General features: G+C 41.1%; 1 protein-coding gene across 4 annotated transcripts; it reads left to right on the top strand.

Moving 5' to 3' along the window:
- The first annotated feature begins 12,886 nt into the window (after nt 1-12,886).
- Nucleotides 12,887-114,469, top strand: Esyt2 (extended synaptotagmin 2). 4 transcript variants are annotated; one of them, XM_029484378.2, is made up of 24 exons: nt 12,887-13,743; nt 55,768-55,809; nt 56,665-56,799; nt 59,020-59,096; nt 63,484-63,556; nt 63,763-63,852; nt 73,758-73,813; nt 79,513-79,633; nt 81,985-82,161; nt 83,669-83,751; nt 86,716-86,764; nt 87,937-88,026; nt 88,444-88,539; nt 90,360-90,461; nt 94,386-94,448; nt 97,854-97,928; nt 98,581-98,667; nt 104,812-104,961; nt 106,968-107,341; nt 108,304-108,402; nt 109,071-109,202; nt 110,091-110,196; nt 111,363-111,412; nt 111,519-114,469. In XM_029484378.2, exons 1-24 carry the CDS (start codon nt 13,414-13,416, stop codon nt 111,562-111,564), a joined length of 2,703 nt encoding a protein of 900 aa, XP_029340238.1. In that variant the 5' UTR covers nt 12,887-13,413; the 3' UTR covers nt 111,565-114,469. The 4 variants fall into 4 exon arrangements, with proteins under 4 accessions (XP_029340238.1, XP_029340239.1, XP_029340240.1 ...); XM_029484379.2 differs by lacking the exon at nt 94,386-94,448; XM_029484380.2 differs by lacking the exon at nt 90,360-90,461 and having other exon boundaries at nt 12,888-13,743.
- The last annotated feature ends 29,710 nt before the right edge of the window (nt 114,470-144,179 follow it).

Below are 144,179 nucleotides of genomic sequence, written 5' to 3' on the forward strand. Positions count from 1 at the left end.
GCAGAGGCAGGCAGATTTCTGAGTTCAAGGCCAGCCTGGTCTACAAAGTGACTTCCAGGACAGCCAGGTCTACACAGAGAAACCCTGTCTCAAAAACAAAACAAAACAAAACAAAAAAAAAACAAAAAAAACAAAAAAGAAAGAAAAGGAGGAAGGAAGAAAGAAAAAAAGGCCAATCTCTACCTAAGGAGCCTGGGTCAAATTAAACCTGAAAGTGGGCATCTGCCCCAGCTCTGCTCCTAGACCATGAGTTAGTTGCTCAACAGAAAGAAGTCCCTTTGAGAACTAACAGAACCATGAGACCATGCAGGCTCTCACATTTGCCCTCCATGTGAAAGGGACAAAAAGAATTTCCCTTATCAACCCTGAATCAACTATCCCCATCCTAAGCACAATCTCTGGTTCTCCCATTCAGCCTCCTCTCTAGAATTAATGGCAAGCTCTGACTAACCCATGTTACACCTCTCTTTTTTTTTTAATTTTTTTTAAATATTCATTTATTTTATTTATATTAGTACACTGTAGCTGTCTTCAGACACACCAGAAGAGGGCATCAGATCCTATTACAGATGGTTGTAAGCCACCATGTGGTTGCTGGGAATTGAACTCAGGACCTCTGGAAGAGCAGCCAGTGCTCTTAACCACTGAGCCATCTCTCTAGCCCCGTTACACCTCTCTTAACCTGTGTGATAGAAAAACATATTTTCACTCATTCTGTTCTTTCACTGTGAAGAGACACCATGACTACAGAACTCTTATAAAAGCAAGCATTTAATTGAGGCTGACTTATAGTTTCAGAGGTTTAGTCCATGCTCATCATAGTCAGGAGGGAGCATGGTGGCAAGCAGCCGTGGTGCTGGAGAAGGAGCTGAAAACAACATCCTGATCTGCAGGCAGAGAGAAAACAATGCAGAGCCTGGGATGAGTGTTTGTAAATTCAAACCCTACCTCCAGTGACACACATCCTCTAAGAATCCTTCCAATTCTTTCAAACCTTTCCACTCCCTGTTGAGCAAGCATTCAAATGTATAAGCCTGTAAGGACCATTCTTATTCAAACTACCACACACTCGGTTGCTGTTCCTCCTGCTTAATTCCCCTTCCAGGTGGGGACATCTTGTCTAAATGTTTACATTCATTTATGGGTTTTTTTTTTTTTTTTGAAATTCCAGAGAGTTGTATAGCATATTGACAATATGTTCCCTGCCCTGTAATAACCTAGGAATGTTTGGGGCCTCAGTGTCCTTCTACGGGGTTGTTTAGAAGCCCAAGTTCTTTCCTATAATGTGGGATATCTACATTCCTGGAAGCTCACTCCTGTCACAGTTGCCCTTAAGGGCTTTAACAACTTTCCTCAAAGGCGGTAATATCCATTTAAATCAGGAAACGAATATTTCCCTGCCTCTCATTAATAACTTCCTGGCTACTAGTGTACCACATGAATGTGACTCTCCACACAACAGCCCTATCTTGGCAATAAAGAAGCCACATGTTATAACAGTTATTTTTCCTGTTGCTATAAAAAACACCTGACCAAAGCTCTTGAGGAAGAGCCACACTGCTGACTCACAGGGTGACAGTGGAGCCCACGGGGCAGAAGAGTCATGGCAGCACAAGTTTGAGGCAGTTGGTCACCTTGTGTCTTGCAGAGTGAGATGAGTGCTTGCACTCGGCTTGCCTTCTTTCTAGTCCATTATCCCAACCATACACTTCTGGGGTGGGCCTTCCAAACTCCATTGATCTAATCTGGATAAATTCCTCACAGACCGGTTCAGACATTTATTTCCGTGGTGATACAAAATCAACAAGTTGACAACCAAGATTAACCATCATAGGTGGATCCTGTACCGTGGAGATGTTTTCCAACTCTTCCTGGCTCCTGGGATTAGACTTTTAAGAATGTTTTCCTTTGATTCTCATCTATCTAAACTCTCAGCTCCTGTTGCCTGTAAATTACAAGACCTCACTCCACTGAGGTTACTCAGAAGCCTAACAGGACTGTCTTGGTGTATTCACTGATTGTCATCAGTGTGTTGAGGACATGAGCCTTATTCTAATCCCGGGCATAAGGTCCCTTTCTAGTAACCACAAGGATATCAATGTAACTGTGGAAACCCTAGCCACAATTCAGGGACTTCCTGGACTTGACAGTATTTTTGCTGTTAAGCCTCATAGCTAGCCTGCTCGATCATTAAGGGAATTAGAAGAGCTCTGAAATTAGACCCTTAAATGAATAAAGGTGCTGGACTTCTGCACCAGCATCGTTTTTCATTGATCTTCCTAAACACTTCTCTTTTCGTCTACACCAGTAGCAGTGATTAGTCGTGAGAGTCTGAACTCAAATATATGGGACTCTCCCAGAACTAGGTATTATCCATCCAAGATCTTAGACCTGGTGGTACAGGATTGGCACTCTTGACTCAAGGAACAAAGAGTTGTGGCTCTGTTGGTTAGGGAGGTATCTGAATTAACTATGACCAAAATAAATAAATAAATAAATAAATAAATAAATAAAAATTAGACTATAGAACCTGGCCAGACTTCAAATTCTGCTATCTTACTGCCAGATGCTAGCTCTGTGGCCTTTCTACAGCATTCCTGTGTGGAGACAGTTAGTCTGACCTGCAGTATTAGACCAGACCTACAAGATTCCACACTTGCTCAACCAGAGGCTAGTTCACAGATGGTGGTAGTCTTATGGAGGCAGGACATAGCCTTTTAGGGTATGCATTAGTAAGCTTTACAGAGGTCATAGAATCTGGGCTTTTCCGGATAATTCCATGTCAGCCGCCAAAGCAGAAATGAGTGCACTCAATAGGGCTTTCCAGCTGGAGGCAGGAATGAAACAATATCTGCACAGATTCAGTCTATGTTTATCACATAACTTAAACCTGTGTAGCCATATGGAGATACAAGGACCTCCTTACTGGCCATAATATTCTAACTAAATATACTTCTGAGACTCTGTTAGAAGCTACCTGGATTCCACACCGGTAAGTCTTTACACATTGAACAGCCTACCAAATACCATTCTGGCATCATTCAAAGGCCAGGCCAACAGACAGCTTGGCTTCCACTCCAGGCTCACTTCTCAGTTCCCTACTTATGTTCACAATATACTCCCAGGAAGCTCAATAGCGTTCAGATGAGGCCTAAGAACCCCAGAGGAAGAGTTCCAAAGTCTAGAAACCTATCTGGGATGGTTTGTATATTCTTGGGCCAGGGAGTGGCACTATTAGGAGGTGTGGCCTTGTTGGAATAGGTGTGTCACTGTGGGTATGGGCTTAAGATCCTCACCCTAGTAGCCTGAAAGTCAGTCTTTCATTAGCAGCCTCTGGATGCAGACATAGAACTCTCAGCTCTGCCTGCTCCATGCCCGCCTGGATGCTGCCATGCTCCCACCTTGATGGTAATGGATTGAACCTCTGAACCTGTAAGCCAGCCCCAGTTAAATGTTGTTTTTTATAAGACTTGCCATGGTCATGGTGTCTGTTCACAGCAGTAAAACCCTAACTAAGACACTACCTGTTTGTTGCTCCGTAGATCCTTTAAGTGGGAAATACTTATTAGTTTTTGTCAAGCTGCACATCTGGGCACCAACGCCCTCCCAACTATATAGAGTCTCTTTTCCTGAGCACAGAAATCCTTCAGACTTTGTAATTCATTTCCAAGCCATATCATACCCATTATCAGGCCAATCCTGAGGTGTCCCTCAAACCCACTCCCCTTCCATAATCCCCTTCCATAATCCATCCAGTATAGAACAGCTATGCTTAAGGAAGATTAACAAATAGATTTCACTCCATATCCCTATGTAAAGGGACTCAGATATTTGCTAATCTTAGTAGATGATTTTCACTGGGTGACTAAGAGAATTCATCAGCAAAATGGAAAGAGCCTCAGAGGTAATCACTGTCTTATAGAACATATTATTCCCAGGCTTTCATTTTCCAATATTACCTAGAAAATAAATAAAGCTCTTAAAAATAAGTATTTCAACACTACCTGACATCTTTTTTTTTTTTTTTTTTTTTTGGTTTTTCGAGACAGGGTTTCTCTGTATAGCCCTGGCTGTCCTGGAACTCACTTTGTAGACCAGGCTGTTCTCGAACTCAGAAATCTGCCTGCCTCTGCCTCCCGAGTGCTGGGATTAAAGGTGTGCGCAACCACGCCTGGCTACCTGACATCTTCAATCTTCTGAAAAAATTAAAGGGGCTGATCTAACTTATAAAGCATATACATCTATTTTTCTCCCAGCTTTATTTCCAGATCCTGAATGCTCCTGAGTCTACCACTCATCTTAGCCTTTCTGAAATCTTTTCTTTAGGCAATCCTCTTGCTAGATTGAGGGCATCATTACCTATATCAGTATATTATATCACTGGGACAGGATATCAAAGCCATTACTGACATCCAGGACAAACATAATCCCAAATGTAATCTCACAATTTTGATGTCACCTCAAAAACTTGGGACTGGATCTATTTAAAAAACCACTCAAGGAATAAAACACCATTTGAAGCTACTGGGACTGGTGATTGATTGTATTTGCTTGGGCCAGGGAGTGGCACTATTAGGATGTGTGGCCTTGTTGGAGTACGTATGTCACTGTGGGTGTGGGCTTTAATATCCTCAACCTAGCCGGGCATGGTGGCACACGCCTTTAATCCCAGCACTCGGGAGGCAGAGGCTGGCGGATTTCTGAGTTCGAGGCCAGCCTGGTCTACAAAGTGAGTTCCAGGACAGCCAGAACTATACAGAGAAACCCTGTCTCGAAAAACCAAAAAAAAGAAAAAAAAAAAAAAAAAGAAAAAAAAATATCCTCAGCCTAGCTGCTTGGAAGTCAGTATTCTGCTAGCAGCCTTCAGGTGAAGATGTAGAACTCTCAGCTCCTCCTGCACCGTGACTGCCTGGATGCTGCCTTATTCCTGCCTTGATGATGATGAAATGAACCTCTGAACCTGTAAGCCAGCCACAATTAAATGTTGCCCTTATAAGAGATGTCTTGGTCATGGTGTCTGTTCACAGCAGTAAAACCCTAAGACAGGACCATACCTTTCAAGTTCTACTCATGTTTCCAACTGAAGTCAAACAAAAGGCCTATCCTTAAAGGTTCATGACCAGAGACTGTTCTACCTCTAGAAACTCAAATAGCCTATTCCTGGAAGGCTCTTGAAGTTCTGTCATTTTTTTTTTCTAGTGAGACCCACATGTAAGTCCCTGCTGCCAAATGTCCCTTTAGTTTATCACAGTCTCAACAATAATTAGAAGTCCAAAGTTCAAAATCTCTGAAACTCATGGCAATCTCTTAACTGTTAACCCCCTGTAAAATCAAACCCAAAACGCAGATCACATACTCACAATGGCATAGAATATACATTATCATTCTAAAGAGAGGGGAAAGGGAACATAACGAGGAAATACTGAACCAAACCACATCTGAACCTCAGCAGGGCAAACTCCAAACTGTATCTCCATGTCTGATGTACTGACTGGTTTTGTGTGTCAACTTGACACAAGCTGGAGTCATCACAGAGAAATGAGCTTCCCTTGAGGAAATGCTTCCATGATATCCAGCTGTAAGGCATTTTCTCAATTAGTGATCAAGGAGGGAGGGCCCATTGAGGGTGGTGCCATCCCTGGGCTGGTAGTCTTGGGTTCCATAAGAAGGGAAGCTGAGCAAGCCAGGAGAAGTAAGCCAGTAAGTAACATCCCTCCATGGCCTCTGCATCAGCTCCTGTTTCCTGACCTGCTTGAGTTACAGTCCTAACTTCCCCTCTCTTTAGAATGATAATGTATATTCTATGCCATTGTGAGTATATGATCTGCGTTTTGGGTTTGATTTTACAGGGGGTTAACAGCAATGTAGAAGTGTAAGCTAAATAAATCTTTTCCTCTCCAACTTGTTTCTTGGTCATGAGGTTTGTGCAGGAATAGAAACCCTAAGACACATGTCAAAGAGCTCTTCAGTCTCCAACTCCTTCCAACTTTGTTGACTGAAATACACTTCTCTCTTGGGCTAGTTCCATACCTTCTTTGCAGCTTTCCTTGGCAGGCATCCCATAATTCTGCCAACTCCAACATCTTAGGGTATCCAAGGCGATCCGTGCTTCATTTAACAGCTTCATACAATGGCCTCTTCAGGTCTCCATATAGAGCGTCTCCTGACACATTCCCAGACTCAGTAGCTTTCCTTGGATTCACAGGAAGATTCTTATATTGTATTCTTACTTGAATTCTTGACTTTAAAGTCAGAAGCAAGTGGTAGAAGCTGCCAAATTCTGCTGTGTGATGTGACCTTGGCTCTCCTCTTTTAGTTACATCTGCATCGTCTTTCTGTTGTTGATGGCTCCTTCACTGCTTAAGCTGCTTTTAGTTCTCGTTCACAAGTTGGAAGCCTAACTGGGCATTGTATGTGTGTGCATGTGTGTGTGCATATGTGTGTGTATGTGTGTGTGTGTGTGTGAGTATGTGTATGTGTCTTGCCCTGAGGTCACCACTCTCTTTATTCCTTGTAGCATCATGTTTTCCTTTAAACTTTTTATTTCCTTGAACACTGGGCTCACCTCTACCACCTGGAGCACCTCTTTTCTCAAACAGTACATTTTGCATTTCTCTGTGTCTGGCTTTCTCATTTATTATTATAGATATGTATAAGAGTGATTACCGAATAACCACATGATATAGTCAATACTAAGCTGTCTTGAAATCTTATCTGCAAACATCATTAATCCAAACTCTTCAGTTTAGCTTCAGGCATATTTTTAGGACAAGGGCAAAAAGGAGACACATTCGTTGCCAAAATATGACAAGAATGGTCTCTAGGCCATTAATTAATGTTTTTCCTTTCTGAAACTTCTTGGTCTGGGTGCCTATAGTTCAAATCACTCACAGCACTGTCTTCTTTGAAGTTATTATGAGAGCCCATTGAGCCCCATATTAAGTATTCAACCCCCTTTCTAGTCCAAAGTCCCAAAGTCTTCCATATTCCTCCAACAAATAAAATAGTCAGGCCTGTCATTGCAATGTTCCAATCCCTGGTATCAACCCTAGAAAGGGTTACTACTTTAGTGATGAAACACCATGACCAAAGTCAATTTGGGGAGCAAAGGGTCTATTTGGCTTACACTTCCACATTACTCTTCATCATCAAAGAAAATCAGGGCAGAAACCTGGAGGTAGAAATTGATCCAGAAGGCACAGTAGAATGCTGCTTACTGGCTCACTCCTTGTGGCTTACTCAGCCTGCTTTCTTATAGAACCCAAGTGACTGCTCAAGGGCCCTCTCCCATCAATCACTAATTAAGAAAATGCACTATAGCTGGGCAGTGGTGCCACATGCCTTTAATTCCAGCACTTGGGAGGCAGAGGCAGGTGGATTTCTGAGTTAAAGGCCAGCCTAGTCTACAGAGTGAGTTCCAGGACAGCCAGGGCTACACAGAGAAACCCTGTCTTAAGAAGAAAGAAAGAAAGAAAGAAAGAAAGAAAGAAAGAAAGAAAGAAAGAAAGAAAGAAAGAAAGAAAGAAAGAAAGAAAGAAAGAAAGAAAGAAAGAAAGAAAGAGAAAGAAAGAAAATGCACTATAATCCAATCTTATGGAGGCATTCTCACAATTGAGCCTCCCTCTATTCGAATGACTCTTTGTGTACCGAATTGACATAAAACTAGCCTGCATACTTTGAGTCTCAGAATTGATTTGTGGACTTTAACCAGTGTTGAGATTGGATGACTTTTGAAGTTGGATTAAGTACAGTATACATTATGATATGGCCACAAGACTAAGGGAGCCAGGAAGTTAGATAAACAGATTTGAATGAAGACTGCCCCCAATAGGCTCATGTGTTTTCCCAGTTGATAGAAACTACTGTTTGGTTAGGATTAGATATGCCTTTATTAAAGGAGATATGCTGGCCACACCTCTTCCTCCCTGCCTCCCCGTGACCCGGAAGTTGTACATAGGGATGGCTCCTGCAAAGAAGGGTAGTGAGGAGAAGAAGGGTCGTTCTGGTGGTGACCTGAGAATACACCACAAATATTCACAAGCACATCCACGGAGTGGGCTTCAAGAGGTGTGTTCCTCGGGCACTCAGAATTTTGGAAGTTTGCCATGAAGGAAATGGGGACACCAGAAGAGCGCATTGACACCAGGCTCAGCCTGGTGTCACCATCTGGGCCAAGGGAATATTGCATCTGAGTATGTTTGTCCAGAAAACGTAATGAGGATGCGGATTCACCAAGCTCTACACACTGGTAACTTACATGCCTGTTACCACATTCAAAAATCTACAGACGGACAGGTGGTCAATGGGGATGAGAACTAACCTGCTGAATGTCAAATTAAAGTTGCAGAACTGGAGAGAGAGAGAGAGAGAGAGAGAGAGAGAGAGAGAGAGAGAGAGAGAGAGAGAGAGAGAGAGAGAGAGAGAGGAGAGAAGAGAGAGAGGAGAGAGAGAGAGGAGAGAGAGGAGAGAGAGAGAGAGAGAGAGAGAGAGAGAGAAGAGAGAGAGAGAACTGAGGACAGGCTTTTAGGTTTCAGAAAACCTGGGCAGGCTCTTCTCTCTGCCCCCTGCTTGTTGATCAAGAGGCAAGCTCTCAGCTGTTCATATTGCCATGCCTTTCCTCTGCCATCATGAAATCTAATTTTCTGAAACCATAAGCCCAAATAGGTGATTTATTTTAGAAGTTTCCTTGGCAATGATGCGTCATGTCAATTGAAAAGCAGCTAATACAATTACTTAATATTGTAGGATGAGTTGTATTTTTCAGATTATAGAAATCATTAAGTTCCAAATAGTACTGTCTCCTTAATGGAAACCATAACTTCAACATCAGCCCCCTCCTTCTACCACCAAGAACCTCTTGATCTTCATGAGATGCCACAATCTGGCTCTCAGGCTCTCACAATAACCACTCTCTCCACTCTCCAAAAGCCATCAACCCTTTTATGTGTTATGGTCATCAATTTTACAACAGATCATCCATGTCAATAAGGGCCCTGTGGTTCCCCCACTCAGCTTTAATGTAGCTACAGAATAAAGACAATACTTCCATCCTCTGTTAATGGCTTATGTTGATTTGTAGGGGAGAAGAGACAAAAAGCAAAAAACCACACACTTTGAGCATCAGATGTCAATTGTTTTACATCACTGGGTCCCTGGGATTTCTGACATCTTATATAAACATTTGGAGCCTAGTTCCTAATGAGGCATGGCACCTCATCCCAGATGACCAGTATTAAATATGACAACTGATACTGTAATGTGTACTGCTTGACAAGATAACGAGAAGCCTGCTTGGCTCTACAGATATGGATGCCACACAAACCCGCACACTAGATAAAACCAAGTAACTTCCTTCATCTGTTACAAAAAAAAAATCCCATCCCTTTTCAAGATTGATTCTCTGAAAATGTGCCTGTTGCATCTCTATCTCTGAAGAACATTCTGTTCACTAACTCTTTTTACATGTTTTCACTTTGTAAGTACCATGGTCCCACACTTTAAGCTTGTAACCATCATTCCCAGTACATTATGTAAAGTATAAAGTATAATTCCTGGCACAAACAAGACACACAATAAATGATATCAATATCATTACCATTATTGTTATTTTATGTTATTATTGGAATTAAGACAGGGAAGAAGAAAATTGGAGATGCTAAAATTGTGGCTCTCTTTATAAATTTATGTCATTTTTCATTGATAGTAAACCATGATTAAACACTTCCTTAGTTTCAGTAAGCCAGCTGACACTCTTCTTTTTTCTGTACTAATGAAGAGGCTAGTAGGTAAAGCTCCACTCTCTTCACCATCTTCTTTTTGCTTCTCTTCCCATGAGTGTAGGCAGAGTATGTGAATATGATGAGCATCACTTTAGACGTTGCAGCAGGAGAATCATCATGGGTTTTGTTTGTTTGTTTGTTTTTTGTTTTTTGAGACAGGGTTTCTCTGTATAGCCCTGGCTGTCCTGGAACTCACTTTGTAGACCAGGCTGGCCTCGAACTCAGAAATCTGCCTGCCTCTGCCTCCTGAGTGCTGGGATTAAAGGTGTGTGCCACCACACTCCACTCATCATGGGTTTTAAGTTTGTGAGTTCACACACACACACACACACACACGTTAATTGAATGGTTGGAGGATGAGAGAAAATAATATCTTTGCATGGACCTGCCTTTAAAAGAAGTTAGCATGTCAAAGGTCAGAAAGATACCTGAAAAATAAGGGGGAAAACACAACACTGTAGAAGACTTGTGGAGGTGGCAACATGGAAGAACATAAAGGTGACAACCAGCAACAAAACAGAGACCTCAGCTGCCACACAAGCATAAGAAACTAGTCTTTCCACCACCTAAATTAATGTATAGTGTCATGGTTCAAAAATGCTTGGTCCAGGGAGTGGCACTATTTGGAGGTATGGCTTTGGTGGAGTAGGTGTGTCACTGTAGGTGTGGGCTTTAAGACCCTCATTCTAGCTGCCTGGAGGACAGTATTCTGCTAACATCCTTCAGATGAAGATGTAGAACTCTCAGCTCCTCCTGCACCATGCCTGCCTAGATGCTGCCTTATTCCTGCCATGATGATACTGGATTGAACCTCTGAACCAATTAAATGTTGTCCTTTATAAGGCTTGCCTTGGTCATAGTGTCTGTTCACAGTTGTAAAACCCTAAGACAACAATGGACTGGAGCCTCAATGGCAAGAGCAGACTTTTATTGCTCTGAGAGTTTGGATCTCAAGACCTAATGGCCAGGGTGTAAGAGAATGCACAGTTCAGTCTGGGAGGGTTTTTGCAATCAAGAATAGGGAGGGGTAAGAGCATGGCTTCTCCTGTCCCAGAAACTGTTTTTTTTTTTTTTTTTTTTTTGACAGTTTTCCAAAACTGTGAGTCAGGAGATAAGTCAGCTTGTCTATTTTTGTAGCCTCTGGGCTCCAGGGTGTGTAAGAGGTAAGTGTCATTAGACTTCCTAGAGCTTTGATCCTGTTTCAGGGTTCTGGTTTAGAAGGAGGGGTGTTCCGTAGGGATTCCTCTTGTATGCTGTCTAATGTGGATGCTGGGAACCAAACTCTGTTCCTCTGGAAGAACAGCAAGCACTCTTTTAATCACTGAGACATCTCTCCATCCTGGGATCCCTTATTTAGACGTTATCAAAATTTAGCAGCATTCAGAGCATTAACTTGTGATGTGGGAAAAATGGGTTGCCATTTGCTCTTTTGCTTTTTTATGGTTTATATGATGTAATTTCATGTGGAAGTACACAAAATAAAGTGAAAGGAAAAAGGAAATACCTTCTTGTGAGGTGCTTTGAATAAGAATGGCCCCTGTAGGATCAGAGATTTGAATCCTGGGTCACCAGGGAGGGGCCCTATTTGAAAGGATTGGGAGGTTGGCCTTGCTGGAGGAAGTGTGTCACTGGGGGTGGATTTTGAGGTTTCAAAAAACCCATTAGGAGCCCAGGGCTTCTCTCTTCCTGCTGTGGGCAAATCTGGATGTGGATCTCACAGCTGCTTCTACAGTGCCATATTTGCCTGCATGCCACCAAGCTTCCTACCATGATAATGTACTCAATCTCTGAAACTGTAGGCCAGCCCCAATTAAATGTTTCCTTTTATAAGTTGCCTTGGTCATGGAGTCTCCCCACAGCAATAGCACTCTATGACACTTTGCTTGGTTTATTGACCTTTGTCGAGCAGACTACTGCTCCCTTTCAAACATGGCATGCCTCTGAAATGCTGTAATACATATTCACACATACCCACGGGAAAATCTTCCACAGGTGACTTTGCATCTATCTATTTATTTATTTGCATTTATCTGTTCATTCAGTACTTACTACATAAACCAAGGCATTTTTTTTTTTCAAATACATTGGTGAATCAAAAACATCAGGTTGCAGAAAAGTGGGAACTTTAAAGTGTTTTCTGTAGGGTTCAGATACTGATGACACTGGTAGCTTTGTGTTGGTGGAAGGTAGTGGTGGGTTAATACTTGAATCACAAGGATTGTGGAATAAAATCAGACACAAGAGATGGGCAATGAATGGCTACTAATGGAACAAAATATGACCCAGGATAACTTGGCTCTGAATCTGCAACATTCCATAATCATAGTTGTGGAATTATCCTCCTGGAAATTTTTCTTAAAAATTATGCCTATGTGTGTATGTGTGTGTGTGTGTGTACAGGCGATTGTGAAGACCAGAGGTATTAGATCCCATTGGAGCTGAAAATACAGGTGCATGTGAACAGCCAGATGTGGATTTTGGGAATCGACTCAGGAATTGGGTTCTCAGGTGCTGGGCCATCTCTCCAGCTCCTCTTCAGCAAACTTTAAAGTAGATGTCTTTTTTTCTCTTCTCTTCCCTTCCCTTTTTCTTTTTCTTTTTTGCAACCTTCACATATGTCCCCTAAGAGTTTGGCTTTGACGTGGGTAGGGGGTGGTGTACCCTGGCTGCCTTTTTTTTTTTTTTTTTTAAATCTTCATGACAACTGTGCTCTCCTAAGCTCACTGGGGCCATTTTGTTTGGGAAGTCAGACCTGAAGGAGTACTAGACCCAGAGGCGCCACCACACAGTAAGGCCTCAAGGTAAATTTTACTGCAGCAGGCGCAAAGTTCTCATTCCACAGAGGCAGGCCCAGGAGCCATCCTCTTACCCTAGGCACCTGCAAGTTCAAGTTCTCCGCCAGGGAGCTAGGACGGGCAAGAGGTTGGCTGACGAACGCCGAGCTCTCCGCTAAGCTGGAAAGGACTCAGCCCGCTAGCCTTCCCACTAGTCAGGGCCATTGCTCCCTTCCAACACCCGCGGAAGCCACGCCTCCCTCTCCGGCCGTCCCTGCGAGCCAAGTCCGGGTGTGTCCCCCTGGCTCGGCGCCCACCCTCCGAGGGCGCAGACCGAACCGCCCTCACAGGTTAGGGGCGGGGCCTGCCTGGTGTGATGGCTTCGCCCGCGAACCCTTCTTGGTGTAACGACCGGAGAGTAGCAGCACAGCAACCCTAGCGCAGAGGCGGGTCCGACCGCGCGATGACACCAGGCACAGACCATTCGCCGCCGGGGGATCTTTCCTGAGGGCGCGGACGAGGGAGCGGGATCCGGTTGGCGACTGACATCTCGCCCCGCCCTAGATTCTTTCAGGGTCGGCTGTCTCTGAACAGTGGATCCCAGTGAGGAAGAGCCGGGCGCACGCTGATTGCGTCACCAAACCACGCACTCAGCCCGAGCAAGCCCCTCTCCGGGAGAGGCCTCGGTGGGGGAGGGCCCTGCGCACTGTGATGACGCCAAGTCCCGCCCGTTTGAGGAGTGGAGCGGTGCAGCCCGCGGTCCCCCTCAGTGGGGCGCTGGCGCGCGGGCTAGAGCGACCTGCGGTCCGTGGGAGAGCCGCGCCCGCCTCGGCAGGGAGGAGTGCTCAGCGCGGCTGGAGATGAGCAGCGCGGGGGGCGAGGGGCCGGAGGCCGGTCCTGGCCGGGCTGGGGGCCGCTCCGAGCCCGAGGCCCCGGGCAGCGCTCTGAGTGTGGACTTGCCGGGGCTGCTGGGGCAGCTGGCGCGCAGCTTCGCGTTGCTGCTGCCGGTGTACGCCCTGGGCTACCTGGGGCTGAGCTTCAGTTGGGTGCTGCTGGCGCTCGGGCTGCTCGCCTGGTGCCGCCGGAGCCGCGGCCTCAAGGCCAGCCGCCTGTGCCGCGCGCTGGCGCTGTTGGAGGACGAGGAGCAAGCTGTGCGCCTGGGAGTGCGCGCCTGCGACCTGCCCGCCTGGGTGAGTGTTGCCCCCCAGACCTGAGCGGAGTCAGGTCCGCACCACCCTTCTCCCCTTCTCAGTGACGGGTGGGGAACTCAAGCCCCAGCCCGAGTGAAGTGTCAGCCACCGCTTGCTCCGAATCTCCGTCCGATCCGGGATCCGCACAACCAGGATCCCAGACCGAGTCAGGTGTGCGACCTTACTGCTCTCTGCCTCTCCTGTTGTAAACTGCTGTCTTCTGTCAGCACTCTGCCCACTTGCTTTCCTCGGGAGTTCTGGCCACTGTGGCCCACCCCGGCTCTGAGCGACGGTCTGCGTCCGAGTCTCACTTGTGTCAGCGCACCCACCTCCCCCACCTAAGTCAGGTGTCCTTATTGCTGACCCCACCCTCATCCTGGGCGAGGTGTCCTGGTCATTATCTGCTCCGAGAGTGTCCGCTCTCAGTCCTCTTCCTGGCTTTCAGTCCTCGCCCATCGCTAGCAAAGTGCGCAGGTAGTGAATACTTCCTAACTTGGCAGAATTGGTCATTGTTAGTTGCTGGGCCTCTTCCTCCTCTCATGCTGGCAGTGACTACCGCCCAGAAGCACACTTGGTGGGCGATGAGATCTCACACTTGGTGGGCGATGAGATCTCAGTTGTCCAGAACGATTCTGTAAACCTTTTGCCAGCATGGCGCTGCAGGCCTGGAACCGTCCAGATTCTTCTTTCTGATTTAAAAAGTAGTGACAGCCAATATGGAGAGAAGTTAATAAAAAATCAGGAAGACTCATTCATTTCTTAGTTGTGTCTAACATGATTGAACTGTTCCTGAAAAGCTTATGTTAGAAGAATTGAAATGTTTGTTTCATTGTTTAAAATACCAGAAGGAGGACTAGGCACTTTGATATGATCATTTAACATCCAGGGTGAACATGTATAGAGGGAGATTTTGAAAGCGTTAACAGTAATGATAAGTTATGGTATTGATTATTTTTTCCTAAAATTGCTTTTTACTTATTGAGTATTTGAACCTATTGGAGAAGGCATTATCATCTTTCTCTCTTCACTGTCTTTCTTAGCAAAGAGTTAGTGTCATAGTTTCAGATAGAAGGAAATAGTGCATATTTTAAGATAAATGTTGCACAATGTTAGGCTTGATGTAAATGTCTGTGGAAGTAGGTAGTGGTAAGTTTTGAAAGGTAGAAAGAAGGAATTTAAATGGAGAAAGAACTTAGAGAATGTTCCTCCTTTCCAGCTAGGAAACACCTGTGAAATATGGCTTGGACTATGTGGAACAAGTATCAAAAAACAAGAATTAAAGAGGAAGAGTTCCCTAAATCAAGAGGAACATAATAGGTAGCGCTTGGTGATGACAGTTAACAACTGAAGTTAGAATTGTAATGGTGAAGCACTTTTGAAACTTAAAGATCTGCAGATACATAGTGAATGTGTAGGACTGGAGTGTTTTGGAAAATGAAAGTAACTGATATGAGATACCATTTAACTAGCAGTAAAGGAATGTATAAAAAAACAGGAAGTTAGAGTAGCTAAGGTGAGAACAAACAAGAAACAGTGGTATACTGTAGAATGCAGTAGTGGTTAGTGTCTTGTGTCTCTGCCATACTAAATTAAGTGCTGTCAGAAAGCTGGTTAAAAACTAGTAGTTAGGGGGCTGGTGAGATGGCTCAGTGGGTAAGAGCACCCGACTGCTCTTCCGAAGGTCCAGAGTTCAAATCCCAGCAACCACATGGTGGCTCACAACCATCCGTAACGAGATCTGGCGCCCTCTTCTGGAGTGTCTGAAGACAGCTACAATGTACTTACATATAATAAAATAAATCTTAAAAAAAAAAAAAAAAACAAAACTAGTAGTTAAATGACCAATAAACAACATAAATAAGACTGAAGTCTTCAGGAGCAGGGTGGTGCTGACTTCCAAAAATACTTGATTATTGAGCAACTGATATAAACTAGCTTTTAAAACATTGTTTGCAAAGTGCAAATGTTTTCACAAAGGAAATAAAATACAGTTGCTGCCATAATGAGCCAAAATTTTAATGGAATAAAAAGGTAATTGGTCAGTTTTCTTGTTTTTATTTTTGTTTCTAATTGTTTTTTGTTTTTTAGTATTAGGGTCAGACCTAAGGCTTCCATAGCAATAGTAAAGTGGTCTACCACTGAACTACATTGACAACCCTGTGCAGAGTTTTGTTTGTTTGGGTTGGTTGTTTGGAGATGAGGTCTCCTCAGCTACAGTGGTGGGACTACAGATATGTGCTAACATGCTTATCTAGTTCCTGGGGTTTCTGGATGTTGATTTGATAGGTTGTCTTGAACATGATGTAATTGCCAAAGATTGTAATGTACATTGATGACTGTGACTCATTGTGGAGTAGAAACATGAGAAGATATGAGCTAGTATGGTACCAACTTTCTATTTCCACCGTTAGATAAATTCACCCACAGTTTTTTCATTTTATTTAGCAAAATGAAAATTTAAGGGGACATGAGGATAAGGACAGTGCTGCACTTTTATTTTCATTTGAAAACTCAGAACTTAGTAGAATAAAGTGTGATTCTTTTCTGTTTTTACTACTGCCAGTGTATACTGATGTTATAGCTGTAGGCATATGGCATAGAAACATCAACCTCTTGTGTACATTGTTGCTTAGCTTGGTGAAAGTTATTTTTTTACTCATTGTGTGGATTACTAAGAATCAAAACAATCCAGTTTCTTTGGATATGTTCTCTTATTGTGTACACCTTTAGAGGGATAACTTTCTTCCCAGTGTTTTGTTGTTGTAGTTGTTTTTGTTTTTGTAAAAGTTTAGGAAAATGTAGCTTTAGCCAACATATAATATCTATAATTTAAGAACAAAATAAATAAAAGAATGCATGGTAGTCTCTTGAAAAGAAAGAGTAAACAGTTGGCTTTTTTGATACTTTCAAAACCGTTTTATGAGACTTGAGTCAGCTTGGTATAAAACAATTATTTTAATCTGAATACTTCCTAGCACTCTGAGGATGAGATGGAGGTGCTGCTGAGTTTCTTCACACCTGGTTATGCCCGGGTAGTACAGGCTGTGCCAATTAGATTGCATCGCCAAATATAAGTGTTCCAGTAACTTAGAACATAGTTTCCTGAGGTTTCTAAAAATAATCATTAATTTCCTGGGTTGTTGTTTAAACTACACTAAATTTAAATTTACCATGTATGTACTTATCAGCCTGTATGTTGAGGCTTTAGTTGTATTATTCTCATTTTAATTTTAAAGATGGGACTTAGATCAAATATGAGTACTTTACAGATATGAAGTAAATGTATAAATCTAGTGTGTAGATTGGTTTGTGTGCCTATAATTTTACAATGCACTGTGTGTGGTCTTTTGTATTTTGTTAACAATTTATCAAATCATCCTTTTTAATTTCCATGACAGAGGAACTTAATCATACCTTTTTGATGAAATATAAAAAGTCATCCTATCTTCACATTTATATTCTTTCCAGGTAAATGTAACTGACAATCTAGTAGGTAGACTGGTGATAGCCTCAGGTAGCATATTGTTAACTTTCAGCCGATCATGTCAGCTGGACCTGGGATCTGAGGGCCTGAAAGAATGGGCAGACTACAGTCGAATGCTGCAGACCATCTTACTTCAGTTTCAGTGTACTTTTATACATGAATTACTTTCACGTAACAACGAAAGTAATGAACCAAGGAAGGTTGAGTTCAGAAAAACATGATCAGAAAAGCAGTAAATAAACCCCAGTAAGCACGTACTGAATATTAACAGAGCAGCCCTTTCTCATAACTTTTTTAGGACAGACCAATTTAAACACAATTCCTTGGCATGTAATATAGGTAATATAGGTTATAACTGGGAAAGCATGAAAACAAGGTAGAGGGCCATGTCCAGATTCAGGGTACACTGAGAATAGCACTTGGTATGTCCTTTCACCAGATTAGATTCTATAGCTATATTCTGGCATTCAATAAGAAAGAATAAAAATACCTTATAAATTGAATGTCACAGGAGGCACAAAATCACATTGAAGAACAATCCAGGGAGCAAAAGGCATCTGAGGCATTGTCCACTATTCATCTTTTTTGTTTTTTGTTTTTTGTTTTTTTGTTTTTTGTTTTTTGAGACAGAGCTTCTCTGCGTAGCCCTGGCTGTTCTGGAACTCACTCTGTGGACCAGGCTGTCCTTGAACTCAGAAATCTGCCTGCCTCTGTCACCTAAGTGCTGGGATTAAAGGCGTGTGTCACCACTGCCCGGCTTACCATTCATCATTCTTTTGACCAGGTTCCAACACATATAATTTGAAGAAAGGTTCAGGGAGGGTTTTTTGGTAAGGGGAGTATGTATAAAAATGAGTGTCAGGACCCATTGGGGGTGACATTAGCAGAAATTCCCAATACCAAGGAGATAGAATCCAAAGAGACCACCTCCAGTAGATAGACATGGCTTCCAGCGGAGGGATGGGGCCACCCACCCATCTAAAAATTTATAACCCAGAATTGTCCCTATCAAAAGGAAATGCAGCTGGGCAGTGGTGATGCATGCTTTTAATCCCAGCACTTGGGAGGCAGAGGCAGGTGGATTTCTGAGTTCGAGGTCAGACTGGTCTACAGAGTGAGTTCCAGGACAGCCAGAGCTACACAGAGAAATCCTGTCTCGAAAAACAAACAAACAAACAAACAAACAAACAAACAGGAAATGCAGGGACAAAATGGAGCAGAGGCTGAAGGAAAGGCCATCCAGAGACTGCCCCACCATGCAGTTCATTCCATCCCTGCAGACACAAAACCCCAACACTATTGCTGATGCCAAGATGTGCTTACAGACAGAAGCCTGGTATGGCTGTCCTCTGTGAGGCTCTGCCAGCACTCAACTAAGACAGATGCTGATACAGCCAACCATTGGACTGAGCCCAGGGACCAATGGAAGATTTAGGGAAGGGCTTAAGGAGCTGAATGGGATTGCAAACCCATGAAATAACAAAACTATCAACTTACCGAACCCCTCAGAGCTCCCAGAGACTAAACCAAACCACCAGAGTATACATGGGCTAGTCCATGGTTTCAGCTGCATATGTAGCAGAGGATGGCCTCATCTGGCATCAGTGGGAGGGGAGGCACTTGGTCCTGTGGAGGCTTAATGTCCTAGAGAAGTGGGATGCTAGAGGGGTGAGAGGCAGGAGTGGGTGGGTGGGTGGGGCACCGTGTTAGAGGCAAAGAGGAGGGGAATGAAGTGGGACGTTTGTGGAGGGGAGACTGGGAAGGAGGGTAACATTTGAAATGTAAACAAATAAAATGGTTAATTAAATTTAAAAAGGTGCTCCCAGATTTGATGTGAACAATGACAATGATGGAATGTTCTGTGAGACAGAAGTCTCAGAGTCCAGGAGCGCAGCAATGGAGAATAGTTAGAAGTTGTTCTTCTGAACCACCTTCTCTGGAGGGATCTGTTACAAGTTCTTCGTGTGATAGAAAGTGAAACAGTAGGACAGTGGTGGGATATGCCTTTAATATCAGCCTTTGGGAGGCAGAGACAGGTGGGTCTTTTGAGTTCCCAGGAAGCCTGGTCTATAGGAAGAGTTCCTGGACAGCCAGAGCTACACAGAGAAGCCCTGTTTTGAAAAGAACAAAAGTAAATAAATATATAGTCAAAGTCTTAAAAAAAGTAGAACAACACACCAAGCAAGGGCAACCAGTAGTGCTCCCATTGACCCTACTTACATGGTAAAGATTGAGGAATACAGGTGCTCCCACTGGACCCTCCCAGGCCGTTAGGTATGAGGAGCAGAAGTGCCCCAGTGGATCTGCCCAGACTCTTAGTAATAGAAACAGGAATGCTCTCACTGAACTTCACATAGGCTCTAAAGAAGGAAGAGGAAAGGTATTCCTTTCTTGGCTTTCCCACACATTTCTGACAATTTGCGGGTACCTAATTAAAAATATCCCACATTCTGTAGACACATAGAGCTTGGGCAAGGCAGGAGAAACAGTAATGTGCTCAGATGTAAGTTTGTGAAATCAGAAAAGGAAACAGTATATTTCCAACTCATTCTTGTATCACTTTAGTATCTAGAAAACATCCAGGGAAAATAGTACTTGTGTTGCTGTGCCTCATACATTTTGTGTAGGTGGAAATTGTGTATTTACAGAAGGTTGTTAGCCACTATGTAGGTGCTGGGACTCAAGCCCAGGTTGTCTGGAAGAACAGTCAGTGCTCTTAACTGTTGAGCCATCTTCCCAGTCCGAGCAGCATAGTTCTTAAGAAAGTGCTAATGTCTCTGTAGTTGTCTTTGCACAAGATCATTCCTCACCATTTTATTTATAGATATTTCTTCCTGGTTTTTCTGTCATTTGGTTTTTATCTACTTAGTTCATTTTTAAAGAAACTGGAAAAGGATTTATTTTTATATGTTAGTGGATTTTTTTTTTTTTTTTTTGCCTGTTGTTTTGTTTTGTTTTGTTTTTTCAAGACAGGGTTTCTCTGTATAGCCCTGGCTGTCCTGGAACTCACTTTGTAGACCAGGCTGGCCTTGAACTCAGAAATCCGCCTGCCTCTACCTCCCGAGTGCTGGGATTAAAGGCGTGTGCCACCACCGCCCGGCTGCCGGTGTATTTTTAAGTATATTCATGTGTGCAGTGCCCATGGAATGCCAAAAGAGTGTGTGGATACACAAGAACTGTAGTTATAGATGTTTGTGAACTGCTGTTTGGGTGCTGAAACCAAACCCAGATCCTGTGCTAGAGCATCCAGTGCTTTCAACCACTGAGATTTGTCAACACTAATGTTTGTCCAGCACTAAGTCCCATAATTTTTTAAAAATTGGGACATTTATATCAAAAGATGGCCTAGTCGGCCATCACTGGAAAGAGAGGCCCATTGGACATGCAAACTTTATATGCCCCAGTACAGGGGAACGCCAGGGCCAAAAAAATGGGAAAGGGTTGGTGGGGAAGTAGGGGGGGAGGGTATGGGGGACTTTTGGGATAGCATTGGAAATGTAATTGAGGAAAAGATGTAATAAAAAAATAGTTTTATATGAAAAAAAATTGGGACATTTATTTTTGTTAATTTTCTGCTAGAATAGATTGTATTTGAAGGAACTAGTACAGTTCATGGATAGGGTTCTAAAGCTTTTGCTTATGGGTTCATTTATAACTATCTTAGTTAGGGTTTCTGTTGCTGTAATAAAACACCATAACCAAAAGCAACTTGGGGAAGAAGGGTTTATTTCACTCACAGTGTTCTGTATAACAGTTCATCATCAAAAGCAGTGAGGGCGGGCACTCAAGCAGGGCAGGAACTGGAGGCCGGAGCTGGTGCAGAGGCGTTGGTGGGGAGCTGCTTACTAACCTGTTTATCATGACTTGCTCAGCCTGCTTTCTTCTTCTTCTTTTTTTTTTTTTTTAAAGATTTATTTATTTATTATATGTAAGTACACTGTAGCTGTCTTCAGACACTCCAGAAGAGGGCGCCAGATCTCGTTGCGGATGGTTGTGAGCCACCATGTGGTTGCTGGGATTTGAACTCTGGACCTTCGTAAGAGCAGTCGGGTGCTCTTACCCACTGAGCCATCTCACCAGCCCTTTTTTTTGTTTTTTTTTTTTTTTAAAGATTTATTTATTTATTACATATAAGTACACTGTAGCTGTCTTCAGACACACCCGAAGAGGGAGTCAGATCTTGTTACAGATGGTTGTGAGCCACCATATGGTTGCTGGGATTTGAACTCAGGACCTTTGGAAGAGCAGTCGGGTGCTCTTACCTGCTGAGCCATCTCACCAGCCCCTCAGCCTGCTTTCTTACAGAACCCAGGACCAACATCTCAGGGATAGCCTCACCCACAGTGAGCTGGGCTCTCTCCTGTCAATCACTAAGAAAATGCCTACAGCTGAATCTTATGGAATCATTTTCTCAACTGAGAATTCTTTTCAGTTAACTCTGGCTCGTGTCAAGTTGACATAAAACTAGCCAGCACACTTACCCAGCTGTCTTTTTTTTTTGTTTGTTTGTTTTTTTGGAGACAGGGTTTCTCTGTGTACCCCTGGCTGTCCTGGAACTCACTCTGTAGACCAGGCTGGCCTCGAACTCATAAATCCACCTGCCTCTGCCTCCCAAGTGCTGGGATTAAAGGCGTGCGCCACCACGCCCGGCCCAGCTGTCTTAATTACTTTTTGATTGCTGGAACAAAACACCACGACCAAGGCAGGTTACAGAAAAAAGAGTTTATTGGGGGCTTATAGTTTGAGAGGGTGAGTACATGACCATCATGGTGGAGAACATGGCAGTGGAGAGGTAGGCATGGTACTGGGGCTGTGGATGGGAGCTTGTAGCCTGATCCACACATTGGAAGCAGAAAGGGGAGAGAGTAGGAGAGGGAGAGTGAGAGAGAGAGAGAGAGAGAGAGAGAGAGAGAGAGAGAGAGAGAGAGCACGTTCTAACTCTGAATGGCATAGATTTTTTTTTTAAACCTCAAAACCCACCCCTAGTGACACACTTCCTCCACCATTGCCACACCTCCGAGTTCTTCCCAAACAGTTTTACCACCTGGGGAGCAAGCATTCAAATATCTTAGCCATTATTGTTCAAGCCATCACACCAACCTCATGAGAAATGTTATGTGCTCCAAGTGTGTTAAGTTCTAGTGATACAAAAATGAGTATTTCCTGTAAAGTCAGGAAATACTCCCTGGCAACAACGTAGATCTTTGAAATGTCATACTATGCATTGGTAGTTTTGTTCCCCCAGCCCCAGTTTGTTTGTTTGTTTGTTTGTTTGTTTTCTTTTTTAAAAAAACAGACTATTTAGCCCAGGATGGCTTCAGACTCATGGTCCTCCTCAGACTCAACAGTGCTGTAATTACAACCATCATGCCCATTTTCTTTTCTTTTAAATTGATGAAAACTGCATATATCTACGATGTACATGCTTCTTTCTGATACACATACATTATTAAATATATATACATTGATCAAATACATATACATTGATCAGTTGCTAAATTGAACTACTTAATATATGTATTACTTCTCATTTGTACCAAGTGTCTTAGTCAGGGTTTCTATTCCTGCACAAACATCATGACCAAGAAGCAAGTTGGGGAGGAAAGGGTTTATTCAACTTAATACTTTCCACATTGCTGTTTATCACTAAAGGAAGTCAGGACTGGAACTCAAGCAGGTCAGGAAGCAGGAGCTGATGCAGAGACCATAGAGGGATGTTACTGGCTTGCTTTCCCTGACTTGCTTGGTTTGCTTTTCTTATAGAACCCAAGACTACCAGCCCAGGGATGGTACCACCTACAAGGAGCCCTCCGCCCTTGATCACTAATTGAGAAAATGCTTTACAGCTGGATCTCATGGAGGCATTTCCTCAAGGGAGGCTCCTTTCTCTGTGATAACTCTAGCTGTGTAAAGTTGATACAAAACCAGCCAGTACATCAAGTCACTTTTTTATAGTGAGAAAAATTTCTTAGTACTTTTCAAGAATTCATAAAACTGATATTAATGTAGTTAGCATGATCTACAGTAGATATCCTGAACTTATTCCTCCTAAGTGAAGTTTTATATTCTTTGATTAATATTCCCCCTCTACTGTTTTCAGGTTTTCTTGTCTTGTGAAAGTTAAAAATATTTAAAGGATCCATTCTTTTATTTTGTTTCCTCATTTGAGAGTGGGTCTCATGTATGCCAGGCTAGCATTAAATCACTGTGTAGCTGAGGATGATCTTCCTGCCCCCTCCTCCTAAGTGCCGGGATTACAGGTGGGTACCACCATGTCTGGTTTGTGTGGCTGAGGTTCAGGCCCAGGACCTTGTATAGCCTAGGCAAGCATTCTGCCAACTGAGTTATATCTCTAGCCCTAAAACAGTTAGTTTTTGTTGTTTGTTTGTTTTTCGAGACAGGGTTTCTCTGTGTAGCCCTGGCTGTCCTGGAACTCACTTTGTAGACCAGGCTGGCCTCGAACTCAGAAATCCGCCTGCCTCTGCCTCCCAAGTGCTGGGATTAAAGGCGTGCGGCACCACCGTGCCCGGCAAACAGTTTTTTATTCAGGAAAAATATATTAAATATGTAGCCCAGGGGCTGGAGAGATGGTTCAGAGATTAAGAGCACTTGTTGCTCTCCCAGAGAATCTGGGTTTGACCACAGGCACCCACGTGGGAGCTCATTGCTAACTCAACTCCAGTTCCGAGAATACTATGCCCCCTCTGACCTTCTTAGGCACCAGACATGCAAGTGATTCACATACATTGCGACAAAACACGTAAAAATTGAATAGATTTTTAAATATTAATAACAAAAATTAGTCCATAATGTTCAAATGTCCTGATGACAGTTGCCAGAAGATTATAAATTAAATGAAGTTACTGTGTACTTTCTATATTTAAGATTACTAAAGATTAAAGTTTGGGAAAAATCTGGCATAAAACTTTAATCTTTCTGGGCTCTGAACTACTGATTTTTTAAAAGTAGGTAGCCCTTTTATTAAGTCCTAGTTGATAAAGTGTGTGCTTTTCTTTCTTTCTTTCATTCATTCTTTCATTCTTTAGTTCATTTGTTTATTTGTTCGTTCTTTCTAAATGCTTTTAGGGCATTTTGTACATTCACTAAGGCAATAGCAATAATCTTTAAATCAATCTAATTTTAAAAAGTGTTTCGGGCTGGAGAGATGGCTCAGCAGTTAAGAGCGCTGACTGTTCTTCTGAAGGTCCTGAGTTCAAATCCCAGCAACCACATGGTGGCTCACAACCACCCGTAATGAGATCTGGTGCCCTCTTCTGGTGTGTTCGAAGACAGCTACAGTGCACTTACGTGTGATATTAAATAAATCTTTTTTTTTTAAAAAAAAAGTGTTTTCATTTCCTTTTTGAGGTGGCCTTACTTTGTAGCTCAGGCTGCCTGGAACTCACTGTGTGACCCAATTTGTTTCTGAACTCAAAGCATACCCTTCACCTAAGTCTACCAAGTGTTAGGGGTACAGGTGTTGCCCACCAAGCTTGCTCAGTGACAGCAAAGATTTTCTTGCTAAGAATTAAAAATATGAGGCAGAGGCAGGTGGATTTCTTAGTTCAAGGCCAGCCTGGTCTACAGAGTGAGTTCCAGGACAGTCAGAGCTATAGAGAAAACCCTGTCTCGACAAACCAAAAAAAAAAAAAAGAGGTGTATTGATGGTTATTCATCTGTGCAGGTAGTTCTAATTTTGTGCTGTGTGATTGTTAATTGTTTTTTCTTGTGGGTGCTTATGGGTGGTTTATGGGCACTCTTTTCTGGGATGCCTCTGAGCATCTAGTTCAAGAGGTGAAAGTGTCAATGCAAAGTGGAATGTCTCTCTCTCTTTTTTTTTTTTTTTTTTGGTTTTTCGAGACAGGGTTTCTCTGTATAGCCCTGGCTGTCCTGGAACTCACTTTGTAGACCAGGCTGGCCTTGAACTCAGAAATCCACCTGCTTCTGCCTCCCGAGTGCTGGGATTAAAGGCGTTCGTCACCACGCCCGGCTGGAACGTCTGTTTTAGGTGCACCGTATGTGCCTTCAGGTTTTTTGGTGACTGAACTCTAGGACTAGTCTGCCCAGCAGTGCTGGGGTGAGACGAGAGTAGGACAGCATCCAGTATCCTTCATGCACGTTTGGAAAGCTATGATTGAAACTGAGCTTGAAATGTGGGTTTTGTTTAGTCAGATAGCATTTTTTTTTTTAAATTTTTTAACAAATGTTCAATTGTATTTTTCTTATAACATATGTTACTAGATTAATAGGTATTTGAAACATAATTTTTTCTGATGTAAGAAGAATATACCCTCATCCTAGAACATTTTAAGCTTTCAAGAAGAATAAATGTGTATGGGGGGAGGAAGTAACCTTGAACCCTAATTAGTGTTAACTATTACTGACGTTTTGGTAGGATTTTTTTTATTTTTTTTATTATTATTTATTTATTTTTTTTTTTTTGGTTTTCCGAGACAGGGTTTCTCTGTATAGCTTTGGCTGTCTTGGAACTCAACTTTGTAGACCAGGCTGGCCTCAAACTCAGAAATCCGCCTGCCTCTGCCTCCCGAGTGCGGCTCTTTGGTAGGAAATTTATATCTACAGATATAGCTATACAGTTTTTAGTAATGCCGGGCATTGAACCCAGGGCCTTGCATATTACTAAATAAGTGTTCTACTATTGAGGTACATGCCAAGTTCTTTTTAAATTTTAGTATTTTTCTTGAGCTAAGTTGCTGGCCTTAAACTCACTATGTAACTCAGGCTGACCTTGAGTCACTCTGTTTGGCTAGCATTTCTTAGTATTGATATGTTTGAATGTGATTTTATATATATATATATATATATATATATATATATATTCCTTAAGATTCAGAGCTACAAAAAAACCCAATGTTTTCATAGTTTATTTCAAAACTACACATGTCTCTTAGGAAAGCATTGTGTAGTTTCCATTGTTTTGCCTCTTCTCTGCTGTTTCCCCCCCTGTCTTTCTTTCCTCCACTTTTGATGGGCTTCACCTTGTCTCTCCCAGTCCCCGCTCCTGGCTGAGAGGATCCTTTTATTTCAGACTCTGGAATACCTAGGATTATAGGTGTGGTCCACCACGCCTGACTTTTTTTTTTCCAAGGCAGGGTTTCTCTGTGCAGTCCTGGCTGTCCTGGAACTCACTCTGTAGACTAGGCTGGTCTTGAACTTAGAAATCCGCCTACCTCTACCTCCCTAGTTCTGGGATTAAAGGCGTGCGCCACCACTGCTTGGCATGCCTGACTAAGTAAAAGGCTACAAAATGCAAGGACAGAGGTTCCCTATAGATTCTTAAAATTTCTCCTGAATTGATCCAAAACATATGCAGACAGATAATGAAGAAAAATCTGGGACATGGAGGGAAGGTTGTTTGTGGGCTTCCAGTTTGAAGAATTCGTTGATTGTTGTATCTATGCATTAATTCCTAACCTAAATTGTCACTCATGGAGACAAAAAAAAGCCTTTTATAAGTTAAAAATTTGTTGGTACCTGCTAATGAAGAACTATCAGAAATTCCACCTTGGAGATTCATTTCACAAAGGACTAGACTGGAAATTGGCATGAGGACATTCATCCAGTGTATTGAAAATTGATTACAATTCCAACAGAGACTTAGGGCATTCTCATCCTTCCCATTACATAGTGATTACATGAGCTATTATACCCTCAGAGTAAATACAGTCTTCACTTGGTGTATACCAAATACATTGATGGGGACCTCTAGTAAACAGTTTATAACCAAGTAAAGTAGTTCTTTTCCAGGTTTCTGATCGGTCTAATGACATTTTAAACTTTTGGATTGATGGAAGCTAGTACTCTAAGTTAGTACATTCCAAAGATTCAGCTTTATAATCAGAAGGCTGTTGGGTAGATACAGAGTTAGGCAATAAATACCTTCTCAGGAGACTAAAGATAGATGTAAGTGATTCAGGCCCTTGATGTTCAATACTCCACATTCAGGAAGTTACAGTTAGCTAATCAAGCTACAGAATCTTCAATACAAGGTTTTTAGAGAACAACATTTTACTTTATTTATTTTCCTTTCTCTATTGGATGTTATTTTGAGGGTGTTATCTTTTTAATCTTCAGAAACATGACTATGATTTTTTGGAATATTGCCTGTCTTATGGAAATATTGTTTATTTGTTTAATAGAGACATTTGAAAAACAAGAGTGTTAGGTATTATGTGGTCAGAAAAGATAAAACTAGATTCTGAGTGATTTCATCTGTTTTTTTTTTTTTTTTTTTTTTCCAAATTACAAAAGAATACTTGAGTTGCTTAAAAGCTATATGGACGATTTTTAAACACATTAGAATAACAATAATTTTATACATAAAAGTCTAGGTGGAAAGCAATGTTCTGTTTTGAATGGTAAGACAGACACCATCGAGGGGCTAGAGAGGTGGCCAAGAGGCGAAAAGTTCTGGCTGCTCTTTTGGAGGACCTGGGTTTGATTCCTAGGCTCACAACTGTTTATAACTCCAGCTTCAAGGGATTTGAGCTCTTTTCTGGCCTCCACAGGCATCAGACATGTAATTGGTACACAGACTTGCATGCAGGGAAAATACTCACACACATAAGAAATAAAGTTGCCTTTTAAAAAATGACATGGTAGGTTTATCCCCAGCTCTTTTTATATTAAAAAAAAAATGACTTTTACAAAAGACATTCCCTCCACAATGAGTCATAACTCCAGAATGTTCTTCCTGTGTGGGCGATATTAAATTTGTTGACAAGAATGTTCTCATCTCAAATAGTGGTTTTATGTAGAACCATAAAATGATAGTTGCTTTAGGATTTCTGAGACTTGCTGGATTGTCTTGTCCTTCTGTAAGTTTGCGCTTCTAATTGTGAGAAGGAGCCAGCAGAAACCAAGAGCTCAGACTCTGGCTCTGGTCCTTGTGAGTCACACCTCAGTGAGAGCCACCTTTCTTCATTTTGTGCTTTTGGATAAACTGATGTTTTCAACAGAAAGAGAATTGAAATGAGCCTCACTATACCCTGTGAGGTTGGAGTTAAGGCAAGGTTCAGTGAAATGCTAGGCACAGGCAAGCAAACGTGTTCTTGGGTTACCACCTGAATTACAGAAATGTGCAGTTTTGACTAATGTGCTCTAGCCTTCTGGCCTGAGACACATTAGTCTCTCACCACATAGATACCCTTTGCTGCCTCCGTTCATACTTCAAATGAAGTAGGCCTAGATGCCCTGAATTTTTTTTTTTTACCATAGTGTGTCTATTTTATGTTGTTGCTAAGAATTTATCTACCAGCGTGGCGTGGTGGTGCATGCCTTTAATCCCAGCACTTGGGAGGCAGAGGCAGGTGGATTTCTGAGTTCAAGGCCAGCCTGGTCTACAAAGTGAGTTCCAGCACAGCCAGGGCTACAGAGAAACCCTGTCTCAGGGAAAAAAAAAAAAAAAGAATTTATCTACCAAATTTTTGTTTGTATACACTATTGGGGGTTGAATCTAGGATCCTTGTACATGGCAGCAAATACTCTATCACTAGGTCATTTCCATTTTCCATTGTAGCCCTAGTACCTAAGAACTGAGTGTTTTAATATAGAACACATCCAACCAAGTATAATAAAAAGGACCACATAATTGTAAGAAAGGCAGCTCTGAGAACTGAGAGATCTCAACAGCAAAGCATGGCCCTGAAATACATGGTAGAAGAGTTTATTTAGCTTTAGATGCCAGACCCTAGGTAAACATCAGATATGGACTAGAGTGGTGTTTTTTTAAAAGACAGGCTTGGCAGTAACAGCCAGATGGTCTGAAGATGAAGAAGAGGCAAAGTTTCATGGAAATGGTGCTGGGAGGGGAAAATAGAAAGGGGGTGGATGACAGCTCCAGATGTAGAAATGGTGGCTCTGCCAAGAAAGATAATTTGAAAGTAGGTCACTGGAGGTCAGGATGGGAGGTTATTGGGTCAGTTTTAAAATGCCTACCATGAATCTATTCTGGATAGTTCATATAAAAATAGGATTATACAGTATGTGACTTTTTGTGTCTAGTTTAATTTATATGGTATATTAAAATATTATGTGTGTGTCTCTGTGTGTATGTGTCTTGTGTATGTGAAGACACACATGTGCCATGGCATATGCTTAGAAATTAAAGAACCGCATGCAGGAGTTGGTTCTACCATGTGGATTCTGGGAATTGAATTTTGTAGCAAGTGCTACCCAACTTAGCTATCTTACCAGCCCTTAGCCATTTGTTTGTTTGTTTTTGAGACAACATTTCTTTAGTCATGGAACACACTGTATAGATCAGGCTAGCTTCAGACTCAGAGATCTTCCTGTCTCTGCTTCCCAAGTATTAGGAGTAAAGGCATGGTACTTCCACTCGCAGCTTATGCTTTTTTTTTTTTTTTAATTACATTTTTAAGACTGGAGAGATGAGCCAGTAGATAAGAGCACTTACAGCTCTTGCAGAAGACAACAATTTGAGTCTTAACACCCATATGGTAGTTCACAGCCAGCCCTAACTCCAGTTCCAAGGGATCCAGTGGCCTCTTGGTTTTCTTTGGGCACGAGGTCTGCATATGGTGCACATACATATACATACAGGTGAAACATTTCTTACACAGAAAATAAAAATAAATATATCTAAAAAATTTAAAAATAATATTTTATTAATTCTTTAAGAACTTTTATATGATTTACTTTGATTCTTTTTTTTTTTTTTTTTTTACTCTCCTCCTTTCTTTTAAATCTACTTAGGCAACTTCATGTCCTCTTTTTTTTCTTTAAATTCATCAAATTAATTTGTGTTCCTCAAATACTCTTTCGGGGGAGGGGTGCTACCCTGAACACAGTTAACCTAACAGGAATCACACCCTTAAAGAAAACCGACTTCTCCTGTTCCAACAATTAGAAATTGCTAATAACTCCTAAACTAGGCATAGGATTTCATGCTTATCTCCCATTGCATGTTGGGATTTTAGTGTTTTCTGTTTGCTTCCACAACTGTTGTGAATTCATATGTACAGCTGTCCTATTATGTGGAAAACACTTTCATTTTTTGGTCATCCACCTCTAACAAATCTTTCCACTCCCTCTTCAGAAGTGATCCCTGAGCTTACAGGGAAGGGAGTCAGTCTCTCTGTCTGTCTGTCTGCCTCCCCCACCCCCCACCCCATTAATTGACATCTGCAAAAACACTTCAGATGTGGGCTGAGAGATTTATAATTCTATGGATACAGCAACAAGTCATTAAGATTCATTTTCCCTTTCCCTGTTCTTCTCCCTGTCCCTTTCCCTCTCCCTGTCTGGGACAGGGAGATGCTTGATTACCATCTTAGTTACTTTTCTATTGCCATGACAAAGCATTCAAAACCACCACAGTCCAGTCCCTGGCTCCTGTAGGCTTATAGCTATATGATAATACAAAGTACATTTAAATCAAATTCAAAACTCTCCGTAGTCTTTCAGTCTCAAGACTGTTTAAGAGTCTGTCATCTCTTTGGAGACTAGGAGCAGTCTCTTAATTATAACACCCTGTAAAATCAAAAGGCAAATCACATACTTCCAACATATAAATTATATTCAATGGCACAGAATTTATATTGCTCTTGCAAAACTGGTGAGATGGGCATAGTGAGGAAATACTGGACCAAAGCATGACCAAATTCCAAATCCCTGTAACTCCATGTCCGATGTCCAAGGGTTGAATAGCTCCCTCTTCCAGCTTTGCTGACTGGAACATACTTCTCTCTTTTGGGCTGGTTCTACTCCTTGTATGTAGCTCTCCCTGTAGCAGAATTTCCCCCCAACTTAAATATTAATACAACAAGAAGCCTGTGATTGGACAGGGAAAAGGGAGGCAGAGCTAAGAGTTTAAGAGAGAGACAGGGACAGGAAGATGAAGGAAGAGGAAGATAATCCAGATTCCACGTGGCTTTAAATAGTCACAGGTAGCTATGAATATCATAAAAGGATAGAATAATTGGGATAATTTGTTTAATGTAGTTGGGCAGCTTGTATCATTATTAACTGGCTCTGGAATTATTGTGTGGGCATCTTCTGAATTGAGAATTTATTGATATGTAAATCTGATTGATTAATTATAAGCTTCTAGAGTTTTGATTTACTGGGTTAAAGGGATTTGTGTCAACTAGCCGCAGTGGGTAGATGGCTGAGAAGAAACAAGGCTCTGAGGCAGGTTAACTGGAGCTGGGAATACTGACACCTGGGGCTGGCCTAGAAATGGTGAGACTGCCAGGGCAGGGAGTAGTTGAGTATAGTACTACATGGTGCCATTGTTTAATATTTCCCACATCTCTCAGGTAGATATCCCTCAGCTCTGGCACCAGTATTTTGGAGTCTCCAGTGCAATCTAGACTTCTAACTTTCACAGCTTGATGCAGTGTCCTCTCTGGGCCTCCATCCTCCTGGTACACACCTAGCCTCAGTAGCTTTCTTCAGTCATGGAGTAAAACCAGAACCACATGGATGAGGCTGTCAAGTTCTGAGGCCTGCTTGGGATGAAACTGTCCTCTTCCTCAGATTGTATTTGCAAAGCTACGATTTGTTGTTGCTCTTTGGGAACATAATTCCTTAGGCTTTTTTTTTCTCCCACCACAGATTACAGGATTACCTGGGTGGGGTCTGGCCCAAGGGCACACTCCTTTTATTACATTTATCTTTATCTCTGTCAACACAAGTTTTGGCTCCAACATGAAATTTCCTCTGGTGCTCTTTTTCTCTTCAAATTGTACATGTTTATTTCTCTTGTGCTGTTTGCTCTTTTTCATTGTAGGTCTGCATAAGAGTGATCATTAGTAACTGTGTGATATGGTCAATACTGGTCTTGAAATTGTTTCTGTCAAAGAAATTAATCCAAAATGTTTTAATTTAGTCTTAGACAGATTTTTAGGACAAGAGTAAAATCTAGCTACTATTCTTGATAAAATACCACTAGAATGGTCTTTAGCCCATTTGCTTATGCTGTTCCTCTGAAATTTCTTGAGCTGAGGCCTCCATGGACTACATAGCTTGCAACAATTACATTTTCTATGCTCCTATTAGGATAGTCCATCAAACCCCACTTAGAATATTCAACCAATCTCCTAGTTCAAAGTTCTAAAGTCTTTATACTTCTGAAAAAAAAAAAGAAAGAAAGAAAGAAAGAAAGAAAGAAAGAAAGAAAGAAAGAAAGAAAGAAAGAAAGAAAGAAAGACGGTATGGTCAGGTCTGTCAGAGGAATACTCTACTCTCACTACGGAATTCTATTTGTTACTTTGCTATTGTTGTGACAAAATACTTAGACTATGGCAACTTATAAAGATTATTATTTAATATGAGGCTCATGATTTCTGGGGTAGTAGAGGCCATACCATTTTGGCAAAGAGAATGACAGCAGGCAGGCAGGCAGGCAGGCAAGCCTGGCACTGGAGAGGTAGTTGAGAGCTTATGTCTGGAGATACAGTCACCAGGCAGAGGAAGAAAATTAAATACAAATAGCATGAGTATTTTGAAATCTCAAACCCCACATCCAGTGACACACCTCCTTCTATAAGGCCACACCTCCCAGTCCTTCCCAAATAGTTCCACCAACTAGGAGCCAAGTATTCAAGTATATGAATCAATGAAGACCATTCTCATTCAAACTACAACAGTTACTCCCACAGCATTCTTGCCACTATTGAACCTGTGGACCTGCCTTACCAAGCTAGTTGTTAGAGCTCACAGGGCTCAAAGCTGGGTAAGACTGATGGTTCCTTTTCTTCTCCAGTAGCATGCATAAGACCTTCCCCACGATGAAAGCTAACTAGAAAGGATAAAGCTTCAGGATGAATACCAGCTTGTTTTCTCCATGTTTTGTGATTGAAGTTATGTGGTATCATTTTCATAACAGTTGAGAAACACACCATCTAGTAAATGTACTACATTTTCACTATCCATTCATTGTCTGTTTCTTGGCTGTTGTTAAGGAGCAGCCATGAAGCTGGATGAACAAGTATCATTGTAGTAAGATAGAGTCCTTTGAATGTTTGCTCAAGAATAGTTATGTTGGCTTGAGTGAGAAATGTCTCCCATCTCTGTAGGCATTGAACATATGGTTCCTAGTTGGTGGTGCTATATGGGGAAATCTAGGAAACGTAGCCTTGCTGGATGAAGTAAAACTATATAGCCTCACTGTCTTAGTTAGGGTTTTATTACTATGAAAGAGATACCATGATCGCAGCAACTCTTATAAAGGAAAATGTTTAACTGGGGCTGTCAAATAGTTCAGAAGTTTAGTCCATTATCGTCATGGCAGTGTGCAGGCAGATGTGCTGGAGAAGGAGCTGAGAGTTCTATGGCTTGATCCAAAGCCAGCAGGGACAAAACTGGGTTGAGTTACCAAGATCTCAAAGCCCACCCCTTAGTGCTATACCTCTTCCAATAAAGCCACACCTACTACTCCAACAAGTTCACACCTCTTAATAGTGCCTCACTCCCTATGAGTCATGTATTCAAACACATGATTCTGTGGGGGCCATTCCTGTTCAAACCACCACACTCACCTAATGTCCCTCTCTTCTTTGTGGTTGTATTTGAAGATATAAGCTCTCAGATTCCTGCTCCTTCCTTGTTTCCTGCCACTTGCTACTCTGCCTCTTTTCAGTGATGAACTCTTACCCCTTTGGAACCATAATCTTAAGCAAACTTCTTCCTTTTATAAACTGCTTCTGGTCATGGTGTTTTATCACAGCAACAAAAAAGTAACTACTACAGTAGTTTAGTAGGATCATGAGATAGATCTCTTTCTAGCTTTTTGAGTAACTCTCAGGTTGATTTACATGTTTGGACTAGTTTGCACTAATGCTAGCAAGGAATAAGTGTTTCTTTTCTAACTTTTAAAAAATTTTATTTAATCTTAGCCATTCTGATCAGGGTAAGATGAAATCTTAAAGTAGTTTTAATTTGCATTTCCCCGATGGCTGATGTCCTAGCTAGTTTTATGTCAACTTGACACAAGCTAGAATCCATTGGACAAGAGGGAACCTCAATTGAAAAATTGCCTTTATGAGATAGGGCTGTAGGTGGGCCTGTAGGACATTTTCTTGATTAGTGATTAACTGGGGAGAGACCCGTCCATTGTAGGTGGTGCCACCCTTGAGCTGGTGGTCCTGAGTGCTATAAGAAAGCAGGCTGAGCAAGCCAGTAAGCAGTACTCCTCCATGGCCTCTGTATCAGCTCCTGCCTCCAGGTTCCTGTCCTGTTTGAGTTCCTGTGTTAACCTCCTTGAGTTATAACAGCAATGTGGAGTTATAAAGCTGAATAAGCCCTTTCCTCCCCAAGTTGCTTTTGGTCATGGTGTTCGTTCACAATAGAAACCCTGACCAAGACAGAAGTTGCATGTTTGAAAAAATGTTTCTCATCTATTTGTTTTTCATTTCCAAGCTCTGTTTAGTTCCTTGCTCCAACATTTAATTAGACTGTTTTTTCCTTCATGTTTAGATTTTTAGTTTTTGTGTAGAAACTAACCTTCTGTCAGATATAAAGTTGTCTGCCCCCAATCCCCACACATTCCGTTAACTGTCTCTTCCCTGGAATTTGTTAAATTTGTTTTCATTATGGAGAGTGTTTCTTCTTCAATCCCAAATGACAGTTTTGCTGAATATAACACTCTGAGTTGCTTCTGTAATCTTTCAGAATTTGTAGACCACTGTTCTAGACTCTTGGCTTTTCTCGTCTCTATTGAAAAGTTGGGGGCCGTTGAATGCGCCTGCCTTTTATATGTGATGTGGATGTTCTCTCTTGCAGCTTCCAATGTTCTTTTTTCTGTGATTATTATATAATGTGGGGAGGTTCTTTTCTGATCCTATTAGGTGTTCTATATGTTTCTTGCACCTTAATATAGGCGTCTCTGTCCTTATATATTTGAGAAATCTATGATTTTGTTAAAAAATAATTTTTATGCCTTTAAACTGGGTCTATTCTTCTATTCCTATTATATGTAGGTTTGGTCTTCAAAGAGTAAGCAAAAAGATTATAAAAGCCAGGTGATAAAAAACTCCAAGAAAACAGTGTCTTCCAGACCCACAGGACTGACATGAACTCACAGACTGACCAGCTGCTGCAGGGCAAGCTCTGCTTTCTCTGTCTCATGCCGCAGTTTGCAACTGCCAGAGGTCACTGAGTCATCATTAAATTCTCAGAATATGTTTTGAGCTTTCTCAGTACAAAACCTTGCAAAAGCTCTAATACGCTCTTTAGGGAACTAGAAGAATCTTATCTTTGGGAGCTTAAGAATTTATTGTGTTCCTTATTAGAGAGGTAGCTTTCTTTCTTGGGCCCAGCTGTCCCAGACTTAAGTTCCTGTCTCCTTGTCATTGAGACACCCGCCCCCCCCCCCCCCAGCTTATAATTTTCAGCCTCATTTATTTGGTTTTCTCAACCTTTTAACCATACTTCTAGGAGAATAGCCACAGAATACTCACCATGCTAACAGACTCTTTTCTGGAGTTAGCACTCAAGTTCTTCCTGTTTAGAAAACTCCTAACAGGGCTGGTGAGATGGCTCAGTGGGTAAGAGCACCCGAGTGCTCTTCCAAAGGTCCAGAGTTCAAATCCCAGCAACCACATGGTGGCTCACAACCATCCGTAACGAGATCTGACGCCCTCTTCTGGTGTGTCTTAAGACAGCTACAGTGTACTCACATATAATAAATAAATAAATCTTTAAAAAAAAAAAAAAAACTCCTAACAGTGTTTTTAGGGGTGTGTGTGTGAGAGAGAGAGAGAGACAGAGAGAGAGAGACAGAGAGAGAGAGACAGAGACAGGCAGAGAGACACCTGAGCTGTTCACATGCATGTTTCATCTTTATTGTTTCACTGCACACTCTTGTTGTGACATAACCAACGTGGAAGATAATTTGGGGTTCATAGTAGTGAGGTTCTCTTTCTCACTCATCAGTAAGACTCATCTCTTACCAAATAGATAATTAAATGTTTGATTAATACTGAATTAGACTAATAATGTATTTTTTATTCTCTAGCAATATTTACTTGGTTCTAGTATGTTTTAGAAAGTACCTGATTAAAATTAATAAACAGTGGTAAGATGAAAAAGACTTATGGATTGTGGTAGGAGTTGCACAATAATAGTGAATGAAAAAAGCCTGTTTTGATCCCAGGTTTTGGCACTGAATGAATGAAAAAAGAATAAAAAAAGGAGATAAAAAGAAATAAAAACTGAAAGGATGTGACTGGTTCTAGGTATAGTGGAGGAGAAAATTTAAAATTTATTGTAGGTAAAAAAGGAGAACATAGCCAGCGGCAGAGGCATCTGGGAGAACCCTGAATGAACATGACGAGACTGAGAGCCAGGCCTTGTAAAGAGAGGGGAGTGAGGAGAGGGAGACCCAGACCAAGAGGCCAGGAATGTAAAGGGTAGACAAAAAGACCAGGAAACCAAAATGGTTAGATTATATAGGGAAGGGCAGCCTAGCTCCTGGGCTGGAGAAGTTTAAGGTAAGGGACTGGGTATGCTAGCCATACCCTGTAATAGGTAGGGACTTAGGGATGCAGGGAGAATCTGGCTACCAGTTCCATTTTGAAATGTTAAATAGGCACTTCAGCTATTTGTCTCAGGGTTTGAGAGTTAATAAATAAGGTATGTTTTATGTCAGTTATTTAGTTAAAATGGATTAAATGATCATTTATGTTACACATATTTTGCCACAGTATTTTTAAAAAGATTACTGTTTTCCTATACCAAAAAAAAAAAAAAATAGTGTTGTGGTTTGGCTGAGAATGGTCCTCATACATTTGAATGTTTAATCACCAGTTAGTGGAACTGGTGTGAAGGATTAGGAGGTGTATTAGTAAGGATTTTCTAGAAGAATAAAACTTACAGAATGAATCTTTATATAGATGTAGCAAGATTTATTAGAGTGACTTACAGGCTGTGATAGATAATACAACAATGTCATTTACCAATGGAAAGTCCAAGAATTCAGAAGTTCAATCTGTGAGGCTGAGTGTTCCAGTTGGTCTTTAGCATACACAGGAATCTCAAAGAAGTAGCCTCTAATGGCAGTGAAGGAATGGACTTGGCAGGGAGAGTGAGGGCAACAGGCAAAGAACAACATAAAATGAATCATAATGCAGAAAGTCCCCAAGAATGTAACACACAGAGACTAAAAACCCAAAAGTTAGAGAATGAAGGACACTGATTGTAGCAATCCACTCAGCTGTGGTAGAATTGTGTTTCATGACTTTCACCATTTCCAGTGGCTATGGCTGTGCAGGAGAAGACTACTGACTAACAGGGCAGGCCTCCGGACATTGTGCTACACAGAAGGTCAGTCTCAGAGGGACCAAATGTGTGGTTCTAAATACATGTTCTCAAGATGGTGATATTGTAGAAATAAAGAACAGATTCATGTTTACCAGCAATGGTAGGGGACAGTGAAGGTGGCACATGTGTAAAGGAGCATCCAGGGGGACCATTTATGGAATTTGGAAAGTTCTGTGCCTTGATTTTGGTGGTAGTTATACTTGATGAATAGGTAAGAGGGCGGGTATTGGATTTCCTGCCTTTCTTGTAGTGACAGCCATTGGGGAACTGCTTTTGTAACCTCTATAATTATTTTAAAACAAAAACCTTTAAGGCTTATTTTGAGTTCTTGAAGCACGGCATTTCTGATGTATAGATTTTTTTTTTTTCACCCAACAACTAATTCTCTGTAGGCGGTGGCCTGGTTTCCTGTAATTCAGTTCTACAGTGGTATTTACTCAGAGTTAGTGGCAGACCTCACAGGTTCAAGACCCCATTAACCAACTTCGATATCTAGATCTATATATGCATGCATATTCATTAAGCTGGGATCCTCATACTTTGGGGTTATATGACTGGGGAGGAGATAATGGGAGTGCCATCCTTCAACTCTGATAATGTTTGTTCATTGTTCTATCTGAACCATGCAGCTGGAGAGGGACCTTCCTGACCTGGGAAAAGTATCTTACTGCATTATCAGAAGCTAGTGTATTGTTACAACCTGGTGACCGCTGTCTGGGAACACTTAATTGCCCTTCTCCCGTAGTCCACGAGTGGGCTTTCTATTATTTCAAGGATATCAGCCTCTGCTTCCTTAAAGGGCAGGAGCCATCTGCACTGGGGAAACACTGATTATCAATCAAAGGGGGTGTTGGTCTCTATCCCGAGCTTTTGTCCCCGCCGGCAAGAACACACTCAGGACAACCGGAATCTTCTGCAGCAAAGCTTTATTGCTTACTTCTCAGGAAGATTTTCGACCCCAGAAAATGGAGTCCCTTATATAGCACTTAGTCATGACGTTTCAGCACCTGATGTGGCGTGACAGCTCTTGATTCGTTGCTCGCTCATCACACCACTATTACACCCCGAGAATGGGCAGTGACTAGGAGTGAGTTCACTCTCGCACTTGCGCACAAGGCTTGTTTACTAGTTTGTCACAGCGGAGGCCAGCGCCATCTTATAATGGTGATTGCTCGCGGCACGCGCACGGCTCTCCACAGCGATTGCTCGCTGCACGCTGCACGCTGCACGGCTTTCCACATCTCCCCCTTTTTATTTTATTAAATTGAGGCTGGACTAGGTCTGTGTAATTATGCCCATCCGCTGTGGCTCCTGTCTTAGGTCGTTCCTCCAATGTCACAGCCTTTTCCTGTCATAGGGTAACCCTATCGCCACTGGGCCCCGTGTCTTAGGATGATCTGTGCATGAGGAAAGTTGCCCGTCCCTGGATACCGCAGTGCTATGTGACAGTAACTACTAAATGACCTAGGGCGAACTCTACAAAAGAGGCCAGCCACCAATGTCAACTAATTTTTGAGCATAGATAGCCAGATTTCGGGGGAGGCGCCTTGCTCAATGGCAGCAAGTGCTTGAGCTATCACAACCTTGTCACCTGTTTGTTGGGTTCTGAGCTTGCAAACCAACCATAGCATGAACACAAGTCCACAGCAGGTGGCAACACCAAATAAACCCACCCCCACCCATTCCTTAAAATAAGAAAATGCAGATGAAATCCAGGAGGAGAGGCCCTCTGTCAATGACAGGTCCACTCGCGTTGAGTTGATCTTTAAAACTGCCACCCTCAGGGCCTCAAGAGTCTCATCGAATCCCTCAGACCAATTTCCTGCAAGATACAAGGAAAGCTGTCTAGACAGATTAGCTGCATAAGTAAAATTTTCATATTGGACACTGGTAATACACAGGGCTTCCAGCTTTCTTTCACAACCCAACTGGGCCATCTGGTATAGAACTCCTATCTGTTCTTCTGCCAAGTCAAGGCGCTGATTCAATATCATCAGCCCTCCCTTTAACTTGGTACTAGCAGAAGTTTGGACAGTGATGGCATCAGCCAGATCTGCTGAAAGCTGATTTAATTTTTTGCCTGATTGAACCGTACTAACCATAGCATACCCTGCAGCTGTAGCAGCAGCTGCACTGGCTGAAATTGCTATGATCACGGCAGCAGTAATTCCAAAATCTCTTTTTTGTCGAAACAGTGATAAGGTGGAGGGTGTTTCCACCGGAACCGGGATCCAACGTGGGATCTGTGCTACCATGGCACGGGTGTTCTTTGTTATGTCCCAACATTGAGAAATCCAACAAGAATCATTGGAACAGACTTCAAATGAATCATTTGAAAGAATAAACAAGAAAGGGGGGTAAACACAGACTGGGGTAGATGGATAATTAATCTGGTTTACCAAAGTTTTATTGAACCCAGTGATCTCTACACTGGTATTAGTATATCCATAAGAATCTTGGGAGGCAGCATGTATTCCCCAATACTGAGCAAATCTTGAGATGCCATTAAAAGAAGCTTTTCCAACTGCTCCTCCCTGGATAAAGATCAAAGGATTGAGTTCTGTATAACTGCCATTGACTCCACAAAGCACCCACTTGTGAAAGGGATGCATTCTAAAGTCCTGTATGAAAAGTCCCTTTTTCATAACAAATTACTTCTCTGGATCATCTATCATGTTGGGAGAAAAGGAAAAGGTTTTACTCTGATCTGCCCAACGAGTGATGGAGGATTGACAATCAGACCAAGGCAATATCAGCCCTTCATCTTCCAAGCTACAATGAGGGGCTATTTTTGGTTGGTGGGGACGTTCTTTGTCTGAAAAGTTAGGTGGTAGAAATGTACCATTAACCCAAATTGCCTCCTGCCAAAAGGTCCGATTTGTAAAGGTTATATCTGCATTGGAAGTATCTTGGGTTGTGCTTACCCAACCTCCTCGGTGCTCATTAAACTTCCCCAAAACTCGAGCTGTGAGGTTGATACATTTTCCTGGTCCATTAATTTGAAAACATAAAGAACCCTGTTCTAATAAAGAGCGATTTTCCCCTAATGGTGCTCGGGTGGGATCATAGGGTAGATATGGCAAATCTAATGTTTTATTAGTAGTAAAGAATTTTGGAAAAACTATAGCATTATGGCGAACTGGCATTGGTTTAGGGAAAGTCGAAAGAATGGCCCATCTCTGTTCGCCCCTCATACTAGGAACCTGAGACAAGTTCAGCATTGTCAGGATCAGGAGCAGTCCTCGGGAGGTCTGCATCTTCTGCACCATCCTTGATGAATATCTTGCGGGTGAGTCGTTCCGGCAGCCAAAATGGGTTGTCTTCACTCTGTGGAAAAACACAAACAGCTCCCCTGGATCTTATCAAAATAGGATCCGGGCCTTTCCACAGACCAGTTAAGACATCCTTCCATTTGACCATTTCTTTTGGTCTATCAGGGTCTGAGCTATGTCGATCAGATGCAGAGCGACCTTGCTCGTCAAGATTCAAAAAATTGAGTGTAAAGAGTGCCATAGATACAGCTACTCTTGGCACTGAGGGCAGAGTCTCATCAACTCCCCTTTTTTGTTTTATGAGATAAGACTTAAGTGTACGGTGAGCACGTTCCACAATGCCTTGTCCTTGAGGATTATAAGGAAGGCCAGTCAAGTGAGTGACATCCATTTGATGACAAAATTGCTGAAATTTAGTAGAGGTATATGCTGGCCCATTATCAGTTTTAAGAATTGTGGGCTTGCCCCAAGCACTCCATGCTTCTAAACAGTGCTGTATAACATGAGAGGCTTTCTCACCTGTTAAAGGTGTAGCAAACATAACACCAGAGCAGGTGTCAATGGAAACATGTAAATATTGATTTCTTCCAAAGGAGGAAATATGAGTGACATCCATTTGCCAGACCTGTAATGGTCTGATGCCTCGGGGGTTTACCCCTACATGAGGAGTAGGCAGAAATTGACAACAGTTTTGACATTGGGTGACAATGTCACGAGCTTCTTTCCTAGTTAAAGTGAAACTGCGGCGGATGTTTCAGCCGTCACGTGGAAGCGTTTATGAAACTCCCTTGCAGCCTCTGACTGCGAGGACAGAGCAGCAGCCACGATTCTAGTAGCTTTGTCTGCCAAGTCATTTCCATGAGACATGGGGCCAGGAAGGCCAGAATGAGCCCTAACATGAGTAATATACACAAGATGTCTTCTATGTAACAAGGCTGACTGAATTTGCTGAAAAATGTGAGCAAGCTTGCTAGAGGGTCTAATTAAGCCAGCAACTTCAAGCATATTAACTGCATTGACCACATATGAAGAATCAGATACAATATTGAGCGGTCCCGGAAAAGTTTCAAGGACTTCTAGAACTACCAAACACTCTACAATCTGGGGTGATGTCTCATTATATTGTTTAGATGTTACTTGGCCATTTACTACATATGCACCTATGCCAGATTTGGATCCATCTGTATACACTACTACCCCATCCGGAAGTGGGTGTTTGGTTGTTATTACTGGAAACACTATGGCTTGGCTTAAGGCAAATTGTAAAATTGGATGTTTTGGATAATGATTATCAATTTGTCCTGAATAAGAGGCAACCAAGACTGCCCAATCGTTAGTTGTTGCTGCCAGGGTTTGAACTTGAGCAGAAGTATAAGGTACGATTAGCATATGAGGTTCTTTCCCAAAATAAGTAATAGCTGCTTTTATCCCCCTAAGTGCAAGTTGAGCAATTGCATTAGGATACCACTCAATGATTTTTGCAGGGGAAGCATTAGGATGGACCCACAATAAGGGTCCTTTTTGCCATAAGACTGCTGTTGGTAACTGTGCAGTTTTTAATATGCACAATTCAAATGACTTTGACTCCTCAATGCGTTGTAATTGAGCATCTTGTAAGGCCTTTTCTATCGTTTGTAAAGCTTGACATGCAGCTGGGGTAAGTGCTCTGTGGGAGGAGATGTGGGTATCTCCCTCTAATATGTCAAATAAGGGCTTTAATTCTGCTGATGGAATTTTCAAAAATGGTCTTAGCCAATTAATATCTCCTAGCAATTTTTGGAAATCATTCAAGGTATGTAGTTGATCTTTGCGAATCTCTAATTTTTGAGGAACAATTTTGTCAGGATAAATGAGTGACCCTAGGAAGGCTCCCATTCGAGCAACTTGCACCTTTTCAGTGGCCACCTGCAATCCCCATTGCCCTAACGTTTTTATTAATATAGGGTATGCATCTTGCAATAATTGTGAATTTTTATGGCAAATCAAAATGTCATCCATATAAATTATCACCTGTAATGATGGAAAATGCTCTCTAACTGACTTAAGTGCCAATTGCACATACAGTTGACACATGGTGGGGCTATTCGCCATCCCCTGAGGTAGGACCTTCCATTGGTATCTTTGATCCGGTTCTAAATGATTAATGGCTGGGATGGTAAATGCAAATCTTTGCCTATCTTGAGGGCATAAAGGTATAGAGAAAAAGCAATCTTTAATATCTATAATTATAATTTCCCAATTTTTGGGTAAGGCAGAAAGCAATGGTAGCCCTCGCTGAACTGGTCCAAATAGACGCATTTGTGCATTAATAGCTCTAAGATCATGTAATAAGCGCCATTTGCCAGATTTTTTCTTAATTACGAAAATAGGTGTATTCCAGGGTGAGGTAGAGGGCTCTAAATGACCCAAGCGTAGCTGTTCAGAAATTAGTTTTGTAGCTGCTTCTAACTTTTCAGAGGAGAGAGGCCATTGAGGAACCCATACAACTTCCTCTGTAAGCCATGGTATGGGCATGGAGCCCTCAACGGCCCCTAGAAAAAACCCAAACCTTGTCTCCCATTATTACCTTTTTGAGGGATAGGTTCAAGTTTACCCTGCTCTCCTTTCCCTAATCCCCTTCCTTCTTTATAGCCCATTTTCTTCATTATTTGAACAGCTTGTGGCGAGTATTCATTAGTCAAGGTCAGTCCTAGTGCCTGTAAAATGTCTCTCCCCCAGAGATTTACTGGGAGTGGTAAAACATAGGGAGTGAATCGTCCTGTTTGACCTTCAGGAGCTGTCCAGCTCAAAGAACGGGAACTAATAGTGGGACAGGACTGATAACCTAAACCTTGCAAAGAACGTGATGACTGAGTAACGGGCCAAGTTTTTGGCCACCATTGGGAAGACAGGATACTTTTATCTGCTCCTGTGTCTAAAATCCCTTTAAATTGTTTTCCTTCTATAACTAATTCTAAGAATGGCCTGGAGTCAAGAGGCATCACTAAGTAAGCAGAATCATTTCCAGTAGAACCAATCCCTCTGGTAGCTCGAGGGACACCAGAGGAAGGAAAACAGCCATGTAGGCTTGGCAAAATTATTAACTGAGCTATTCTATCCCCTTGTGAAATAGAAAAGACACCCTGAGGACAGGAACAGAGAACTTGAAGTTCCCCTTCATAGTCTTGATCTACGACTCCAGGGTGAACAATAAGACCTTGTAAGGTAAGGGAGGCCCGGCCCAATATTAGGCCAACACTCCCGGATGGCAGAGGTCCTTTATAGTCAGTAGGAATAGGCTGTACCCCCATTTGGGGCATTAGCATGAATCGGGTGGTGGTACGGAGGTCCAACCCAGCTGATCCTTCTGTTGCCCTGCGGACTGTGGGGTCCACCTTTTGCCTGTCGAGGTCCCATATGTTTTCGGGCCCTGAGACCTGAGGGCCCTGTACTGGTTTTTTGGAATGGTCTCATTATCTACTGCTTGAGGGAATCCTGGCTGCAGGGGCCTGCCTCGAATGTCCCTGACTGAACGACAATCTCTAGCCCAATGATATCCTTTTCCACACTTAGTACACAGTCCTGGTGCTTTCCTTTTGACAAGGGCTCTACAGTCCTTTTTTAAGTGTCCCGGTTTGCCACAATTATAGCAGAGTTTGAGCTCAGCCATGTCAGGGTGTTTTTGCCCTTGTAGAATGGCAGCTGCTAAACCTGCATTAGTGAGTGGCCCTCCAAGCTCACGGCAAACCTTTAACCAATCCTGCAGTCCCTTGCTCTTTCTAGGTGTAATAGCCGCCCTGCATTCCTGGGTAGCCTGTTCATAGATCAACTGTTCAATTAAAGGCATAGCTGTTTCTGGATCCCCAAAAATTCTCCCTGCCGCTTCTGTCATTCTAGCCACAAAATCTGAGAATGACTCCTGTGCGCCCTGGGTGATCTTGGTCAAATGCCCACTTGCCTCTCCCTTCTTAGAGAGTGCCTTCCATGCCTTAACTGCAGCAGCTGAGATCTGAGCATAAGCTCCCCAATGGTAATTTGTCTGGTTATTAGCGTGTTGTCCCTGACCTGTAAGCAACTCAAAAGTCCATGTTCCTTGGTCCCCTTCAACATTGGCATTGGCCCTTGCCTGTGCTTGGCAGGAGTCTTGCCACAAAGCTTTCCATTCTAAATACATTCCCATGTTAGGAGATGCGGCTTTTATTACGGTCATCCAATCGCCAGGGGTCATTGCCAGAGTCGCAAGCCTTTCGACTTGGGCTACAGTAAAGTTGGCATTGACTCCATAGTTATGAACTGACTCTGCTAATTCTTTAATCTGTATATACTCCACTGGGGCATGAACGCGTCCACCCTCTGCACCTTCGAAGACTGGGAACGCTTGCTGCACTTTTCTCTGTTCCTCTTTTGAAATGAATGAGTCTGATTGATACCTCTGCACGTAGGGCGGAGGTGTACTAGGACCCAGAGGTTGCGGATCTGAAGATCGCATAGTGATTTGACATTTGTCTCTAGCTACTTTTGCTTTCTTTATGTTATTCTGTAACTGATTAGCTCTTCTTTCATCTGGCTGGTATCTTTCTTCCTCTAAGTCTGTCTCCTCAGAGGAGCTAAGTTCCTTATCCAATTCTGAGCTACTGACAGCTAGTGCCTTAAACTCATCTAATGGCGGGTAGAGGCTCCTTTCCTTATGTGCCTCTCCAGTTCTTTCTCTCTTCTTCTCTCCCTTTACATCCCTTTTTCTAATCTCTCCCAAGGCATTCTTTCCTTTGTATCTCTTTTCCTCGGGCTCAAGGCCCGTGGAAAGGCCTAAATTCTTCGGTGCACCTTGTTTCGTCCCAACTTTCAATCTCTCTCCCCACTCTGCCTCTGATAGACTGTCTTGAATTTCGTCCAAAATCTTCTGCCCTGCTTCTACCATTTGCTCACAATCCTCATCTGTTAAGCACGATCTCACCAATTTCCATAACGGCATGACCCCTGCTTTAAGTTTGCCGTTCTTCTGTTCCCTAACTAGATCTCCTTTCAGTTTATCCCAAGAAGTGACAGTTAACGAACCTGAGCAAGCATACCATGGTGCCACACGGTCTACCTCCCTGACAAATGCCTCTATACTCTTAGTGGCGATTTTTAGGCCACACTGCTTCAGGACTGACCTTAATGCCACTACTACAGAGTGAGAAATTCCCATTCTGCCGCTATCCAGTCCTGACCGTGACTGAAACTAATCACTGTCCAGGCACTGTCCAGGTGCTGTCCGAGCCTGACTGCGACTGGGAACCAGTCAGCAGTTCCAGCGGTGGAAACAAAACGAAACTGAAAGGAAAAGTGCGATCGCCGTGCAAACAATCATAAGGGCATCTAACTCTGGAGAAATTTCAAGACAATACTTACCTTGCAGAGCTGTAGTGTCCCGCAGTTCTGATTCCGCCCCGCGAACGAGGGATCTTCCTTGCGCCGGTGTGATGGTAGTTCCCGGGTCTTCGGCGCCACTTATCCCGAGCTTTTGTCCCTGCCGGCAAGAACACACTCAGGACAACCGGAATCTTCTGCAGCAAAGCTTTATTGCTTACTTCTCAGGAAGATTTTCGACCCCAGAAAATGGAGTCCCTTATATAGCACTCAGTCATGACGTTTCAGCACCTGATGTGGCGTGACAGCTCTTGATTCGTTGCTCGCTCATCACACCACTATTACACCCCGAGAATGGGCAGTGACTAGGAGTGAGTTCACTCTCGCACTTGCGCACAAGGCTTGTTTACTAGTTTGTCACAGCGGAGGCCAGCGCCATCTTATAATGGTGATTGCTCGCGGCACGCGCACGGCTCTCCACAGCGATTGCTCGCTGCACGCTGCACGGCTTTCCACAGGTCTCAGCGATGCGGGTGCTTTGGTATAGTGCTTTCTGCCTGTTCCCAAGGCTGGCATCTGTCCTGGAGAGGGGTTGTCCTCAGAGGGAGGAGAATGCTACCATGAAAGGGGAAAGGGGAAATGGGAAATTGCAATATTCAGGCAGTGCCAGGGTGGGCCTTCTCCAAAGGCCAGAGGTGCCTGTGAAGTGGGGAGGGAAGGAGCATTAATTTCTATAGCCCACGAGGCAGGGAAGTGTAGAGGTAGGCTCCCTGTGTCTCTTCACCACTTGCGTACCCAGCCTACTCACATTACTTTCCAGCCAGCTCTTATGTTCAGTGTTCTTAAAAACAAAACAAAGCAAACGAGCAAGCAAACAACAACAACAACAACAAAAAACCCCAAACAAATCTCTCTTCCTGACTGAAAATTTTCTAAAATGGCTCATAGAACTTAGAAAAGTATATTTTATTTACTTTCATTGGTTTCTCATAGAGGATATGTTGCAGGAATAGCCAAGCAGAAGAGATGCATTTGAGACAGATACTGAGATGTGGCATGGAGTAAGCACACCACTCTTCTATCATCCCTGTGTGTTTTACCAACCAGAAGCTTTGTGGACCCAGAAATGGCTTTTCCCATCTGGTACTAGTATACAGGCAGGACTGACTTCATCACTGGCCTTTGGGTATTAATTTGGACCCCAACCCTCTAGTTCCAGAGGTTGGGAATGGAGCTGGAAGCCCCAACTCTCTAGGTCTGTTTGGTCATTCTAGTGCCCAATGTTTCTGGAGCTATTTGAAAACCTACCAAGAGTCAGCTGTCCTAGTTATTTTTCTATTACCACATCAAAACACTGTGATCAAGACAACTTCTAAAAGAAAGCAATTAACTGGGTGCTTGCTTACACTTTCAGAGGATTAGTCTGTGAAAGATGGCAAAGGAGCATGGCAGCAGGCAGGCATGGAGCTGGAACAGAGGCTGAGAACTCACATCTGATCCACAGCCATGAGGCAGGGAGACACACAGAGAGAATGAGAGGGGTGGGGGAGGGGAGAGAGAGCGCTCACGCAAGCGAGCTCAGGAGAGGGAGGAGGAATAGGACAGGTAACTGAAAATGGGGTGGATTTTTGAAATCTCAAAGCTGACACCTCCTCCAGCAAAGACGTACCTCTTAATCCTTCCCAAACAGTTCCATCACCTGGTCCCACCACTTCTGGTGACCTAGTATTTAAATATATGAGCCTATGGGGGCTATTCTCATTTAAATTACCATTCCACCCAATTAGAACAGACATGCTTCTGTTTATGAAATACCACACAGAACATTCCATGGGATTTAGGAGCTGTCAGGGACTAGCAACAAAAGCCAACTGTCTATTTTTCAATTCTATTGCAATGCTCTTATGATTTAATCCTGGTTTCTACATGCAATTATGCATACATAATGAATAGACTTGAATCAAGAAATTGATCAAGAGATACACAAACTTTTATTATTTTTTTCCTGAAGTTAAAGTTTGGTCACTATTTAGCATTCCTTTTGTTGTTGTTGTTAGTCTTTGGTTTTTGAGACAGGATCTCTCTATATATATCCTGGCTGTCCTGGGACTCACTGTGTAGACCAGGCTGGTCTTGAACTCCTAGAGATCCACTTGCCTCTGTGTCCTGAGTGCTGAGATTAAAAGCATATGCCACCACACCCACATCCTTTTTTTTTAAGATCTATTTTATTTATCACATATGTGTATATTTGAATCTGTACATCACAATGTGTGTGGATGTCTGTAGAGGTCAGAAAGGCCATTAGTTCCCTGGAACTGGAGTTACAGTACTGAGCTACTCTATGTGGCTCTATGTGGGTGCTGGCAATCAAACCCAAGTTCTCTGGAAGATGAGCCAGTGCTATTAACCGCTGAGCTATCAGACTCTAGCTCCTGTAGAACTTAACCTTGACGCAACCTCTGATTGGAACAGTGTTATGTTTTTTTGTTGCTTATCTTAATTCTAAAAGATCTTAATCCCATTTTCATAATCATACACACACACACATATATATGTATATGTATGTGTGTGTGTGTGTGTGTGTGTGTGTATATATATATATATATATATATATATATATATGTATATATATGACAAAGCTGAATTTATTGCAAAGAAAATGTGTGGTGCTACCATTGCATATCCATCTTCTGATTCATTGTAGTCAAAACATATGTGTGTCCAGTTGCCTAGCAGTATTGGATTTGAATTTTTAAAAACCAACCAGATTGTCTGTGTTGAAGACAGGCTTCCTCTTTTGGAACTCGTTTTAACATGTGATATTGATGTAGCCGATGCCAAAGTCCCAGTTTAAATCAAGATTATCAAATAACTGTGTGACTTTCTGTTAGTAGTGACAAAAGGATGCCTAAAGATTTTTAAAATTTTGTTAAAATATGCTTTAACTTAAAAAAAGGCGACTCGTTGACATGTGTTTACATGTGAAGGGTTATGCACATCATTAAATGGTTGAGACCCTTGGCTATAAGCTATAAGCTGTCACTGTGTTGATTCTACTATTGAATATAATCAGTCCTGGCTTAGATTTTGCTGTCATGCCATACATGTGATTAAACATAAAATGCCTTAAAAACAAGCAGTTCTATGAATTATGTATGCCAGATGTACATGAAAATTCAGTGTACTATTACTGAAATATAAGAATTAGTTTTCAGCCAAGCATATTGGCACAAACTTAAAATCCAGCACTTAGAAACTAAAGCAATTGGATCACAAGTTTGAGTCAGTCTGAGCTATATTGTGAGAGCCTTCTCCCTGACTATAATTGGCTTTCAGATATTTTATACATCTTGTAAAACTATACTAGGAGTCACCTAGCTTAAAATTATATTCTATTGTTTCCTTAAAATAGGCATCTGTCGTTCATATAACAAGGACATAGTGAATTATCAAAGATGAGTACTTTTTAGACATATGGCTTTGAACACACTGGTATACAGCAGACACTTCTCTGTTACCTCCTGTTCCTCCTTCAGCTGTCAGGAGTCAGAGCTACACCTCCCTCCCAAGCTCAGCCTGTTGGCCTTCTTAAGCAGCTAGTTCTTTAGTCAGACCTTTGCAGTTTGCAGTAACATAGGAAAGTTAAATTTTTACCTTAACTCTGTTAGCCCCACTTTGTGAGAATATAATAGAGTGATTGTGGTCACCTATGGTCTCAGGTAAAAATAGAGGTTAATGCTGTTTCATATGCCTTAACGAAATTTCTCCTAAGAAGCTAAGCACCTAGGAGAGGATTTTGAATGTTGGAAGCAGCCTGAGAAGTATTTAGTGTGTCAGGTTACATGCTTATAGTGACCAAAGTCTACATTATTATGACACAAACCACTAACAAAATTATAACCTTGTAGATTAAAAAAATTTTTATTTATTTTATGTGTATAGGCATTCTGTCGGCTTGAGTGTTTGCTGTTTTTCTCTGGGCCCTAGATCTCTGTTCATTTTCCTGTCTGGTGCAGCCCACAGGACATACAGAGATGCACATGGCTTCTTGTATCTTTTGCACCTGGAAAGCACAGGAGAGAGAACTGTAGATGTTGGGTTGCTTGCATGCCATCTGGAAAGACAAAGAAAGGAAGATTTCTTATGCCTCCACTGGCAGCTTAACCTCTCATCTTCTTTAATAGTTCTAACACTAGTTCTTGAGCAGCCTTTCTGTCTTAGCCTCCTCATTGCTGGAATTACTGGTGTGGGACACCAGACTCCATTCCTCTAGGCTGCTTTGTTATATAGATAAGTATTTTGGGCATTTTTAACTTTCTTTAAGCACCCCTATATTTGCTTAGATTTTAAGACTAGTTTTATATGAAGGCAGAATTTATTAACTTTAAAATATTTAAAAATTCTCTGTCTCTCTGTCTCTCTGTCTCTGTCTCTCTCTCTCTTTCTTTTGTTTTTTTTGAGACAGGGGTTTCTCTGTGTAGTCCTGGCTGTCCTGGAACTCACTCTGTAGACCAGGCTGGCCTCGAACTCAGAAATCGCCTGCCTCTGCCTCCCAAGTGCTGGAATTAAAGGTGTGCGCCACCACCGCCCGGCTTAAAAATTCTCTTCCTTCCTTCTCCAGGTCAGCCACAGAGACTTAGAATTCTCATTCTAATCTATTCTCCTTTCTTCCCTCTCCCCTCTCTGTTTGGTCTGATATAACAAATATTTTAAACTTTTGAACCCTTTTCTTACTCTCATATTCAGTAGAATACTTTACCTCAGGTCACCAAATGAGGTGGGTAGAGAGGTTTCTTATAACCAAGCAGTTCTCCAGCAGGCACTATCTGGGTATCCTATACTTTAGTTTGTTTCTGACATTGTCTACATGAAGTTAGTGTTGGGTGCTACAAACTAAGAACTCCATCCCACAATTCTCTTACCCATTTAGGAGCCAGTTGCATGTAGTAAATTGTCATGTGTGTTTGATGTGAATGTATGTCATGGGTTCCTACAATTCCTATGTTGATTCTATTAATTTGTTAGGATGTCTTATAGAACTTAGAAATATGTTTACTGCTTTATTGTTGGGGTTATTACAAAGCATATAGACAACCAGTCAGATGAAGAGATACATAGGGGACAGTCTGGGAGGGAACACAGAACTTCAGTGTCCCCTCCAGGAAAACCCACATGTTGTGCAGCCTGGAATCTTTACAACCCTGTCCTTTTGTTTCGTTAAATAGCTTAAAAGGATGTTTCATTAAATAGCTGTAATTGATTAAATCATATTCCATTAGTGATTGGCTCAACCTCTACCCACCTCCCCCAGTAGAGTAAAGGGGGAAGTTCTTCCCTTATTTCATCTAACCCTGTCCTGAAACCATGAGTCCAGCAAGAGTCACCTGATTGGAAGAAGGGATGTACCTGTCTATCAGGAAATTCGAGAGTACTTAGGAGCCTTAAGTGTGAAACCCAGGGTCAAAGATCAAATTTAAAACAAAAGGTTCTGGGGATGGAGTCTGTACATTTTATCTCAGTACTTGGGAGGCAGAGACAGGCATATCTCTGTGAGTTCAAGAACAGGTTGGTCTTGACAATGAGCAGCTATCAGCCAGGGACCCACAGGTGGGCCCTGTGTCAAAAAATAAAAATGAAACAAAAGATTCCCTAGATACAACTCCTTACCAGTGGTGTACCTCGACTCACTTTCAGCAGCCTCTACCCAGACACTGCCAGGATATTGACTTCCTGCTACTACAGATTCAGTCAGCATTATTCAGTCTGAAGTAAAGTTGAGTTCATTAAGTAGAGGACAGTACACATTAGAGTGCAGGCATCAAAGTCATACACCCAAGAGTATAAGCAGTAAGAAGGTTGGAATGTATAACTTTGTAACAAATTTATAGATCAAATAAAGTTTAAAATTTAAGTTTAAGCTACGTTTACTTCTCTTATCTAAAGATTTTTCTTTGCTTTCAAGAGCGGCTTTAAGGTGGTTTACAAGGCATATTATTTTGTAGGTTTACAGATGAAAAAGGAGTTCTAAAATTTTGAAAGTCAAAGGTTACAAAGGTTTGTGTTATGTTTTGAATATAAGATTGCTTCTTGTGGTAGAATCAGACTTGCAAGCAGTAGTTTCATTGGTTCTGTCTAAATTCTTGACTCTAAACAGATGAATTACTCAAACAAGATTCAGGTTGAAGTGAGGGCTCTCTTCATTCTCATGTCCCTTTAATTTTTTTCTTTGCTTTCTATCCTGTTTCACTAGCATCCTTGTCTACAAAGGGCTTTAGGAACTACATGTCAAGGACAGGGTCAGGGATCACGTATGTGTATGGTGTGGTGTGTGTGTCTACATGTGTGCCCATACGTGTGTGGTGTTAAACATGCATGCTGTCTAATTGTGGAATGTTAGGGAACCATCCAGGTAAGATCAGATCCCTAAACAGTGCTCTTCCTTCTCTAACACGTCTCTAAATGATGTATACATGAGTTCTTAAGGTAGAGCATGGTTCAACATGTGGGCAGGAAATAGTCATCCAGTGGCAAAAAACACCGGGGAAAGTCAGGGTTCACAAGTGTCCACATTTTCTTTTGTTTTCTCTTTCTTCCCTTGTTGATTTGAGACAGTATCTCCTTGGTAACCCAGGCTTATCCCCTCTTGCCTCCTTTAGTGCTAGGATTGTAGATGTATGCCAACACCTAGCTTGCAATATTTCTTGATCTTAAAGTAATGATTAGCAAATTAATTTTTGGTTGTCACAAAGAGTTAAACTGTAACAACAGAAAAGAAAATCAAAATTCGGGGTTTTTTTTGTTCCTGGTTCAGTACATATTTTTGTGTTCTAGGCATATATTTATATATATTTTATGTATTTACATATTTACACATATGTACAGAGACACAAATATAAACACATATATGTCTATGCAAACAATATTTTAAGATTCCATGGTCCCTATTAACCACTTTTTATTGGTTGGAGATCTAACTGTAGCTTGTATTACAGGACATAGTCCTTCTTAAACTTTGAAGACATTATTGGAATCTGGAAGTTCATTTGATGGTATTTACAAATATGATGTAGTGTAATGTACTGTCTGTCATGTTGTGACAAATGTTGACTTACAGAGAGTTGCAGCACCTCAATGGAGGACTATTGGTCTTTAGGTGGTAAAGTGTTGTGTGGGAAGCTGACCAGAACTAAAGTGAGCTGGTTCTTAGGGAAGGGCTGTCAGGAGAAGAAGGTGGGGAAGAGCATCATTCCATGTCCACAGCCTTGGCTGCTCTGGCTGTACTCAACAGGATATATAAAGGTGGGTCTTTGAGCTGTGACCCAGAGAAAATGTGACTGCACTGCCTTTGAAGCTCAAGCTAAGGAAGTTAAAATTATTCGATAAACACTCAGGCATCAAAGTCTTCAGTAAGGTGACTTGAAAAGGAAGTTCCTGTTTTCTAGAATAGTGCTCTGTTAGCTAAATTTAGTGGTTAGACATCAAAGGGCAAGAATATTCAGGAGTTAGGCCCTACAGAAACGGCACTGTGGTATTCACTCTGAAATTACAGAAAGTAGGGTACATCTGCGCTGCAGAAGTTTCCATGACAGTGAACAGAAGATTCGCAATACTTGCCTTTTGATCTGTCTGTTGCCTCCAGTGTTTGGTTGGTTTAGAGGCAAAATGTAGAATGGGAGAGAGCCTCACAATAAATTAGAAGGATCTAAATACCTGCTTTAATGTTCTGCCTGCCACTCACTGTCCCAGTCCTGATTTGACTACTAAACTACTTCAAAGTAATACAAAGAAATGACAGTGTACTGATAGCAAATGAATTAATTTTGTGAGCTGATTTGATAAATCTAACAAAGACTGTCTGCTCACCTCATTGTAACCATGAACTTTCTTTCATCCTGTCCCTTAGGGAAAATGCAGCCCTTTCTTATACACTTGGTTGACTTTGACAGAGCATAGCATCAAGAGTTAAGCAAACATGTACAACAGTCCGCTGGCTGACCCTTTAGCTTGTTGAATGTTGTCTTCCCCAATTTCTAAGACATTGTCTCAATTTTGGAAGGCTTTTGTACCCCACCCCACCCCAATGCATTTATGCTTATCTAATTTAGAAATAACAGTTTCTACTCACTCTAGCATGTTTCGTGGTTCAACCAGATATTCTTCATATTATGTGATTCAAGGGAAATAAGGCCTACTTGTGCTTGTGTAGACACAAAGGAAAGCCATAACACTACCAGTTTTACTGTCCCTGCTTATTTTCCTCTTGCTGAGACCCCAGGGGAGCAGTCAATCACTCAGGATTTATGAGAGCCAGTATAAGCTGTTGGTGATTAATGGCTTGATAGTGACCTACACTATGTCCAGGGATTGGCCAGACTCCATTTTCTGTTGTTTTCATAATCAAATTTGATAAGTAGAGTTGGGTCTCTGAAACCTTGGAAGCCTCACACCACCCCTTGAGACTATATAGTGTTCCGGTTCTGGTCCACTTTCTTTAGTCAGAGGACAGCGTTATTGGACTGGATTCTTTTTTTTTTTTTTTTTTTTTTTTTTGATTTTTCAAGACAGGGTTTCTCTGTGTAGCCCTGGCTGTCCTGGAACTCACTTTGTAGAGCAGGCTGGCCTCGAACTCAGAAATCCACCTGCTTCTGCCTCCCGAGTGCTGGGATTAAAGGCGTGCGCCACCACTCCCGGCTGGACTGGATTCTTTATAATTTAGGAAAGTTGTATTCATCATATCTTCTCAGTCTCCAGTACAAAGTCTCTTGTGATCTGCTGTATCTCCAAATCCAAACTATGTGTGTCCTGCGTACTCTTTTTTTTAAAAGCACCCTTGTGGCCAAAAACAGCCCTTGCTTCCTTTGCAAAAATGTTTTATTTTAACTTCAACAACAGAGAAAACATTCTTTACCTATTTTTAAAGTAGGTTTCCTTTTGCATTTTCAGTCACTTTTCCTGTATGTAGGCCTTGCCTATGGAGAGCTATGATCACAGTATGCATTTGGGAGAGGGCAGACTGGTGGAGATGACCCTTGCTTGCATAGAAGTCATCTGGCTAGGGCTAAGAAGGGAAAACAAAACGAGAGATCGATTTTGAAGTGAGTCTAGATTTTTAGGATTTCTAGGAGAACAATGGGAATGATGATATTCTTTTTTTTTTTTTTAAGATTTATTTATTTTTATTTTATGTAAGTACACTGTAGCAGTCTTCAGACACTCCAGAAGAGGGAGTCAGATCTCATTATGGATGGTTGTGAGCCACCATGTGGTTGCTGGGATTTGAACTTCGAACCTTCGGAAGAGTAGTCGGGTGCTCTTACCCACTGAGCCATCTCACCAGCCCAATGATATTCTTTTAAAAGACATTTTTCTATATGCTGATGTTTCAAATGCTAAGGAGTACCCACTTTGGTGGTGTGAGGCAGAGAAGGAAGGCTCTGGTGGTATTTATGGGCCTCCAACCCTCTCCCTCCAGAGTGTGGCAAGTCAGGTACCCCACATTTCACTTTCTCCTCTCTGAGGCTATGCCAAAGCCTTAGAGCAGAGTGTTCTAAGGAAGTTTTATATAGCCTATCGGTCATTATGTTTATGATTGTCAGGAGTCATTGAGTCATGTGTGTGTGTTTTCTTTCTCAGGTTCATTTTCCAGACACTGAAAGAGCAGAATGGCTAAATAAGGTAAGATTAGCATATTCAAGTATTCAGTGGGAATTGGAGGGCCAGAGGCCATCTTCCCATATTTGGAAATTTGTGTTAGTATTATTGAGTTCAGATTGCAATGAGCAGGCTTCCACTCCCCAGAGGACTGTTGCAAGCAGTGTGTGGCTTCCCTTTAAGGAGAAGAAGAGCTGTGTCATTGACCTAAGAAGATTCATGTGTGTGCTTGCATGGCATTGCCATCTGGCCTTATGTCTTCTTTCTTGAATAGAGGCTGCTCACATCTGCTTTATAGAAATCACAAGCAATCATTCTGGAAACATTATGAGGAGAAAAATAACTCCCAAGAAATTACCAATCTATAATAGCTTTTAAAGAATTGTTTTTGTTTCAGTAAGCTTTAGGTGGAATCTCTCATAACTTGTATTTTGAGCATCTTTAAGGCAATATGATAACCCTAGCTAGACAAGAATCACCCTATAGCACAAGTTAATATGTGGTTATTAAAGTGCAGGAGTAGTTACTGAAATCCATGCAGTTTTTGTTGGGTTGAGTTTAGTTTTATTGTCAATTGAAACCATGGGACTTTTAGTGATTATTAGATGTGTAGACATGTTTAAACAGAATAGCTAAATAAAAGAGCTAATATCTACAGCATATTGGCTAATCAGTAGTTTATTGTTGAAGTAAATGCTTAATGTTTAAAACACATTTTGCAGGACTGATTTTGAATAACAAGACCATTTCTCCTTTTGTTTTAGTTTTCAAAGCCAGACTCTAATAGACTACGTGATTTTAAAATCTTTCTTAGTGACTCAACTACATTATGTATTGTATATCATAGCAGTTACCTAACATGAGATCCTTTCCTTCCAGACTGTAAAGCACATGTGGCCCTTTATTTGTCAGTTTATCGAGAAGCTCTTTCGAGAAACCATAGAGCCAGCTGTGCGTGGAGCAAATGCTCACCTCAGCACCTTCAGCTTCACAAAAGTGGATGTGGGTCAGCAGGTCAGTTCTGCCCTTCCTCATGCACACAGTAGGATTGCTGAGAATGCATGTAACCACTCTAAGGCTCTGAAGGAAATTGATCTTTAGGAGACCAATTGGAAAGTCAACAGATTTCTTAGATTCTTCTTCCCAACAACTTTTTGTGCTTTTTGGGATTCGGGCTTGTTGCCTCACTCTCATTGTGCTAGTCTTTATATTTTGTTGTTTCTTTTTAACTTTTTAAAATTAATTTTTATTTTTATGTATGTATATGTTTGTCTGTGTGAGAATATGCTATACATGCATGCAGGTATTCATGGAGGCCAGAAGATGATAATCAGAGCCCCTGGAGATAGAGTTACAGGCATTTGTACAAATGCCTAATGTGGACGGTAAGAATCAAAGTCAAGCCTCTGGAAGAGCAACATTGGTCTTAACCATTGAGCCATTTTCCAGCCCTGTTCTGACTTTTTAAAAATAGTGACAATTTTAAATACAGTTTACTAGCCTTAACAAATGTATGTATGTGTATGTAATGTGTGTGTGTGTATATATATATATATATATATATATATGTATATATACATATACATATATGCATATATATATGTATATATCTCTGTGTGTATCAGTGTATAGAGAAGCTCTGTGTATGTGTGTGTGTGTGTGTGTGTGTGTGTGTGTGTGTGTGTATGTTTAAACAAATATTTTTATATACATTATTGACTTTGGTTTTGTCCATATTCTTTGTTTTTCAGTATTTTCTAAAAGTTAGATGAGAAATCATTTCTTGAAACACATTTATTGTAGAAAATTTTATGATTAAATAAAAATTCTAGCATATGATAATTATTTTAAGACAACATTGAGGTTTTTTTATTTATATGTACTATTACTTTTTAAACTTTTTGACCATTTCATGCTTGTACCATATTTCATGCATGTATTGTACCATATTCATATCTTCATAGCCATCTCTATCTTCTTCCTGCTACTGTTGGCCCACTTTTTATTTCCAACTAGTTCCCTCCTTTTATGTTTTTTCCCTTTCCATCTCCCTCTCTCTTTCCCTCTCTCTTTCCCTCTCTGTTTCCCCCTCTCTCTCCCTCTCCTCTTTCTGTGTGTCTGTGTCTATTTTTTGGCCTCTTGAAACAGTCTTGCTATGAAGCACAGGCTGATCTTTCTTTCTTTTTTTTTTTTTTTTTAATTAGGTACTTTCCTCATTTACATTTCCAATGCTATCCCAAAAGTCCCCCATACCCTCCCCCCAGGCTGGTATTTCAATACAGCTTGTAGACTAGGGAGATATTTCAGTGGTTCAGAGTCCTTCTAGAGGATCCAGGTTTGATTCCTAGAACTCATTAACAGCCAGTTTACTGCCACCTATAGATCCAACTCAGAAGATCTGACATTCTTTTATGGCCCCAGCATGCACATAAGAAAAATAAGTCTTAATTTAAAAAAAACAATGTATTTTATGATCTGTCTTTTGTGGTTGCATATTCAATTATCTTTACCGTATATTAAGTATTCTTTTGAGACAATAGTCTCACTTTTTAGCCTAGACTGGCCTTGAGCTGGCAATCCCATGTGTCAGCTTAAGTGTTGCAGTACCACATTCAACTATACCTTATCTTTTTTATCTACTCAGAAGTCCAGTTTTTGGCTGGAGAGATGGCTCAGCGGTTAAGAGCACTGACTGTTCTTCCAGAGGTCCTGAGTTCAATTCCCAGCAACCACATGGTGCTCACAACCATCTGTAATGGGATCTGATGCCCTCTTCTGGGGTGTCTGAAGACAGCTACAGTGCGCTCACATACATTAAATAAATAAATAAATAAATACGTTCAATTTTTGGGAAAATTTAAACAGAAAACTTGTAAAACATAAAATAATGGAAAAGTATTAATAAGGATAGAGTAAAAGAAAAGGATCAGATTAAATCAAAAGAGATAAGGCAAAGGGGACTTCATAGTAAAAGCAGATGTATTTATTACATGTACTAACACAGCACTACCCATGTTACTGAGTCCTCACCTCACATGGATGCTACTATTATTTATATCTCACAGATAGAAAACTGAGAATACAAGCTAAATAAATTGTCAATTTAAACTGTGGTATAAAACCAGAATTATAATCTAGTGCTTAACTTGTCCTTATCATGTCTGTCGCTTTATTGTTAGGTTTGTTTGCTTTTAAGCCTTTTCCTGTTTTAAATTAAGCTATTTCTTGTTTCAGCCCCTGAGAGTCAATGGTGTTAAGGTTTATACTGAAAATGTAGACAAAAGACAAATTATTCTGGACCTTCAGATTAGGTAAGTTTTTATTTGTGTTATGTTTTGCCATGGCTACTGACACATGGTGTTCATTTAGCAATATGTATAAGATGAAGGATAAAATAAATGTCTTGACTTTTCGTCATTGTAATTTGATTAAATTCTTCCAGGTCTACATTTTAACAACCTTTGAGTTGCTAACAGTCTGGATACCATCGTTCATTAGATGTAGTGTGGCTGGAGAGCTGTCTCAGCAGCTAAGAGCACTTGCTACTACTATTCCAGACAACCTGGGTTTGATTCCTGGCACCCACATAGCAGCTCACAACATCTGTAACTCCAGCCCCAGGGAATCCAGTGCCCTTTTCTGGCCTCTATGGGCACATGCCAGGTACACAGACATATGTGCAGGCAAACAGCCATACACATAAAATAAGGTACATTTCTAAAAATGTATTGATTAAAGGAAATTATATACTCTATAAGAAAACTATAGTAAATAATTCTTATGAACCTTAGTATAAAACTCTACAACAAAATATCAGCAAGTTGAATCAAGTAGCATAGATTATATGTCATCAACAGGTAGATTTTATTCCCAGAATACAAATGTGACTCAGATATGAAAACCAATCTGTAAAATACACTACTTTATTTTAAGAAGAAAGTGCTGTAGTAGTAGGGCACCTTCGTGGATTTCTCTGTTAATACAGAAGGTGCATTTAACAAAGTTCAGTATTCTTACATGGTTTTTTTAAAAAATAAGTTCAACCTAGGAATCTTAATTGAAAAGCAGTGTTTACAAATAATTAGACCTTACAGGGAAAAAAAAAATTACAGAAAGTTTTAAAGCCAGGTGTGATGGCATTTAATCCCAGCACTTTGGAGGTGACTGGACTACATTTGAGTTCCAAGCCAGCCAGGACTACAGAGTAAGAATCTGTCTTTTAAAACCAACCAACCAACCAAACCTCTTAAAACTAAAATGAATTCAGCAAAGTAGCAAAACGCAGTTATATCAGTTGCATTTCCGTACATCAACAATGGAAAGTCCTGAAAGGAAGTAAAGACAATCTCACTTGTAACACAATAGATAGATAGGTGATTGGTAAAATGCTTGCTTTGTTCAGTCCCCACCCCCACTAAGGAAATGAGCATGGTGGTGCATTAGTAGTCCCAGGATGGAGAAAGCAGAGACGAGAGGATCTCAGTCAGCCTAGTCCAACGTAGTGAGCCCTAGACATCAGTGGAGTCTTTCAGAGCAAACCAGGCAGATGGCTAGTAGGAGTTCAGTCCTCTTTTCTGAGGCTAGACTAAGAATAATTTTTTTTATCATTTGTAAATTTCAAAGATACACTAATATTAATAATTGTATAGACTTTTTACCAGTTACTCTTATTTTAGAAAGAAATGTTCAATGTCCTTACTATGGGAAAGTCTTCATTTTTAAGATATTTGATAGCTGTGTAAACATCATTGTCACCAGCAGACTAAAAGAGCAGGTACACTTGTGTGTCTTCTGTTACCCGTGCTCTGGAAGGTTTGTCATCAGGCCTGGATAGGAGCTCCACGGTGGTCACCTGTGTAAGGCCTGTCATGAGGTGGACTGCCAGCTCCGTAGGGATAGACACCTTGTGTTCATTCATTGTGTTAGCATTGAGTACACTATTTGAGTAACTCCTTTAATGGATCTCAGTTAACGAAGCAGCTTAACTAGCACAAGTACTCTGCTGTGTTGTGTGCTTTAGACAAAGACCTCAACTACACTGGCAGCAAGATAGAGACAAAGGTGAGAATTAGGAAAGAAAGAAAACGTGTGTTAGGCTTTATGTTTATAAGGAATTAAAAAAAAATTATGACAGTTTTTCTTTTAATTTAATTTATTTATTTTACTTATTTACTTTATATCCTGACCACTGCCTTCCTCATGGTCACTCCTCCTCCTCCCCTTCTCTGGGTGGGTGGGAACCCCCCCTGGGTATCTCCCCCAACCCTGGCACTTCAATTCTCTGTGAGGCTAGGCACTTCCTCTTCCACACAGAAGCCCAGGTAATAGAACATATCCCGCGTGTTGGCAACAACTTTTGGGATATCCTCCGTTCCAGTTGTTTAGGATCCACATGAAGGTCAACTGTGCATCAGCTACCTATGAGTGGGGAAGCGTAGGTCCAGCCCATGCATGTTTCTTGTTTGGTGGTTCAGACTCTGAGAGCCCCAAGGGTCCAAGTTAGTTGACTCTGTTGGTCTTCCTGTGGAGGTCCTATCCCCTTTGATTCCTGCAATCCTTCCTCCTGTTCTTCCTTAAGAATCCCCAAGCTCCATTCACTATTTGGCTGTGGGTGTCTGTATCTCTCTGAGTTAGCTGCTGGATGGAGCCTCTCAGAGGACAACATGCTACTGTCTGCAAGCATAACAGAGATCATTAATAGTGTTAGGGATTGGTGCCTGCCCATGGGGTAGGTCTCAAGTTGGCTGTTCACTCAGTCTCTGCTCCCTCTCCTGTACCTACATTACTTGTAGCAGGATAAATTTTGGATCAAAAGTTTTGTGCGCCCGGCGTGGTGGCACACACCTTTAATCCCAGCACTTGGGAGGCAGAGACAGGTGGATTTCTGAGTTCGAGGCCAGCCTGGTCTACAAAGTGAGTTCCAGGACAGCCAGAGCTATACAGAGAAACCCTGTCTCGAAAAGCCAAAAAAAAAAAAAAGTTTTGTGGGTGAGTTTGTGTGTCTATTGCTTCACTATTGCTTCACTGGGGTTCCTGTCTGGCTACAGGAGGTGGCCTCTTCAGGTTCCATATCCCCACTGTAGTGAATCACAGGTAAGGTCACTCCTATTGATTCTTGGGCACCTCTCTTATTCCAGGTGTTTGAAGATGTCCCCTACCTCCTCACCCATGTCAGTTGTAGGTTTCCATTCATTTTAGTTTTATAACAGGTTATTGGTGAATTTAGCAACAAGCCAGAGAATAATTTGTTCATGTACTTAGACCAGCAGATCTCAACCTGTGGGTCATGACATTGGAAAACAAATATTTCTTATGGTCTTAGGAACTGAAATTGCTCAATAGTGATGAAGTAGTAATTTTATGGTTGGAGCCACCCCAACATGAGGGACTGTATTAAGGAGTTTCAGTATTAGGAAGGTTGAGAGCCACTGGCTTAGACCCTTCCTGATCATTATTCGTTAAATTCCCCAGATTTGCATGAATAGGTTTATGATTACCCTACTTCCAAGAAACAAGGATAGGGGTTGAGCTGGCAGTTGTTTGTCAGTTTGACACAAGCTAGAATCATTTGTAAGCAGGGAACCCCAATTGAGAAACAACTTCTATAAGATCAGGGCTGTATGCAGGCCTGTAGAACATTTTCTTAATTAGTCATTGATCTGTGAGGGCCCAGCTCATTATGTGTAGTGTATTGCCATCCGTAGGGTGGTGGTCTTAGGTTCCATAAGAAAGCAGGCTGAGCCAGCTATGGAGACCAAGCCAGTGAGCAGCACCCTTCCATGGTCTCTGCATCAGCTCCTGCCTCCAGGTTCCTGCCTTGATTGAGTTCCTGTGCTCACTGCCTTTGATAAACTGTTATATGGTACATGGAATTGTGAAGGAAATAAATCCTTTCCTCCCCAACTTGCTTTTTGGTCATGGTGTTTCATCATAGCAGTAGTAATCTCAGCTAGGACAGATGAAATCCCACACCGTGCCATGTGGGATGCAGTTAGGGTTTCACGTTTATGTTGGAAATAAATGCCTGCTTTGCATTATCATAGTAAAGAAGCATTTGTTTTACATTTGTGTTTGAAGTTAATCTCTGAATAAAGTGAGGGTTCAAGATAAGCTGTTTTTAACTTTTAGCACCATAAAACCCTTTAGCATCTTAGGGAGGATTTTTGTAACTAAGGAAAAAGGTAGTGAGATCTACTGTTGCCAGAATAACCTTTGTTGTGTTTTAAACAAAGGATTTTTTATACACATAAAAACACCTTCCATCTAAGGAATGCTTCAGAAATAAATAACACATTGTTATTCATATTTTTCTTGGAAAGTACATGTTTACATGCTTTCAAAATTTTTGTTTTTTGAGCTAGGATCTGAGCTCTCTGCGTAGATAAGGATGATGCCATTCTCCTGGTTATTCCTTTGAGTGCTAAGAATCCAGGGCATCCTTCATGCCTGACTTGTGTAAGACTGTGTATTAAACCCAGAGCCTCTTCTGTGCTAGTCTACCAACTGAGCTCTCTCCTTATCCACTTTATTTTTGTTTGTTTTGGCTACATTTTCAATCGGCTTTGCCTACAGTATGAATATGTCTATTTTACCATCATTTTGTCTGATTATGTACTTTGCAATGCCTAATATTAATAGATAGCTAAGAGGATGATTAATTCCACTCACTTTATGTAATGCAGAATTTTTCTGTGCTAGTTTTGTAGGAAATTGTGAGATTGATTTGGAGATCAAAAGATATTTTTGTAGAGCTGGTGTGAAAAGTATTCAGGTAAGTTTTTTTCAAATTTTCATTTTAGAGTTTTCTAGACTGTATTCAGAAAGAAAAGCTGTGGAGTTTTTATTAGCTAGGAAAGTATTTGAAGTAATTTTCTATTTGTGGTTGTAGTTGAATAAAGTGTAAAGCCATGTGCTTAAAAGTCACCAAGTGACTTTGAAGAGCTGTTTTCTGACTTGTGGTTTCCTGTCTGAGTTCAGATCCATGGGACAATGCGGGTGATATTGGAGCCCCTGATTGGAGACATGCCTTTAGTTGGAGCTTTGTCCATCTTCTTCCTTAGGAAACCAGTAAGTAGACATTTATTTCATGATGTCATGTTTATCTTTCCTCTCTTGGCAGTAACATGGATACACAGAAGGATAGAGTGGAGGATCAAAATTTTGCCCTTAACTCTTCCCTATCTGATGCATGGTTCCTGAGTCTTTCACTTCTGTATGCCTTAAGTGAGGGTTTTATCTCTTGATAAACAATGGTCGTTCCTGAGTATAAAAATGTTTGTGGAAGTTAGGAAAATCATTTTTAGCTAAGTAAGTTGAAGATACATTTGGCCCGTTACTAAGTATGATTTTATACCATTTGCTTATTTATATCCCTAAACACTTTAAGGTAATGCCATGTCTATAAGTCTCCCTCTGACTCCCCTCCTGAGATAAATATACCTTCTTTGATGGGGTTGGGGGCAGTATTTGATGAACTACATGTACAGCTCTATGTGTTATGCTTTTAAATGTAATTTTTATTGATCTTTTAATACTTGGCTAAGCATGATGTCAATTCATATTTTTAGATTGTATTTCTTTTCACTATTGTTGTAAATGCCTTGTGCTTGTTAAGCATTATTATTAGAATGAAAACAGGAAAGTAAAGCTATTTCTTACCCTTTCCTGAGTCCTGCAGCCAATGATTAGTGCTACCTTCAGTGCCTGCTTTTTTTTTTTTTTTTTTTAAATGCTGAGACTTGAAGGCAGGGCTTTGTGCATGCTAGGTAGGCAAGCTCTCTGCTGCACTCAAAGCCTAAGCTCTCTCATTCTGGCCACATTTCTCTACTGCCTAACTGTGCATCAGAAGTTCCAACCACAGGGACTCGCTGCCCATGGAAGCAAAGTAGTAACTGTGTCCTCCACTTTTCTTTTTTTCCTTTTCTCCAGAATTCTGTCTTGAGCCATTTTGTGTCACTTACTTCTGGAAAGATTCTGTCTTCCAGGACAAGTGCCCACTGTCGTTTTGAAAGTTGTACAGCAGAGGCCATAAGTACTAAAGTGAAGGGCACGTCTCTTTCCAGAGTCCAGGGAGTCCAGACGAGCTGCTTCTTTGGAGGGATACTGCTTATGAAACTTGGCAAGTTTCCTGGGCAGGCACTACCAACATCATGTGTAATTTAAATGTGTAGTTTGGCTCAGAAGACCCACTGAAAATTGTTACTTGGTTTTAAAAAGACGGTATGCCTAGGCCAGACCAAGTGCAGCATGGGCAGTGCTTTGTGCAGGAGATTGCACTGCTGCCTTCAGCAGTATCGTCTTCTCTTTCTTACTTTAATGTGTTCAAGTAGATAGTGTACATTACACTTCCAAATGCTATCAAGGAACACGTTAACTTTTACTTTATTAAAATTTTGAAAAATAAATCTATAAAAAATTTAAAATACATCTTTTTTTTCCTCCTACCAGTTTTTTTTTTTCAGAAAGCAGTTTATGTAAAAACTGACTCCATTAGTGCGTATTTAAAATGTTCTTTAATAAGTTGCTAAAAACTTTGTCTTTGGAAATATTCTTAACATAAAAATCCTATCCCTTACAAAAACGAAATCAAGACCTCTAGTCTTCCTCTGGACTTAACTGTGCTCTTTCATAGTTTTGCTCTTCCTCAGATGAAGGCACTTGTAAAATAAGTCGCAGCATTAACTCCCGACTGGTGTTGCAATGCCTAGAAGAAAGGGATGAAGTTGAAATGTTCAGTCAGCCTTTTCCTTATATGGTGAACAAAGCTACTGAGCATGCTTTAGAGGGAAGGGAATTTTCTTCAGTTACTTTCAGCTGGAAAATATGAGAACTTATTGCTGTTAGCTGCCAAATAATTCTTCCTGAGTCTGGTGAAAAATACAACCAGAAGGGCTTTTTAGTTTTATGGGTTTTTTTTTTGTTTTTTGTTTTTTCTGCCCAGATGATTCAGAAACAAGTGCCAGAGACGTGTATTAAACAGCTTCTTGTTTTCTGCCTTCTAGTTTGTTTAATTAGTTTTGATAATGTGGTACTTGTGGAGTGACCCCTGAAAATCCTTGACATGATAAAGTTTGAAGCCAAGTGAACAGTCCCAAGTGGAATATTGGTGGTAGGGTAGAGACAGGGAGCACTGCAGTGTGGGGTCTCGGCGACAGCTTTGCACTGCCTGATTTCTCCTTGTCTTTCTGTGCCATTTCTCTAAGTCCCAGTTCCCTGTCTGTGACAGAGGAGTGACACTATACCATAACTCACAATTGAATGTCTATACTCTTAAAAGCACATAGTAAACCTTTACTTCTTTTTTCTTTTTAAAAGATTTTTATTTATTTATTTTATATATATGACAAGTACACTGTAGCTGTCTTCAGACACACCAGAAGAAGGCATCAGATCCCATTACAGATGGTTGTGAGCTGAACTCATGACCTCTGAAAGAGCAGTTAATGCTCTTAACCGGTGAGCCATCTCTCCAGCCCCTCTTCAGGAACTTTTGTTCACAAGGTGTTTTCAGAGTCTTCAGTTAACCCCAAAAGAACAAGTTATAAAAGCAGGTCTTTTCCAGAAGTCCTCCACAGAGCAACTGAGGCTTGCTCCATGTGATTTTCTTTGGAGACGGATTTCAGCCAAGTGAAGGGGATTTCTTTGTCAAGTAGAACTATCTTCCTTTTACAGTTATATTAAGAACTTGAACCTTACTGGGCTAGAATCCCAGAACTTAATGTATTTTAAGTAAAGGCAGTGAAGGAGAGGAATTTCTTAAATGTAGAAATTATGTTTATTTTACAGTTGACTTTCAGAACCAGTTAGAACCAGGAGTTTGAATTTTTTTGCAACTAGAGGAAGACAGTGCACTGACTTTGGAGCCAGCGGAAAGGCAGTGCAGTGTGACAGGTTGAGTGATCATAGCTTTTGCTTCTTTCTCTCCCTCCAAAAACAGCCTTAGTTTTCCAGACCATGTGATCTGTGATCTGTGTGTTCCCCTCCCCCTCCCCCGTTTGGATAGACCAAGTCTGGGATTGAGAGAGTTGTAGTACAGAGGCTCATTCTATCATTCTTGTAGACAAGTCTGCAGACAGGCCTATAGATTCAAACCACACCTTAAGTAGTCCAAGGTTATTTCTTATGCTGAGTTTGCTCTGATCCTGTGAAACCTATAGTTTGATGTCTTTCATTATTTGGACAGTTTTGCACACCTTCCATAGCCTTGTAGCATCCTGAGTTTCAAGGTAGAACTTTCACTGGCTGCTTTCCTTACCAATGCTGAGTGTATGCTACAGGTCCTCTGTAGGATAGACTAAGCCTAGAAATGTACCCTGCCACAATCCCCAAAGGAACTGACTGCAAGGCTTTCTTTGTGCCCATCTACACTGTCAGCTGCTCTCCTTCTTGGCCACAGCCCTACAGGAAGTGTTCTTTCTGGCCTGATGTGTACGAAATGCCGATGTATATATACAGGGCCCATGTTGGTTTCCATGCCCCTGTGCTGTGGATCTCTGTTTCACTCACTCTTGGTCTTCAGCATTTCCTTGGAGTCTAGCATGAATTGTCTCACCAGCTCCTGTGGGGCTCAATCTTCATTCAGATTGCTTCTGTCTCCTTCAGAGTTGCCTCAGAGAAACCATGTCACTTGGTTGGGCCCTAACGACTTTCCTGTGCCATCAGAGTAGAGCTCTTTGCAGGTTTTTCTCTCTTTTTCTTGCCTAAGTCATGAGGCTTTAAAACATAAGGAAGATATTCTTTAGCTTTACTGTCAGCCTAAAGCTACTTAATAAAAACATGGAGTAAAACCCCACTGAAGACTTGTGGAGCCAGCCATCAGCTTGCTTCCCAAATGACATGCCTGAGAAGTGCCAATTGATTAGGGTCAGTTGCTGTTGTCACACTATCAGCTTTACTACATCCCTCAGACAGTCCCATCTTGCAGTAGTAGAGAAGAACATCTCTTGGTTTCTTTTTTACATTCATTTAGTGTGTGTGTGTACACATGTGTGTGTGTGTGTGTGTGTGTGTGCGCGTGCTCGCTCAGTGGTACACATGTCAAAGTCAGACGGCAAGTTATAGGGCTCAGTTCTCTCCTTCTACCATAGGTTCCAGGTCCTCAGACTTGGCATCTCAATGGCTCATCTCTGTGGTTTTCATGAAATTTGTGCACATACTTTGTTGTTCCAGGTAAAACATGACGTACTTTCATAAGCATGGACAGTATTCTGCATTGTGCTTCATTCTGCCACAGCTCAGAGATGAGCTTGCTGTGTTTGGGAACACACATTTCACGTATGCCTTAACTTACTGATTAGAGATCTTTAGTCATCCAGAGGCCCTGGCTTTCATTGTCCTGACATGAGTTGTTAGGGAGATCAGGAAGGACCAGATAGTTGCCTTTCAAAGGATGCTTCTCAAAGAGCTGCTATGATTGCATTCTTCCTGGTCTTTTTTCCTTGTGTCCTCATGAGCTCACCCCTTCTCGGGTATGCACTCTCTCACGTGCTCACTTGCACTGTTCTATATCTTGCTCTCACATACTTGTGTTCACAAACACCTGCACTTTGGCAGCTGATCCTTCTCATGGGGTGTGCTGGTTTGACTGAGAATGACCCTCATAGACTCATGGATTTGAGTGGTTCCCCGATTGGTAGAACTGTTTGGTTGTACCAATGGTAAGGATTAGGAAGTATGTCCATTGATGCTGGGCTTTGAGGTTTCAAACGCTCACACCATTCCCATTTAGCTCTCTCTGCGGTTGAGATGTAAGCTCTCAGCTCCATGCCTGTATCCCTATTGTTACCATGATGACGGTGGACTCCAATCCTCTAGAACTGTGATTCCCCATAAATGTTTCTTTTAATAGTTGCCTTGGTCAGGGTCTCTCCTCACAGCAACTAAAAGTAATTAAGAAACCTACTCACTTTCTTTTTTGTTTTGTTTTATTTTGTTTTGGAGACAGGGTTTCTCTGTATAGCCCTGGCTGCCCTGGAACCCACTCTGTAGACCAGGCTGGTCTCAAACTCAGAAATCTGCCTGTCTCTGATTAAAGGTGTGAGCCACCACTGCCCAGCTCAGAAACCTACTCATTTTCTTTTCTTTTTCTTTTTTTTTTTTTTTTTTTTTTTTTTTTTTTTTTTTTTGGTTTTGTCGAGACAGGGTTTCTCGGTAATAGCCCTGGCTGTCCTGGAACTAACTTTGAAGACCAGGCTGGCCTCGAACTCAGAAATCCACCTGCCTCTGCCTCCCGAGTGCTGGGATTAAAGGCGTGCGCCACCACACCCGGCTACCTACTCATTTTCTAACATTGACTTTCCTTTACGTTCATCCTCATAGCTACAGACAGACCCTTGTCGTGCTTATTTACACAGTCCTCTCACCCATGTGTGTAACCTTTCTTTCCTTTACGCTCAACCTCATACCTACAGACAGACCCTTGTCGTGCTCATTTACACACTCCCCTCACCCATGTGTGTAACCTTTCTTTTCCTCACACTTTCCATTAGTCACTTTTCCTTTGACTATGTTCATAACCCTGACAAAAGCAACTTATGGGGAAAGGTTGATTTCAGCTCCCAGTTTGAAAGTTCATTCCATCAGAATGGAGAGGTCTTAGCAGCAGGAGTCTGACGGGGCTGGTTACATTGCCTCCACAACCAGGAAACAGCAAGAGACAGATACTTGTATTTAAATAGCTTTTCCCTTTGTATTCAGTTTAGAACTCTGGCCTATGGAATGATGCCATCACATCTAGGGCAGGTCTTCCCACCTCTGTTAACATAATTGAGATAATCCTTCAGAGGCATTCCCAGATGTTTGCCTCCTAGGTAATTGTAGATCTGTCAAGTTAATAATCACTATTAATGCTCATATGTGCACACCCTGGCATGCTGTGTTTTCATGCTAGATCTTCTCTCTGCCTACTCATTTTTCACATTCTCTTTTCTCCCAAGCTCATTCTTTCTTATACACACTTTTCCTTTCTAACATTCCTCTCTGCTGCTCTTAATTTGTTTTTTATGCATAAACTCATACATTTATTTCTCCATATTCATCCTTGTGCACAAAGACACTTACATTCTTACTTTCCCATCCTCACCTAACCCTAGTTCTTGGAACACACCCATAGCCCATAATCTTCCTTATTGGCAGGAAGTGGCTTGTGACATTTATTGTTACTGTATTTTGTGTTTTTATTTTGTAAGTTTTCATTTCCATTTTGTCTGTAGCATAATTCTGGTGGCAGTTGAAGTTCTTTTTAGCTAAAGTTAGTCCCTGTTTTAACTGAGTATTTTAATAGGTCCCAAAACACCAGCTAAAATTAGTTTTATCCTGGCTTTTCAAACGTTCTGTCTTTGTCTCAGCCAAGTATTTAATAGATCCAAAAATGTCTCATAGCTACTTAGGTCCCTAATAAAATCTCATTATAATACAAATCTCAAGTATGCATCATTACATTCTTAAATAATGATAACATAAACAAATACTATTAAAAGGATTGTTAATTTTCAAAATGTTTAGAACTCTTCTACTTAATACTGCTAAGAGTGTACTGAGATGGAGTTGGGGATGGATATACTTAAGATACATATATTGGGCATATATATGCATGACATTTTTAAAGAATAAATATTAAAAATAAATGCATATGATTAAATTTAATGCTTCGCCTCCAAAGACTGTCATAAACAGGATTGTGACATATAAACCATGCCTGGGAAACTTGGAACTAAAGTGTTTCATTTTTCTAAGAAAAATTATTAAATAACACTTTTATTTGGATTTCATCCCCTTTATTGTTCTCTTAATTATACTGGTCTCACCTAGTTTTATTTAGAAGCTTCTATATGTGCCCCCTCAATAAACTAATCCTCACTTAGAGTCTGTATGGCTTCTTTGATCCATATCTCTCTGTACAGTACTACCATAAATAGGTGCCTCTGGTAAGAACACATATAAGGCATTTAGATTTTAACTTGAGTTAAAAGCACACATTTTTCATTACATTACTGATATATTTTTGTTTCCTAAAGTAGATTTGTGACGAACAGAAAGGGCTTTTATAACTAAATCATAAAATTGTGTCATGAATGCCCTTTAATTTTATTTTAACGGGTATATTTAAATCTTTTATTAAATTTTAATTTTTTCATATATTTTGGTCATATTCTTTCTCCTACTCCAAGTCTTTCCAGACTCTCCACACCTTCCTTCTCAACTTTGTTTTCTCTGTCTCTTAAAAAAGAAGAAAGAAAACCAATAAAACAAAATTAAAAAGACAAAAATGCCAAACAATGACAACAGCAACAAAAACAAACACAAAAAAAAACCCCATGAAGCCCATTTTTGTATTGATCTTAAACATGAGGCCTGTTTTGGGTCGTTTTTTTGAAGACAACTTATTTTCCCTCTCCCAGCAGGGATCAATTGCAAATAGCTTCTTCATTAATTAGGGCTGGGACTTTGTGCTCACTTCTTTTTTACTGTACTGAGGTTTTTGTCTGACTTGACCTTTTGCCGATCTTCTTCATGTTGTTGTTTCTGTGAGCTCATATGAGCATCAACATTATTGTGTCTGGAAGATGCTGTTTCCTTGGAGTCATCTACCACCTCTGCTCTTACACTTTTTCAGCTTACTCTTGTTTGATAAAGACATCCAGTTTGAGACTGAGCGCTTCACTGTCTGCATGTTGTCTGGTTGTGGGTTCTGTGTTAATTTACAGCTTCTGTAAGAAGCTTTTCAATGAAGGCTGAGGGATGCACTTACCCATGGTTATAGCAGTGCATCATTAGGAGTCGTTTTATTGCTATGATCATTTGGCAAAATAGCAGTGGTAGGCTTTGCCCTAGGTTTCAGGTTCTTGGCTACCTTAACAGTATCGGGTGTGAGTTATATATTTCAGGGCGTGGACCTAAATCCAACCAAAAAGTGGTTGGTTCCTTTCATGCTGCTTTTTGTCAACGTTGCACCACTGGATCTTGCAGGCTGGTTGCTGTTGTAGCTGGCAGGGTTTGTAGCCGGATGAGACTGATGATTAGTCTTCTCCTCTTGTGGCTCGTTGCAGTACCTTTCTCTAGTTGGACACCAGTTTGAACTCTCCATGTTCAAGGATGTAAATAAGTCACCTCTTCAGCCATAGGCCTTCATAATGAAACTGCATAATGTCCTTTTAAATCTGTGCCCTGTGGGTGGCCAGGGGCTTTGGGGTTTTGTTTGTTTGTTTGGGTTTTTTGGCTTGTTTGTTTGTTTTGTTTTGTTTTGTTTGAGACCTAGTTTCTCTGTGTAGCCCTGACCGTCCTGGAACTCACTCTAAAGACCGGACTGACCTTGAGTCAGAGATCCACCTGCCTCTGTTTTCAAGTGCTGTGATAAAAGTGTGTGCCCCCATGCTCCACAATCTAGGTTTTCTAGTAAGATCAGAATAGTTTGCAGAGGTAAGGAGATCCTGCTCCCTCTTAAGTGCTAAAGGGATTATTTGACCTAATGATAGAAGGGAAAAGAGAACGGAGCCTGTTAGTCATGGTGCTTATCAGTTACTTGAGTGACTAATGCTGAACCAGATGCTTAGGCCTGATCATGAAACTAGTGATTTGTTTGGTGTGTTATTTATTTATTTATTTATTTATTTATTTGGTTTTTTTTGAGGCAGGGTTTTTCTGTGTAGCCCTGCTGTCCTAGAACTCACTCTGTAGACCAGGCTGGCCTTGAACTCAAAAATTTGCCTGCCTCTGCCTTCCAAGTGCTGGGATTAAAAGTGTGTGCCACAACACCCGGCTTGATGTGTTTTTGCTTTTTTTTTTTTTCTGAGACAGGGTTTCTCTGTATAGCCCTGGCTGTCCTGGAACTCACTTTGTAGACCAGGCTGGCCTCGAACTCAGAAATCCGCCTGCCTCTGCCTCCCAAGTGCTGGGATTAAAGGCGTGCGCCACCACGCCCAGCTTTGATGTGTTTTAAAATTGGTTTCTTCTTTTGGAACCACGATCTCAGTTGGAGAGGGGGGTGCGGTGGAGACTGAGACTGTACAATTTCACTTAACATGTCCTCTATAAGTAATAAACACTGAGTATTTTAATGTGCACAGTATCCATTTTAGTAGAGAAAATCAGTATTTACAACCAGTAGTTTTAACTGCTATGTCTACTTAATAGAATTATGTAAGAATTTCTGAGATGACTATAAATATCCAATGAATAGACAGAACATGTTCTATTCATAGGAATATGCAAGTAAAAAATTCAAAGTAAAGTACTGTTGTTCAACTACCAACTAGGGTGAGTTTTAATATTTCTTTCTGGTAACAACATGGAGAAGAAACGTTTCTATCCAATACTTTTGTTAGTAACAGAACTTTAAGTAGTGATTTGGGGGATCACTAGGTACTGATACTGAAGATGAACATATAATCCTTAGCATCATGCTCCACTCGAAAATTTTTGCTTTTCATGATATTCATGTGGAGTTTTCTTTTTATACTATAGATCTTGGGGATTGAATCTAGATCATCAGGTGTGTGTGGCAAGCATTTTTACCTGCTGGGTTATCTTGCTGACTCATACCCCCATTTTTGAAAGTTAGGCTGTATGTGTATATATAAACATGTATATTCATTCTGGACATGATGACATACATCTTTAATCCCAGCACTTGGGAGGCAGAGACAGGCAGTCTCTGAGGCTGAGGATAGCCTGGTTTTCATGAGTTCCAGGCCAGTTGAGAGTATAAAAACAAAGGATAATCACTGAATTGTTAACTGTGATAAAGGAGAAATTGAAGTATGTTTTTAGTAGAGAAAACTATGGCCTTATCATAAAATAAGAACTGGGCCAGTCTTCATGTGCAATGACAGCATCTGTCTTTGATAGAATACACTTTGGGGAAAGGTGTAGCAGTTCTTCTCATACTTATTTCACGTACACAAGCCTGTTTGGATTTGCTATGTTGTATGGAAACTGTTTTGATATTTAATACTTTTTTCCTTTTTAAAAAACAGCTTTTAGAGATTAACTGGACAGGACTGACTAACCTTCTGGACATCCCTGGACTGAAGTAAGTCTTGTTGGCCTGTGTGTAGTTGCTGCTGCGGTCTCTCCTAGCCGCTTCTGCCTTTTGTCTGTCACCTTCATTCTTGAGAGAGTAGGTAAACATGGAACCTGGATATGAAGTTTCTAACCACAGAAATGGAAGCTCTTCTCTATTCTGTAACCATTTAGTGAATACAAAACTAGGAGGTTTCCTCTTAACAGGCACTTGAGCCACCAACAGCACATTGTCCTGTGAAAGAGTTAGCTGAGTCACTGTCATATGTCTGATAATGGTAGACCGACACAGAGTACAGTCTGTCCATTACTACTTAGCGGGAAAATATGAAGTTAGAGTCTTCAAAACCTTTTGATATTTTCATTTCCTGTTTGAAGGCTAAAATGCATGGCTTATTAGCTTACTAGGTACATTTGCTTCTAGTGGATGTTTTATGACCTATGGATTTTTACCCTTAAGTAGCTTACAAATTAATTCCAAATCTTTGATTTCAGACTGCTTCCTATTTCTGTGTGCTTGTTTATGTCTCTGAAATGACTGTTAAAACAAGATTTTGCTTCATGATCAGTAAAAGACAGCAGCTTTAATAATCTCAGGCATAGTCACAAATAGACTATATTATGGTTTATCAGGTTAAGAGAGAAGTTTTATTATCTTTAAAAAGCTGTGAACAGAAAAGTACAACTTCAAAAAATTTGTTGATGAATTTTGAGTTCATTAGAATCTTGTTTAGAAACAAAATACTGACTTAAATTGACACAGGTAATTTTATTTTTATTTGCAGTGCTAGGGATTAAGTTTAGGATTTTGTATTTTTAAAGTTACCTCTGAGCCACCCACTGAGATTCCTAAATGATACTTTTTCATTTTTAAATAATATTTTTTTGTTTTGTTTTGGTTTTTGGTTTTTTTGAGACAGGGTTTCTCTGTGTAGCTCTGGCTGTCCTGGAACTCACTCTGTAGACCAGACTGGCCTTGAACTCAGAAATTCACCTACCTCTGCCTAGCATCTTTAAAATTCAGTGCTGTCACTCAGCGGTATTTCACACCTGCTCTGAGCCAACCACTGTTCTTCTCACTTGGACATAGATGAGAATGGCATTCTCACGGGTTCTCCAAGAGAACTTAACTTGCACTGGCTTTGCAGCTCATAGAGCCTTCTTTGTGGGATGTCAGGCTCAGGCAGATGTTGATGCCAAATGATACGGGTATCATGCAGTCTTACAGGTCTTACGCTTGTCTTCAGATGGATTCTTGCTGTGTGCTGCAGCTGTTCTGCAAATGTCACAGTCTTTCCTGCTAGTTTTACAGAAACTCCAGGGTCACTTTATGTATCTACCTGCCTTTGATAAGTTCCTGTGATTTTTTTTTTCAAGTCAGGTTTTAGTTTTATATATGCTCTACTGAGAAACCAAGAAATATTCAATTACTTGAACCCTCTCCCTTCCAGTGAATGATCCCAAATAAAGGGAGAACTTACACTGGAAGTGGCAGTGCTTGCTAGATTTTGTTAGCCAGAGGTGAGCAACAGGTATATGCAAAGGTTGCTATAGAAGCTTCTTTTACTGGTCTTTATTTAGCATTTTAGGTGGACTGAAATAAGCAGGCTAATTGATTGTCTTGTCTGTAATTGTAAATGACATGAGTTCTGTACGTGTCAGTGTGGCTTAGAAGATGCATCATCCTGAGTGAGGTAACACAATCACAAAGGAACTCACACAATATGTACTCACTGATAAGTGGATATTAGCCCAAAAACTTAGGATACCCAAGATATAAGATACAATTTGCTAAATGCATGAAACTCAAGAAGAACGAAGACCAAAGTGTGGACACTGTGACCCTTCTTAGAATTGGGAACAAAACACCCATGGAAGGAGTTACAGAGACAAAGTTTGGAGCTGTGACGAAAGGATGGACCATCTATAGACTGCCATATTCAGGGATCCATCCCATAATCAGCTTCCAAACGCTGACACCATTGCATACACTAGCAAGATTTTGGTGAAAGGACCCAGATAGAGCTGTCTCTTGTGAGACTATGCCGGGTCCTAGCAAACACAGAAGTGGATGCTCACAGTCAGCTATTGGATGGATCACAGGGCCCCCAATGGAGGAGCTAGAGAAAGTACCCAAGGAGCTAAAGGGATCCGCAAACCTATAGGGGGAACAACATTATGAACTAACCAGTACCCCGGAGTTCTTGACTCTAGATGCATATGTATCGAAAGATGGCCTAGTCGGCCATCACTGGAAAGAGAGGCCCATTGGACTTGCAAACTTTATATGCCCCAGTACAGGGGAACGCCAGGGCCAAAAAGTGGGAGTGGGTGGGTGGGAGGGTATGGGGGACTTTTGGGATAGCATTGGAAATGTAAATGAGGAAAATACCTAATTAAAAAACAATATATATATATATATATATATATATATATATATATATATATATGTAAAGAAGATGTTTCCTGTACCCTCACAAGAATTCAGCCAATCAAAAACCATTTTATTTACTAAGGACCTTAGCACAATCACTGTGAACACACTTATGAGAATATGCACATGCTATTTGCACACTTAGCTGGTTTCATCTTACTCAGTGATTTATAATGTAAGCCCAGTCTTTTTTCTATTTTATTATTGGTTAAATTATTTATTTACAGGAACATACACCCTGTTCGCAGTTTCCTCTCCCCTCTCTCCTAGTCCTTCCCTTTCACCTCACCTTCCCCCATCCACCCCTGCTTTCCTTCTCTTCAGAAAAGGGAAGGCCTCCCATGGATATCAACCAGCTTTGCATATAAAGTAAGATTAGGTGCATCTTATTCTATTGAGGCTAGACAAGGCAGCCCTCTTAGGGGCAGGCCCTAAGACAGCCCCTGCTCCCACTTAGGAGTCCACATGTTACGTGTATGCAGAGGGCCCAGGCTGTCCCATGCATGCTTTCTGCTTGGCAGTTCAGTCTTTCTGGGTCCAGGTTAGTTGATTCCGTAGGTTTCTTGTTGCGTTCTTGACCCCTCTAGCTCCTTTAAGCCTTTCCCCCCCTTTTTCACAGGATTCCACAAACTCCACTTAATGTTTGACTGTGGGTCTCTACATAAGTTTCTGGGTGAAGAAGCTTCTCTGATGACATATATGCTAGGCTCCTGTCACAATAGGATATCATTAATTGGGTCAGGACTGGGCTCCCTCTCATGGCTAGTCATTGGTTGGTCAGTACTTCAAAATCTGCTCCATCTTTTACCTGTGCATACCTTATAGGCAGGACAAATTACGGTGTTAAGTTTTTCTGGCTGGGTTGATGTCCTAGTCCACCATTGGAAGTCATGTCAAGTTACAGGAGATGACTGGTTTAGACTCCTTATCCCCATTAGGAGTCCTAGCTAAGGTCATCCTCATAGATTCCTGGGAATTTCCATCCTCCTAGGTTTCTAGCTCCTCCCAGAGATTCCCCTCTCCCAACCAGTTTTCTCTCCCATTACCCTCTCCCTCTGTCCTTTCCCCATCTCATCTCTCCTATTCCCATCTCCATCCCTCCCCCATCCAGTTCTCTCTTTCAATCCATACCCCCCATGTGTAATCTATTTCCCCTTCCAGTCATATTCAAGCATTCCCCCTTGGGCCCTCCTTGTTACATAGCTTCTTTGGATCTGTGGTTTGTAGCATGGCTTTCCTGTACATTGTGACTAATACTTATAAGTTAGTACATTACTATATTTGTCTTTCTGGATCTGGGTTACCTCACTCAGGGTGATGTTTTCTAGTTCTATCCATTTGTTGTAAGCAGATTCTTTAAGTAATATCTTCTAATTAGTAATGTATAAATCTTATGTGTGTAGTATGAAGTATATATTATAGTATATTATATAGAGAACTATATCATTAAAACACGTACTTAAAGGGCCTGGGGATAGTTGAGTTGATAAAGTGCTTGCTGTGCCTGATGACTTTAGTTTGATTTCTGTCACCAGGTATAATCACATGAACTTTGTTTCCTAGCACAGGGATGTGATGCAGGTGAATCACTGGGGTTTAGTAGCCAGCAAGCTTAGCCTACAACTTCAAGCTCTAGGTCCCAGTGAGTGGCCTTACTTTAGAAAACAAGATGGAAGACATCTGAAGACCAACATCAAAAATTGACCTCTGTTCCCCACATATCTTTATGTGTGTATATGTGTGTACATGTGTGCATGCATGCATTTATATACACACAAACATAAATACTTAAATATATAACACATACAGAGAGAGAGATGCACCCATTGTTAAAAGTAAGCTATCTATTGTAAAATATATAGGAATATCCCTTTAAAATATGAATATCTGTAGATATATAATTTATATATAACTATATACATTTATATAAAATATAGTGGTCACTATGATATAGATTTTATGTAATAAAATATAAAATTGAGACTACGAATCTTGAGACCAAGATTTTGGATTAAGTCAGATGGATATAGTAGTACATACATACCCGTCAGGGATCCCAGGGCTTGGAAGGTAGAGGTAGGAAGGTCAGAAATTCAGTGCTATCCTGGTCTACATAGCAAATTTGAGGCTCTCCTCTACTATGTGAAACCCTATCTTAAAAAGATTTTCTGTTGTGTACATCAAGTATACAGTAAACCTTATGTTAAAACTGTTCAAAAAAGATAAATATTTAATAATTGAGTCTAATCTTTCCAGGCTTTGTAAGATAGTATATGTGTTGTATTCATGGGTTACAAAATGAATCTGGGACATACGAGTTATTACAAAATAGGAGCAATGTGCGAATCAGTTCACTGTGCAAGACATTTTTGTTGTCACGATGTAAAAATCCTTGTTACTTCAAGACTTCAAGAAGAACTTATATTACATAGTGAATGTGAAGGAGGGTAAGGGTCTGGGTCAGGAGAAGCAGAAGATGGTGGTATGAGCAGTAACATTGCTAAAAGCAGACTTGGGAACCAGTGCCTGCAAGAAAAGTTGTGAATGCTTGGATGCTGGGAAGGGGTCTGGGAGCAGCTTCTACACCTAATAATTGTGCATAGTACTGTAAGTCTGCCAGGAGTATTGGACACAGTGACTGCTGGGACTGCTGGTTTCTAGACATAGTACTGCAAGCTAAAGGCACGTACTACCTTATTTCAGCAGTGAGGATACTCCTCAGAACACTTCAGTTAGGAATGGATCTTCTGTTTCAGTAGGTATTCAGTATAAACAAAACAGTTACTTTAAGAAGAAATGCTGAAGGCAAGGAAGCATTTGGTTTAAGACTACATAGGATCCTATACCTCCTTACAGAAGAACAGGTGTACAGTACCTGCCAGCTCAAGTCTTTCAATCTCTTCAGAAGTATTAACAGGATGGCCCACTGATAGGAAGAATGGTGCTGTGTGTGACTGAGTCCTTTTCTTTTATTAAACTGAAAGACTTGTGAAGAAAGGTTCATCCCTATTGTCACGCATGGATCACTTTTGCTTAAGTGATTATGATGACTGACAGTACTATCTGGGAGAGTTAGAGAACTCCTACCTTGTACATTGCTATAGGATCTAAGTTGTGCATGTTTGTTGTTAAAGGTGATAGCAAGTATATATGTATGTATGTATGTATGTATATGTATACATATATAATTATTATATATGTATACATATATAATTTATATATTTTATATAAATTATCTTATATAATTTATTTATCTGATTGTTCTTTATTAATAGTGGTTTATCTGATACTATCATTTTGGATATAATATCAAACTATCTAGTGCTTCCCAATCGAATCACCGTTCCTCTTGTCAGTGAAGTTCAAATAGCTCAACTGCGGTTTCCCATACCAAAGGTAAGCATGCATTTGTACCCACTAGTGTTTAAAAACATACGAGGACTTTTTCAAGCACAGGGTGTTATCTTTACATTTACCTTGTTCTTCTGAACAGCTCTCCTGCCACTTGTGTTAATACATTGCTAGCTGCCCTGCACTGCCCAGAGGTATTCTAGGGTGTCTCTTACCCTAAAGCTGTCCAGAGACTTCAGGAGTTCTTATGCTTCTGGCATGTTCCTTCAGGATACCAGAAGGGCTCATTCTATAAGTGTAATCACAAGTCATAAGAATAGCAATAAACAATAGGTAAAAGTCATCTCAGGAGGTATATGCTATATAGTGACGGAATGATTCTCAGCAACGAGTGATACAATGAAAATTCTGATAGGAAAAGTGTACATTTTTTCTTAAACATTGGAGTGGACTATCTCTGGAACTACTTCATATATTTTTATATATACACACACACACATATATAAATTTTACATAAAATTTAAATATATATGTTCATCAGTGAAGTTGGTCTTGCTCTAAAGAGGTACCATGGCCACAACTCCTATGAAGGAAAGCTTTTAATTAGGACTTGTTTACAAGTTCAGAGGTTTAGTCCATTATCAACATGACAGGAAGCATGGTGGCATGCAGGCAGACATACTGCTGAAGAGATAGCTGAGAGTTCTACATCTGGATCTGCAGGCAGCAGCAAGAGAGAAAACACTGGGCTTGGCTTAAGCATCTGAACCCCCAGTGACCATTTCCTTCAACAAGGTCACACATCTTAATCCTTTCAAACGCTACTCCCTAAACATTTAAATAAATGAACCTATGGGGGCCATTCTTATTCAGGCCACCACAGTGACAGAAATGGCCCTTGCATAACAACTGCACTAAAAAACGGAATAACAGAACTCTTAGATGTGGAGGTGCTGTAGAACATGTGACTGGATATATTTCAGCTCCTGTAAAATGTGGAGCATAGAAATAGGTCATATGTCTATGGAGTCACCTTGAGTAAACAGAACAGCTAGAGACAAGGTGAGGTGTTGCTCTGCTGATTTGAGAGCAGGTCTAAGTGTCAGCCAGTTGCTGTGAATCCAGATGTTAAGGAAACAGTACTACCATGGCTGGTCTGCAAGGAGTAGTCCTGGTGCATACATACTCTTTAGGTTTCCTAAAGCAGAAGGTAAGCCGGTGCCGTGAAAACTGGCTGTAGTTTTCAGTTTTATTTCCTGAAGTAGAAATAACATTGCCTTGGTGCCCTTTACTTTTTTTCATTTAGACTTTAACAATACACACATGGACAAACATGTGTGAGTGTGCATACATATAGGTGTGCGTGCACACGCACTTGCACACACACACGCGCACACACACACACATGCACACACACACACACTCACACTCAGCATATATATCAATTCTTATTTCTTTTTTTTTTCTCTCTTTGATGCTGAGGCTCAAACTCATGTTCTCAGCCTTCTCCTTACATTTTTTTTTTAAAGAAAGCATACCCTATTTAATTTGATGATAAAATTATATTGTAGGCATTCAACAGATATGATAACACTACATATAAGAAAGGGTACTCTTTCTTTAAAATATAATAAAAGTTTGTTTTGTACATTAAGTACAATAAACACTGGAGCTGGCCTAGATCTTAACAATCTTTGTTCTCTGAGCTCAATGCAAATCTTGTGGGAAAATGTGGCCATACCATCTCAGCTGTAACTATATGAAACTACAGGCAAGAATCTTCAAGTGCTTTCTAAATTGTACTCATCTTCAGAGAAGCTTGCCTTCTCCTAAGAAGCAGGAATATTAGCCTATAATTTTTTTTAAGCATTTGGAGGAAGAATATTACCCTACCAACCTATTTGTCATAGAAAAATGAGTAAATATTTTTCCTCTTACAAATAAAACAACTTTGGGGAAGAAGTGTTTATTTTTGATGAGCGCTACTTCAAAGTTTCAGTTTCTTCCTTTATAAAGTAGGCTTAATAACAGTATTTCATAGAATTGATCTAAAAATTGAATAAGAAATGCTTAGTAGCAGCTCTGATATACCCTATCCTGTTATTACCTACTTAGTCTCAGAACGTAATAATTTTTGGTGACCCTTGTGGCCATATGTTATTGGCTTCTTGGGGGTAAGCATGCTGCCCCACTAGCACCTCTGCAATCAGTGTTCCCTCTGCCAAGTCTCTTGCTGCACTTCTTACCATCTAGTGGGATGGCATGCTGTCCTCCTGTCTTAATTCTTGTTTTCTAAGGATCTGTCGCAGCTGAGCAGTCACAGTTTCTGCTGAGGTATATATTTTATGTCTTCCATTCTCCACAGCAAATGGTCAGTGGTTTGTTCCTCTCTTCAGGGTGTCCTAAGGATTCACTTTATTGAAGCTCAAGATCTTCAGGGCAAAGACACCTACCTTAAAGGCCTTGTCAAGGGAAAATCAGACCCCTATGGAATTATCCGGGTGGGCAACCAAATCTTCCAGAGCAAAGTCATCAAAGAGAACCTTAGTCCAAAATGGAATGAAGTGTATGAGGTAAGTAAGCAGTCGGGTCAAGGCATGGTAACTGAGAGAGGGCACGAGAAATCTCATTCCAAATCTGTCGCACAAAAGTGTGGCTAACTTGGACCATTGTTAAAGGTTTTTTAATTTCTCATTTTTGAGAACGTTTGTACTTTCTCTCCTACCACAGGACAATCTTGTAATGTGAGCACATAATAGTTTTAAACAGTGGTTACGTAAGGCTACCACAATGACTTGTGGCAATATATTTTTTAATGTAAATAGGTTTCTGATTATAAAATACTATATGTGGCTAAAACACATAAACATAGAAATATGCTGTTTTATACATTTTCATTTAATATGTTTGGACAACTTTACATCTAGTGGATAGATAATGGTCATTATTGGTTTTGTTACGTTTTGTTTCCTCTTTTGTGTTTTTTTTCTCTTTCTTTTTTAAAAACATTTTATTTCCTTCCCTTGAGACGGTGTTTCTTTATTTATTTATATCTTGGGATGGTCTATAACTCCTGATCCTTCTGCTTCTGCCTCCCAAGCACTTGGTGTTCACTGCCACACCCAGCTAGGATCTACTTGACTTTTGTAGTCATTCCATTGAATTTCTTGACCTGGACAGGCCTGGGCCACTAAGTGCAGTACTATAGGTAGTACTCCTTAAGTATAATGTCATATGTATAAATTGCTGGATCCAAAACTGGAGGTTTTCAGAGGACAGAATTGTTGTTGAGAACAATCGTGTGTTCTGCTGTTCTGCCCCTTCCCTGCCACCCTCAGTCCTCTGTCACCTGTCAGTTCCTATTCTCTAAGAGGATAAGACTTGCAAACTTTATATGCCCCGATATAGGGGAATGCCAGGGCCAAAAGAATGGGAATGGGTGGGTAGGGAAGTGGGGGGCGCTATGGGGGACTTTTGGGATAGCATTGGAAATGTAATTGAGGAAAATATGTAATAAAAATATTAAAAATCAAAAAAAAAAAGTTTTTCAAGATTTGCATCTGAATGGAACCAGTTCAGAATTTAGGACTATTTTCTGTGTCTTCACTTGGTATAGAGCTTAGATTTTTTTTTTTTTCTGAGACAGGATTTCTCCGTGAAGCCCTGGCTGTCCTGGCACTCACTTTGTAGACCAGGCTGGCCTCGAACTCAGAAATCCACCTGCCTCTGCCTCCCGAGTGCTGGGATTAAAGGTGTGCGCCACCACACCCGGCTTAGACCTTAGATTTTATGTATGGGTGACTTCACACCTCCACCTAGTTTTAGGGGCTTGTGCCTTGGCCCACTGACACAGAATTCGGATAACCAGAAACAGGCCAAGAAGACTTGTTCTGTGGGCAGATATTTTAGAATGGCCTAGTCATCAAGAAGTGTATTCAGTTTTCTGACAGAAAGAAAGTAGTATACTTTTAAAACTGCTTACTGCAAGAGAAAAATACATGGTAATATTTGTTATAATCATCATACTTAGTATTTGATTATGATAGTAAAACTGCCTAACTACTAACCATTAATTTTCAGGCTTTAGTGTATGAACACCCTGGACAAGAATTGGAGATTGAACTGTTTGATGAAGATCCAGACAAGGATGACTTCTTAGGAAGGTGAAAAAAAGAGCTTGGGAACACCCTTCTAGTCACTCTCCTTGATGCAAACTTTAAGATTCATTTATTTACACATACACATTTTAAATGCCTTTTACATAGGTCATCTATTTTACCACATATCTTAATTTTTTATTTATTTTTATTTTTTATTTTTTTTTACTTCTAAAAACACTCTGTTGTCCATCACAGAGACTTACACTAAGGTTCATTCCACCTGTCAGTTAGACTATGCAAGCTGGAGAGCCAGTGAATGCAGAGCTCCCTCACCCCCCAGCCGCTCTTTGTGCAGGGAAGTCTGAAACTACTTCCTTCCAGGTTGTAAATGTGGATTTAATGTTAAGCTTTTCAGTTTGCTAGGGTACAGTCACTTTCATGATACCCACGTATTGGGATGGTAAATAATGCTTTGTTTACTCCAGTTGAAGAACTAATATACCTGGGGAAATGGGCTTTTAAAAATATATTCCTGACTGACAGATGGCTCAGTGGTTAAGAGTGCTCGCTTCCCTTCCTCGTACCTAACACCTTTGTCTGATGGCTCACAGCTCCTCTGGCTCTGGGGGTACCTGCACTCACCTCTTTCTTTCTTTCTTTCTTTTTTTTTTTTTTTACACGCACACACATATTAAGATAGCAAAAATAAATATTAAAACATATGTTTCCAGGACTGAGAAGATAGCTCAGTTAGAATGATTCTCAAGATTCGTACCAGTAGCAAAATCACAGTTATGAAAATAGTTACAATCATCATACTGTAATCTCCATTACTGTGAACTCTTTACCCATCTCTACCCCAATGCCACAAGTGCATCACAGTGTGTCCACAATAAAGGCATCTTGTGAGAGATGGCTCAGTGGCTAAAAATTCTTGCTGTTCTTCCCAAGTTCAGTGCGTAGCACCCATGTCAGATGGCTCATGGCTGTCTGTTATATTAGTTCTTCAGCTGTAATAAACAAATCAGTATTTACTGTTCCAATTCATGGGTACATCTCAGTCCTCCACATATGTGGTAAAATAAATGTCATACAGCAATAAAAGTACTTTTATGGTTAGGGGTCACCACAACGTGAAGAACTATATTAAAGGGTCACAGCATTAGGAAGGCTGAGAACCACTGGCTTAGTTTTTAGAATGCTTTCATTGAAAGCATAAGAGACCATGGATAGATAGATAGATAGATAGATAGATAGATAGATAGATAGATAGATAAAGTGGGCTGGAGAGGTGGCTCAGCTGTTAAGAGCACTGACTGTTCTTCCAGAGTCCTGTGTTCAATTCCTGGCAACCACATGGTAGCTCATAACCATCCAGGTAATGGGATCCAATGCCTTCTTCTGGTGTATATGAAAACAGCTGCAGTGTACTTGTAAATAAAATAAATCTTTTTAAAAAGTGGGGGATTGGGCATAGTGACACAGGCTTGTAATCCCTGGGGATGGATTGCACTGGGGAAGCAAAGACAAGTATATCCTTGGGGCTAATTAGGGGCAACTAAAGTACTTGATAAGTTTCTTTCTAGGTCAGTGAGATACCGTGTTTCAAGAAAACGAAAACTGTACATAAAGAAAAACATTGGCCTCCACAGATGTGTATTTGCATCTGTACACATAACGAATAAATATGCATGCACACATTTAATAAATGTTTATCTAATTAAGGTTATTTAAATGAGTTTCTTGTCGAGAGGGATGGTGAAGGATTGGGTTACATTACCAAGGATTATGCCTCATCAAGTATGGCCTTGTGTGTTATGCTCTGACTTGAGAGTCTCTAAGACCCATGGATTTTACTGTGTTTTCAGAATCTGTGATTGCATACAAGCTTAAGTAGGAGCAGGAACATGGTCCAGTCAAATATGTATATAAGATGAGAGGCTGGTAAAGCAGCTAGGAGCATCTTGTCATTGACTAGGGCTAAGACGGGACTGATTCACCCTGAAATCCAGATTGTAAGGGAGAAGGGAGATATGTTCAAAAGTACAAGTATACTAATCCCGTCATCATCATTGCTGGCTCCAGAGTGGTAGTGCCATGACTGAATTAGAGTAGGATTGTTTGGTAATAGAACCTACTCTAGACCTGCTAAGGGACTTGATATAGTGTGGACTTACACTTCATTATACAAGTAACTGTTCACAGTGATGACTGAGCACAAAAGGATAACATGTAAAAACTCATCAGCTAGCCAAGCATGGTGGTGTACACCTTTAATCCCAGTACTTGGGAAGCAGAGGCAGGCAGGTCTCTTGAGTTAAAAGCCAGCCTCGTCTACATTATGAGACCCTGCCTAAGAAACAGAAAATCATCTGTGGCTGGGGAAATCAGTGCATGAAGAACTTGCCATGTAAGCATAGGATCAAAGTTCAGACCCAGAACCCACATAAATGCCAGAAAAACAGCACAGCTGCCTGTAATTCTAGCAATTGGAAGGCAGAGGCTAACATGGCCAGAACAGTTCTACTATTTAAACTAGTCATATCAGGCTCTGGGTTCTACTGGAAGACTGTCATAATGAGTAAGATGAAGCGTGTTTGAGGAAGACCCCTGACGTTGGTCTCAGGCGTCCATGTACGAGAATGCTGTCAGTTCCCAATGCTAGTCGTAGGCTTCCACGTGCATGTCCACATGAGCAGTCCGTTCCTGATGTTTATCTCAGGCCTCCATGTGCACGCACACATGAGCAGTCAGTTCTAGCCTATGTATTCTAGTGTTAGTTCTAGTATATGTGTTCAGTATTTTGAAAATTAATCCTGTTATTTCTTACTCTTGATTTTATTGGACATAAGTTGTAGGAAGCATTGAGGAAAGTTTCCTGGTAAATTGTATAGCTTTCTTTTTTTTTTTATTTTTTTTATTTTTTATTTTTTTTGCATTTCTAGACTACTTTTTTCACAGACAATGTTCAACAGTTCAGAAGTGCATTTCTGTGTTCTAAAATTTTGTGTTGTTTTATTCTTACAGTCTTATGATTGATCTTATTGAAGTTGAGAAGGAGCGCCTTTTAGATGAAGTAAGTTTCCTCTGACTTTGGTCCACTTTATGAACACTGTAAGTGCCTCCTGTGTGCCAGCGTCACTGTGACCTACTACTTTTGCCTGCCTACCCAGTGTGAGAAGTTTGACTACTACTCTAGGAACAATATTTGCTTTGTAAATGTTTGAAATGTAAGGGTATCATTCAGTAATAGTCTGCTTGTATAGATGTGCAAAGCCCTGGGCAGAAAGTGTGGGTGAGCACAAAATGGAAACTTGAATTTTCCTGTGGACAGACTATGGTGCCTTGGAGGAATTAGGGCAAAGATGTGTAAACAGATTACAGATGGAGTTTTTTGTTGTAGTTGGAGTGAATAGCAGAGACACACAGATCTGTCAGAATGGAAAAGGTATCTGTAAATGCACTAATAATTTGCAACAAAAAGATATTATTTCAAGTAGGGAGAGTGATCCATAATGCCATAAAAATAAGAAAATACATAAAGGAAAACTGCACAATAGCTTCCAAAAGATAAAAGATGGGTAAGACTTGGGCCAGTACAGTCTCCTCAGCTAAGCCAATGTTGAGACCCCTCTAAGTTCACAGCGGCACCCTTCCTCATGGAGTGCTTCTGTCCATTTCTCAGTGTTTCTTATACATCTGATACCTGCCAGTCAGTGAGCACAGAGGTGAACAGGAGAGACAGAATCCTTCCCATGGCACTCATTTTTAGCATTGAGCATTTGGTTGTCTTCATTTAACTACCTTTAAGCTGAAGCAACTATGCACTGTTTTATCAATTGATGTACAGCAATGAAAAACCAAGTATCTGAACTTGATTCTGCTGTTCAGTGTTTGGGATTAGTGTTATACTCTGTTAACCTCTAAATTCTCTGTGAGAGCATATACACGGACATAAACCTTGTTAGTGCTGGACAGTACTAGAGCACTTGAGCCTGTATGTAATGATAGTTCTCCTCACATCTTAAAGGCTTTGTTGGGCATTGGGGTCTTTGAACATGGTGTCTGGCCAACCGGGGCGGGCCCTTGGAGCATGAGACATAAAATGGCAAGTGCACTCCTTCAGGGCCAGTTAAGAACTGTTGGTGCCACAAGGTCAGTGAGCAACTTGCAGTGTTTTTAGACTTGGTTTAATCAGAATTTTTTATTCAGGAACATTTTTGCTGAACTTAAACACTTTGTCAACAGTGGTTCACTCTGGACGAGGTTCCCAAAGGAAAGCTGCATTTGAAGTTAGAGTGGCTCACACTGATGCCTGATGCTGCAAACCTTGACAAGGTACTGTGCAGTGTCTTCTCTTCATGACCACCTACTCCTGATTATTAGGACCATTCTCTTTGATTGTGTTGGTATTTATTTTAAACAAAATTGTATTAGTAATTTTGATTATTGTGCCATAAGTCTTTACAGTGGTAAACAGGAATAAAAGTGTAGAAAAAAATTTATAGGTCATTATTCCTATTCTGAGACTTTTAAATTTTGTGCTTGTGGTAGCACAGGGATTTGAAGAACTATGTCATCTTAGTGCTCCATTTTAATTGGTTTGTGTGAATAATTGTCTTGTCACTTGACAGTTCTTGTTCTGCTGCATGGATTAGATTGTGTGTTACTTTATCAAGTGAAGATTGTGTGTTACTTTATCAAGTGAAGATAGTGTAGACACACACTCACAGAGACTTGTCTCTCACCTCCTAGGTGCTGGCAGACATCAGAGCTGACAAGGATCAAGCCAATGATGGCCTTTCATCTGCACTGCTGATCTTGTATTTGGATTCTGCAAGGAACCTTCCGGTAGGTAACACAGAGCTAACTCCTGTGAGTGAGTGTGTTTCTTACTTGGAAACTACTACCTTGTCCAGCTACGATATGTTACCTAATCTTATGTGGCAGCAACAGAGAGAGGGCCATAAGGTAGTATTTGCTTTGCACATCTGTATTTGTATCTAATTATTACAGCCTAGTTATCTCAGGGTAAAAATCCTCCTCTTAAAATGAGGAATAAATGAAGCAGCTCTGATCACACACCCTAAGTGTGTCTTAGATATAGCACAGTGGAGGGTGAGCTGCTGAGCTCTGACTATCCTCAGGGGTAAAGTGGAACATTATTAATGCCACCAGGTAGGTGCTGACCTTCAGGTACCTGGGACACTTCCAACTGAACAAAGGCACAAACAGAGTCAAATAATAATGTTTATTTGTTTATATCAGATTGTTTTGGTTTTAGGAGGGAAAAACTGTAAAATAAAAAGTAATTTGAACATGTTAGGGATAGTGAATTTTTCACTTTCCTGCTATAAATCCCACTAGCTAAAGTCATGTTATCCTCGTAAACGTTACATTATTGGGTAACTTTTTAGGTGCCAATGTGCTTGCATATGAGGGCATTCCCTATGTCATTGTGTCAACAGCTTTTTGTTGAAAGATAGAACACTGTCATCAGTTACAGGTGGTGTACCCACCAAGATTACCCATTGCATAATTCTGCCTTCATACTAAATGCTCAGTCATATAAGTGCATTTGTGAGCAGACTCCAAACAAAAGCAAACAAGCACTTTCCTTATCTTGTCTAACAATCTTTCTGGGACTTTTATCCTGATAGCTTATGAAATTGCATCATGTAACACCTTTTAGTTTTTGGAAATTTTATGTTTACTTGAGCTTTTTAAACAAAAAATGAAATTAATATTTTTGTACATTAGTATTTCAGTTTAACAACTGAAATATGATTGAGCATTTTATAATAGGAATATATAGTTATCATTTTGTTAATACCATACCCTTTCTTTCAATGACGTTTCCTTGTCTTAACTTTTAGCTATTTAAATTCGTACATTTTTTTTCTTACTTTAATCTTTCAACCAGTCTTTCCATTAAAGCCTGTGACTGTTCCTATTTTTATTTCAGTATCTACTTTATTATTACCTAATCTTTCTGTAGAATTCCTCACAGAGTAGAACTTTCTGCTTTTGACCACAACTATGTTTGATATATAATGTTGCAATGTTTTATAGTGCCTGAGGGAAGTTTATTTGTCAGACTGTCATGATGGCTCAGTGTGTAAAAGGCAATTGTTTCCAAACCTGGCCACCTATGTTCAGTTCCCAAACACACTGGTCTGTCTGTGAGAGAAGAGGACTGACTCTTTTGGGTTGTCCTCTGACCTCCACCTGAGTGCCATAGCAAGCCCCCTACCCCAACTAAATACATATAAAAAATGTTTTAAAAGAAATGAATGTATTACACAGTTTAGGATATAGAAGATAGTGATGGTTACAGTTGAAAAAAGAGACTGTGCTTTTCTGTAAAGCCATATGTTTTGTCACTTCGATTTGAAATGCAAATAATGTCACATGAGCTCAAGAGAAGGATGTGCTACAGTTCTGTTCCAAGGGTACTTTGCTCACAGTGTGCTGTGGCTCATCAGAGGCAAAGGATCCACAAAGCCATACCTGCTGTTTGTTGGTTTTAATGGGGAGGCTTTGTTGGCCAGTCCCTGTCTGTCCTGGGATCCATTGACTCTCTCTGCACCGTTTATTTGTGCTTCTGGTGTGTGCCCACTGACCACAATCCACCATTCTTTGCTTTCTCTTCCTGTCTCCATTTTCCTAAGAGTATCTACGAGGGAAACTTTGGGTGTGGCTACTTAAAAGAGAGGCGAGCGTCGGGACTAGTGTTTTGTGAGAATACTACCTCAATCTATAGAACACTATTTGTGAGTCCTCCAGCTCCTTCTTCTGTGTTCATTGAAGACTGCCCGTGTGGCTTGGAGCTTCTCTCTGTGCAGTCTGCTCACTGGAATGTCTGCATGCTGTTTTCACTTTCTTGCATGACTTCAGTTACCATGTCTTCATTTGATGCTGATTTTGTCAAATGTGACTCTGCTGTGATGTTGGGAGTACATCTGACATGAGATGAACTAACATGAACTAACTCTACTGCTGCTGGTCCATAACATGGTATAATTAGTCCTCTGAGGGAAAAATAAAGCCATAAGGTTAAATTTATTTTGTGGTTCATTTCAGGAAGAAATATAAATTTTGCTCTAACTTTCACAAATCTACTTTTCATCCTCAAGAAGGATAGCAGCATTAGAACTTAGGTGGCCTTCTAGCCCACACCACCTTGTCCTCTCTGTCACCAGTTATGGTCACATGAAGCCACGAGTCTGCACATCATTTGAGAGCCTGCTTTTGCCACAGGCCCAGCCAGAGCCTTTGGAGAAGAAAGCTATAGGGGGTCCATAATTTCTTTCTTTCTAGGAACTTAAAAATGTTCCCCGACTTTGATGGCATTACATCTGATCCCATTGCCTGGCTGCTGCTTCCACACCTGTGCTGTTCAAGGCTCTCTGGTGGCTGCTGAGTTCATTTTCTCTGGGGTCATAGAAAACTACACCAGATCCTCTAGTATACTAAGTAGTGTATGGAATCACCCTTTAAATTTGTACTATAATTAGTGAAATGAGATTTGTTAAGACCTCTTAAGAAAGAGAATATGGGTATTTAGCACTGTTTTGTGGATGAGGAAAAACATTACCCGGAAGAATAGGCAAGTCACACTACTAATAAGGAGCACCTTGACGTCTCTAACTCTGTCTCCTAATCTGCTTAAGGCCGTTTTAAAAGGCAAAAGAAAGCTGGTCCTGTAATTCGTACACTCTGGAGGTTAAGGCAGGAACATTTCCTCTTTCAGCATTGTGACCCTGTCTCAAAAACAAAACCAAAAAAAAAGGAAGGCCATTAGAACGATAATTCCAGTAAAAGCCATCACATCTTAGAAAATGGTTTATGCTTCTGTTTTCTTAGGAAAAATGACATCAAAAACTCCTGTAAGAGACAAGGCCAATCTGAATAATTCTGTCAGTGTGTCCAGTGTGTCTCCAGTGACTTTTCTAGGTCTCTCTCTCTCTCTCTCTCTCTCTCTTTTTTTTTTTTTTTTTTTTTTTTGGTTTTTTGAGACAGGGTTTCTCTGTGTAGCCCTGGCTGTCCTGGCACTCACTTTGTAGACCAGGCTGGCCTCGAACTCAGAAATCCACCTGCCTCTGCCTCCCAAGTGCTGGGATTAAAGGCATGTGCCACCACTGCCTAGCTGTAGTTTGTTCTTTTCTTTTCTTTTCTTTTCTTTTCTTTTCTTTTCTTTTCTTTTCTTTTCTTTTCCTTTCCTTTCCTTTCCTTTCCTTTCCTTTCCTTTCCTTTCCTTTCCTTTTCTCTCTCTCTCTCTCTCTCTCTCTCTCTCCCTCTCTCTCTCTCTCTCTCTCCCCCTTCCTTCCTTCCTTCCTTCCTTTCTTTCTTTCTTTCTTTCTTTCTTTCTTTCTTTCTTTCTTTCTTTCTTTCTTTCTTTCTTTCTGTTTTCGAGACAGAGTTTCTCTATATAGCCTTGGCTGTCCTGGAACTCACTTTGTAGACCAGGCTGGCCTTGAACTCAGAAATCCGCCTGTCTCTGCCTCCCGAGTGCTGGGATTAAAGACATGCACCACCACACCCGGCTCTCTCTCTTTTCTTAATCTATAATTTCTTTCTTTCTTTCTTTCTTTCTTTCTTTCTTTCTTTCTTTCTTTCTTTCTTTCTTTCTTTCTTTCTTTCTTTCCTTCCTTCCTTCCTTCCTTCCTTCCTTCCTTCCTTCCTTCCTTCCTTCCTTTCTTCTTTCTTTCTTTCTTTCTTTCTTTCTTTCTTTCTTTCTTTCTTTCTTTCTTTCTTGATACTAAGAACATATTTTGAGTTGGATTCTTGAGTTGCTTTGTAGTTCTGACATCAGATGTCAGACACTCAGAATTCATTCTTTTCAAAGTCATGTTGAGCTTTATGATGAAGATATGCACACCACTTAAAATGTTCTGTGGAGTAAACGTGGATACACCTTTTATTCACTGGTTTCCAGTGTAAAGACAACACAAAGCACATAAGTGACTAAGATTAGAGATATGGGACCTTATCACTGTAGAATGCACACTGCTCATAGTCTCTTAATTCTGTAACTGAAGATTCTCTGAGATGAATGGTATTTCCATGCTGCCTACCTTACACGTAAGAACTTAACTGTGCCTTAGCTACCACTGAGCAGATCCTTAAGGACAAATATACTTTTTACATGTAATTTTAAGTTTTGTTTGTTTGAGATAGAGGCTCATATATCCCAGTCTGTCCTGAAATACTTTATATAGCTGAGAATAACTACTGAACCACTGATAATCCTTCATCTATTTGCAAGTCCTGGGTTCATAGGTAGAGACCATAGTTCCAGTTTTTTGAGGTGCTAGGATCTGAATGCAGGGCTTCCTCCATGCTAGGAAAGCAGTCTCAAGTGACTTCTATTCCTAGTGCATGGTTCTTGATTGGGGTGGGGGTGGAGGGAGGACATGTGCTACTGTCTGCAGTGACCGAGAGACCCAGGAGTACGTGGTACATAGTGCCTGACCTCTGACCCTGACACCTGGACATCTGCCAGTATTTCAGTAACTATTTCAGTAACCAGTCTTCCCCCCTGCCCCTTGTGCCATACAGTTTTCTGTGACCTCACACAGCTGTCGCATTCCTAATTCACACCACCACTGTTGTCTTTGTTTCTCAATAATTGATGCATGTTAGAATAGCAAGTACATTTGGTTCAGCTGTTTCTATCCAGTGTGAACTTCAGGAAAGGCCCTTGTTATATCTGTAGAGCATCAGTCAGGTTCCCTCTGAACCAAAATGCTTTTTGGAACTTGTTAGGGAATACCTGGCCTGACTTCATGCAGACATAGAGGCCGTATGTTCTGAGTCTTCAGAGAGCCCTGTAACCCTGCTTGAATAATCTAGATTTAGACCCACTGGTATGACAGGAGCCCAGATAGGTGCATTACCTCTCACTTCCCATACACCATAGAAAACTGGGAAGCAGTTTCACCATCTTCTTTCATACAACTTGTTTAATAAAGCATTAAGAAAAAAATAAAACTTAAGAATCAAATTTAATGTCATTTTAAATCAGTTACAACTAAAATGGCAAAAACCTTTAACCTCAAATGTGAATCCTGAAAGCTTCTAAAACAAATGGTCAGTTTGAGAATGAACAAACAACTAGCTGAAAAACTTCAGTCAGGAGGACATACACTCTATAACAATAGAATGTATATAAATAAGTCCAGGAGAAACTTTGGATGACTTTGTTGGCCAGTGCTTCAACACCTTGGGAGTTCACAAAAGAGATAGGCTCCATCTCTGGATGATGCTACAGCAAAAACACAGGTCTCAGATGGCATAGCAATGGCGTCAGCCACCATAGGTGGGACCAGCTCCACCAGTGTGGAAAGCCTGGTTGCTACTGTGCTTCATATGAAAGCCCTAACTGTGGATGACATTAAGGTCTTGGGCAAAGGATAGTAAGCAGAGCCTTTCCTCAAGTCACACTCTTGATTTCTCTAGCACTAAAGGTCATAGGTGAAGAGGTGAAGGGTTACCAAGTATGAGGATGTGTGTTCTGGTATTTTAGAGTATCAGTCACTTACGGTAAAATCTTGAACATAAATCTGGCAGTTTGTATGATTTTGGATTTAGTTTAAATATTTGTTCTCATGAATTTTTGTGTCATTAACCTTACATAAACTCCTCATTGCATGTTTATTAACCCTTGGTGTATTCATTTTCTTCTGACCTGAAAGAGTAACCCATTAGACTTTAACCCCGGTGTCTTGAAGAAGTCTGCAGTTCAGAGAGCTTTAAAGGTAAACGAAGTGTTCCCTTGAGGCTCTAGTGCTAATCAAGACATATTGAAAGAGATGGTACTTTGGCTTTCCTAAATGTGTGGGCAGGTGACTTCCCACCCTAGTTAATAATTGATTGTCCAAAAGAAGAGATCCTGCTTTTGTTATCCCAGAATTTGTACAAAGAAGAAATTACATCAACCACAGTTAAATTTTAAAATTTCAGTATATGAAAATTTAGATTTCATTCTATCATAAAGCCATTGAAATAGTGTTTTGTTTGAATTTGAACTTGTGAGTGGCAACCTAAAAGTTCTATTTAAAATATTAACCACATTTTCACATTGTGATTTAAAGCTGCACCTTACAAACTGTTGAGGATGCATGCTTAAGGAATTGCCTCTTCCAATATGTTGAGTAGGGCCTCTTTGAATCAACCTCATGGCTTTGGTGCTGTGGGCTTGGGCGATAGATCTTTCCAGAAGGTTCAATTTTTATTAAATGAGGTATATTGAAAACTAAGCTCCACTTCATTTCCAAGACAATAACTTGTGTTCTCTTGCTAAATTGATAATGTTTGTTTGTTTGTTTTCTTTTTTTCTTTTTTTTTTGTTTTTTGAGACAGGGTTTCTCTGTGTAGCCCTGGCTGTCCTGGAACTTAATTTATAGACCAGGCTGGCCTCAAACTCAGAAATCCACCTGCCTCTGCCTCCCAAGTGTGTGTGCCACCATTACAGTGAGAACCAGGGGCATTTTAAGTATAATTGTCCTAATATTCCAAAGAAATAGGAATATTTTAATCAGTTTCATCTAGGAAAGTAAGTTAAATTTCTAAAATGAAGGAGACTGTCAGTGAGTTGTCTAATACCATATTTGTAAACCTTACCATGACCTGAACTAAGGACATAATGGTGTAGTTTTCGTAGGGCCTCATACTCTGAGAGTGCTGGTCAATACGTGGCTGAAACTATGCTCCCAACATAGTGGGGACCTATTGCAGCTTAGGAAGGGACCACACGTAGCAACTCTTTGCTCACCATTTGTTTGCTGCCTTATTGGACAGCAGAGCACAGAGGTCAGGAAGGGAGGCTTTGAAGTCATGCTACTCAATATGGTGATTCGAAGATAATATTCAATACATCCTACTTACAGAAGTGGGGTAATATCTTCTCCATTGGATTAGTAAGCAAATTAAAATATTACATATAAAAATATGTAATAGGTAGATAAAGAGGTGTGCTGTAATTATCTGGTTTAACACCTTGGCTCATTTAAGCCTAAAAAGTTGTAAAAATGGTATTGTGCCTCTTTTGTAGATGTAGAACCTAAGGCTCAGATTAAAATGTAGTCTCAGTAATCAAAACTTAAGAAGATGAGATTTAATCTCAACAGAACAAGACCATGTTTTGGGAGATCATTTCTATATATTATGTTAAGTTCAACATGTGAGCCAAAAGACTATTTTCTTGGCATATTTTGTCCTTTGACATGTGCTACTGTATCTAAATGTTCTGTCATGGTAGAGAACTTAATGATTTAAAGACTATATAATCTAAGGTGTCATCTTTGTTAAGGTACACACCCTTATGCTATAAACCATTAAAAAGATTATAAAAGTGCGAGCTAAACTTTTATTTATTTTATATATACTGCAAGTTTAGATTAGAATAGATCTTAGTGTAGCATTCACACACAAGTATGCATAATAAATTGATTAAGGCAGTGACAACTGCAAATTGTTCAGAGGCTGGTTTTTAATGTTATCAATTATAAACTTCATTTATTTTTAAAAATATTAGAAGGAGGCTCACCGTAAAATTGTAGATTCGTTAAAACTGAATGGCCCCAGCCGGGCGTGGTGGCGCACGCCTTTAATCCCAGCACTTGGGAGGCAGAGGCAGGTGGATTTCTGAGTTCGAGGCCAGCCTGGTCTACAAAGTGAGTTCCAGGACAGCCAGGGCTATAAAGAGAAACCCTGTCTCGAAAAACCAAAAAATAAAAATAAAAACTGAATGGCCCCATTTTCACAAATACAGTCTTAATGTTAGTTTGAAATAAATTCATGTATCAAAGACCCAAGAAAGAGATGGCTTAAATCAGTGTGATTTTATACTCTAGAACTATGCAAGTTCTCCTTAGTAGCTTGGACCTCATACTTAGTATAGGCAAGGCCTGCATGCCCTCCTTGTAAGTCAGAGTTTCTCAGCTAGCCAGGAGGAGAAGTGAGGTGGCATCCCTATTCCCAGAGGACTTGTGCTCAGCTCAGGGTTAGGAATTCTCATATTAAAGAAAGAGAAAATGAATTTGGGAAAAATCAGTTGGCTTTGATATTTTTAACAGTATTTATTTCATTTTGCAGAATTCATTCACATCAAAAAGATGAACCAGAAAATAGGTTGTCACAGTAGGTTTGGGTTAGTCATATCTTTTGAATAAGCAAATGATTTTGACATCTATTTCTGTCATTGCTGCAGTGTTGAGGATTGGCTCTAAAATTATTTAACTAAAATACTATTTTGTGACCCTCTAATATACATTAACATTTAACTGCATCTTTTTGTGGGGCTAAGTTACAAATAAACCTCATGCCACATCTGTTGTGTTTTACTATATTTTCTTCTATCAGCTCTCTGCTAAAGTATGCTTCTTGTCATTTTTTGTTTACAAATTTTTAAATCATCTTTATATTTGCTTAATTCCATGTAATCCTAAGCTGACACTTTCTTCTGATGATGCTTACTCATCGGCCAGTAAGCACTATGCAGTGTCTGGTAACTGTCTCCTTCAGCAGGACGGTGGGAGGTTCAAGGCGTAAAGGTGTGAACCTGAAACTGTAGTACAGTTGGAGGAGTGTTCTGAGTTAACATTCCTTCACATTTGTCTTCTTTTTATTATTTATTTATGTTCACTGCACTTACATTTTTGTTATCTTAATAAGTCAGTTTTTAGAACTATAGTTAATACTAAAGTTTTAAAATTTAAAAGATTGCATTGCTTACTTTTAAAGTTTGACATTTCAAACTTGTGTGCAACCCAACATAGGAACTTGTACCTATAGTCACAGCCACTTTGGAGGCTTATGTGGGAGAATCACTCATGCCATAGAGTTCCACACTAGCCAAGCAGTATTGTCAGGCTCTCTCTCGCTTAAAATAATAATAATAATAATAAGGCATGTGAAATGGAAGTTTTCTCAGTTTGCTTCATGATGTGACATAATAATGGTGGCTCAGGGTTTGCGTAGCAGTCGTTTTCTACTTCCATTGTTCTTTGATGTTCTCTGTGTCTGAAGTATCAGAGGTAAATAGAAGTGACTATTCATAAAAATGAACTGTAATCTTGTTTTTAGTGGGACCCATTTCAAAGTGTGTTTATTTATTTTACCTGGTTTTGTGTTTTGTTTTGTTTGTTCTATTTTTTGGATAGTCAGGGAAGAAAATAAACAGCAACCCAAATCCTCTTGTCCAGATGTCAGTCGGTCACAAGGCTCAAGAGAGTAAGGTAAGAGCTTGATGGCTTTCTGAGCTCCTCTCCATAGAGCCGCAGCAGATGCTGCCCAGCTGTGTGATGTGTAGGCTTTGCTTCCACATGCACATCATCTCATAAACGCAAGCTGCTTATGACATAGAACACACCATATAGATAGACTTTTGTTTGATTTCATGTGAAAGATATGGAATCATTCCCAAGCTTTTAAGTACTTATACTTCAAATTCAGCAAACACAGGTTCAAAAATTCAAAGAAGGTATTGTATGTTCTTCTTTTCTGATGGGGGGGGGGTGTGTTTAGAAATTACAGTTGTAGAACACTGTTAAATTTTACTCGACAATCCTTTACAAAGCAGGGCTGTGTGGAGTACAGCGACAGGCACCATAAGAGAACTGAAGACCATAGAGCGGCGGAGGTCTTGGTCTCTCAGCAACTAGGTGTGGACTCCTTGTCAGCTCCGCTCAGACTCCTCACGAAGCCTGTGCTTCATCTTGTGAACACTTCTGTGCTTACTCAGATAATCGTACATTGCTCAGTAAATATATGTCTTTTGATTTAATCACCTGGGGTTTATATACACATTAAATGTTGAGCTAAGTGTTGAGTCAGTAGTCCTTCTTTATAGAAAATACTGGAAAATTGATATTGAACTGTTTCTTACAGATTCGATACAAAACTAGTGAACCTGTATGGGAGGAAAACTTCACTTTCTTCATTCATAACCCCAAGCGCCAGGACCTTGAAGTTGAGGTATTTATTTTTTGCATTTTGTGCTTATATTTTGAAATATGATTGTTACAAATTATGTACATTTACAGTTTCTAACTGAGTACATAGTTCACTGGGACCCATTAACTACAGTCAAGATAGAGAAAGTGTCTCATTCTCTCTGTGACTCACAGCTTTCCCAAACCCATTGCCTTAATTAGGGTTTTTTGTTTTGTTTTGCTATGATGAAACACCATGTCTTAAAAACAAGGTGTGGGAGGAAGAGTGTATTGCTGGAATTACACTTTCATTATTGAAGGAAGTCAGGACAGGGCAGGACCCTGGAGGCAGGAGCTGATGTTGAGGCCTGGGAGGGTGCTGCTTCCTGGTTGGCTTCTCGTGGCTCAGCCTACCCAGATCCACCAGCCCAAGAATGGAACTAGCCATAATAGGCGGGGGCCTCTCCCCATCAATCACTAATTAAGAAAAGCCAGATCTTATGGAAACATTTCTTCAGTTAAGGTTCCCTCCTTTTGGATGACTCTAGTTTGTATGTCAAGTTGACACAAGATTAGCCAGGGTGCCCATCTTATATTTAGATCTATCAAGTTAATCTTCATTTGTATAGTATTAGGAAATGACCATGATTGTTTATTTCTTTCTTATTTATTAGATACTTTATTTATTCACATTTCAATGTTATCCCCTTTCCTGGTTTCCCCTCCAAAATCCCCCTATCCCATGCCCCCCCCCTCGCCCCCCCTGCTCACCAACCCATCTACTCCCACTTCCCTGTCCTGGCATTCCCCTACACTGGGGCATAGAGCCTTCACAGGACCAAGGGCCTTTCCTCCCACTGATGTCCAACAAGGCCATCCTCTGTTACATATGGGGCTGGAGCCATGGGTTCCTTCATGTGTACTCTTTGGTTGATGGTTTAGTCCCAGGGAGCCTGGGGGTTACTGGTTGGTTCATATTGTTATTTCTCCTATGGGGAGCTACAAACCCCTTCAGCTCCCTGGGTCCTTTCTCTAGCTCCTCCACTGGAGACCCTGTGTTCAATCCAATGGTTGGCTGAGAGCATCCACCTCTGTATTTGTCAGGTACTGGCAGAACCACTCAGGAGACAGCTATATCAGGCTCCTGTTAGCAAGCACTTGTTGGCATCCACAATAGTGTCTGGGTTTGGTGACTGTATATGGGATGGATCCCCAGGTGAGGCAGTCTCTGGATGGCCTTTCCCTCAGTCTCTGCTCCACACTTTGTCTCTGTATCTCCTCCCATGGAGATATCCATAGTGAACTATCCATACTTTGGTCTTTCTTCTTCTTTCTTTTCTTAATTCTTTTTTGTTTGTTTGTTTGTTTTGATTTTGGTTTTGGTTTTGGTTTTGGTTTTTCAAGACAGGGTTTCACTGTGTAGCCCTGGCTGTTCTGGAACTCGCTTTGTAGAACAGGCTGGCTTTGAACCCAGAAATCCACCTGCCTCTGCCTCCCAAGTGCTGGGCTTAAAGGCTTGTGTCACCACTGCCCAGCCTCTTCCTTCTTCTTGAGTTTCATTTGGTCTGTGAATTGTATCTTGAGTATTCTGAGCTTCTGGGCTAATATCCACTTATCATTGAGTACATACCAAGTATGTTCTTTTGTGATTGGGTTACCTCACTCAGGATGATATTTTCTAGTTCCATCCATTTGCTGAAGAATTTCATGAACTCATTTTTTTTAATAGCTGATTAGTATTCTAATGAGTGAATGTACCACATATTCTGTAGCCATTCCTCTGTTAAGGGACATCTGAGTTCTTTCCAGTTTCTGGCTATTATAAGTAAGGCTGCTATGAACATAATGGAGCATGTGTCTGTCCTTATTATATGTTGGAGCACCATCTGGGTATATGCCCAGGAGTGGTATAGCCAGGTTCTCAAGTAGTACTATGTCCAATTTTCTGAGGAACTGCTAAACTGATTGCTAGAGTGGTTGTATCAGCTTGCAGTCCCATCAGCAGTGGAGGAGTGTTCCTTTTGACATCCTCCCCAGCATCTGCTGTCACCTGAGTTTTTGATCTTAGCCATTCTGACTGGTATGAGGTGGAATCTCAGGGTTGTTTTGATTTGCATTTCCCTGATGACTAAGGATGTTGAACATTTCTTTAGGTGCTTCTCGGCCATTCGATATTCCTCAGTTGAGAATTCTTTGTTTAGCTCTGTACCCCATTTTTAATAGGGTTATTTGGTTCCCTGGAGTCTAACTTCTTGAGTTCTTTGTATATATTGGATATTAGCCCTCTATCCACTGTACAGCTATAAACAACTTGAGCAAAATGGCTGGATATAAAATTAACTCAAACAAATCAGTGGCCTTCCTATACTCAAAGGATAAACAGGCTGAGAAAGAAATTAGGGAAGCAACATCCTTCACAATAGTCACAAACATTTAAAGTACCTTGGTGTTACTCTAACCAAACAAGTGAAAGATCTGTACGACAAGAACTTCAATCTCTGAAGAAAGAAATCGAAGACGACCTCAGAAGATCGAAAAATCTCCCATGCCTGTGGATTGGTAGAATTAATATAGTAAAAATTGTCATCTTGCCAAAAGCAATCTACAGATTCAGTGCAATCCCCATCAAAATTCCAAGTCAATTCTTCACAGAGTTAGAGCAATTCTCAAATTCATCTGGAGTAACAAAAAAATCAGGATACCAAAATCTATTTTCAATGATAAAAGAACCTCTGGTGGAATCATCATTCCAGACCTCAAGCTGTACTCCAGAGCAACAATGATTAAAACTGCATGGTATTGGTATAGTGACAGGCAGGTAGATCAGTGGAATAGAATTGAAGACGCAGAAATGAACCCACACACCCATGGTCACTTGATCTTTGACAAAGGAGCTAATGCCACCCAGTAGAAAAAAGACAGCATTTTCAACAAATGGTGCTGGTTCAACTGGAGGTCAGCATGCAGAAAAATGCAAATTGATCCATTCTTATCTCCTCGTACAAAGCTCAAGTCCAAGTGGATCAAGGACCTCCACATAAAGCCAGATACACTAGCTGGGTAGTGGTGGTACAATACTAGCACTTGAGAGGCAGAAGCAGGCAGATTTCTGAGTTCAAGGCCAGCCTGGTCTACAGAGTAAGTTCCAGGATAACCAGGGCTAAACAGAGAAACCCTGTCTCAAAAACCCAAAAAGCAAAACAACAACAATAAACAGATACACGGAAACTAATAGAAACGAAAGTGGGGAAGAGCCTCGAGCACATGGGCACAGGAGAAAATTTCCTGAACAGAACACCAATAGCTTATGCTCTAAGACCAAGACTTGACAAATCAGGCCTCATAAAATTACAAAGCTTCTGTAAGGCAAAGGACACTGTCAATAGGACAAAATGGCAACCAACAGATTGAGGAAAGATCTTTACCAACCCTACATCCGATTGGTTTTGTTTTTGTTTTTTCCGAGACAGGGTTTCTCTGTATTGCCCTGGCTGTCCTGGAACTCACTTTGTAGACCAGGCTGGCCTCGAACTCAGAAATCTGCCTGCCTCTGCCTCCCAAGTGCTAGGATTAAAGATGTGTGCCACCACCGCCCGGGGGAAAAACGTAGTCATTGCTATATATTGAGGTTAGTGACTATGGAAATTCAGGACCAGTAGGCAGTTTGCTTCTGGAATGATTTCTGCTCAGAGTTCTGTACTACCACTCTGCCAGCAACATTGTCTCTGTTGCTAGTATTGATTGCGTACATCATAAAACCAACTTGTGTAAGCAATGAAACTTACTTTTTACATTGTGTTGATGAATGCTAAGTCTACATTCCATATGAATTTTAGTATCAATTGTAGCTTTATGCAGAGAACCTATAATTTTGATAAGGACTCCTGACATTATAGAACCTGTGGGTATACCCGACATCTCTACAGCAGGAAACATTCCAATGGGGGGGTTGTGGATAATATGTAATTGATACATAGGAACATTATTACATGATTTGATTAGTTGGTTGGTTGGTTGGTTGGTTTTACTTAGTATTCTTTCATTTTTCTCAGCAGTATTTTATAGCTTTCTATGTTCAATGTAGGTCTTACATGTTTGCCTGACTTATCCCTAAATATTTTGGTACTTTTTCATGATGTTGTGAATGATTTTACTTTATTTTCTTACTTGGAGTGAAGACAGAACCTTGTTCATTCCAGGCAAGAACTCTACCAATGTTTCCCAGCTATTAAATGGCTCCTAATCTTGTATTTTTTTTAAACTAATATTTGTATGTATGTGTGTATGTACACACACACACACACACACACACACACACACGCTCTGCAGTGGAATCATCTAATGAGTAATCTCAGCATTTAGAAAGCCAAGACAGGAGGATCATAACTCAAAACTAACCTCAATTATCTACTAGCAACAAAGCCAGTAGGAGAGTAAGGAAACAGAGCAGTAATAAACTGCTTGTACAAGCAGTTGATCCCAGAGCCTATGTGAAAAGCCAGGCATGGCAGCACAAGTTTATAATTCCAGCTCTAGAGAGATGGAGACTGGTATATCCTTGGGGCTCACTGGACAGCTAGCCTAGTCTACTCAGCAAGTTCAAAGATATGATCATTTTCACATATATCCCGCTTATTAGAATTCTTGCTTTTTGGGTCTGGAGATTTGGCTGGAGTCCCTTGTAAAATATCTGAATTCTGTTCCTAGCATTCACTTGGCAGCTCTTAACTGTCTGTAAATTTGAGTTCCAGGGAATTAGATCCCCTCTTCTGGCCTCTGAGGACTCCTGCACACAAATAATACACATAAACTCACTCAAATACACACACACACACACACACACACACACACCTTAATTAATAAATAGGAAAAAAAAAGAAAAACATTCTTGCTTCTTAATCATGAAGGTTGCTGATTATAATTTTGCTTCCTATTAATTTTTTCCTGTTTTGATGTCAAGATAACGGTAGCCTTTTGAATGAGTTAGGGAGCACTTGTCCCATTGTTGTCTGGAAGTGTCTGTACAGAACTGTCTGGGCTTTGCCTTTATCACTTGGATTTTTCATTTTGAAGAAGTGGTTACATACAAACTCAATTCTTGCTATATCTAGATCAGCTCTTTCTTGTTTATGAACTGCGGTATTTATTCCTTTTAAGGTATATGTTCATTTTGCCCAGAGTTTGTTCTTTCTTTGATCAAACTATTTTGAACAACCATGTGATGGGTATAGTTCTTATAACAGAAGCAGTGCTGAAGATTAGTATTCATGAGAAAGAAATACCATGTATTTAAAGGAGATGCTATAAATTTTCCAAGCAAGTATGTAGACTTTGAACAGGGAAGGCTTTAAGACACTTAAAAATGTATTTTCTCCATGAGTAAGTGTCTTTAGTAGAAACTTTGCACATTACTGTCACTGTTTACCATATGATCTCAGAGTGTAAAGGCTATTTCCTTCTGACCTTTAGGTTTGTATAGACTATTACTTTTTAATATTTTTAAAGATTTATTTTATGCGTATGAGTGTTTTGCTTGCATATATACCTGTGAATGTCTGGTGCCCCTGGGGATCAGAAGAGGTCCCTGGGTTCCTAGGAACTGGAGTTATGGATGGTTGTGAACCACCATGTCTGTTCTAGGAATCAAATGGGGGATCTCTGCAAGAACAAGTGCTCTTAACTGCTGAGCCATCTCTCCTACCTAGACTGTCAATTCTTACCTGAAATTTCTCACAGTAAATTCATAAACAAGATGCCTTTTGTTGTGCTCATCATGATTTTGTGATGAGGAAAGGGCAGGTACCTCTGACAGAAATACTGCTGTATTTTCCTAAGAGGTTACCTAACAATCGCCGGGCATGGTGGTGCATGCCTTTAATCCCAGCACTCAGGAGGCAGAGACAGGTGGATTTCTGAGTTAGAGGCCAGCCTGGTCTACAAAGTGAGTTCCAGGGCAGCCAGGGCTACACAGAGTCTCGAGGGGAAAAAAATAAAAAACAACAACAACAACAAAAAAAGAGGTTACCTAACAGTTTTGGACACACTACTTAAATAATATATATGAAACATATTGTGCTTTGTTTTGTGCTGGTGTGTCTTTGATGCTGATCTGTGGACCATTCTTCACTTAATAGTTCCTTTTTGTTTTCCTTGGTGTTCAAAGTGTTTTCTGCACTGCATTTTTCAGGTTAAAGATGAGCAGCATCAGTGTTCTCTGGGGAGCCTGAGGATCCCACTCAGTCAACTGCTTACAAGTGACAACATGACTATAAACCAGCGGTTCCAGCTTAGCAACTCGGGTCCAAACAGCACCTTAAAAATGAAGATTGCCCTCCGGGTACTTCGTAGTTCTTAGCAGGGCTCAGTAGTGTGAGGGATGAACACAGTTATGCCTCAGTCCCAGCCTTGCAGAGGTGGTTCTACAGGCATGCATCAGGTGATGTGGTAACAGGTTGACAAGGGAAGGGGAGTAGAAACTGTACCAGAGTTGTGGGAGGACAGTTTAGACTCCATTCTGAACAAATGCTTTATTTCTATATTCATTGACTGCCCATGATGGCCCACAAAATATGTCTGTGCCAATAGACTTTCCTCCTCAAAGTTGGATCATCAAAGGTTGTTCAGAAGGCAGTTTGATAAGCACTTGCAAGAGGTAGAAGTGACAAGAATGAAAATGTCATTTGTTCACAGTAGAAATACATGAATACTTAGTTACAGGAAATGCTTAAACATACAGGAAATGCCATTAATTAAAAGTATTCACCAGCAGTCTCAATTAACCCGGACCCCTGAGATCTCTCAGACACTGAGCCAGCAACCAGGCAACATACATGAGCTGGTCTGAGGCCCCTGACACACAGCAGAGGACTACCTAGTCTGGCCTCAGTGAGAGAAGGTGCACCTAAGCCTCCAAGAAACTTGAGGCCCCAGGGAGTGCGGGGGTCTGGTGGGGTAGGGTGAGGGTGAGGACGGGGAGTGGGGGGGTGGGGGTGGGGAGGAATGGGATGAGGAACTGTTGGAGGGTGGACCAGGATGGGGGGAGGGCAGGGGTAACAACTGGACTGTAAAAAAAAAAAAAAAAAGTAATTTTAAAAAGTTGAAGGAATAAGAGGAGGGGGAGGAGAAGAAGGTTAACACCAAAAAAAAAAGAAGAAGAAGAAAAAAAGTATTCAAACTGAGCCAGGAGATGGCTCCTCAGGTAAAGCCCAAGCCTGACAACCTGAATTTAATCACCGAACTGCCCTCCCCCATCCCACCCCACCCCGATTCAGTTCTCTTCTAAAAAAAAAAAAAAAAAACTGAATCCACAAGATTGTTCTCTAACCATGGCAAACATGCCATGGCACATATACCCCTATTAAAATAAAAGATTATATATAAATTATAATAAAGAGCCAACTTTTTGTTTTAGTGCTGGGGTTTGAACCCATAGCCTCACACATGCTGAACCAGTGGTCCACCACTGAGCTATACTCCAGACCTAGTTTTTAATTAAAACAGACAGGGTGCTATAGAAATGTTCTCCTTGCACATGATCAAGACATGGCACGACTTTATAGTGACAGAATAATAGTGACGTCACCCACTGCCAGTTCCAGAGCCCTTCTGGTTATAGCATAAAATGTGTGGAGTCTATATAGTTAAGGTGTTTGCTATAGCTGTGGTTAATAAAACCAGAGAAAATCAGTAACTCCTGAGTGTTCTGCTGAGGATAGGACTGGCTTACATGGTTTGCCCTTCACAGTCTGCAGGATGATGTGGCTGTCTCTTGATTACTGTATTACACTTGATTGTTTGGCGAGGTCTTTCTGGATAGCAAGATATCTTGGTATTCTTCCTTTGTCTGGGAGTTTCTGGTACAAACCACCTGGAAGAATAAGAGATTTCATCTTTTGCCAAGGGCACATGGCTTACTGGTTGATCAGTAAGTGCTCGTCCCATTATTAGAATATGTTCAAGTGGAAGAGATTTGAAGAAGGAATAGAAAAGTGTTTGTATTACCGGAAGTAGTTTTAATTGCTTAAATTTTGCCCTTTTTAATTATTTGTTTTGTATTTTAGAGATAGTTTCTCTCTATATGGCTCTGTTTGTCCTTGAATTCTCTATGTAGAATATGCTAGTTTCAAACTCACAGACATCTGCCTGCCTCCCAAGTGCTGGGATGAAAGGCATGTGCCATAATGCTTGGCAAAATTTGCTTTTTTAATTCTCTGTAAGATCCTATTTCAATAACTGCATAGTTAAACAGATTAGAGTTGTAAAATTTTAGCTGAATGTTAAACACAGATGTATACACCTAAAGCCATCATCAAGCCATCACTCCTGTCCATGACTTCCCTCTAGGTCCTCCATCTTGAAAAGCAAGAAAGACCACCAGACTACCAGCATTCAGCTCAAGTGAAACGGCCCTCTGTCTCCAAAGAAGGGAGGAAAATGCCTATCAAATCTCAGATGTCTGCGTCGCCAGGCACCAGTGGTGCCAACACTGCTCCGTCAACACCAGTCATGGGAGTCGATGATAAGCCTGCCATAGAGGAGAAGCCCCAGCCCCCTGAGGCCAGCCCTCTCGGGCATCGTGACCTAGGCAGGAGCTCCTCCAGCCTCTTGGCCTCTCCAAGCCACATTGCAGCCAAGGAACCCACCCCAAGCATTGCCTCAGACATATCACTGCCCATTGCCACTCAGGAGCTGAGACAAAGGCTACGTCAACTTGAAAAGTAACTAATGCTCCCATTATTGTTTATCATCTCAGAGTTCTCATCCCATATGCCACAGGGAGGAGATAGGAGCTTAATTTCTCTGAAAGAAATTCCAGTTGTGCTATTATTTTGTTCATTGAGTCTTTGACTTTCAAAATAACACTTTGATGTTTTATAGGACCTTGGATATGTTAGAAGAGCAGTAGTGGAGTAAGAGGTTTCACAGGTGGAAAAGGCAAGAGAATTGAGCTGTGTAGACACCATACACTCAATTCATGCGAGGGACAGACTTCTGCAGGCGTAGTCTGTCACTGTGTTGAGCATTGTGTCACCTGCACAGGTTTGGCAGAGGCTTGTCTTCTCTCCATTGCAGAATACAAACCTCACCACCACCAAGTCCCTACTGGTTTTCTTTGGATATTTGTCATGGTTTATAGGTTGTATTTAATGTTTCTTCAGATAAGGAGGAAAATAGTTACCCTGTGCATCCGACATATGGTAACCCAGTTATAAGGAAATACAAAGTAGCAGTGGTTATGCAAGTACTTCAGGATACAGCACTGGCCATCCTGTATCTCTGAGGCTCCACTGACACAAGCTCACCTTTTGTTTTCTTGCTTTCTTATATGGATCAGGTCAAGGTTGGGGATGTAGTGCAGTGATACTTGCCCAGCAGCAGGCAAAGGAAGCTTCAACTACAGGATTGACATTTGTCTAAGGGAGAGCTTTGTCTCTCATTTGTATTTGAGTGCTCAGTTGGAAAGCTGTAGTTGTGAATAATTAAGGAATACCAAACCCTCAAGTGAAATAATTTTTATGTGGTATATATTCAGATGTTTTGAATCACGCATAAGTTCATGAGCAGTTAGATCCCATTTTGTCTAAATAAGTGGAGATTATCTTACTGTACACATGGAACCAATACAGCACACCTTTTTTGAACTTGGAGCAGAGCTGGTGACATTATGTTGTTTCCACAGTGGGACAACCCTGGGACAGTCTCCTCTGGGGCAGATCCAGCTGACTATCCGGCACAGCTCCCAAAGGAATAAGCTCATCGTGGTTGTGCACTCCTGCAGGTGAGGCCAACTGCCACTGGGGCTGTCAGGTTATTTCTGCCTCACGTGATCCCTCTCCCACCACTGGTAGTGTAGATATTTTGAGCTTATAAAAATCTTTTGAAAACATGAGTAAATAATAGAACTGGCAGCATTGGACATGATCCTGAAAAATGTAGAGTTCAGTTCAGTAAGGGATTAAGGGATTCTGGCTGCCAAGATAGTGACTGGTGAGGGTGGGCACAGCAGAGGCTGCTGCCATGGCTCTGAAGACAGCCTGCCTGTGGTTGGGGGTAACTAAATGTGTTTGGCTTATTACTAGTTATCCTAGGGAAAGAGCAGGGGACAGGTTCATGGAGGAGCTTGACCCTGTGCAGAAGCTTCAGAAGTAGCCAGTACAGCCACTCAGGGTCTTACTGACAGAAGGACAGTCTGAGAAACAGAGCAAGGGCTGTGAAGGTCCACCCACGCTCTAGGCTTAGGTAATAAAGACAACAGTTACTCTGGCAAAGCTGTTAAAGGGAAATTTAAAAGTGATATCAGTGGCTAGCAATTCAAAAGCTTACTTTGGGAAACTTGATGTGTGTTGCTCCAGATAATATGAAGTCAAAACTTGATAAATAATTTTAATATGGAACTTTTTATTTTTTAAATTCTAATGTCTAGTCTTCTCTGGTTTGTATTATAAGAAACCTCATTGCCTTCTCGGAAGATGGCTCTGACCCATATGTCCGCATGTATTTATTACCAGACAAGAGACGCTCAGGAAGAAGGAAAACACATGTATCAAAGAAGACATTGAACCCTGTGTTTGATCAGAGGTATAGTGAACACCTGATATAGCCAAGAGGCTACCTGGATGAAATGTTAGATTAGAGCAGGCCTGAAAAGGCCTGTGGAGAACAGGATTCTCTAACATACCCCATCACGAGTTGCTTGTTAAATAAGTCAAGAAGCTTTTGACCTTCAAGCAGAGGTGTTAAAGATCATATGTCCAAGTTACGATGCTGCACAGGGAGACTGATGACTAAAGTTGGCCGTGAACTCAGAAATCTGTTTCTGTGTCCTACATACTGGGATTAAAGGCTGTAATGCCACTGCCCCCAGCTAAAAGTTGAATCTTATGACTTTGAAGAATTTTGATTTAGTGGATAACATATACTAAGACTGAATTTTAAATTAAACAATTTAAAGATAGATTTAATTTTTTTTATTTTGTAGTATAAGCTAGTAATATAAAATACACATTTTTGAGAAAGCCTTTTTTCTATAACAATTTCAAAAATTAGTGGAGATATAATTTTTTGCGAATCATAAATGTCACCTTAATAGAAGCTGCCTTTGTGGTCATGGTCAGTCTGATGGCCAAGTTGCTTGTGGTCACCCAGGGATTCTTGGATCACCAGTCTCTGCAGACTGCCCCAGCTCATAGTTCTCTGGCAGTGTAGCATCTGCTAGTTTTAAGAAAAGTAATACAGCTGAGTAGCATCAGCATCTGTTGGCCCAGTTCTGTTCTTCCGTAGGGCACCTTTCCCTCACTGTTTTCATGCAGTGATTTCATGTAAACTAAGGTCAGCTGGGTAAGCACCGAAATGGCAACAAGAAAAATAAAACAGTGTTTGGAATTATCTCAGAAATAAGTGTTTTTAGTTAGAAGAAAATGCAGCAGGATCATCAGGAGCTGACATGAGGTGTTGTTTCCATTTCAGCTTCGACTTCAGTGTTTCGCTGCCTGAGGTGCAAAGGAGAACATTGGATGTGGCGGTGAAGAACAGTGGTGGCTTCCTGTCCAAAGATAAAGGGCTTCTTGGCAAAGTGATTTTTTTTTTAAAGTCCTTGTATCCTACACATTGTAGAATTAAGTGCATTTTAGATCATAGCTTACATAGTGGGAAGGGAGGCTCACTCTAATTAATGTGTGCTTATCACATTGTGGTAAGACATCAGTACACAGCTGTTTTCCTGCATTCTTACTATTGACTTATTACTCATACTAACATCAGGAACTTAGAGGTGAAGAAACGTTGGTTAAAACTGTTGTAAAAACTGTTCAATATTACATGGGAAGAAAACCGTGAAGGCAAATACCCTCCAATAACCTGCTGCCCCACCCACTCAGCTAATCATGTACTTCCTTTACCATGCCGTTGACTTTCTTCCTCCAGATTTTCTTTTGTTTTTTTCCATCTCACATTTAATTTTGATGTAGGTTTAGTTATTATTTTACAGTGTAAAGAGGATTAAATAGGGAAAGGGGCTTTTGAGTTGTAAGTGCCACTTTGTCAACTGCAAAGTGAAAAATCTGTTATCAGCTAGGCCATGACAAATACCTAAGAGAAGCAACGTAAAGAAGAGAAGGTTTGATTTTACCTCTTGATTTCAGAAGTTTCAATGAATGGACCCTTGGCTTTGTTATTTCTGGGCCAGTTGTAAGGCAGAAGGTTACAGTGGGGAGCACGAGGCAGAACTGAGCCATCCACCACACAATAGCCAGAGAGCAGAGATATGCAGAGAGACCAAGAGAAAGTATAGCTTTCCAGAGCACATCCCTAGTGACCCCTGCCCTGCCACAATTTCCCATCATAGTATGAATCTACCTGATGATTAACTCATTGATTAGGTCAACACCTTCTGGTTCTAGTTACCTCGAGAAGCCCATCAGTTAGTTGGCAACCAAGCTTTTAAACATGAGCCTTTTATAGTCACTTCATATCTAAACCACACACTGCCATTAATGACATATTTGCTATTATCTCATAGTATCTTCTTTATGTGTTTCATAATAATTGTAATACTATTAGATACAAGAAGAATATCTTGGATATACTCAGCTATGTAAAGGTTAAAATGATTTTTAAAAATGAGAACCTCAAAACATGAGATTTTCATATTGTTAAGAAATTAGAGAGGTAGGAAGGAGTGATGAATGATCTAAAAGGAATTACCCAGTAATTTTCACAGAACCGTCTTTTAATCCACAGGTGCTGGTTGCTCTGGCATCTGAAGAACTCGCCAAGGGCTGGACCCAGTGGTGAGTGCCCCTGTCCCAAGTTGCAGGCAGTTCCCAGGAAAACCTAGCTGCGTCTACCATCCCAAAGCCTGACCCAAGTCTGTTGTACTTTTTTGTGCTTTCTCAGGTATGACCTCACAGAAGATGGGACAAGGCCACAGGTGATAACGTAGCTACGCTGGACGTAGGTCTATCTTTCAGTGTATCACGTGGCACCTCAACATGGAACACACCTTCTCGCAGATGTACCAATGCTATTTTTATAATTTTAAGTATTGAGTTATACATACCTTAATAATTTTATAAAACTTGGCATTGTAGGAAAATTTGGCCAATATTATTGTTGAATCTCCCTGTTGAGCTTCCTCCAGTGCTTCACCAGGCACCGCAGTATGCAGTGGTGTAGTGATGTGTTTCCTGTGCTGTGTGTAGCTCTGTCAGCCGCACCTGCTGGAAAGCAGATACCTGGACTTGTTTCTGCCTTGTCCTGCATCCTGGAGGTGCACTACACCATGTAAATAGATTCTTTTTTATAATATCTACATGCTGGTTTGGATAAAGAAGAAAATGAATTAAGGAAATATGTATTTTCTTCTAAGACTTATTACATTCTGTGACAAATTAATCATTTTCATCTTTTCAGCAAAATGTTCTCATAGAGTTGTTGTGTGATATGCCTTTTTAAGGAAAAATGGGAAGATTATTAAATATTAGAATTTTTATGTCTATTATGAACGATAAAACAAATTTCAAATTACTAACATTATTATAAATAGGAAAATACAGTGAGAAGTCAGTAAATGGCTAATTTAAAAAGTTGTATAACTGAGTACTGGACAATACCGAGAGCATTGTTAAGGCTCTGGAGAATCACAGTATACTCATCTGAAATGTATTACATAAGAAAGGAATGTGCTGTTTATTTGTGTAATTGTTTGTTATAACAGACTCATGAGTAGTACAGAGATACACACATGCTAGGCATTGTACCTCACATCTGTAATCCCAGGGTATGGGAGGCCACACCAAGAAGACCCAAGTGTTAAAGGCCAGCCTGGGCTACACAGCAAAACTCTGTCTTGGGAAAAAGAAACATACATTATATTTTGCCCAAAGCATATTAGGATATAAGGTGTTATCAAGAGTGATGCAAGCTTAGTTTGTTTTGTCCTTGTTTCTTACCCTAGGAAGACAGGTCTGTCGTTACTGTAAAGAGGTGAAATGGGATGGATGCATAGTAACAAAGGGTGCTGAGCTAAAGACGTTAGTTAGAGCACTGCAGTTGCTCTTGATGGGAGAACCTGGCCATAAGTCCACACACAGGATACACACCTCTAGGTGGAGCTTCCTGTGCTTCCCCTCATGCGTGACAAAACATCCTGCGCAGTGCCAGCAAGCTGCTGTCAGGCTTGACATTTCGTGGATATCCTCATTTTGTGCCATGCCAGATGTTAATACAATTTTTATTTTGGAATCCTTTTATTTTTAGATTGGGAAAAGCATGTTTTACGTATGTAAGAGATCTCAAACCTCTTGTGAGGTGAGGCTATGTCACAGTATTATAAGCTATGCATGTCTGTAAGCAAAAGATGCACAAATGTAGGAAGATTTTTTTTCAGTATGCATTTTAACCTCTAGGATGAAAAGGGCTTCTCAGCTATGAGATCATTTAAAACTAATGTACACTTATAGCAGGAAAATACAGCTTTGTAATCAAAATTGGAGTAGTTCCATTCACATGCTTCTTGGAATTAAACCTATGGGAAGCTTATGTGACCAAACATACCAAAGTGCCTGTGATGAATATCGAGTGTTCCTTTTGCACTCTCCTCCTGTCTAAAAGATGAAAGTGTGCCTCAGTTTGTAATGTAACATGTACAGTTGTAATGCAGTCTGTGGCTCTTCACAGCACACCCCAGGTAGTCATACGGTCAGAGTAATCTCTCTCCTGCCATCTGACACCTTCCTCTGAATCCTGTTTATAAATCTCTTTTCATTAGTGAGCAGGATTGTGGGAAAGTTTGTGTATGTACACACATGAACATATATGTACATAAAATATTCCAGGGTGGCATTTTGGTTGCAGGAGAAAGGCAGGTTATAGTAAAACTAGTTGCTTGACCGTGGTATTGGCTTTTTTTTCCTTAAGTGTGTTTTTAATTAAGTCCATTTAAGAGCTTCTGTCTATAAAAGAGATTTTTTTTTTCCTGAAATTGTATCATGGCAATGGTTTTTCATCAACAACCTATCTATCTTAGTTTTGCATCCATAGACTTAGTCTGTTAAGTGTGTATTTTATTTAATGGAATGCTTTTCATAACTAATTAGGCAAATTGAGTAGAGTTAAGGGTACAATCCCCTAATAAATCAGTATGATCCCTACTACAGTCACAAAAGCTGGTGCCAATGAGTTCAGATACAGTGCCCCCACGTCCATCATCTGAGTCTTCAAGTAGCATCTCCAGTCTATGTGGAAAGGAGAGAGAAGGTCCAGTAATACTAGCCCAGTGAGTTGTGGTTCTGAGTGCTGCATGAGGAGGGCTGACTTGCCATCAAGGCACACTCCAGTGTCCTGAAGATAGACACTTTCAGTTCTCAAAATGTTAACTTTTAGTTTTTAATGACTTACCTAGGAAAAAAGAATGTTACATTTTCTACTTTGAGCCAAACCAATGAGGAAATTAGTGATTTCAAGTACACCTCTCCTAACTTATTCGTGTGGTGGCTTATCCTGTGCCTTAAAGTACAAAGGTGTTTTCAAGTTTCAGATGAAAACAGAAGCAGCCTTGCAACCATATGTACTACCATTTGTATTTTGCACTCTATATTTCTTGTACAGGCAGTCCCTATGCAGAGGTGTTTAGGATTAGTTTAAAAAACCTCAGGCAGATACAGAGAGTGAAGCCTGCTGCAGTGAATGGTCCCATCTGGATTACCCACTGTAGGGGTGGGCCATAGAGGGTGATTCTTGTTTTTTGTTGTTTGTTTGTTTGTTTGTTTTAATCATAGAATGTCCTTTTTGCTTAATTTTATATAACAGCACATGTATTTATTCAATAAAACTTTTATGTTAGTGTACTCGTAATATGTTTTTTGTTTGTCTCTTGAACAAGTTTAGTGTGGGAACAGCTAATTTGGAAAGCTCACATGCTGTTTCAGGTATATTTGCTATTTGTGCATTCTTTCACTGTTCATGTGGTTTGATATTCCTCTTGTTCCCATCCTCGTTCAAAGAGCAAACAGCTCATTGAAGGGCAAAGACTGAGTAGAAAAAGTAGACTAAATAAGACTGGAACACTGAGAAGTCCCCAAACAAGATGCTGAGATAGAAGGTTTGAACAATGGGCAAATGCTTGGGTGTCCAGTGTCTCAGGTAGACTTGAGGAAGTACCTTGTTGTCTTTCTTTGGCGTCTTCACATTTTACCCTTAGTTTCTCTGTATACATGCTGAAATGCCACCTTTGCTTGACTTTGTTTGTTGATAGGGTAGCTAAGACTGGCTTTCAACTAACAGTCTTTCTACCTTGGCATCTTAAAGATTGAGATTACAATTGTATGTTCCCAGCCTAGTTTCTTTGTCCTTTATAATGCCTTTGTTTACATTCATTAAAAAAAAATCTTAAGACACCATACATTGAGCTATACCCCAACCTTTACTGCATTACTCTTCACTGTTTATGTTACAAAACAGCAACAACAACAACAAACCCTCTTTTTTGCCGGGCGTGGTGGCGCACACGTTTAATCCCAGCACTTGGGAGGTAGCCTGGCCTACAGAGTGAGTTCCAGGACAGCCAGGTCAACACAGAGAAACCCTATCTCGGGGAAAAAATCCTCTTTTTTTCTCTTACCTACACTCTAAATATTAAAGTATACATGTTACTTGGTTTTTTTTTTTCATTTTTATTTTGTGTTCTGAATACCACTGACCATCTGTGTTTTCCAAATCAGTATCACAAATAGACTATCCAGTTCCCTGTATAGCATCTTTCTTCTATGCATTCTAGCACAGTTCCCTCCTGTCTTTGTCTCTGTCTGTCTAGGGACCTGAGCTGAGGATTAAACAGCATCCTGCCCTGGCTCCCTCCCTCACATATACACATATTAAGTCTTTAATCCTGACTTGAAGACATACCTACTTCTGCTACTGCCTCACGCCCATCTTGCCTCTTCTACTCTCAACTCCCAGTTCTCTGTTGCTCCCTTCTTTGTATCAAAGACAAACCCCAACTACAATTTTCCATTGCTTTTGTAATGAAGACTAATCAACTGTCCCATTCCCTGAGACTTTGCCAATCACGTTTCCTCCAGGATCTACTTGTACTCAAGTTTAGTTACCATGGTTCTTCCCACCTCACCATCTCCAGGATGCTTTTCACAGCATAAGAGCCTGCACATTGTCCATTTCCTTTCACATGATGTAAAGTTGATTTTCTCAGTGTCCTTTACCAGCAGTCTAACCTTAAGCAGCCTCCATGATTCAGACCCTTGGCACCATGTTACCATGTTCATTTTACTTAACAGAGTTTCAGTTGACCATTACTTATAATCTTTCTGCCTAGACTATAATCTACTAAGAGCAGAGACTGTGTGAGTGTTAATTTTTAATGGCTATTCTTAGCATGCAAATGATAACCCACATATCTGTTGAATGAATGATCTATAAACATTTATAAACTACACAAGACTCTCATTTAATGAGTTTACATTCAAAGAATTCTGGTTACCTCTTGACAGTTTTATTAAAGGCTAAAGATGTAATGAGACATGTAATAATAATTTAATAAAGATAAAAGGTTAGTGGCATAATTACTTCAAAAACATCTGGGTCATGAAAACGCAAAATAATCCAGGAAGTCTTAATTTATTTTATGCTATTCTAGAACTCCTGGAAAAATTCAGGATAAAAAGAAATATATTGTCTCTCTATATTGAGATTGAAAGATATCTTTAGAAGTGGTTATCTACTTGAAAACCTCAGGAGAATAACCCTAAAACTCAGGTTTAATAGATGTTAATGAGTTACCTATGAGACTATAAATCTCCACTTCTTACATTATAATAGTAATAGCAATTAAAAACATAAACATTAAAAAAAAAAGTTATACAGCAGCCACAACAGCTGGATCACAACAGCTGTGAAAACCTGTAACCTCCAAAGGAGAAATAATAGGTTTTAGAACTGTCTTATTCTCAGAAAACGGCAACTGTATGAGTGTGGCGGAAAATATTAAAAAATGAACCCACCAACTCTGAGCTCCTGCCTGCCTGCCAACTCTCTGTCCACACCGGATCACAGGGCTCCCACCAGGCCATCTCTCCAGTGCCCTCCCAGCCCCAGTTCCTCTTGCTTCCACACACCCCATGGTCAGCCAACACATCACAATGCCCAGTACCCCGGTAGAATCAAGACGCCTAATGCTTAATTAACAAATCAGATTTATGTATCAATGTCACAATTTACAAGATGCCAATTAAATAATTTCAGAGCCAATTGATAATGATAAAAGCTTTATCCCAATATTTCTAACCTTGTGAAATCATAGCTACTTGTGGCTAGAAAACGCCACATGGGTACATGTCCACAGCCATCTTGGTTCTCCCCCTACTCTGAGATGCTCTCTGTCTCTGCCACTCTTAGCTCTGCCTCCCTTTTCTCTGTCCAATCACAGGCCTCCCACTGCCCTAATGTGATTGGACAGGAAAAATCCTGCAGCAGATGACCTGTCTGGATCCTGGAAAATCTACGTCTGTTTTGTTTGTCAAACATTATTGTTGCAGCTGCCCGAGCCCGTGGTGCCTCTGGAGACAGATGATGACAGAACACCAAAGGAAAATGCAGACAAAGAGACTTGTAGAATGTTTGGGGGACATAGGAGGATACATGAGGAGGGCACGTGCATCTGCAAAGGGTCTACAAAAGGCCTGGTGTTGTTTCCTGGTGCAACGGGTAGTGGATTAAAATTGATCCAAATTACTTAAAGCTTGGTTTACTTGCTAACTAATCACATAAACTAACTGGGCAGGAACTTTAAATACTATGCTTCTTAGGTATTAAAATAACTCCAGGAAAGCAGCACAAAGCCTATGGAAAGAAAGAATGAGCTTGTTTACAGAATTTTCATTCTGTCTTACATTTTTAATCCCCAAATCATGAGGCACACAAAAATAATAATAAAATGTGGGCCATGTGCTAGTGGTGCGGGCAAAAGACAGTCAATAACAGCTGTCTCTAAGGAAGTCCAGATGACCTTATATCTGCTACTGCATTTGAAAGGAACTATATAGGTCTAACGAATGAATGGGGTCATAGGAGGATGGTGTCTCACCAAGAAAAGAAAGTCATCAGAGAAAGAATATAAGTAGAAATTCTTGAGTTGAATACAAGAACTCAAGGTCCACTAGAGACAGATTTCAGCAGACAGAAAAAGAATTAGCATATGAAGATGGGCCATTAAGAACCATCTTTCTTATCCTTATACAAAGGTAATACAGAATAAGGAGAAATGTATGGACACATAGTGAGAGACCCATAAAAGATGGAGAGGAACACCTAAGAAAATGTTTTTAAGAAATACTATAGGCTAATGAGATATCTAAGCAGATAAAGGCACTTGCCACTAAGCCTGATAACCTTTGTTCCATATCTAGAGTCCATATTATAAGAGCTGACTCCTGCAAGTTCTCTGAACTCCACGTGTATGCTGGCAAGTGCATGTGCACACAATACGTAAATAAATTTATTTATTTTAATAAGTAAAGTTATTTAAAAATATTTTTGAAAGAAAATATGAGGTGGTATGTGGCAGCATGCACCTGTAATTCCAGCACTTGGGGGAATAGAGGCAGAAAGGTCAGGAGTTCAAGGCCAAACTCACATACTTAATTCAGACCAGTTTGGACTACTTAAGAACTTGTCTCAAAAGAAAGGAATTTGGCAAAACCAAATATGATAGAAAAATGTATATATTAAGCTGAAGGAACGATAAGTGGAATAAACTTTAAAAGAGCCACACTTAGGCACATTATGATCAAACCATTGAAATTCAAAGATGACAACAAGAAACTCCTCTCTTGCTACTCAGAACAACTGGGTTATTCTAATAGGAACAAATAGGGATAGCAAACTCAAAAGAAAGAAGACTGCTAGCCAGGAGCCCTCAACAACTACAAAATGAATGGGAAGTCAAGGCATTGTCAGATTTGGGAAGTTATACAAGGGACTTACACATGCTTAGTACATAGCTCAGAGTATCTTTGGGTTCTTGGTCCTCTTCCCTCACTCTATGACTGTTGGGATTATATGCATGTACCACTACCCCAGTGTCATTTATTTTCATGTGCATGTGTGTATGCATGTTTATGTACATGCCACAGTGCACATGTAGAAGTTGGAGGGCAACTTTGTAGAGTCTGTTCTCTCCCTTGACTTTTAATGATGTTTCTAAGGATTGAACTCAGGTTACCAGGCTTACATGGTAAGTGTCCTCATCCACTGAGTCATCTCATCAGCCCCCTATTGTCATACTTCTTAAACAACAGAATTTGTTGCTAACATGTTCTACAAAAATACTAAATTAATGTGTATAGCGTGCTTGTCTTTACAAATATTTATTTGTATAAATATTTATTTGATTGATTCCTCTGAAAGAAGTCTTACGTTATATCTCAGAATATGGGAAGCACTGGGGTCAGACCTCCCATATCCAAATCCCATATGTCCCTCTATATACCTTGGGACCACCATAGCTTCTCTATACTTAGTACCTAGTGCCAAGGTAGGAAATAGCCATGATGCTTATCAAAAAGGTAGTGCTAATGCAAAATGGAAGAATACTTGCAGAGTGATCTCAGGGTTACCATTCCACATTGAGGCACACTGACCTGTAGGAAGGACTGTTGGTTTTAAGAGAACTACCCTTCTTCCAAGACTGATTTCTTTTCCCAGAAGATCCCTGTGATTAACATCAGAATCATATTTATCACAGGGGAAACTACAGGCAGTTCCCAACACACATGTCTAAGTAACATGGTGAATAGGGGAAAGAGAACATCAAAAATGGGATTTCTTTTTTCTTTAAGGAAATTCACATGAAAATTTCACTGCTCAGGCCAGGTCACACCACCACAGTCTCAAGACACATGTTCCTTACAAGTGTCCCACAGTACATATTGAAGGCACCGGTGTTGTCAGCATGCCACCTCAGTTCCTAGTTTCCCACCAGAACCACACATATGCACAAGACACATAACACATACTTTTCACAACAGTCTGGCACACACATTATGCAATGTGTCCATGAACAGTTTATAAAATATTCATGGCACATTATCCAGTACACATCAGAAACAATACAACACACAAGATATAACACAGCATCTACATAGCACAACATATACAAAACAGTATAACTACACCATAGCGTATGCACAACACATCATAAATATAATACATAGCCTAGCTGCAACAGCACACTCAACACCATACAAAGCACACCTCATAAATATAATGTTATAGCATACAATACAGATACTGTATACCTCACACATTCATCTGAATAACAATATGCATACAGAATATTCAACCCAGTATACACAACACAGTGTATACACATACCTACAAATGATATGCAATATACAACACAACCACACACACAACATAATGACACAGAAGCAACCCAGATTGCAAAACACATATTATGCACACCATCTAATAGTAACAGACAGTTATATGGACACAGTGTACAACATATTTTGCTGAGCTCTAACATTAAGTCCAAGAGAGGATTCCTGCTCTTTATGACTTTGCTGTCTTGTCCAAGAGCAACAAAGACATTTATTTGACATAAATCTTAAAGAATAACAAACCAACCAAGGCTAATCTCCAGCCTCCATACTGATGGAGAACAATTGATGGCCATTTTTTTCAGAGGTGTGCTCCACCCTTGGCCTTTGTTATGTGAGTGACTCCATCTCAGTATTACAAATAGTTTTGTTGAGTTTTCCTTCTTGAGATTCCCTTGTTTTGTGTTTATTTTTTATTACTCTGCATGCATGCATGGATGTGTAGGTCTGAGCATACCAGGAAAAAAAAGTCACTTCTCTTATGTCACCACGTGGGTTCTGGGCATCAGCCTCTGGTCATCAGAATTGTCGAGATCTTGCCTTCATAGAGGTATAGTTCCGTTTCTCCATTGTTAGATCCAATTTGATGAGATTTTATTGGATTCAAACTGGTGATATTTTGTTAGGAAGTTTTGCCTCTGCTCTTGAGAGCTATTGTGTACTTCTTATAATATCTCTACCTAGTTTTAGAATTCCAGTGGGTGTCATAGAATGAGTTGGAAAGTATATGCTCTGTTTCTGTCCTCTGAAAGAATTTTAGGTAATATGTGTAGTTCGTTCTTGAAACATTTGGTAGAATATGATTGACACCTTGGTTATGGACTGTTGATTCATTTTACTCAATGGATGCAAAGATTTTATATTCCTATATAAATTTTTACAGATGATGTCTTAAAAATTGGCTTACTGTGTCATATAGGTTATCACTAGTTTTTTTTTTTTTCTTTCAGGTTCATAAGTTCAGTAGTGATATTTCCTCTTTCCTTCTGATATTAGCAATTTGTGATACATAACTTAGTCATTTTGGCAAAAGAGTATAAATTTTTTTTAGATCAAGATAATTCTGTTGCTTGAATTCTTGTTTATTTCACTAGTCTTTTATGGCTTCATTGTTTGGTTTCTGATTGAGGTAAGGTAAAAGGTGTGGTACCAATTGTACACTCGTCTGTTCTCTCATATGTGTTAAAGTTTGGGTATAGGGCTGGAGAGATGGCTCAGAGGTTGAATGCACTGTGTTTCCAAAGGTCCTGAGTTCAATTCCCAGCAACCATATGGCAGCTCACAACCATCTGTAATGTGATCTTGGCAACCTCTTCTGGAGTGTAGACAGAACACTGTACATATTAAATAAACAAATCTTTTAAAGTTTGAGTGTAAATAGTTATATTAACTTAATGTCACTGTGACCAAAATGCCTGACTTTTTGGTGAGTATTTGAATGGTATTTTTCCATACATTTCATACCAGAACTCGTGAGATAGATAAAATGACCCAACTATCCTCAATAATATTTGTTAAAAGTAAGGTCCTGTTAAGCTGTTAGAGCACTGTGGATGTTAATGATAGACCTTTATTTTAAGCACCAGCTTTAATGTTAATTTTTCATTTAAATAAGCTAACGTGTTGGAGGGCCAGGCTCATGTGAATCCTTGCAGCTGGTAGACCCTTTACTGGATTGCCTGGAACAGGAGACTATCAGCCCAACAACTAGCCAGGTGTGTATGCTTTGAACACTCATCAGATGCTCTGAAGACACTGTGCTGCAACCATAGCTGCTCTCTGCAGAAGCACAACTCCAGCTTTAGAAGATACTATTCTATCCATGACTGTGGCTTCTACTGGACCAACTTTATGACCACCATAAGTCTCAGTGAAATCCAGGCCACGGGATCCCCTCCCCTGGTGGCACATCCCAAAGCCTACAAATGATACTTACACAGTTCTTCGTTTGTATGAACTTGGCATACTTTTTCTTTTCCCAGTTCTATAATCAGGCTGTTCAGTTCATTTTTAAAGTAAGCTGGGGGACATCCTCTTGTGCTGTCTCTCACTGTTACACATTAAACCTATTTACAGGTGTCTCTTGAATGGTCTGTTTTATTTTTTGCCTACTTTTGAGCTTCATTAATAGCGTTGGCTGAGCTGGTAACACAAAGAGATGTCTGAGTTGGCAGTAAAGAAGTAGCAGTGGCGGAGGCCATAGAAGTTGTAACCACAGGATGCCTGAGGAGTTCCAGAGAAGATCTGGGACAGAGATAAAGGGGAGTAGAAGCAGTAGAGACAACAAGTGAAAGTAAAGAAGGTGAGAGAGGTTGGAGAGCCAAAGCTGACAAAAAATTAGAGGCTATAAAGACTCTTTCTCTCTCTCTCTCTCTCTCTCTCTCTCTCTCTCTCTCTCTCTCTCATAAACACACACACACAGCCCAAAACAAAAAACCCCACAGGCCCTAGTCTCTGGGTGAGTTCCAGAAAATTACTAGTGGTCTTAGACACCCAAGACCCAAAAACTGAGACATTAGTTGTCCTGAGCTAACATCTCCCAAGGCCTATACTAGCCAAGCACCATCTACTGTGGATGCTGTTGCCTCCTGCCACTGTTAACCATGGATTACAGTTGCTGCTAAGTGTTAGGGCTGCTGGTAATTAAAACAGAGCAATGCACCTCCAGCCTGAGGTCCAAATGTTTCTAACTCTAAAGCCTGGAACATTGATTGGGGCTCTTAGCCACAGATGCTTAGATAAATAAGTCTATGTGGGCCTTCCTGTCCATCCCATAGGCCTCAGTCACCCAAGAGCATGTAACTGCCAATACCACAGTACTACCATGCCTATTCAGACTTCTCTCCAGCTCACATTTCATATTCTTATTCCACTAGTGCTCTATGGGGCTCAGTTGTGCATTTCTGGTTCTCTGTCTCATTTTTCTTATTTATTAGAGCCAAAGAAATGAGTGGAAGCAGGTGTTCACCACTCATGGTGACCAACATCCTTTCATACATATTGACACATACTTGTTGTTACCTGGCCACATTCCTCTAAGGCGGATAGCTGAGTCCATCTTCCCTGAGAAGAACCTGATGCCAGCAGGGAGTTCTGGAATTACTGCCAGAGCACTTAGAGTTAGGAACACCAGGGGCCAAAGCAAACCTGATTTCACTTTTCCTCTACATAGAATAATACAGTATTATTCAACCATAAAGCAGAATGAAAATAGGCTACTTTCAGGAAAATAGATCATGTTGAGTACAGTGAGCCAGACTCAGAAAGACTGTGTTTTCCCTCACATGCAGAAGACATAAAAAGTAAGTTTTTAAAAGTAAGACATAAAAGTAGAAGTGGAACTATTGAGGAAGACAAAACCAGAGAGAATGGACTGACAGAATGGGGTAAATATTATTAATGTTAATAGGTATTAAAATGCCAGAATGAAATATACTTGTGCAATGAATCTACACTATATAAATATCTCTCTGTATATATATATATGGATAGATATACACACACACACACACACACACATGCCAGAAGCCTGCCTGGCCTTTATGGTAGAATGGTACTGGGCAGGACTCAGCATTGGATGAAGGCTAAAGACTGATGGATGATCTGTGTAACTACTCACTCTTACTGTTCTAGGGGCCAGAAATTGATGGCTTCTGGAAACTTAACTCTTTCTTACTGTTCTGTGTTTTAATAATTACACTTGTTTCTTACTATGTAACTCTGTGCTTTGACAAGCCATGGTTTCTTGCTCTCTAACTCTCTGTACTTTAACAAGTGCTGTTTTCTTACTCTGTAGCTCTCTGTGCTTTAATAAGCACTGCTTTCTTTTATCTGTAGCTCAGTGACCTCTTGCTGGTCAGGCTAAAGGCTGGGAACTCATTAACTCCGTGAACCAGAGAGGTGTTTTAGTGACCTATTGGAATAAACCATGACCTGATAATGTCAGTTTTACACTGTAGGTACAACCAAATCTAAATATAGTCTAAATGTGTGTGTGTGTGTGTAAATAAGTATATATAATTAAAATTTAATTGAGGAAAGAAGGTATTTTTTTATTTTTGAAGCAGTCTCTTAAATGAAGATAGAAGACACTCTTAAGATGCAAGTGTTTATCTGCTTTTACTAGAGAATACCATAAGAGTGTTGGTGCTTGTCTAAGGGGTAAAGAATTACATATTTAGAAAAGGTTATAGGTAAATCCGTCAGATATAATGATGTACTGTAACCAGACATGGTGTGACCCACAACACCTGTCCATAGAAAAATTAAAAAAAAAAATTAAAGCATATAGTGACACTCAAGGGCAAACAGTGTTCTCCCACAACTTCTTTCTGCCCCACCCCCAATACTCTACTGTAATTTGATATTTTCTTTTGCCAACTAAGTCACTCAGTTCTGTGAGACCCTTTATTGAATCCTGGTGGTTTAAAAAAGAAACAGACTAGAGGAGATCCACATAGATGTACAGACATTCCTTACCCCTTGACATATGTTATCCTGGACTACGTCAGGACTGCCTGCAGGCAAGAAAACATTGGTGAGGAATGAAGAGATAGCCCAGCAGGTAAAGGCACCTGCTGCCAAAACTAATGGTCAAATCGCTAAAATAAAAGACTATACTCTAGCAAGTTGTCCTCTCAACTCCACAGGCACATGTATGGTCTCTCTCTATATATATCATCTATATATCTATGTCTCTCCAGAAAACCCTGATTAATACAAATTTTGGTTCTAGAGCAACAGAAGTATAAGGATGAATTTTTAAAATATCTGGACTAGGCTTTCTAATTTGGCAACACCTACAGTTCCTTGAAGCCTCTTTAGCTGTTGAGTCCTCTCAGAGAACCTTGGAAAGTACTAAAAATTCATCTTGGAAACTAGTTTACAACCCAAGAAGACCAATTTAGTGACAATTTTGGCATGTTGGTTTTTTTTTGGGGGGAGGGGGTGTTTTGAGACGGGGGTTTCTCTGTATAGCCCTGGCTGTCCTGGAACTCACTTTGTAGACCAGGCTGGCCTCGAACTCAGAAATCTGCCTGCCTCTGCCTCCCGAGTGCTGGGATTAAAGGTGTGTGCCACCACGCCCGGCTGTTGTTTTCTTTTAAAAACACAGAAATATAATAGTTTTTGTTTTGATCCCAGTTATGAAATTTGGGGCTACTTAAGATTGTCCACAGCACCTGACTATTATTTGCCTTGTGCTCTAGCAGGGGGATAATTTTCTGGTAGTTTCTGCAATTGTGTGTCAATTTTTCAGGGGGTTATATAAATTCTAGGGCCCAAAGAGGCAGGTTGGGTTGTTGTTGGTTGGTTGCTGTTGGGCATGATTTGTTATGATTTGTTATGTAGTCATGCATAAAGAAACAACAACACGAAATTAGATGTTCTGACAGTGAAGATCAAACTTGCTCCAAGGAACTTGACACCCTAACCAGCAGGAAGTAGACTAATGATAATATCACCCCTTCTTTCCCCTCTGTCCTTTTCCCTTTCCTCTCTAGAGTTGGGTTGAAAAGATGGGAGAAGGGGTTGGAGAAGGGTGGAAGAAAGAGGAACCCACAAACTAGCTGATTCTGGCTACAGACAAATTCATTTGATTACCCTGATTTAGCAATTGTGAGAGGCAATGAGTTTGGTCTCTGTATATAAAACCTTTTACAATTTGTGAAAAATTGAGGAAAATTATTATTCTGGGTAGTTCTGCTAGCTTCTCTGGATAAGTTGACAACGGATAAGAATTAGCTGTGTAAAAACTCTAGCTAAGACTCGTATAGCTAGGCAAGACTTCCAGTGGAGAGATTGGGATGCCAACCTAACATCAAAACCTTTGACCTACAATTTATCCCACCTACAATATGAACTGTGGTAAAGGTGACACAGAATGGGAGATTGGCCAACAAATGACTGGTCCAGCTTGAGACCTGTGTCACCAGAGGGAGCCCCTCTCTCAACACTGTGTGGAGGGGCAGGAACCAGAAGCTAGGAAGGAAGGAAGGAAGGAGGGAGGGGAGGAAGGAAGGAAGGAAGGAAGGAAAGAAGGAAGGAAGGAAGAATGGAGGGAAGGAGAGGAGGGAGGGGAGGAAGGAAGGAAGGAAATCAATAAAATGATTTCTAATATTCTGTATACAAGAGCCTACTATGACTGTTACCAGAGAGGATTCATCCAGCAACTCATGGAAACAGATGGAAAGACCCACAGCCAAACATTAGGCAGAGCTGGGGGACTCCTATGGAAGAGGGAGAGGGTGGATTGTAAAAGCCAGAGGGAACAAGGACATCACAAGAAAACCCACAGAATCAGCTCACAGAGACCGAACTGACAATCAGAAGCCTGCATGGATCTAACCTAGATCCTTTGCATATATGTTATAGTTTTATAGCTTGCTGTTCTTATAGGACTCCTAACAGTGGGAGTGGTAGCTATCTCTCACTCTTTCTTGTTTTGGGGACCCTTTTCCTCATGCTGGATGGTCTTATTCAGCCTTAATGGAAGAGGAGGTGCCTAGTCTTGCTGTAACTTGATGTGCCATGACTGGTATATCCCTGGAAGGACTGTCCTTTTATGAATTTTATGAAAAAAAGTGGGGGGAGTAGATGGGGAGAGGGGAAGAGATGGGAGGAGAGAAGGAATGGGGAACTGCAGTTAGTATGTAATATATGACACAAAAATAAGTAAAAATTTTAAAATGAGCTTCATGATAAAATAACCAATGTCTAGCATCTCAGAATGTGGTGATGGACAACAGTAAACTCTGACAAAATTGGCTCCACCCTCAGCAGAAGATGAACACCCACACCCTGAAATACTGCCTTTCTTACTGTTGACTGAGGAAATTAATCCTTTGTTGTCTGTTAAACCAGTAGTGATTTTCTCTGAAAGAAATAACAGGCAAGACAGTACTGATGTCCCTCAAGGCCCACCAATAGTTGCCTCTAGAGCTATAAGCAGACTTAAGCCAAAGCAGGCACACAGAAGGGAGATAGAAAGTGTATTCCATAAGGAGGTGTGCCACACTACTAAAGAGCTTAATGAGTTTGCTAATTCATTGAAGCAGAAGTCTGGGGAATATGAGTGGGAATGGATTTTAAGGTGGGATAATGGTAAAAGGAAAATAAAACTCGATCAGGCTAAGTATGTTGATATAGACTCATTAAGTGGAGATTCTAGGTTTAATATGGATGTGTGCAAGGTTTAAAACAGCATCAAAAATATTTAAATAGTTGCATAGGGTTTGTTAAAAGGTGGCCTACTGAAAAGTTTGAGATGCCTGATATCCCTTGGCTTAGTGTTGATGAAGGGATTTCAAGACTTGGGGAAGTTGAAGTGCTAGAGTGGATACATTGTGTAAATTTAATTCTCACAATGAAAAAGCCGAGAAGACCCCAAGCTTTTTACTAACCCTGATTGATGCGAAATTGTAAGTGGGGCATCAGCACACTTGAAGAGTTTTATTGTAATTCTTGTCTTTGTGGTAGATCTTGAGGTTGGAGATGCTGCTGCTTGGTTGGACAAATTTAATGCAAAGGATTTAATTGGACCCCGAGGTAGCAGGGGTCAGGTGGGAGTTCATAGTTACTGTAATGGGCAGCATACACAAAGCAATGTCAGTTGTGGCCTGATCCGTAATGGGCATCACAGGCAACGTGAATTTTATGGTAGCATGACTCAGATGGACCTTTGGTACTGGCTAATCAATTACAGTGTTTCCAGGCATGACATTGGTAAGGAGCCTACTGCCTTTTAGTTTGATCAGTATAAGCGGAAAAATTCTCAAACAGATGGGGGGAAAGGGCTCCATTGGATTGTGCCAAAAGGGAATCTCAGGCTGTGAACCAATTTTCAGACCTGAGCCAGTTTAAAGATCCACAACCGTCTCAATGTGGGCATGAACAGCTTCCCCTGAGGAAGGATCTTGATAACATACCTAAGTTTTATTCTTAGCTTTTCTCTAGTCTCTTCTCAGAGGGACCTGTGGCTTTTACAAGGGTAACTGGAAAAGAAATAATCAGACATTCCCTAATCTATTGGATACTGGTTTTGAATTGATGCCAATTCCTGGATATCCCAAAAAATGTTATGGCCCTCCAGTTAAAGTAGGGGCTTATGGAGGTCAGGGCATTAATGGAGCTTTGGCTGAAGTCTGACTCACAGTGGTCCAGTGGGTCCCTGAACTCATCCTGTGGTAATTTCCTGAGTTTCAGAATGTATCTGGGATAGATATACTTAGAAGTTGGTAGAATTTTCACATTGATTCCCTGACCTGTAGAATGAGGGCTAATGTGGCTGGAAAAGCTATATGGAAGCCATTAGAGTTGCCTCTCTCAGGCATTATTGTAAATCAGAACAGAATCCCTGGAGGTATTCCAGAAATTAGTGCCACCATCAAGGGCTTGAAAAATGCTGGGTTGGGAGTTACCAACTTGTCACCCTTTAACTCTCCTATCTGGTCAGTGAAGAAGACAGATGTGTCATGAAGAATGACAGTTGACTATCAAAAATTTAAACAAGTAGTGGCTCTAGTTACAGCTATTGAACACATGTGGTGTCTTACTTGAGCAGATTAACACATCTCCTGGTTACATGGTATACAGCTATAGGTCTAACAAGTGCCTTTTCTTGATACCTATCCATAAAGATCATCAGAAGCAATTTGCTTTCAATTGGCAAGGTGATCAGAATACCTTTGTAGTTTTACCTCAAGGATATATTAACTCTCCTGCCCTGTATCATAACTTAGTTAGAAGAGATCTTGATCACCTGTCTCTTCTATTAAATGTTACATTAATTCACTATAGTGATGGCATTATGCTGAATGGACCAAGTGAGCAAGAAATACCAAACACTTTGGACTTGTTTTTAACACATATGAACGTCAGAGGATGGAAGATATATCCAACCAAAAGTCAAGGACCTTCTACCTCAGTGAAATTCTTAGGAATCTAGTGCTGTGGGGCATGCAAAGATATTACTTCTAAGGTGAAGGCTAAGTTATTGCACCTGGCCCCTCACAACACCATGAAAGAAGCCCAATATTTAATTTACCTATTTAGATTTTGGAGAGAGCACATTATTCAACTAAGTGTTTTACTCCAACCCATATACCAAGTGACTCAGAAAGCTGCAAGCTTTGAATGGGGTCTGAAACAGAGGCTCTTCAACAGGTCCAGGCTGCAGTTTAGGCTACTCTACCACTTGAACCATGTGATCCAGCAAACAGAATGGTACTTGGTGTCAACAGCAGATAGAGGTACTATTTGGAACCTTTGCCAAGCCTCTCTCGGTGAATCACAGAATAGACCTTCGGGATTTTGGAGCAAGGTTCTACCATCATCTGCAGACAGCTATTCTCCTTTGAGAAACAGCTCTTGGCTTACTATTGGGCCTTACTGGAAACTTAACATTTTACAATGGACCATTAAATTACCATAAGACATGAGCTGGGTGCTTTCTGGCCTGCTTAGTCATAAAGTAGGACATGCTCAGCAGCAATCCAATATCAAATGCTATGTACTTGATCCAGCGGGAGCAGTTCCAGAAGGTACAAACAAGTTACATGAAGAAGTTGCCCAAATTCCTATGGTTTCTAATTCTGTTACAATGCTGCTGACGAGCTGTGAAACACACACCTGTAGACTCATTGGGTGTATCCTGCGATTGGTTGACTGAGGAAGAGAAAACTAGGGCTTGGCTTGCTGATGGTTCTGCACATTATGCAGGCACCATCCAGAAGTGGATGGCTGCAACATTATTAACTCCTTTCTGAGACAACCCTGAAAGACACTTGTGAAGGTGAATCTTAACAATTGGCAGAACTTCAGGCAGTATATATGTTTATACATTTTGTTTGGAAGTAGAACTAGCCAGATATGTGATTGTTCAGTGATTCATGGGCTATAGCCAATGAATTGTCTAGATGGTCAGGGACTTAGAAAGAGCATGATTGGAAATTTGGTGACAAAGACATCTGAGAAAGAAATGTGTAGATAAATCCCTACATATGGGTGATCTGTGAAGATACTGGTGTCCCATATAAATGCTCATCAAAAGATAACTTCAGCAGAAGAGGCTTTCAGTAATCAAGTACATAGACTGTACTATTCTATGGATAGTCATTCTTTTTTTTTTTTTTTTTTTGCCAGCCATCCCTGTCATTGCCCAATAAGCCCATGGACAAAATGGCCTTGGTGACAGAGATGAGGGATGTGCATGGGCTCAACAATATGGACTGCCATTCACCAACTCTGACCTGATTACAGCTGCTATTGAGTGCCAGAGATACTCATCTCAGGATGTTCATTCAGGATGTTTCCTAACATCCTGAAGCCTTGATAGAGAGATGGAATGACCTTTTGAAGACACAATACAATGTTGAGTATGTGGCAGCTGTCTGGAACACTGTGCTAGGGTTCTCCTGAAGGCTGTATAAGCTTTGTATCAAGTGTCCGACATATCATATGGTTTCTCCCATAGCCAGGATTCACAGGTCCAGGAATCAAGGGGTGAAAAAGGAAATGGTTTACTCCCTATCTCTCCTAGTGACTCACTAGGAAAATTTTTGCTTCCTGTTTCTGGAACCTTAAATTCTGCTGGCCTAGAAGTTTTGTTTCCAGAGGTGGGAACATTTCTGCCAGGATCCAAAACAAATGTTCAGTGAACTGTAAGCTCAGACTTCCTTCTGACTATTTTGGCTTCTGATGCCCTGAAGCCAGTAAGCTAAGAAACAAACAGTTTTAGGAGGGTTGGTTATCTCAGATTAACCAAGAAGAAATTGGAGATAAGAAAGGTTATGTCTGGAATGCAGGGGATCCTTTAGGGAGTCTTCTGGTGCTATCATGTCCTGGGATGACAGCCAATGGAAAACTACGTCAACCTAATTCAAGCAGGATGACAAAGGGCACAGACTCATCAAGAATGACAGTATGGGTCACTCCTCCAGGAAAAGAGCTAATATTTGCTAAGGTGCTTGCAGAGGGTGGAAGAAATGCAGAATGGCTAATAGACTAAGGTAATTATATACACCAGTTAAGGCCACATGACCAGTTGTAGATATGAAGATTATAACTGATATGAGTATTGTATTTTGGTAAGAATGTGTTTGTACAAATATTTATGATTTTTCCCCTCAATTTTCTTGTCATATGATATAACATCAATTAAGAGATTATCAGTGGTTATAATATTTAAGTTTGAGAGACTAAAAAAGAAATGTCCCTCAAGGGACATTGTTACCTATTCTAAATGTATAATGTGTTTGTGGTTATATGAGGCATAGTTATATCATGCTAGACATAGTTATACCTGGTTATTGTTTTCAGTTAGAAATTAATTACAACATAAGGAGACATGATTGTGTGTTGATTTGGGTAGACTTATGATGGCTAATCTTTTCTTTTTTTAACAATTAAACATTTTATTTTACATTAAATGTAATAAATAATAAAATGATAAACAAAATAATAATAAACAATGTTACTTTACATCTTCTCTTCCATATTTTTTTTCTTTTCAAGACAGGGTTTCTCTGTATAGCCCTGGATGTCTTGGAACTCACTATGTAGACCAGGCTGGCCTAGAACTCAGAAATCTGCCTGCCTCTGCCTTCCGAGTGCTGGGATTAAAGGCGTGCGCCACCACACCCAGCTATATTCCATATTTTTATAAATACATTTAAGTGTAAATAAATTTGTCTTCATGAATTGCAGTTCTTTGCTGTTAGGAGGAAATGAGCACATTGGTGAGACCCCTGGGTGGTAATCACACTTTGTTTCTTACATGGTAGTAACTAACCAGCTACATTCCCTCAAGGGAAATGCAACATACTTTAGCTTTACATTTGTTCATATTTGTTTACATATATAATATTTAAATAAGAACATACTCCAAGAGTATATAAATATGTTATAGCAAACATAAATTCTGTGGAGATATAAAATCCCAAAAGTAGCAAAATCATAATTATACTTAGAGCTTAAGCAAATGGATATTTTCATTATAGTAGTGGGTCAAAGGTAAATCAAATGTTTGTGTATTCTGAAAGTCATAACAGGCACTCAACTAATCACTTTTAAATGTGGTATATAATGATTTTTTAAAGTTTATTCACTTTACAACCCAATATCAGCCCTTCTTGTCCTTCTAGTACCCACCTCATGCAAGTCCTCCCTCCATTACACCTTAAGGGAAGCCCCACCTCTGAGTGTCACTCCTCACCACAGTAACACAACACCCTCCCCCAACCCCTGCACATCAAGTCGCTGAGGGGCTAGGAGAATCCTCTCCCACTGTAACCAAACAAGGCAGTCCATTTAGGGGCACAGAATCCACAGGCATGTAGACAAGAAACTCAGGGACAGCCCCTGATCCAGTTGTTGGGGGACCCTCATGAAGACCATGCTGCTCATTTGCTACATATGTGCTGAGGAGGCTAGATCCAGTTGGTGCTCCATCTTTGGTTGGTGGTTCAGGCTCTGGGAGCCCCCAAGGTTCCAGGTTAGTTGACCCTCCCTGTCCTCTTCGGGTCCCTCAATTCTTCTTCCAGTTCTTCCATAAGATTCCCAAGCTTCATTTAATGGGTGTGAGTCTCTGCATCTTTCCATTGGCTGTTGGGGGGAGCTTCTCAGACGACAGTTATACTAGGTTCCTGCCTCTGCAGGCTTCCCAAGCTGACCAACTATGATTGTGGTAGATCTGACTCTGCAGTGACAACTATTCTTGATTGCCAACTTGACTACATATGGAATTAACTAAAACCCAAATGGCTGGGCACAACTGTGAAGGATTTTTTTTTCCTTAATTAAACATTTGAATTGGGAAGGAACACCTTTAATCAAGATCTTTGAGGTGGGAAAATACACCTTTAATCCAGACTTCTTGCTGTTTTTTTTTAATTTTTAATATTTTTTATTACATATTTTCCTCAATTACATTTCCAATGCTATCCCAAAAGTCCCCCATAGCGCCCCCCACTTCCCTACCCACCCATTCCCATTCTTTTGGCCCTGGCGTTCCCCTATATTGGGGCATATAAAGTTTGTGAGTCCAATGGGCCTCTCTTTCCATTGATGGCCGACTAGGCCATCTTTCGATACATATGCAGCTAGAGACAAGAGCTCCGGGGTACTGGTTAGTTCATCATGTTGTTCCACTTGCTGTTGTTTTTAAAGATTTTTTTTTGTTATTTTATTTATTTACTTTTCAAATGTTATCCCCTTCTTCGCTTTCCCCTCCGCAAACTCCCTATCTCTCACCCAGGCTCCCAGAAGCAACCTTGCTGAACACATTGGTTTGTCACACTTACTTGAATGGGAGCATTTGTTCTGACCCGTTATTCCTCTTTGTATCTAGGGTGAATAGAAATAGGCTCCCAGGAAAACTCACTCAAGGCTTGGCACCCAATCTAGGCCTTCAGAGCCAAACGTGAGTCTTGGGGGAATAATTGCATGTCTGCTTCAATAAGCTACACACTAGAGGCTGAGTTGTCTGAAGGTTGAGCTCCCATGGAAGGAATCCCATGGTCGTCATCTTGTATGTATGGAGTAATGAACCTTCTTGATGAATGGAACCTGCCATTTGAGTACAGGACGCTCCCCAAATGGATAATGAACTAGAAATTGTGTTGCAACCCTGAAAGTAGCAAATATGGGACAGAGGTAAGCAGGCCATGTTAGCTGTTTGGCCTTTGCTGTGGACAAAAAGACATGCAACTAAAGCTTTGCTCTCTGCTCAGAAATAGCTTGCCTCTGTAAGGAAAGACTGGTAGCTGGGAAAAGACATGTACTGCTATCCTTCACATTAACTTTTGACGTGGGATAAAAAGTGGGGAAAAGAGCCGGGCGTGGTGGCGCACACCTTTAATCCCAGCACTCGGGAGGCAGAGGCAGGCAGATTTCTGAGTTCAAGGCCAGCCTGGTCTACAAAGTGAGTTCCAGGACAACCAGGGCTATACAGAGAAACCATGTCTCGAAAAACCAAAAACAAACAAAACAAAACAACAAACAAAACAAAACAAAACAAAAAGTGGGGAAAATAGAGGATGAATGGGTTTGCCATTTCTGAATATTGCTGGAAAGAGCACAGAAATTTAATTTGTTCTAAAGAGCCCTTTCTGTGATCTATATAATCTTGACACCTGTCGGGAGAACTGGACAGCACAGAAGAGAGAAAATGAAGAACTATTAAAGATATTTCTCATCTCCAATCTTTAATATAGACGTAAAAACTCATGATCCAGCACATAGATAAGGGATTTGATAATAGAAACTGATAACCAGAGAATATGCTGCCTCTGAACCGCTTGAATTGGAGAAAGACTTTTAGATAAGAAATGTTCCCATAGCCTGGCTCATGAGGCTGTATGTGGGATATCTCATGCTCACAAGAGCCAGTAGTCATCCTTCAGAGTTCCTGCCCATCCTTATGTTAAAAGCTTCATATAAGATCAGCCTAAGTTCTGTGGAAGCAGAGAAATTCAGTAATATAAACAACACAGGTTCCTCCTAGAGACAAAGCCTCCATCATCTGAGGTACTATGAAATGAATCAGCCTTGGATGAACTGGCTTGTATAAGCACTAGGGACACTTGGTAGTACTATTTGTGGTCCTCATGAATATCAGATACTAGAAGACAACAGAAGAAAGACAGGCATTTTTGTGGAGCTTGGTCATGAGAGAGACCATATTTGATATTCAGTGCACTGGAATGGGTAGGTCTGTCTTCAGAGAATGGCTGAGAGAAGTGAATTTAGGAGGGATCCAAGACTGGAAGATTTTGTGGCTTTACTGGGTTCTATGGTAGGGTCTAAGTCTCATGCACCAGGAGAGGAGTAGTGGCTCTGAATGATTTACTCTGGCATATATCGAGGGTTGTTAGGCTGCTAAAGCACTCAGGAAAGAATAAAACACTGAAAAGCAAGTGCTAATTCACTAGGCTGGCAGAAAACTATGTAGCTGAGACTGACCTTCAGCTTCTAATTCTCCTGCTGTAATTATAGTCATGCCCCACCACTTCCAATTTGATACTGGGCAATCCCTAGTATCAAAGTATCCAGGGCTTCATTCATTCTAGGCAAACACTCCAACTGAGCTATATCTTTATGTTGGACCGTGAAAGGCAGTCTGTGTTCTGGTTGAGTGAGGCTTACTCTGGAGACCCAGTAGAAAATTCTACAAGGGACGAACAGTAAGCTATGCTCCCAGACACAAACACCTGACACCACCAGGAGCCCTCAACTCCATTATCCTGTGTCCATCAGTCACCTAGGCAATGCCCCAGGCTCCTGATATTCTGGCTAGACTTCACCCCCAGTTACCTGGCTACTGGCAGGTATGCCTCGCCCCACGTTACTTGGCAACACTAAGGTAGCCCAGCCCACTATAAAAAGAGCTGGTTAGCCCCAACCCCCCGTTTCTCCTGTCTCTCTTAAGCTCTTGCCTCTCTTACTCTCACCTCTCGCTCTCCTTCTCCCTCTACTTCTTTACTCTTCTCTCTCTGCTTTTCTACAATAAAGCTCTAAAACCATGGACCGTCTCTGCTCACCAAGACCACCTGTGCTAGAGCAATGGAATAGGCCTTCCCCTAAAGAGCTGTGTCTAATATCCCGCAGGAAGGCCTCCCATCGTTTCCAGCTGCCAGACTGGACCATGGACTCTCGCCAATGCAGGAACCACCCAGAGCCTTCTCCCCCTGCCCCCTTCTCCCTTTGGCCTCGGGACTGACCAAGCTGCCCCCGAGGTCCCCACACATTATCAGCTCTACCTTGGTGTTCAGTGACATCCTGTGATGCCCAAGAGCTAGAACCTGTTGTCTCTGGACTCCGTGAGGCCCAGGGACTGGGAACTGCTCCTCTGCACCAACTTGAACTGGGGTTCTGTGGCTTCTCACAGCCAGACGCTTATCTGGCAGCGTGGAGAGCACGTGGCAGTATCCCAAGTCTGCCTGCCCAATGTCTCCGAGCTCTGGCAGGACGCGGGTCCCTCCCACCCCTTTATTTCCCCATGTCTGGCGCCTAACATCTTTAGCACTTTGATGGTCTGTTATAAGTAAATATCACAAAATTTGTGTCAAGGCATAGTTCTCATGGGGGATAATGATAAAAAGACAAATTCGGTGCTTTTGAAATTTGGGAATGCTTTAACTCTGGACAGTTCACTGATGGCATAAATGATAGTACAGTGCAGGTGAAAAGGATTAAGTTGTCCAAATAACAGCAAAGTACTCTTTCCACATGGACTATACTGTGTGTGTTTCTTGCAAGGAGGAAGACTGATTATGAAGAGTGCTCACGGAGTCTCTTTTAGAAGCCAGTGGCTACAGCACCAGCATGAAGACTGTCAGACTCAGAGGGTGGTGGGAAAAGCAAGCAGGAGCTTAGGTTGTAGAACTTGGTGGCAAATGCCTTTACCTGCCAAGCTATCTTGCAGACTCCTAGTAGTCTTAGTCAGGACAAAATCTGGGATCAGAATTTTCATAAGCAATTCATATGTTCTCAGCAGTTCTACAGTGATGACTTAATGTTTTCCTTAGGCTGTCTTGTTCTTAGACTTACACCATTGCTAAAACTATGCCTCAGCTTTGCAGTGGTCACCACAAGACACCCCGGAAGAACTTGAGTGGATTCAGGCTCATGTTTCTGATGATGTCTCCTTCAGCATTGAGGACTTCTCAAGTCAGGTTATAAAGCGTATGCTGGTTGATCTGTTCCAGTTGGAAGAGAATCTTCATGGTCCCTGCAAAGAAGAAATGGGGTTCTCAGGGGGCTTCTCCTCCCTGGATCTGTTATTATTGTCTAGCTTGTAATTTTTTGGTGGTTAGGGACCACGGATCCACCTAGACGGGTGAGTCCCCCTTCCAGGTGATGGGATCAGCACAACGACCTGGGGGTGCAGCTGAATCAACAGCCCCCATCAACACCCCAAGCCTCTTCCAGTGTTGCCATGGGCCTCAATGGGATGGGAAGTCGCATCTTCATTTTTTCCTAAACCTTTCCCTGGGGAAAACCCAGAGTTTATCATCTGAGCCATGATTACTTCATTGGAGGTTGCACATAATCAATCCCAGCTGGGATAACAGATCTCGGCCCCAGAGATTAATGGGAAGGCCCGGGATGACATATGGCTGTATATTTCCTGTATTTCCTTCTTTATCTTTCCACTTCAGCACCTTAGAGCTTTGTTGTGGATTTTAACTTTGGCCAATACCTGTTAGATTTGTCAAGGCTGGGGTGAGAGGCCAGGTGGCAGACCAATCACTGTGTTTTATAATAGTCACATCAGCCCCTGTATCAACCAAGCTTCGGAATGCCTTTCCATCAAGCCGTATTGTCATCATAGGTTTTTGTTTAACCAGTATGCATCAGAGGAACTAAAGCCTTGATCCCCTCTCTTAGGACTCTTATATTTGTGATTAGTAGGAAGCAATGGAAGTAACAACAGCTGAGCTATCCTCCTTCCTGTGGGGATGGTGACTATATTATATATTGCCTTGGCCATTACCTTAATCTCTCCTTGATAATTATTGTCTATAATACCAGGAACAATTTGCAGTCCCTGCATGGTAGCACTGCTTCTTCCCACTATCAGGCCAAACACATTTGGATAGAGGTCCGAACACTATGGTGGGTAGGGCCTAATGTCCCATTTCTGGGTTAGTACTGTATATGGGTAGCAGAATCCAGTCCTGCCCTTCAAGGGATTGCTTGACTAAATTCTGAAAGGGATTATGGTTGCTTGCTGGCATGAAGCTGACCACCCCATAAGCCTGTTTTGGCTTGTGTTGGTTCGGGGCCTGTGGCTGGTCCCTGCTCCTGTTTCCCTGATTAGGGAAAAGTGTGTTCCCTTGTATATCTGTCTTGGATCTACACTTATTAGCCCAATGTTTTCTGCATTTGCAATGTGGGCATAGCCCAGGCTATTTCACAGGCTGTCTCAGAGTTGACTCGTTTCCTGCCCTGCAATCTTTTGCAAAATGTCCAGGCTTGTCACACTTAAAACGGGCCTTTTTGTCTCTACTTGACAAGAAGTCTCTTACTGACTGTCCTTACATGGCAGCCACCATAGCCAAGCCCTGTTGATAGGAGGGCCCTATGTCAGAACAGTCTGATGTATCCAGTAAGGTCTGTCTTCTTCCTGAAGGGTCTAATGGCTGTTTCACATAGTCTACACTTGCCTCTGCATTACCAAAAATCCTCCCTGCTGTTGTCATCAGTCGATGAACAAAATCAGAAAATCGCTCATCAGGCCCTTGTCTGACTGCTGTCAAAGATGCACCAGGGTCTCCCTTTACCGGGAGTTTATGCCAAGCCTTTTTTGAATTTGAGCGAATAAACCTGGGTCATATTGCATCTGGTCATCACTTGAAGCGAATTGCCCTTCTCCCACTAAGGCATCAAAAGACCAAGCATTTACGCCAGGGCCAAAAAGTGGAAGTGGGTGGGTAGGGGAGGGGGGGGGAGTGTATTGGGGACTTTTTGGATAGCATTGGAAATGTAAATGAGGAAAATACCTAATAAAAAAAATTAATTCTAAAAAAAAAAAAAAAAAAAAGACCAAGCATTGCCTGTCTGAGCATTCCTCCTAGCCATCTCTCTTTACAATTCTCACGATACTCTGATTTCCAGATAAGATGGTCACCACTGCTAAGAAATGCTCTCACTAGGTCATCCCCAGGAGTCATCCACTCCTCTGTGGCAGATTCCAGGATTGCAAGAGTAAACGGAGCAGTGGTGCCATATTGTGACACTGCGTTTTTAAAATCTATTATGATTTGGAAATTGAACTCTGTGTGATGTCTCCAAGCAACCCCTTGAGCGTCGGTGATCTCTGATACAGGGAAAGCCTCAGCCTCTCCCTCCTCTGGGCCATCTGAAGCTGAACTAAAGCCAGAAGGCAGGGGCCGTCTTTGGACTCCGAGTTGAGGAACTTGAGGTCCTAGGGGATTTTCTCTGGTGGTTTTCCCCTCCTGAGATGTCTTCCTAGGCTTTAATTCTTGTAGCTGATTAAGTCCTGATACTCTTCCTCTAATTTTATTTGTTGTTTTAGGGCTGAGATTTTATCCTGCAATTCCTTTCTAGGGTCCAAAACAGCCATCCCTAGGACACCATCCAGGGGGTGCAAATGGAGGAGGTCTCTAAAAGGGAGGCCATTAACGATCCTGATTATTTGACCACCTCTTCCTCCAGGTCATCCCTGTCTGACTCAGAGAACGTATAGTGATGGGCAATTGCTACAAAGAACATTTCAATGCAGATTATGAAATCCTGTAGGCTTATGGCCACAGCTTCTGCACTTTGCCATTCCCTGGTATGCTTTGAAATAACCAACAAAACAATAAGTACTGCTTGCCAAGAGGAAATGAAAACCACGAGTTTCACACAGAGAAACTTGCTAACAGGTTGTATTGGGCTAAGCTTTTCCTTTAGGACTTTGTAAAACATCAGCAGGCAGTACATGACAAACAGTTGTGACAAATTGTTTAATATAACCAGGTGTGTCCAAGCACTGGAGAAACTAAAGTTTCTCTCATCACTTATTTCTTGCCCCATTTTCGTTACTATGACTCATCAGTCTCAATGCTGCAAGATCCTGTGGCAAACAAAGTTCATTTGTTCTGTCGATCCTTCTTCAAGTAATGTCCCTCACGGAGTCTCTCGTTCTTATTGTCCCTGTTCAGGTGCCAGGTGTCCTGGTCTGCAGGTCCAACAGGGTTTGCAAGAAATACAGTGGGGACTGAGGGGCAAGAGACGTGAAGAATGGAGGCAAGACAGTCTGTCTGATCAAGTCTCAAGTTTCTTTTATTGGAAGGCAACTATAGGTATATATGCACACGCTGGGGGAGTGCAGTAGGAGAAACTTAACCATAAGTCCAGGATGTGTAGGAAAAAAACCAAGATGTTATCAGAGTGTGTTCAGCTGTGGTGGGCTCCTTGCAAAACCATCATGCTAGGAAAACAAGTCTCTCATCAGGGTGGAAAAGTACCAACCTGAAAGTAAATAGCCCGAGATGGCTGCAGAGATGATAGCTGCTTTCTGCTAAGAGTCAGCTCCCAACATCTTTCCTCACCATTTTGTCCTTAGAAAGGACAACAACATAAGGGAAATTACAACCAGGAGAGGAAAGAATAGGACTTATTTTTGTGGCCATATGACAACCTCATCATTCAGGTCTTTCCCCACTCATGTCCAAAATGAATGGGCAGCCAATTCTGGAGACTCAGCCTTTCTCACCTCTGTTCCTCTTCCAAGGTCTTTCCACAGTCCGGTGCTTCCATCTCAAGGGAGTCCCAGAGCATGGCTTGTCTTTTTTGGGTCAGCAAAGGAACTGCAGAGTGTTGAGCCTGCTTGATTCTGCTTTTTCTTTAATTTTTGTACTCTGAGAATATGTTATCCATATCTGTGCTTTCTGAGATCTAATTTACTCTTAGAAACCACCAAAGGGAGAGAAATATTTTCTCCAATCACTTCCTAATTAGCCAAGAGTCATGAGCCTTTCACAGAATCAATGACTCATTGCTGGCTGGGTCCTGTGTAGTTCTGGATTCTCACAGAGGGCAGGAAACCTTCATAGCCACCCACACTGCAAGATTTCATCCAGAATGGCTTGAAGAACTCACTTTGGTCAGGACTCTGTTGGTTCCTAGCTATTACAAGTTTACTGTTTTTGCTCATTTCCAGGCACAATTATGATGAAATGGTAAATTTTACATATTTTCTTTCTTTAAAATAAAAATAAAGCTCCTTGTATATAGCTGAGGCTAGCCACATTCCTGCCTCAGCTTCTGAATACTGGAATTACAGTCATAAGTTACAACACACGCTTTTGTGTGACAGAATATATTTCTAGGTGAGTTTGTCAAGGAACTGTTAGCATTGGTGTCCTTTGGAGAGAACTGCTATGAGTCCTGGAGCCAGATTGCTTTATACCATTTGAATCTGAGTCAGGTAATTGCCTTACCTATGCAATTCAAAAATGAATATCCAGGTTTTGCCCTTCACATTTGGTCCATTATTAAAGATACTGCCATCATCGAAAGATAGTATTTTAGTCAATTTTAACTATTTCAGTCTGTTTTATAATTATTTGCTGTGAGATCCAATTTTAGCTCATTAGCCACAATGTAAGGTTTTAAGAACAGAGGTGACATCATACACTCTTTCAGAAGACTGGTCTACAATTTAGAGTGTGCTGGGCTTTGAGTTGTCGTGAGAGCTAGGTGACTAGCTCTGAGTTTTCAGAACTCACTGTTAAACTCATGATCCGTTTCTTAACAGGAAGCATACCAGTCAGGAATGGGAAAGTGAGTGAAGGTGGGGAGCAAGGCAGGGGAAGCCGATTTCTTTTGGACATGAGTCAAATCACAAGGAGGATGGCAGGAGGCTCAGTACAGTGCATGGCAAGGCCACGTGGGGGTCCAGCTTGAGGCTGGTTGCTCACACTTTGTAGATGAAACTGTGAGAGTGGTGAGGTGGGGGTGTCCAAATTCGAGGGGCTGTGGGGAACCGAGGGACTGTGGAAAGGGAGCTGGTCAGACATTAAGGAGCTCCTGTATGAAGAAGCAGTTAAGTGGTACAAATGGTAGCTTGCTGTGGGTGAATGGATCTGACTCTGTGGCTCTGCTAACTACCTCAAACTTCCTAACTGACCTGTACCCTCTCCCCACCATCATTTTATACTGTTGAGACTATACTTTCGCTATATCAGGTTAAATATAAGTTCATGGCTGGCTTTTCTTTCGTAGTAAACAGACATCTGTCCTATGTCAGGAAGGCTGGCTTCTCCTGGGGTAACATCTAAATCTTTTAAATTCAATCCAGGCAACAGAACTCATTCTAGACATTTGGAGCATGAAGTTCAGTAACCATTTCTGAAGGGACTTTCCAAGAAGTGGTAACAGTGACTTCATTTGGAGGAAAGCTGGCAGGGAATGGGGATTGGCTGAGGGAGAGGGAGTGAGTGGATCGCAGAGAGGCAGGAGGCCAGAAGCTGGGGAGAGAGATGTGGGTTGGAGGGCTGGCTTTGGTTTCCACGTGCAGGAAACCACAAACAAGAAAGGCCATGAGTGAACTTGGGCATAGGACCAGTCTGTTACCTAGCTATGGAGGGCTGCCCAGTCCCGGCAATGGGGCTAAGCATCATCTGCTGTTGAATCCGGGAAAGGACAGGTTGGGGCTGCCATCTTCCTCATGGCTCCCCTCCCACCCTCGACCCCAGTCTTCATCAGTTTTATGCTATAAGAAAGCTCCAGAGATGGGTGACTTATAAACAACACACAATTATTTTTTTTCTCATTTCTTAAGTTAGGAAGTCTAAGCTCAAGACACCCTTGGTGCCTTCTGTGATGAAGGCCCAGCCTCTTCCTAGGGGGGTCTTGACTTCACACTCCTTCGTTCTCTACCTCCTCTGGCTACCTCTACCACCACGCTCCAGCCTTCCTTTCTCCTCTCCACTGGTCCTCCCCTTTCCGCTCAGCCTCTTTAGCTTCCCTCCCCTCTCCTCCTCCTGCCTCCCCGTTTTCTCCTCAGCGTCCCCTTCTCTCTCTCCTACTACCATCTCCTTCTTCCCTCTATCCCTTGTCTCTTCTTGCTCTCCCTCCTCCGTCTGATGCGTGATGTCTCACCGAGCAGCTGGCAAGAAACACAGAAGCAACAGCATTGCTCCCAAGGAAGGTGGGTGTGTGTGGGCGGAGGGCCGGAAACACGGCCAGCAGCTCTGCGCCTGCGCATCCAGTGGGCGCGCTAGAGAGACTCCCGCCAGAGGCTCTGAGTCACGCCCAGGAGGCGGTGCTTGAGCCTTGGGGGTGGAGCCTGCCTGCAGAGCTGTGGGGGATATGGGCGTGGCCCGAACGGCGTCAGATCTCGTGAGAGCGGCGACTGGTGACGGGGTGGAGGGCGGGCGCGTCCGGGGTATACGCGGGCGTGTTTGAATCTGGTCCGAGCGCGGGAAACTATGGGTCTGTGGTGAGGTGAGCGCCGCGCGGTGAGTTGGGTGGGAGGTGAGTAGGACCGGGCGGCCGGCGACCGCGGCTGGGCGGCGGACACCGTCGCGGATCTCACGTCCGCGGCCGCCATCGGTTTCGAGCGCTTGTGGAGCGGGATCCCCCCCGGCTGACTGGGAAAGATCCCAGACCGAGAGGCGGGTCTCGCCAGGGAGGATCTCAGCCTGGAACCCGGGTTCACTAGGTAGGACCTCAGACTAGGACGACCCCGGGAGAGGGCCCGAATCTGACTGGCGAGGACTCCGGAAAATGACCTGCGCACAGTAGGGAGGCTCTCAGGCAAGGACCTGATGCAGACTACGGAGGACCGGGGACGCAGACCTGAGTCTGACTAGAGAAGACCCCTGAGAAGGAGCCTGGGTGAGTAGGTAGTACCAAAGACCTGCACCGGGTTGATTAGCGAGAACCCCAGCCCTGACCAGAGAATGACATGGAAGATCCTGGCACGGGGCTGGGGAGCCGACTAGGGGGGACAGCAGTGTTGACACTTAACTGGGGCCTGACGTGGTGGTGAAGACGCTGGATTTATTCTTGCACTGACATAGGGAGGAACCCGAACCTATACCTAGGACTGATCTAGGGAGCAACTTAGTTATGAACTAAGGAAAGAGAAAAATCTAAGATACTGAGTCACGGTTTGTAAGTCTAGCATATGTAGACATTATATGGCATACTAAGTTGCCAAAGACATGTACTTAAGTAAACAAAGTGACCATAATTAGTAAAGTGGTGATACTGGCAACCCACCTTTCCCTCTCCATTTTATTCATCACAAAAAAGTTATGGTTCACAATTCAGCCATTTGAATTGGGGAATGAAGTGGCTATATTTAAATTTTACTAATGTGAGGAGTTGTCAAATTGAGGCTATTTTCTACTTTTATTCAATTTAGGATAGGAATGTATATTGTGATTCACACTCACCATAATTAATGCCAATAATTCTCCATATTGCTGTATTTCTAAAGGTATGAGAGATTTTCAAATTTATTCTTAAGATGAGAAGACCTGTTGCAAATATCATTTGTTGTAACTGTATTGTTAGGTTTTTGCTTTGAATATGTCATTGTAGCACCAGGTGTAAAGGTAAAATAGGATGGCATTTTACCTGGGAAATCACATGTAGGAAGAAGAATGAGCAAGGTCCCCCGAGCTCTCATTATCCTATAGGTGTG

The sequence above is a fragment of the Mus caroli genome, unplaced genomic scaffold, assembly GCF_978045245.1.
Source record: "Mus caroli unplaced genomic scaffold, Mus_caroli_1 scaffold_14, whole genome shotgun sequence".
NCBI lineage: Eukaryota > Metazoa > Chordata > Mammalia > Rodentia > Muridae > Mus > Mus caroli.

Coding starts and splice junctions, on each gene's coding strand:
- Esyt2 (XM_029484378.2), top strand. CDS start 13,414: ATGAGCAGCGCGGGGGGCGAGGGGCCGGAGGCCGGTCCTGGCCGGGCT. Junction 63,557..63,762: donor CTGGTGTGAAAAGTATTCAG/GTAAGTTTTTTT, acceptor GTCTGAGTTCAG/ATCCATGGGACAATGCGGGT. Junction 86,765..87,936: donor AGGAGCGCCTTTTAGATGAA/GTAAGTTTCCTC, acceptor CTTTGTCAACAG/TGGTTCACTCTGGACGAGGT.